Consider the following 127242-nt stretch of genomic DNA (forward strand, 5'->3'; position numbering starts at 1 on the left):
AGGCAAAGCAATCTGCTCCCGGTACTGCAGGCAAATATGATTCCAAGCCCCTGAGGCTTGATATAAAAATAAAATAATACATTAGCTTGAACATGCTCACTACTCAGGAACTACCAGGTATTTTTAGGATCTTACTATCTCTACCATTCCATTTCCTTTCCTTCTCACATGTCTCCAGTAGTTTCTCCTGTTCTCATCAGCTAAGCATAACACTGTAAACACTGTAAACAACAGTGGGTGCTTCTCGTATTCATGGCTTTTCTTCATCTTTGCAGACCTGGGGTAAATTACCACCATTATGAATACTGTCCCCCACAGTACAAGACAGAATTCAAACTCTAAGCCTACCTTCTACAATCAGAAGCAGGCAACCTGGGCGCTATCAATCAGATACACCAATGTCAGATTGCCATTTGGAAGTCTAAGCAATACAAGGAAACAGGAATCAGTTCAAAGAGTAAGAGTAAGGTTAAAAGTAACAAGAAAAACCTAGATTGGGCCCCAAAAGTTGATAAATAGAACAAGTCTATATATTTGAAATGACCGATGAAGCATTCTAATCAGACAACAGAGGCGAGCAGAAACAGTGATCCAATTTAAACAAAACAGTTAACACAGTGGCAACCTTCAGAGGGCACCACATACCTGAGAACACAAACATGCATTCTAATTCTTTTCCCCTCTGTATGGAAAAGAATGGGTGGGAACGTGCCTCTCCAATAGTCTCACTGGCATTAAGCTATTGTTTTTGGGGTTTTTAAAAATATATCTTTATTGATTTCAGAGAGAGGAAAAGAGAGGGAGAGAGAGAAAGAAACATCAATGATGAGAGAGTCATTGATCGGCTGCCTCCTGCACGCCCTAGACTGGGGATCAAGCCCGCAACCCAGGGATGTGCCTGACCAGGAATCAAACCCCGATCGCCTGGATCCTAGATTGACGCTCAACCACTGAGCCACGCCCAGAGGGCAAGCTATTTATTTTTGACAATGCACGTACCAGAAGGCAGAACCAGCTCCATGGTTTCATCATCATAATCCAAGGTCTTTTCTGAGGGCAACTCCTCAGTCTCATCAGCCTCCTCCCTTTCCTTGTGATCTGGATAGCTACTCCTGGAAAACAGTGAGGGACATTAATAAATAGACTGATATCTCAAATTTAACTAAAGACTAAATTGTATTTGCAAATGTGGCAAACCCACTGGCTACCCAAAAGGGGCGATACAGAGTTACAGGGTCTGCAAGCTGAAAGATTCCAGGGAAAACAACTTTTTAGCATTTTCTCTGAAGTTCACAAGTGACTTATGAACTCAAGATAGATCACAGAACTAAATGGAAAACAATAAAACTATAAAAACTCCTATAAGATAACATAGGAAAAATCTAGATGACTTGGGGTTTGGTGATAACTTTTTTAAGGTATGACAACAAAGGAATGATTCATGAATGAAAAAAATTGATAACCTGGACTATGTTAAAATTAAAAACATCTACTCTATGAAAAAAAATGTCAAGAATTAAAATATAAGCCACAGATGAAAATATTTTAAGAAGACACATCTGATAAAATACTGTTGTTCAAAATAAGAAAAAAAATTCTTAAAACTCAACAATAAGAAAGCAAACACCCAACTAAAAAATGGGCCAAGACCTTATAGACACGTCACTAAGAAGATAGCTGGCAAATAAGCATGTAAGAAGATGCTCCACATCATATCATCAGGAAAATGCAGATTAAAAAAACAATGAAATGTTTAAATTTGGCCAAAACCTAGAACACTAACACCACCAATGCTGGTGAGGTTGTGGAGCAACAGAAAGTCTCATTCATGGCTGGTGGGAATGAAAAATGGTACGGTATAACCACTTTGGAAGACAGTTTGGCAGCTTTTCACAAAACTAATGACATATGGTCATTCCCTTACCATATGGTCCAGAAATCTTGCTGCTTGGTATATCCGCAAAGGAGCTAAAAACTACTGTCAACATAAAAACTTGCACATGGATATTTATAGCAGCTTTATTCATAATTGCTAAAACTTGGAAGTAGCCAAAGTGCCCTTCACTAGGTGAACGGATAAATAAACGGTGGTACATCCAGACAATGGAATACTGTTCAGACCAAAAAGAAATGAGCTATCAAGCCATAAAGACACGGAGGAACCTTAAATGCATATCACTAAGTGAAAGAAGCCAGTCTGAAAAGGCTACATACTGTTATGATTTAAACTACATGAAGTTATGGAAAAAGCAAATCTATGGAGAACGTAAAGATTGGTGGTTTCTAGGGTTTGGGGTGGAGGAAGGGAACATGCAGGATTTTTACAGCAGTAAAACTACTCTGCATGATACTATAAGAGCAGATACATGTCATTATTCATCTGTCCAATGTAGAACACCAAGAGTGACCTGTAATGCAAACTACAGACTTGGAGAATGATGAGTCAGTGTAGGTTCATCAACAGTAACAAACGCACAGTAAGTGGAAGATGTTTATAATGGTGGAGGCCATACTTGTGTGGAGGCAGGGGATACATGGAAAATCTCTGTACCTGCTGCTCAATTTTGCTATGAACCTAAAATTGTACTAAAAAAGAATAAGCAAATGACCTAAAATTGAATTTTTTTACCTATTTGTTTCTTCCTAGGAAGGTAGCCAGAGAGGAAGAGAATGTAGATCTGGAGATGCAGCTCTCATCAATTTAACCATTAAAATAATAAGTTCTGTAAACTGGTGGTTGCCAGATGGGTGGGGAGTTGGAGAGAAGGGTAAAATGGGGAAGGGATTAAGATGTACAAATTTCCAGTTACAAAAACAGTAACTGAGATGTAAAGTACAGCATAGGGAATATAGTCAATATTGTAATAACTATGTATGGTGTCAGATGGGTACTAGACTTACAGGGGTGACCACTTTCTAAGTTATATAAATGTCTAATCATTATGCTGTACACCTCAAATATAATATTGTATACCAATAGTAATTTAAAAAAATTTTAAGTTCTAGAACTGCTGTCTAATAGAACTGTGATGAGAGAAACTGTGTGTCCAAAATGGTAGCTACTAATCAATGTGCTTTTAAGCCCTGAGCTTTGACATTTGGTTGTACAATGAAGAACTAAATTTTTAAATTTGTGATTTAATTTCTAATTAACTTAAATAGCCACATGAGAAAGTATAGTAATTACCATATTGGACAGTGCAGTTCTAGAAGAATCTCCATGTTCCTAGAAATGTTATCACAAATACCATAGGAAGTAACTGGAGAAATGCACATAAAATACTAACAGTAGACAGATAACCCAAAAGAAAAACAGAAGACTTGATCAAACACTTCACAAGAGACATGCAAATGGCTAATTGATATATAAAAGCTTCTCAACTACAGTGGTCATCATCAGGGAAATGCAAATTAAATCCACAACGGAAGACCACTACACAACCACCAAAGTGACAAAAATGAAAAACTCTCCCTCACTACTAGAGAAATAAGGAGGAAAATGCAAAAGAACTGAAAAGACTAGGACTTTTCTGAACACTTGTATCATATGGATTATGCACACCTGGCATTGTAATTATATATACCTGCTTGTGTAGCATACCTGTGCTAGGTCATAGGCATCTTGACACTGGGAATTAGCTGTTCAAGAGTGCCTAGCATAGATTCGGTGTAGAATTCATCAATTGTACAAGTTTCTAGTAAAGGGTGTACCACCTCCTATGGGATAACAGCACCATCAAATGCCTGGGACTGTCCTAGTTCAGCAACCACTTCAAACTCCCTTAGAAAAGAGCTTGTTCTTCAAGGACTCTCAGGGAAACCAAAGTCTAATTCCTGTGCCTTTGCACATAAGGTCAACTGGCAAAACTGAATTCCTGACCATTAAACAGCCAAAAAGCCCCCAAGTTTTTGAGTCAAAAAAATTTCAGTTTGGGGCCTGAGAACTTCTCCTTATCAGATCTCTTTATCATATGTATGTGTTTAACTCTGATACACTCAGTTTCTTATCTACAAAACAAGAGGGAATAGAGAATATACTGTATGGTGCCAGCCACATATCAGGCACTGGCACATCGAATGAATATCACTTCAATGCAAAGACGATTACTTCACTTCACATTACATTACAAACCACAGACTTACCTAAAGTCATAGAAGTCTGCAAATTCCAAAGCAGCATCACCATCTGTGAAGAGCTTACAGTGGCTTTTGTCATTCATGTGCGCTTGTACAGCTTCTGTGGAGTAGAAGGACTTCCCTTTCTCATTGCACCACAAGCAAATCTTCCCAACACCAACCTTCTCTCCTGGAAAAATAATTTCAGGGGAAAAAAGCTTTTGTGGCCAGATTAAATCTCACCATGTATCTGCATAATTAAAAAAAACATGCATCAAGTTTGTAATCTTCATAAAATAAACATGTAATTAAATAAGAGATTGATGAGAAACACAAAACTTTCCTTAAGACCTGCCCCCCAACTATGTGCTATTTCTCATTAAAAGGAAAGCTCTTGTACTTACCCAAATACTGAATCAGTCCCTTAAGATCAGAAAGATATTCTATATCAGGAATAAAGAAGCTATGGACTTTAGTCATATGAGCCACATTCTTCATGAGGGAGCTTGAATGATGGGGACAAAACAAGCAGTCCTTTATAGAGATGGCACCAAGGGGGGTGCCTCCCCCAGCCTCTTCCTCCTCTGCATCCTGTTCCTCCAACTCATCCATCGATACAGCATCCTCACACTCCAATTCTTCATCAGAATCAATATCTTCCCAATCTTCAAGCCAGACATTTGAAAAACAAGGTTAGTTTAAGAAAAGTGGTGGCCAGAATCAAAGAAATCACACAGATATAAGAACATGAGGTGGTAGTGCTGACTTACCTCCCAGGACAACCCCTCTTTCAGGATCTCAATTTTAACTATTCCTTTACCACAGACCAATTTGTAATAAATACCTTAATTTTTCTTTTCCAGCCTACAGTAAACTCCTCAGAGTCTTTGCGTCTTTCCTGTCTATATGTGTGTATACAATCAGTGTTAATAAGTTGTGTGAAGAGGGAAAGAAGGAATAAACAACTCCAAGTCAAGGAGGCCAGGCTGCTGGCTCCAGCTCCTCATTTCAGGTTAGCTAGCGGATTCTGAACCCCTCATTTCATTGCGTCAATCAACAAAATCAAGTGCAAATCCATAACTAGTGAAACCCAAGAGAATTACATGTCCTTCTATTCCTATATGTTAAAGCCCCCTCATTCAAAACAGAGAAGGCATCAATTTATTCTACAGGTGTTTATTAAGGAACTATTTTTCCCTTAGGGAAGGTTTCAGGCCCTGAATCGCCAACAGCGAACGAAACAGAAAAAATTCCCCGCGGGGATGCTGGACAGACAAGCGACTTCAGAAAGCACAGAAACCGCCCCTACTCATCACTTTCACTTAAAAAAGGACCCCCCCTCCTCCAACTTCGAGTTCCGATCGGGAAACCAAAGGGGGGCGGGGGCAATTTCCTACACACACACCCCCTCCCCCCCAGGGCCCTTACCGTCTCCATCCTGGTCCTCCTCCTCACTCTCCTCCTCCCCCCGCTGCTTAGCCAGCTTCTTCGCCTGCCGCTCAAACCACTGTAACCGGGGAGGCTTCTCGGCCGGGTCCCGGTCGTCGGCTCCACGTCCCCCTTCGGCCGCCGCCCCGGGGCTCCCGGACTCCTCCCTAGGCGCCGGGGGGGCCTTCTTGGGAGACGGCTGCGCCCGGACGAGCTGCTGGATGGCCGTGTTCATGGTGTCCTTGTCAACACTGCCCATGCCCAACCCTTTCTCCAAGTTCTTCTCGTTCATCATCTCCACCTGGCGGTTCACCGCCTTCCTCTCCAGCTCCACATGCCGCCGGGACCTGAGGTGGTTTTCGTAGGCGTTCAAGCAGGCGAACTTCTTGCTGCAGATGGTGCAGTAGGTGGCCGTGCCCTTGCTCTCCTGCTCCGCCACGGCCCGCTGCGCCCGCACGCGCTCCTGGAAGCCCTCGGCCGTCACCGGGGCCATGTCGGCCACTTTTCGCTTCAGGTTGTAGCGGTGCCAATCCGTCTTGTAGTGGGCCCGCTGCATCTCCGGGTCCTCGAAAGCCACCCGGCAGGTGATGCAGGTGTACGTCGCCATCCCCAGGCGGAAAATGAGAGGCGACAGAGGCAGAAATCTAGCGATCGGCGCCCCAAACCCCACGACGCTCTCAAACCTTAACTCGCCTCACGGACCGCGAAATACCAGCATGGACGCCGATTTCCTGATTGTATCTCAGGCAAGAGATTGTACGCGTAGGGAAGTTATTCCCGGATGAACGGGAAGTCCCGCCTATCGACCGTGCCCCTTCCAATGAAGAGCCAGAGAAGGCGAGAGGTGCCATTGGCTAACCGGGCCACGCCCAGTCGCTTAAGGCAGGTGTTGATTGGATCAGCCCGGACGTCGACTGTACGCTCAGAGGTGAGGTTTGATCGCGTCCGCTCAGGTGGGTGCTGGTCCGAAGCCGGCCGGGCCTCTCCGTTACTTTCCTCCGTGGCTTGGGGAGCGATGTGACGTGGGTTAGGTGAGCGCTGCGACCGAAAGGGGAGTGGGGCGCCCGGGGCGGCTCCCGGGCCTGGGAGGACCGTGAGAGTGGTCCCGGCGTCCCCGCGACGGTCGGAGCTTTTCGGCGTACCGCGCGCTGCGCCCCCCCCCCCCGAAAAATCAACGGCACGAAACCGGGGCTGCTGTTCAGCCGGCGGGTCCGCCACCCGAGCCCTCGCCGGCTCGGCTGGAGTCCGGGGACACCGGACGCTCAGGCCTGAGGCTGAGGGACTTCACAGGAAAATCCGAGGGTCCAGGCCGGAGCCTGGCCTTCCTGGGGCGGCCCCTGCCCAGGAGAATCTAGTCCAAGCCACCTGTGCCATCTTAAATCGAACAGTAGCCACGATTTTTAAAAGCAAAAAGTAAGAGGTAAGATTGATAGGTTTTAGTTAACCCAGTAATATATCCACAATATTCTCATTTCAACATGTCATCATCCAAAAGATTTAATGAAATATTACATTCGCGCGTTGGTACTAAATCTTGGCTATGTGAAGAACTTCTGGCTTCACCCTCTCCTGTTTTCATTCTTATGGGCTTCTTCCAGCATCTGCTCACTCTTCCGGTCATTAGGGCTCCCTACTCCTCCAGTCCATTCTCAGGACCCTCCTGTTTCAGCACCTCTGAACTCTCTGCAGCTGCTTTTCAGAGGAGCATTGTTTTCTCCGCCTGACTCATTTTCCAATGCCCTGCTCTTCGGCTGTCTCCTAGATAGCCTCATCTTTCCTCTTACTCTCCCCTACCCTACATAGAGATCATCAGACTAATTTTCCTCAGCCATTGTTCCTTTTATGTCACCCCTTCTGTTCAAGAATGGTTGTCTGTTACCCATTGGATGAAATTAAAATTCCTTTGCCTGGTTTTCAGTCTCTCTCATAGCCTTTCTCCCATTCTACCATCTCCAGTGTGTTTTTTTCCATGTCGCCAAGCAGTTCTCCGACACCAGCTGAGTGTCCTGTATCTCAGCTCACTCTGGACACGCTCCACCTGGAGACAGTGCCACTTGCCACGAGTTCCCACGACCCCCTTCTCGGTTTTGACTAATTTGCTGGAACAGCTCACAGAACTCAGGAAACCAGCTTACTTACTAGGTTACCAGCTTATTACAAAGGACAGTCATGGATACAAATGAACAGCGGTTGAAGAAATAACATGGAGCCATGTCTGGAAGGGTCCCAAACACAGGAGCTTCTGTCCCTGTAGAGTTTGTGGTTCCATACAGTCTTGACTAGGATATCTAGGGGCTTTCCAAAAGTCACCTCATTAACATAACAAAAGACACCTTTATAGCTCTCTTCACTTAGGAAATTCCAAGGGTTTTTAGGAACTCCGTGCCAGGAATGGAAGATCAAATGTATATTTCTTACTATAAATCACATCATCTGTCCATTATAGTATTCAGCTAGTTCTAAATTAAGACAGCCCTACTTTCATTTTGGGATCTGTTATGAATGGTAAGAAATACACAATTAACTAATAAAATAAAGGTGGGATCCAGTACAACGAAACACAAAGAAAGGCCCCACCAGCGTGGCTCAGTGGTTGAGTGTTGACCTGTGAAAGAGGAGGTCATGGTTCAATTCCGGATCAGGGCACATGCCTGGGTTTTGGGCTCGATCCCCAGTAGGGGGCGTGCAGGAGGCAGCCAATCAATGACCCTCTCTCATCATTGATGTTTCTATCTCTCTCCCCTCTCCCTTCCTCTCTCTGAAATCAATAAAAACATTTAAAAAAAGAAAAATACAAAGAAAGGAGCAATGGGGTCTTTAGAATAGAGAAATCTCATCAATTAGGGAGAAAAGTTTTCATTAAGGAGTTGACCCATTTCAGATGGGTCCTGGAGGAGGGGGAATTTGAGGACTTCATCTGCAAGTAGAAAAATAATACTGTGGAAGAAGGAAGATAAGGGACATATTTAAAAGAGTATGTCTAGTTTGGGTGAAGCATAGGATACAGGGAAAGGGGAAAATGAGACTAGAAAGTATCAAGGTATCACTGGGTAAAGGGTTGGATTATAGAGGTTTTCGCTCGTTCTTCATCTGATAAACAGCAGGGACTCAAAAGTGTTTCTGTTTATATGGGCATCAGGATTAGAACTGGGCCTCCAGCAGATCCAGCAGCAGGAGCTGGGACTGATTGGGAAAATGCAAGAAAGGAGCAGGTCTGTAGCCAACAGCTCTTTGGTAAATGTAAGCCAATTGACTAACGGACCTTGGAGGTAAAATTTCCACAGCATATCCCGAGTACTATGTTAATGTGTCTAATTTCTGCTGAAGAATGTAAGTCATCCTACTAAAGAATTTAAACTGAGACTGCCCATGGCAAAAGAAAAAAAAAAATTGATTTGAAAAGTAAAATTCCTTCTGGATACTGTGACATAGCCCTTTAGTTCACTCAATTTACCAAACTGCTGATGTCATGGTGCACACTGTCACGGTGGCAGTACCGTGATGATGTGGTTCCTTTTCAGACTTGGGAGATGTTGCGATGTTGACTTCTGATCATTACAAAATTTTAAAAGTTAATAAGGTCACCTTCAAGTCCACTGATACAGTGATCACAGTATTTGATTGTTTCAGGTTTACTACTTTTCACATTCCAGTACTGTGGTGGCAACTTGGTTTTTAAAAGGAAAACTGTAAAGGAGATACAGTTGGTTGAGGTTACCTTTTGGGGGTAACAGATATAGAATATAAAACAGTTAATAAGTGGTTTATAACTTCTATGCATTATGTTCATAAAAAATGTTAAGTATTGTGATTTTCAATAAACAACACCCCCCCCCCCCCATGTGCTCTTGTGCTGCAGCCTGACCCCCAGCGACAGGCACAGGCGCAGTGTTCAATAAACAATATTAAAACATTTTACCGCCTCTTAATTTTTTGTATATCTAGATATACAAAGTTTCGTTTTTAAATTAACAAGGAATTGGACTTTACAGGAAAACCTGGTTATTATAGCATTTAAAACGTATAGATCAGATGGTTGCTAGATTCTTTGAAAAAAATTAATCTAAATAAATAAAATCAGTCTTTAATACTTAGTGAAATTTTGTTAAACTGTTTAAAATTATTAGAAAGAATAGATATTAGGGTCAAACTGGATGCTCCCCTTACTAGCTATGTGACTGTGGGCTAAAAATGAAAAAATGCTCTTACTACCACTTAAAGGTAGAGTTATGAAGATTACACATGATCCTAACTGTAATTGATTTCCTATAAAGGGTGAGACAAATATTTTAGGCTTTGTAGGCTTAGGCCTTTGTTCTCTGTAACAACTATTCAACTTTTGTGTTATAGCATGAACACAGCCATAGGCAATACATAAATGAGTGTGGCATGTTCTAATAAAACCTTTATGAATGCTGAATTTTGAATTTCATATATTTTTCACGTCATGAAATATTTGTCTGATTTTTTTCAACTATTTTACAATGTAAAAAATCAGTCTTAGCTGGTATTCCATACAAAAACAGGTTGCAGGCCAGATTTGGCCCATGGACCATAGTTTGCTAGCCTGTCTTAGCTACTTAATCCTCATAACATATTATGAGGTAGGTGTTTCATCTTAATTTTATAAAGGAAACAGGTACGGAGATGTTAGGTGACTTAGAGACCCACAGCCAGTAAGTGTTAGAATCATTAAAAATGACTAGTGAAACATTTCACACATGGGCCAGAGTTAACTGAAATAATAGACATTTCTGCAAAATTTTCATCCTTTGTTCCACAGCATTTATTGGGTTATGAGGCCAATAAAGTGGGAGGCCCATTAAAAGAAACTTAGAAAGCAGGTACTTGTTTATTGACTTTGTTTTCATGTTTAAAATGATGGCCTAGTTGAAACACAGGCAGGAAAAAAAAATCACTATCTTGGTTTTATACAGCTTTTTTATCCCCTGAAAGTGTTTCAGATGTTTTTTTTTTTTTCATTCTCAAAACATCGCTGTGTGAGAAGATAAGAATTAGCTTCCTAATTTTGTTTGGGGAAATTGAGGTGGTGGTCTGGAGATGTTATGTGACTTTGACATTATGTCTCAGGGCCATAATATTAACATCCAAACCAGAACTTGTACTTCTGACATTCCGTCCTAACTAAAATGCTTTGGTGGAAGTGGAGGAACAATACCCAAAAATATAGTTCTGGGACTTTGTAACTTCATCATGATAACTAATGACCTATGACAACAGTTTAGTAAGGGTTTTCAGAATCATTTCTGTTGAATAACTAATATAGTTTGAGCTGTATAAAGACTATATCAACCTAAATTACATTTTTCTTAAATGCAGATTTGCTTCTTACCTAAAATCAGTAGTATGCTGGCATTTGACACTTTTTGAAAACGAAGGAAATTGCACTGACTTCAAATATTGGAGGGAGATGCCTAAATATGTTGAGGATGTTTGCCAATTGTTAAAACCTATACAAGTTTCTTTTCTTAAGAGAATACTAAACTGGGGAATGGCGATTTTTTAAAAATCACTTTTGAAAATTTTTAAGGTAAGAAAAAGCAAAGATGTTTCAGAATGAAAATATAAACACTGCTTTAACCCTGGGTTGACCTTCCAAAGCAAACTTGACCTTCTTGGGCCCTGCTTTATTGTTTCAGATCAAAATGCATAATCAACATATGCTATTCCCATTGTATGATTTTGCTTAGCATTTTCTGTAGGACATGAGCAAAACCTTTTTCTACAACTCCTCTATAATTAAAAAAAAAAAAAAATCCATGCTTCAAATTTTAGTGACTGAATCAATCCTCACAGTAAGGGATATGTAGTCCCCCAATGTACCGGATCAATCACAGGGTTTATTGTTACTATATCTTAAAATCGGAAACAAGCTTATGTATAATGCTCCCTCACCAAAAAAAAAAAAAAAAAAAACCCAAAAAAACCATAGATACACCCAAAACAAAAACCTTTGACCTCCCTGTTTGAATTAAGAATACCATTATTTAAAAAAAAAAAAAAAAATACCATTATTGCATGTGTAAATTTGTAACATTCTCAAACAAAATGTTGAAGTGTATATGGTCATGATGCCACTGTCCAGAGAGAGCTGGTATGTCTCATAGTGCTGGTAACACATTTTCCTCCCCTCCTGATCCTCATCTGCTCCCTATCCCTAAGACCCTTTTGATTTATAGTTAATAACATGATTCTAGTGCATTGTTCATACCATCAACTCTTGAGTTTATCTTCTCCTGTAAGCTTGTCCATGGACTTGTAACACATTCTCTAATTACTTGGATTATTTAACTCCTTATTTTCCCCTCAATGGAGAAACTGAAATGACCTCTAAACTTTTTGACTTTATGGCCAAAAATATATTTTTTTTAATGAAGAAACATACACGTAAAAGAAAAATAAAAGAATCCTGGTCACAACTATTTTATAAATATGTGACTGTATTTTTCTTCATGTCCAGAAACTCTTATTGAATAGAATTCGGGTATAGTCCTCCCAAATGCACACAGTTCATAGATCTAACACCAAGTTTTCTTTTGTACCAAAATGGGCAAGATCATGAAGGCACAGGTTCACTTTATATCAATAAAGGACATCAAACACAGTCATGAGGCACTAATGACACATAAGCATAGTCACAAAAAGCAGGTGTTCAAAGTCTTCAGTAACTTCTCTCCCATTAACATTTGGCAAAATTCAGTCTAGATATTTTAATACTTCAGAAAGATAAAAATAAATAAGATGCTACATTAAAATGTCAGATTTGTATAATTAGGCTTTAGAAATATAAGGAAAGGAATAAAACAAGAGAGGGGACCACAGATGTCCTATATTCTTGGATTACCCTTCCTTTCTGAGGGTCTCAGATGTCTGTATGCATCTGTAGAAACGCCAGCTGTACCCGAAGATTGAAGACATTGTTGGTATTGCTGACGCGGTCCCTCAACACTATTAAAAGTTACGTCACAAAAACAAAATTAGCTTGATGTCTGCTCTTTAGTCCTTTGTTAAAAACCTAAGTCGAATTTGGTTATTTAAAGGTGATCTAAAAAATTTAAATTAATGGAAAAATATATTCTAGTTTCCCAATGAGAAACAGATTAAATATTTAGACTTCAATGGCAAATAAATACACTTGAAAGCCAAGCAAATTTTCCTCCTGTAGGAAATCTATACAGACTACAGAAAGTTGTTTTTCTCTACTGCTGATGACCACGTCACTCACAGAACAGACCAGGAACCAGTTTCATGATTTTAAGAGACTTTTTTTCCATGACACTGTATCAAAGACGAGGGCTTAACCTAGATCTGCGCAGGCAGAACAGATCTGCACTCACAATATCCCTATTACAAATACATGACAATTGAACCACAAAACAGAGCCCAATCTGTTTACAACCGCCTATGTGATATATAATTACTTGCTTTCTATGGGTTAATACCACCCATTGCAGGACTAGAGCTGGCAGTACATGGAGCATGCCATTTACAAGTAAGCCTAAGTCTACAACTGCAGAAACAACATGGAAATGTACCAGCCTATCCAAAGGAGTGAAACATATTTTAAGAATTTTTCCTAGGAAATTAATTTTGATATTATTTCCCAAGTCTCAAACCAAAGATGCCTCAATAATTTGTCTTTTTGCAACAAAACCCACCAAAAATATTTATGTTTCCAAGCAGTAGGAACAGAGGGGATGATACAGCATGTATTCACAATTCACTGTTAATATTTCAGTGAGTTACAATAAACTGTTCTTGCATGCTTGAGAAATTAATTGTAAAGAAAAAGTAAGGAGTACTTATGGAAGGAGCTCAATAATTTTGTGTTTTCTTTTTGCTTTAAAACCAACCCCTGATATTCATCTCTGAAAACACAGTATGTGTGTACATATGTGTATATATGTGTGTATGTACACACACACACACACACACACACACACACAGAGTTGACCCTTGAACAATGCGGACGTTAGGGCACAGACCCCCTGCACAGTCAAAAATCTTCATATATCTTTGACTTCCCCAAAAACTTAACTACTAATAGCCTACCACTGATCGGAAGCCTTACTGATAACACAAACAGGTGATTAACACATGTTGTATATGTATTATATACTGTATTCTTACAAGAAAGTAAGCTAGAAAAATGAAAATGTCTAAGAAAATCAAAGGAAGAGAAAATACATTTATAGTATTTATTGAAAATAATCCATGAATTAAGTGGACCTGCACAGTTCAAACCCATTTGTTCAAGGGTCAATTGTATATATATATATCTTTTCCATTTCCATGCTTATTACATAAAAATAACTATCAGATATCAATCTATCAATGTCAGCTGATATATATCCAATTAATTCACTGCAGAAGGGAAAATAAGACAAAATAATCTAAAGTAATCAGTAAAGCTCACAGTTCAAAAACATTTTTTTCCTTTTTTTTGCTTGTTTGAAATTTTTGGTAGTTTATCTGTGCTCTGTCGTACATGCTGATTCCCAGACTAATGGCCTCCGAGCAGATTTGAAAGGAAGCCTGAAGACTTCTTATTTTGCTGTGCCTCTGCTTCCTGGTCTTGTGAAAGTCCCAACTCGCTCTCAATCTGATCGAGCTCTGACTGATCAAGTAGTTCAAAGTCATCCCCTTCTTCAGCGTCTGTGTCCTCGCCAGGGCTCGGCGCAGCCTGCAGCAGGGCTTGCTGTGCGCCCTCTACCTGGTCTTTGATAGCAGCAGTCACTGCAGCTGTGATGACGTCCCCAGCCAGGTTGCTCATCAGCTGAAGGGTTTGGTCACTGCTCAGAGGAAGAGTGAGACCCGCTGGTGACTGCCTCTCTCTGCTGGGTCTGAGGCCGCTGTCCAACTGTTCCTTTTTCCTCCTGGACTCAGTGGGCAAGCCGAGGCTTAACTCATCTTCATCGTTTGTTCCCATGCCATTTTCTAGAGATGGAAAATCTGAGAGGCCTCGAGAGAAAACTTCCTCATTAGGTCGGTCAAGATCTGTGAAATGTACAACAGAAGTTCATGCTTAAGCACCATCATAAATTTGAAATAAAAGTGCTGCCTAAAAGGTATCTGATCTTAATCTGAACCCTCTGAGCAACCTTGGCATTCACCTAGCCTCCTGGTTCCCTTTAAATCAAGGTAACCACACACATTGGACCCCTCCCAAATCTGGGACGCCGTCCCTCCACAAGTAGGAAAATATTACATGTCTTTAACTCTCCTTGTAAGCACAAAGCAGTGTATGAAATGACAATATTCAACCTGTCTAAGGTTAGCTTGAGGCTTTTGACTAAAGTTTAAACATTTACCACAAACAAAAATGTCATCCTGCCCCTGGGGAGGAAATTAGCTTAAGCCAATGTGGATGTGTATGATCACAGAATAAAAAATGTTTCAATTGGATGTTTTCGTGGTATGTGGTACAGCAGATGGGCAATATTATCCAACCTCAGCATTTTCATCCATGGAGATCTGAGTATCTGTAACCTGTGTTTAAGCAGTGAATTAGAAGAGATTTGCTCCCTCCATTACATATTCAACCTCAGAGCGTATGGAAACATTTGGCCTTACATAAAACAGCTCAATCCCCAGTAGGGGGTGTGCAGGAGGCAGCAGATCCATGTTTCACGCTCACACTGATGTTTCTCTCTCTCTCCCTCTCCCTTCCTCTATCTCTAAAAATCGGTAAAATATATATATTTTTAAATAGTTGAAATTGATCATACCATTTTAACCAAATTCCTGTCCTGAATACATATAGGAACACTGGTAAGATCTGGGACATCTGAAAGCAATGCCAGGTTCATAGGCAGACAGTGATTTTATTGTTTTTCACTTTTTGGAGAAATCTTTCAGTATAAAGATTAACTCTTTACAACAGTGGTTTGAAATCTTCAGATTAACTACTGAAAAATCTCATCTGTGGGTTGGACTGTCATTGTCCTTCACTGTGTAAATCTGAGATGGGATGCTGAAAAACAGTGCTTGTTATCCAGGTCTTGTGGGTATTTAGAGCTTGTAAGCTTCAGTGGACTTCAGGGATCCCCTTGTTCTAATGCATTTTAAAGAGGAGGAGACTGAGGTCCACACAAATTTAAGGTCATACAGTTAGCTGATTACAAAGGCAAGCCAACACTTGAGTCTCCCAGTCCCCAAACCTGTCTCCTTTCAAACCCTGCATAGCCTCCCTTCTTCCTCTAGAAAAAGACAGTGTGTTCTTGCTTGTAAAAGTACACAGAAGACCATTCATAATCTTCCATTATAACCTGTTCATATTTTCACTATATGACTAAGATGACTTGAAATAATCCACTGAGACTAAAGTAACTGCACGAGTGTTGTCTCTCAATTTATTTTAAATTGTATTTAACGTAATTATAAAAAAAATCAGTGGGACATTTACACCATGGAATACTATGCAGCTATAAAGAAGGAGAATCTCATACCCTTTGGGACAGTATGGATGGACCTGGAGAATATTATGCTAAGTGAAATAAGCCAGGCAGCTAAAGACAAACATCACATGATCTCGCTTATACGTGGAATCTAAAGAACTTAATAAACTGATGAACAGAATAGATTCAGTGACATGGAAGCATAGATGAGATTGAAGAATGTCAGAGGGATGGAGAAGGGCGGGTGGGTGGAGGGGGAGAAAGTAACCAAAGAATTTATATGCATATATGCACAACCCAAGGACATGGACAATGGTGGGGAGAAGGACTGGGGAGGGGAAAGGGATGGGGTGGAGCAGGTCATTGGGGAGAAAAAGGGACATCTGTAATATTTTAAACAAAAATTAAATTTAAAAAAATATATTTAAAATGGCAAAAAAAAAAAAAAAAAGAAATATACCAGAACACATGTCATATGATTCTATTTATATGAAATGTCCAGAATAAGCAAATCCATAGTAGTTACCTAGGGTTGGTGGGTGCCATTGAGTATGGGGTTTCTTTTTTGGGTGATGAAAATGCTCAAGAATTAGATAGTGATAATGGTTATACAACATAGTTAATATACTAAAAACCACTGAATTGTACACATCTAAAGGATATATTTTATGGTGAGTTATATCTCAATAAAAAGTATACCCTTTAAAAAAAAAATCAGAGAGTTTTTGTTTATTTTTAAACTAACTTTGAAAACAAACATGAGGAACCTTGGAGTCAGCTCTGGATTCAGGGAACCTGCCCCCCACGCTCAGTGTCTGGGAATGAGGGCTAGCCCTGGATATGCGGGGACTGGCATCTCTCTTCCCATCCTCCCATTATTGCTATAAACAATGTCCCCAGACATTTGGGAAGTTAATTTTGTTCACTGTCAATATTTACTTGTTTTAAAAATAAAGGCATATTTTAGACATTGACTTGCGTAGATTTTTTTTCTCATACTCAAAAAATAATAGCTTTTGAGATATAATTCATATACTATCAAACTTACCCCTTTAAAGTATACAATTCAGTGGTTTTTAATATAGTCACAAAGCTGTTCAACCATCACCACTATCTAATTCTAGAACATTTTCATAACTCCAAGAAGAAAAAAGAAACTCATACTAATTACCAGTCGCTCACCATTCCCTCTTCCCAAGGCCCCATAGCAGCCATGCATCTACTTTCCATCTCTATGGCTTTGCCTATTCTGCACAGTTCACATAAATGGAGTTATACAATATATGTGGACTTGTATGCCTGGCTTCTTTCATTTTGCCTAATTGTTCAAGGTTCATCCATGTTGTAGCAAGGATCAATACTTCATTTTAGCTGATAGTCCATTGTACAGATAAGCCCCATTTTGTTTATTCATTCAGCAGTGGACAGAGTTAAATATTTCTGCATGCAATCATAATAATAATTTTAAAAGAAATGTGAGCATACCGTCAGAAGTGTCTGTCTGTGGAGTATATCCTTCTGAAAGGTTGAAGGTCCCATTGTCAGTCCAGGAGACCTCGGACACGTCTGTGTCAGACACAGACAACTCTTTGGCAGCCACCGTGAGGCTAATCTGTATTAATATAAATACCAGTGGCACATTCTAAACTTTTTTGGCAAATCTTTTGAAAACTCCATACTAACACCAAAAATGTCAGAATAATAAAAACCGGATGAGTATTTTTTCCTTTCAGAACTGTTCAGTCATCTTAGAGAAACAGGAGTCTACTGGGAAAATCATCCCGCTTTAAATCAATTTACAGTCAAACTACACAGGAACAAATCGAAAAACTAAACAAAAAAATACCTTAGGACAAAGAGCTGACAAGTCTAATTCACTGTCATCTTTGTGACTTTTTTCTTTGTCTGCTTCTGTTGAGAAAAAATTTAGCAGCTTTCAGTTTCCCGGCCAGCTTAGACATAGTGTATTTTACCCATTACATATCCTTACTCACATTCCTCATTTTCTTCGGTGCTTCCACAGAATTAAATGTTTGCACGTAACACGTTTCACATATTTGCAAAGGTCTGATTTCCAAGGGAAATGGTCCATGTCAATGGTTCTCACAGTGTGGTCCCTGAACCAGCAGCATCAGCACCACTGGGTACTTCTTAGGAATGCAAATTCTTAGGCCTGACCCTAGACCACCTGAATCAGAAGCTCTGGTGGGCCCAGCAACCGATGCTTTAACAGCCTTCAGGCAGCTGTGGTGCTTGCTATAGTTTGAGAATCCACATGGCCAGAGGACACGTTAAAAAGTAAAAATTGATCACATTGCTTTTTCCTCTGTGTTTTATTTCCCTTCCTATTCTTTTGATCCCTCTTATAAGGTTCCCACATTCCTAGTCCTACCTGTGCCATTTTTTATTTGCAATAACCTGCCCCAAAATAAAGCAAATTAAAGAAAGTAAATCAAAAGTAGCAAATACAGAATGTCTGAATCCTTTTCTCCCTCCCCTGACAATTAATTAGAAAGTAGATTTATTGTATGTTTCAGAAAAGAATAAAAGTCTAAATAGGAAAAGGGTATGTTACTCTGGGGGGACTGGCTCCTGTAATAATGTGCTGTACAAGGCTAAACACCCCGAAATAGACTGAAGGTGATTTCATAATCAATAGCCCGCTGATGTCTCATTTCATGTGTGGAATCTAAGTCAAATTTCACCTACCGGATCGCTCACGTTTTTTCTGGTTAATATATTCTCCAATTCCAAAATCTAGTTTCAGCAGAACTGACTTGATTTTGCTGTACAGTTTCTGTCCCATATCGTTGCACTTAAACAGTGGACACAAAAATGCACACAGTACTGAAATATAAGAAGGAAGAGAGTGTGAGGGAGGGGATCTTTATTTCAAAAGGCTACATCTTTGTAGTTCACAAAAATGTTTCAGTTCCCTTACTGACAAATAGAAGTTCTTGTCTGAGGGAAATGTTTCTGTGGAATAAGTTCATAATTGCAATTCTTCCCTGTAAATAAAAACATTTATTCCTACACGCATGCACGTAAGCATGTGCACACACACACACACATACCGTGTTTATAGTTGTTTGCAAAGTCGTTTTCAAAGACTTGCAATTAGATCAACTCCCTCCCTTCGATCCTTTCACCCTCAAAATTCATACAAAGATTCCATGCTTTCCAGACAACGGTAGTGGATTAAAATCTCTACTGCTAAGTTAAATGCCACTGTACCACGGGAACGTTATGATCCACTTGCTTCTTGTCAGTCATATTGGGATAGTAACATTATTTCGGGGCTGTTGTGAAGGATAAATGAGATGAATGCAAACCACCTGAATAAGGACTTGCCCTATTAGACTCTCTTCTCCGCTCTCTTCTCCTTTACCTGTTGAACAAGGCAGACCCAGAGGCTGATATTCTATATGCGCTCTACTTGGGAGAATGGATCTGAGCCCAGACCATTTGCCATCTGTGTTATGCGTTAGGAATACAAAAAGAAATGAAGGTTGTGTTGTCTTCCCTAACATTTATTTCTTTGTCATTGTTAGGAAACGTGCCTATTTACCTTTTAAATAGGAGCTGCAAACTCAAATACCTCTAGCAGCCAAGGTGGTATGTGTAATTTTTAGAAGCTGGTGTGAGAAAAATAGGGAAATTTGAGGGTTAAATGGAGTGTGCCCACATCACCGAAGGGTGGCAGCACTAAATCATATTTTTCAGAAGCAGGAAATCTAAACTTTTTTACAGCATTTTTGAATTATAGTTGATGTACAGTAAATTGCTCAGATTTAAAGTGCACAATTTGATAAGTTCTGACCCATGCATACAACTAAGGAACCATCACCACAATCAGGATAGTGAACATATCTACCACCCCCAAGTTTCCGCTTGTTTCTATTAATCCTTTCCTCCTGCCTTTCCCTGGCCTCTCCTACCTCATCCCTGGGCAACCATTGGTCTACTTTGTCACTAAAAATTAGTTTGGTTGATATAAACATGAAATCATACAGTATATGCTCTTTTTTTTAAAAAAAAAAATCTGCCTCCCCCACACAATCTAATTATTTTGAGATTTATCCAGATTGCTGCACAGATTAATTTTTTTGCGCTGAGTAAAAATCCATTGTACAGATACACCACAGTTTGTTTATCCATACATCTGTTGATGGACATATATGAATTGTGTTCCATTTCTGGCTATCACAAATAAAGCTGCTATGAACATTCGTGGACGAGTCTTTTGTGGAAATATGCTTTCATTTTCCTTGGGTAAACACCTAGCTGTGGAATGGCTAAGACATATAGTAGTTTTCAAGAAACTACCACACTGTTATTCAAAGTGGTTGTACCATTCTACTTACCCGTCAACAGTATGTGAGCATTCCAGTTGCTCCATATCCTTGCTAATGCTTGATGTGATCAGCATGTTTAATGTTAGCCATTCTGATGTAATGGTATCTCACTGTGGTTTAACTATTTTTTGAGCCACAGAATATGCACAAGGACAAAGATATTCATGTGTCTGGGGGGGTGGGGAGTATAGCTTATTTACAGCTTTTAAGACATCATTTAAAATAAAATTAATCACTTATAAGCCTGCCTTTTGGTAACTATTCTTCCAATTTTAAAATATAAACAGATCTCTAGGAAAAGGAGAAACTTTGGACAAGTGGAAATTAAAGAGTAATCAACTTTCTTTATAATTAAGAACTCATCCCTCCTCTTCTAAACTCCGGAAGGTCTTGTTGACCATGAAATGATACCACGCGCATCACATAAATTGGCCAAATGTTCTGCTATACTTACAGAGTAGATAGCTGAGAATAACCCCAGGAATGTAACTTCCCAAGATCATAAAAAATGTGCACACGCTGCAGACCAGGAGACAAAACTAGAAATCAGAGAAATAACATGTGACAGTTACGCATGACAAGAAGACATTCCAGAGCGCGGGATACACACACAATTGTTTTTCTATGTGTGATCTATTATAACACGGCAAATGTTTTTCAGTGTTCTTTTGCCCTTAGTTCTGACTAATGACTGCAGTGTTCAGCCAGCCTTAGTCCGTTTTCACACTTGGAAATAATCCTTTTGATGTTCCAGAAGCTAATTCCTGGCACGGCGGGCAGTGTCTCCCATTAATCATGCTTGTGGCTGTAGTGCTGCCAGATGCAAGGGGACTGAAGATTTATATGCCCCCAGAAACTTTTTTTACTCAGGGTCACTCACTGAATATAAGCAGCCTGGTAGCTAAACCTGAAAGTTCAAACTACTTCTACAAGCCCACTGAAATGCTTAAACACAACAAAACATGTTACAGAAATTAGAGGCATTTCTGTAAACGTAATGGTAATTTGCACAGCTGATAAACTGTTGGGGTAACTACCCGCCACTGCCATCCTCCTGCCTAACTATCAAACTGACCCCACTTCTACATCACCTAGACACCAACTGTAAATGAAACGAAATGCCTGCGGTGAAATGTGATTATTTACCCCTATCAGTCATGACCCTCCAAAATCTTGGTGGTTGTTTCTTTTGTTTTTAATATGTTCTTATTGATTTCAGAGAGAGGAAGAGAGAGGGGGAGAGAGAGAGAAACATCAATGATGAGAGAGAATCGTCCATCAGCTGCCTCCTGCACGCCCCCCACTGGGGACTGAGCCCACAACAGGCACATGAGCACCGACCGGGAATTGAACCATGATCTCCTGGATCATAGGTCTGTGCTCAACCACTGAGCCATGCCAGCCGGGCAAAATCTTGGTTGTTTTAAAAAATTTAAACGTAAAGATAGAAAAATTATCCCATAAAGTCTTCACATATTTTCCACACTCTAATCTTAAAAATAAACTATCTTACTTATTTTGCTTTATCGTAAATTATGGTATTAAACTGATAAGCAAAGAAAATAAGAAAATTTGAAAAAGACACCCAAATAAGGTATTTGTAACTGATCAATAACTGATAAGACAAAGAGCAAGGGGGTCTTCAAGTCAGATTAACTTTGATTGTTCTTTGGCATAGGGTTAATTTATTAAGTCAAAAGAGAACTGATGGACTTGCAGAACTAAATTAACAGCTATTTCTGACAGAGCAGGGCTGTTGAAGAATATGGCATTCTAGTAGTAAAATGGAAAAAAGACCTTAAACCTTGAAAGAACTAATAAGTCTATAAAACCATTAGTATATTCAGAATTCAGTTTTGCGAAGGGATTTCATATTATCCCTTAAATCTGTAGCACCATCCTCGCAAGCTAACTGACTTGGGGCCCAGTGAAGCTTTAAGTTCAGAATCTCCTAAAAATGTTTAACCATTTTGTTAAAATCGGTATAAAAAATGCACACACACCCTACCTGCTCTAAAAATCAGTCCATAGCCCTGGCCGGTGTGGCTCGGTAGTTAGAGTGTTGGCCTGTACACTGAAGGGTCACAGGTTCGATTCCCAGTCAAGGGCACATACCTGGGTTGCAGGTTCGATCTCTGCCCAGGTCAGGGTGCATGCAGGAGGCAACCAACTCATGTTTTTCTCTTTCTCTGCCCCACCCCATCCCTCTCTCCCTTCCACTGTCTCTAAAAATCTATGGACAAAATATCATCAGGTAAGGATTAACAAAAATAACTAAAAAAAATTTTTTTAAATCCATCCCTATACAACCTTGCTACTGTAATATTCTCAAAATGTATCCAAGCATAGTTGTATTATTTAGTACTAGTATTGAAGTTAAGAGAGTGCCTGTACATGGTACAACGAGAGGGATTGTAAAGGCCGACATTCCTAGGTTCTTCCTTCCAACTACAGGTGCATGTTCAAGAAGCTTGAACACAGCACTGCAAGGGAAACGGCCCACTGATCACTCTGCACCTCACCCTTACTATCAGGGTCACAGCTGAAGCTGCCTCGACACACAAAAATAATCCAAGAGTGTGCGCTTCTCCAGCTAATCCCTTCAAAGGACTTAGGGCTGTTCTCTTCCAGGTTCTTATCTTACTTGGAAAAATACTCATTCCACTTATATAATCACTGTGAATATTTTTGCCAAAGGTTTTTTTTCTTAAATAAATAAGAAACTCCACTTTTAGATTAAAAGTAAGACTCAATTATTTCTGAAAGCCCCTTCAAAGGGCTATGTGTTCATTTCACCTCCCTTTGACTTCAGAACCAGGCTGAACGCTATAAACTGTAATTCTTAATAAGATATTTTTTCTTCTTGTTCTGGATGGCAAGACCAGTCACCATTCATTTTAATTAAGGAGCTAGATAAATAGGTATAAAAATAGAAAAACAATCCAGTTTCAAAATATGAGGTTGAAGTTTTTCTAGTCTAACACATTAATGATCCTGAACCTTGCTGATATCAGCTTTAATGGCACGTGTTCTTTGTAGATTATGTTCTGAATTGGAGAACACTCAGAAGCTGATAAAATAAGTTAATTCATTTGTTTCTAAGTTTACTGCACATTTTAAAGCACACAAAGTAATTCTCTTAGACTGGAAAACTTGCCTTGCCAGGGCTCTGCTGTTTGAAAAGAGACATTTCTTGAAGAAATAGGCTGAAATTCATCCATGATTCTGCAATGCAGTGGCTGAGCCTGGGTCTTTCATCTGGTTTGGAATTTATAACTTCCCAGCTAAAGAGAGAAAACAGAAAACAAAACGTTTTAACTGAACTTTGGATGACTCGACATTCATTGCTTCAGCAAATATTTATTGAGCATGTACTGTTGGCCACGCTCTCTGGAAAAGCCCTGTGCAGAGGTAAAAAGAAGCCAGACATCTGCCTGACAAAAGCTCAGATGCCAAGAGAAGAAAGACAGGTTAAACCACTAGCCACACAATTACCCAGTTACAACAAGGGACAGGATGAGGGAGAGGCACAAGATTGGGGTGTTGGGACATCTTTTCTGAAGAAGTCACTTGAAGCTAAAATCTGGATGAGCAGGAGTTTACCATTAAGGGCTCATAAAGTTCCAGAAAGAACAATGTACAACATAGGCAAAGGCCCTGTACTGAGAAGGAGCTAAAAGCACTATTCTAAGCCCCCGGTGTGGCCCCAGCAGAGTAAACCAGAAGAATATCATTGCATGAAGCTGGGAAGGTAGCAAGTGGACCACGTCATACAGGGCCCTGTGGGGCCTGTCAGAAACATTTCAAACCTTAAGGATGGGGAAGCCATATACTTTAAAAGAAACGTTGGCATCAATCTTATCATCATCATCACCACTAACACCAACAGTGCATTTTTAATATATACTACAATTGGTCAACTCTACAGAAAATTGTTAAACTCAGTAGGATCTTACAATACCTATTTTCCCAATTCTCGTCACGTAATTTCTTGAATGCAATGCATGACCCGAGAATGTAGTGTCCCTGTCCTTGTTTTTCCCCAGGGACCTCAATGAGCTAAAAACTAGTAACAATCGCTGTAGGAAGAAGACACAAGCAAACACAGGGCGCTCCCTACACTTACAATGACATCAAGTTCAAATCCCACTCTTACAATCTTAACACATCATGAAAATAGGTCATTTCAAACAGGGCCCTCAAATCCATTCATTTAATAAATAATTATTAGTGCCTACCATGACGAAGGCACTGCTACAGAGCTCAGGATATGGCCCTAAACTAAACCCACATTTCTAGTAGAAGACTAGGATTATCAGTGAGCGGTCATCTGAGCTATGACTGTCGGGGTATCAGGGTGAGGCTGGTCTCTGGGTTCAACCCCAGTAGCCCTAAGACAAGTCAAATCTACCTTGGCCCTTAGTGCTCAAGTACATAGAAATTGTGTACATATATAGATTCTGTTACTTTTTAATGTACTTTGAATACTAAGGCAATTTTTAAACTAATAAATAAAGTTTACTTTCTCAATATAAATTTTAAATTATGCAAGTTTAAATTAATGCAATAGCATTTTTAATAAGAAGAAAGTATTTCAATTCCTTCCTTCTTTATTCTATCAGCCTCAACTAATGTTCTGCCAGAGAGCCACTGAGCTAAGCTGGGCAGGCTGGTGCTATTCCACTAGGGAGATATTTGCCAATGATGTCCTGCTGTCATAAGAAATGGATTTTGGAGATGTTCAGGTATCAGGGAGTGGTTTATGTATCCATCAACTCTGCCTCTCTCAGTGGCCACGTCTAGCACCAGGTTTGCATACCTCCTGAGTGATTCCAGACGTATTAAAAGGAACACTTAAGTGCATGGCTAGGAAACTACTATCTGTACCAAAATCTTACCAATATGTCTATTTAATGGGAAAATATTTCATGTAGAAGAGCAAAAGCCGTAATAGCAAAGGAAATAAGGTTATTAAACAGCGGCCCCTTTTCTCAGAACAGCGCAGACGTGTTGCAAATTGGCCGGGACAGGCTAGGCTACTGTGCAGTTTAACGGGACCATAGAGGTGACGGAAACACAGACTGTAATTTCTTCTCTCTATGCATACTCAGCAGGATTTTAGGGATTTGGTTCAACTGTTTGGCAAAGGTAACTAACAAAAAGCAAAGAAAAATTTATAATGGAACAATTTGATTATCATTCTTTTAATGAGTATGATGAAATGAATGAACATTTCCTATTTGGAAACAAATTTAAAATATATAATTTCATCAGGACAATGAACTAAAAAAGTGACTTGTGTTCAAGCAATAAAAGATAAGACAGCGTAAATGAACTCCAACTCCATATTTGTCTATGAACCTCAGAAGCATAATATTGAAAGAAAAAAATCACAGAATATATAGAGTATGATTTCATTTATGTAAAGCTCAATATCACGCTAAGCTAACAGGTTATTTAAGCAAGGAAATGACAAAAAACAAGATTCAGTACAGGAGTTACCTCAGGTGGGGGAGAGCTAAGTAGGAACTGTGACTTATGCAAGGAATTTGGGAGCATATTTGTCATGTCTGTTTTTTAAATTTATTTTTCAATTACAGTTGACATACAATATTATATTAATTTCAGGTCACAACCTTTTCTTTACTTAGGCGATGGATACATGAAAATCGACTTACTACTATCTTAAAGTGACATCTACATTTACATGTGCACATATATGGCTTCTATGTAAAACTGCGTAGATACTTAAATGTGCAATCATGCTTTTTATTTAATGAATAACAATCTTACACAAGTATATCTCACTTCACATCCTACAGTCAAAATGTAAAGTCACTGAAGTTTTTGCCTCAGTGTATGTACTTGTGAAGTAAAAATAATATTTCTGCTGGTGAGAGCCATGAAATGTAATTTTTTGAAAAAATGGTACTTTACATAGATTCTGGAACCTGCTAATACTATCGCTAGGATTCACGTCTCAGAAGTGACACAACATCTGTACACGTTTTATTACTCCAATGGGTAAATGTCCTAAAATTAAAATGGAGCCTAGTCTAATCCTAAATCCCTAAAATTACTTGAATTACCTACATAGAGATAATGTTATAGCAAAGTCTTCATATAACTTAAGGTATTTAATACAATGAGATAATTAAAAATTCTGTTTTGCACTTAAGGACCTTACCTATTTTCATAGCGGACTTCGAATGAATGCAAAGAAGCCTCACCATCCATCCACCCATTACCTTAGTCTCTTACTCAATAAAAAGTTGTCAAGTCCCCAACTGTGTCTTACATTACATTCAGTGTGTTTAGCATAATTATTTCAAACCAACAAAAGCTGAATACCTGTAGCGCTGTTCCTTTCTGTATCTACAGAAACCACCACTTGGTGGGAAGGAGAGACAAGAAAAAACTCAATGTGTGAATACTTTCCACAGCCATAAGAAGACACTCTCATTTATGTTAAATTTCCCCCCCTTTAGAAAAAGCCTCCTGTGATGATATTTTTGGACAATAAATTTCATTGTTACTAACATATTAACATAAGAACTGTGAATAATTCTAATTGATATTTGAATTGTTACAATCAGCAACAGGAATGAGAAATTCATTATGTACAAGTTGAAAATACTTTCTAACCAAATGGGTTTGGAAAGAGTAATAAATATTTGAGATAACAATAAATGTACAGAGAGTGCTGAATACAACTGAATGGAAATATGTGTGATTTAAGAAAAAACTCTGAATTCAAGGGCAAAGAAGAGGTGTCACTCTACATTCCTTTAAGTGAGACATGGACCCAGATGCGTCACTCTGGGAGTTTCCTAATAGTTTTCAACTGTCTGGTGATTAATTCTGAGTCCCACTGAAACAAACATTTCTATAGTCTTCTGTTATATATAGTCTACCACTAGCTTATGTCACCACAATTCAATTTTGGTGATAGAGGTCTGTAACATGTACTATAACTAATATAGTTATATAATAGAGAATGAGATGGAACATTTAATGTCAACTTTTCAAATTCCCTTATTAAGATGATGAGGAAAGTGAAACTCAAGTTTTCTCAGCTAGTTCGAAGCAGAGCCATCACCTGAGGCCAAGACTCCTAATTTCCAATTCAGTTCTATTTCCTTTAAACAAAGGATGAATAAATTCAATGACAACCTTTGAGGAAACCCAATACTGTAATTCAGAACGAGAAGGAATATTCGGTGTTGCCCTCGCTCCTATAGAGTCAGGAGGAGTAACATATGACTGACCGGTACCCACCTGGCCTCATTTAGGAACCACCTTTCCAGGCAAAAGAGGAGCCCTCCGTGTGCAGAACCCAAACGCTCAGCGGAAACTAAGATTCATGCTTGGTGCTTGGTTGACGTTTAATACAAGTGACATCTACACACACACACGCACACGCACACGCACACGCACACACACAGAGCTGCTCCACAGTGAAATTCTAGGTCTTCCTGGAGAGCCTCGCCTGGAAACCGCGTAACCAGAGGAGGGATCTCCCGTGCACACTGGACGCTGCGTGGGAAGGGCTCTCTCACGGGGCGCGTGGCTGCCTTCCCTCCAGCTCCGGCGCCGACCATGATGAACATGAAAGGAGCCTCACAAACAGCGTGAAGCCTTCCCACGTTCTTAACCGAAGAGCCCAACGCTTCTATGACCGCAGGCCATCCAGGGGAGAAGCTAGTTGCTCGAGGCCTGGGTATTAACAGCCCAGGGCTTATTCTTCCCCCTTATAGTTTCAGAGAGAACGCGTTGGCCAGTGTCGCAGGGAAGTCCCTGTCTTTGGTTCATCTGTCTGTCCTTTCTGTCTGTTCTTCCCTCCCTCACCCTCTTGCTCGTTTCCTTCCCTCAGCTTTCTCTGTCACTCATGCCTTCACCGATAAACCTCCTGCATACGCCAGCCAAGAAATACGGGCCATTTAAGGGTGTCTCCCTCGTGACATCCTGCCCGAGCCCAGCTGGCGCCACAGCTCCCTCGGGGATGCACCGTAGTTCAAATGGGCTTCTGCCCAAGGACCTGCGGCTGTGTAGTGCTTTCAAAAAAGAAAGGTACCAATACTATGGTCCTGGCAGATTCAGTTAGCGACGTTCTCCTTCTTTAAAAATATTAAGGACACATTTATGACAAAAGACATTCTGCATGGGAAGGATAAGCCGCTTATTTGCCAAAGAACCAATTTATGGTTTCCCCTGCCTGAGAAACTCTAAGGGAATAGAAATCAGGAAGGTGGCTCCTCAGGCAAGCGGCCTCACCTTATCACAGAGGGAGCTCTGGCTTCCCAGCAGATCCTGGTGGCTCCCCGATTTGAGGAGACAGAACTCAGAGTCCAAGGGGAAGACCAAAGAGGCCAGGGTTGGCAGGACTAAGTAGGGGGACCTAGAGCTTGCAGGGAGAACACTGACCATCCGAGGGCCCCCAGAGCGCATGTGAGCAAGTGGGGGGCTGGGAACGAGCCACAGAAAGGACAAGCGGGAACAGAGTCCAGCGCTCACTCAAGGCCAGAATGACACCTGGTCCTACCGACCAGGCTAGAAAGCCTCAAATTCATGGACATCGGGTCCTCAGAAGGGTTTTGCCTCAGTGGCAGAGAACAATTAATCCTAGACTAAATGCTGCTCTGGTCCTAACAAGTCTTAGAAGCAAGCTCCAAAAGGATCAAACGGATTTGAAGTTATTTAACTGTGGCAGACGTAGGAATAAAAAACGGTCAGTTTTGGTAGGAACCAAATAACTCCTGTGGCCTGTGCTTACCCTTTAAGTGCTATGTAATTTTAAAAGGTACTGAACAAAAACATGTTTAAGTTTTATATTAAAAGACAAGTTAGTCTTTGTCCAGTTTAATGGCTGGCAGACATGAAATTTGAACGCACTTTAGTTTCAGAATGCAGCACACAGTACCGTCCATTAGGGGGTGCTGTAAGACAATAAAAGTGACGCTAGCGCTCTCTTTAAAAATAGACTAATTCGGTCAGAGAGAACACGTGCTAGCAGCCTGTTTCATCTCTTTGAGCTCCACAAAAAATAATGTGGAAACAAATGAATCTTGGCATAGAACAACTCATGTCTCTCAGTACCATTTCCCTTCTGTTCATTTCAATAAACATGCATTGAGGGCAGTTTATGACTGTCAGTCATCATCATTCCTGGATCCAGGGATTTAGACATGACTAAGACACCCTCCCCAACCAATCAGTGAAAGTTTACAGGGGACCCCAAGCTGATATTTCCCTCCCTCCCTCCCTCCCTCCCTCCCTCCCTCCCTCCCTCCCTCTCTCATTATACATGAAGCTGACCTCTATAAAATGACATTTAATTAGGGCTATTGGAGAAAAAAAATCAAAACCTAAGTTGGGCCTGGCCATCGTGGCTCAGCAGTTGAGCGCTGACCTATGATACAGGAGATCGTGGTTCAATTCCGGGTCAGAGCACATGCCCAGGTTGCGGGCTCGATCCCCAGTAGAGGGCAGCCGATCAAAGACTCTCATCATTGATGTTTCTATCTCTCTCCCTTTCCCTTCCTCTCTGAAATCGACAAAGACATATTTAAAAAATAATAATAATAAGTTGTGGATTGACTATGGGAGGAGAACCTGTTAAATATAAGACACCATCATTTCACAGGATCATAAATCATTTTAGAATATATTAGTGAACCTAACATTCAGAAAGCATTTTTATAATGGAAAGCGTTTTTTAAAGCAAAAAAATTAGACTTTAAAAAATATATCAAAGTTGAAATCTTTTCACATATTTCTTGAGCTTTAGATTTGAGGAGATAATTATCATCCACGTGAGGTGGATGAGAAAGAGAAGAGGAAGCCGTGTGAGGGTGACAGGGTGGAGAACAGGGTGAATCCCGATGCTCTGGTTTGAGTTCTTGGGTCCTGTGAGCCCCACGAGGCAAGGCCAGCCACAGACATCCCCTCTGTGGGAGCCAAGTTCCCCTTTTGGCCTTGAGTTGGTTTCAGTTTGGTTTCTGGCATTTTCAGCACAAAATAAAGTGCTATATTTTTCAGTGGGATCAATGAAGAATTGTGTAATATATTTTAAAGTAGGAGGTAGAAACAACTATTTTAAAAGAGTTATGGAATAGAATACACACAGAGAGTAACATCACAGTTTTATTTAGGTGACAGTTTTTAGTAGAATGGAAGATGGAAACAAGGGGAATGATCCAGGCTAAGGCACTTAACAATTCAAGTTAAGGAGGTTTCTAGGCAGCAAGAAATAATAAAAGTAACGCCAGGGGCCAGGCACTGTACTCAAAGCTGTAAAGTTACTCTAATATTCAGTCCTTACAACCAACCCAGGGGTGAAGTGCTATTTATTATTCCTGTCATACAGATGAGGAAACTGAGGCCCAGATACGTTAACCATCTTGCTCAAGGTCACAGAACAAACACCCACTGGACTAGGGCTGTAAGAAGTGGAACTGAGACTGCTCAGAGGGGAGACGCAGGAAGACCTCTCAGGACTGGAACATGGGGATCATTTCAAAGATGAGTAGAGAAGTCATATGGCAAGGAATGTAGGATCCTTAAATGCCAAGCTACAGAAACAAAAATATCGAAAACACAGTTTTGGATCCCAGATGAAACTAAGGACCAAGGAGTTGAGATTCCTATTTTCTCTCTCCGACACTTCAGATGTTTCTAAGTCAGGGCCCACAAAACAATTCCAGAGCACACGCCAAAGATAACCGTGATGAGAGCTGCCACTGGCCGAGCTCTCCCCAGGCCAGGCACTGTGTTAAACACTGTGTGCCTTTCCTCTCCAAGTCGTCTCCATCAGTATATCATTTTCTTTTGTAGCAATTAATGACCAGTTAATTTGTGTTTATAACACTGACTCCCTATTAGATTTTAAATTCCATGAAAGAAGTCATAGACATGGCTCTGGCTTCAGCAGCTAACAGAGCTTGACATGTATGAAGCACATAAAATACTGCATAGATGAATGAATATAAACAAAGAATATAAACAATGGATGAATATCCAAGAAAATATAAGAAATAACGAACTGGTTATTTAGTGACATTATGTATGATTTTTATTCACTTATCTGAATGTTTCTATACATTAAATATTGTCAATAATGAGCATGTATTCCTTTATATGTATTAAAATATATATAATAATAATGGGCAAAAGGTCCAAAAACTTCGGAAATTCACTTTCATTTATATTGAACAGTATTTTTAAAAAAATTATTCCCCTAGAAATGGAGAGTTAAACTGCCTTCAAAAGTAGGTATTGCCCAGCTGGGCGTGGCTCAGCGGTTGAGTGTCAACCTAGGATCCAGGCGATGGGGGTTCGATTCCCGGTCAGGGACATGCCCGGGTTGCGGGCTCGATGCCCAGTCGGGGGCGTGCAGGAGGCAGCCGATCAATAGCTCTCTCATCATTGATGTTTCTTTCTCTCTCCCTCTCCTTTCCTCTCTCTGAAATCAATAAAGATATATTTTTCTTAAAAAAAGTAGGTATTAGGAGATATGCCTCATTTATTCCAAATGTTTCTTTAACTAGAAGTCAGTATTTTGTGTGGAGTTCCTCTGGCAAAACATGGGTCCGAATGGATGACTTCTCTGTGGGGATCAGGAGCACCCTGGGCAGACAATACTCACACAACCCCCGTGCATCTCTGGTACCCAGAAGAACAGGACGGGGGCCTGCGAAGCTGAGTGGGCCAGAATGTGGAAGTCAGTCAGTATCCAACCTTCCCATGTGGACAGAGGAAAGTGAGTCCCCTGTTTGTTTCTGCTGGGTGACCTCACTCCCCTGGAGTGCATTTTCAGATATTGTTGTCTCCTCTTAAACACACGTACACACACTCACACATACATGCACACACACCTTTCTAGTCGCTCTTTAGATTTTCCATATCTCTAAGAACTCATATTGCAATAATCATTTCCCAAGATGTTTAGAACTCCATCATACCACCTCCAGGGAATGCACATAATTTTACACTATCTGACTTTATTTTTCATCTACAGGAGTTGGAAATTGAAGCCAAACAAAATTTCAGAATAAGCGAGTTATGTCAACGTCCCATAGGGACAAACTTTTTGAAAAGGGGAGTTGTTATAACCTAAATTGTCACCTAGCAACGATGACAGGCAGCTGCTTCCACCATCACACCTATAAATATGCTTTGGCCTGGCGCCCTCACAGCCCTTTCATTCTCCGTAGGTGACTAATGGTCTCATGCTCTGTTGGTAGCCGACATCTGTTGATGGTTAAGTCCTGCCGAATTTTTCTTAGAAAGGTCAGTCAGTATCCAGTTACAGATTTTAACATTTCTTAGTGCAATGTGTTAGAATTTCTTTTAATCCTGTGGACACATGATATGTTCTTCCTTGTGCGCGCGCGCATGTGTGTGTGTGTGTGTGTGTGCAGGCACAGGAACAAAATACAGGTATGCGTGTCTTCACAAACGCAGCATTAGAACCATGACAAAGCAAATAAGATGTGTCAACTGGAGGATTAAAATAAGCAAACGCAAGATTAAGAAATTACAGAGCCCTCCACTTGAAGCTTTCGCTTTCTCGGACCATGTGAGCAACTCCTGCCAAGCAAGGCCAGGGACCAGGAGGCACCACTAAGTGTTGGCTTTTTCCACCCCAAGAAGCAGAGCCCCATCTCCCTCAGGAAAACTTGGGGTTCTATGTGGGGCTCTCTCTCTCTCTCTTCATACTGTTTTAAACAAATCAGAGATCAGTCACTTTGTGAAACTGCCCCTAGTCCCTTCCTGCTCAGTCTGTGCACTGCCACCTCCCCAGGCCCACAGACCATCACTTATCCATCAAGATAATTTGGAAGGTTGGCACTCAACCGCCATCATGTTACTTCTTATGTTATTCTAGTTTCTACGAGCAGATGCCCGTTAGAAGTTATTTTCCAGAGCTTTCAATTTTGTTAACTTTTCAACAACTAGACTTTCATAAAGTCAGGGCACGAACCATTTAAATTCCATTACTAGCTCAGAACAAGCACCTACTTGAGACCTGCAGGAGATTAAACACCCTTTCATTTGTGAATGCCAAGCTTTGCTTCAATCACTGTCCCTGAGGGAAGAAAAGTTTCTACTTTAGCCCTGAAGGATGGATAATATCTGAGAGTCAGGAATCACCTCTCAAGGAAAACAAAAATTGTTATCGTGACGCAAGTCGGCTAATTTGGACATAAGCCTTTCTTTGCATTCTATTTAGGACCCACAGTTTCCAATGAAGTACAATCCAGGATTTACTGTAGTCAGAGTGAGAAGTTATTGTCCCCTCCCTGGTTCTTTTTTTCACTCTGGCCTAGTTATATGAAACCCACACTTCTGTGACAATACTAAAGGATACATTTCTTACAGAGCAAATTTCATCAACAATACAGCTCCTGATTTTGCTTCTTACAGAGACCTTACCCATCTCACTGGGCCTCAACAGGTACATACAACCCAAAGAGACTGAATGGTCAAGTTCCTCCAAAGTGTTCTATTATGAAGGCCAATTAAAATGTATTTTGTTTGAAGACTCCGTTGTCAGTCTTTATGATGAGGGCGTGCCTTGGAACATGGCAGATCTGGAGTTGGTGACTGTCAGTTATTCATTCAAGATGCTGGAGTGTTCAAATATAGGCTACATTCCCATTTTAGTTCTTTTAAGAGAGCATTTCTCATTTATTTCATTTTTGAGCCATCTGTGGCATTTAAAGGAACACACCCTTACCAAGAAGACCATTCTTATCAGTCATAGGAGAAATGAGAAGCTCATTACGATGCGTCAATGTTGGCTAAACTTGCCGTCAGCCTCCTTCGAAAGTGGATTTTAACAATAAGCTATTGTGTGGATATCGAACGTGTTACTGGTAAATTAGTACAACGCAGTACTCAGTAACAGTATGCAGGGGTGATGGGTATGTATCTGGGGGTGTGCAGGGCACAAACTAGATAGGAATATGTGACGACCCAGGTAGAAATGAATGCAGGGCCATGAAATGTGTGACCGTGAAGTCTCTTGCTGGGGGAGGGTGTGCAGTGGTTGATACTATGGTGTGAGGACAAATTTCAAAAGAAGTTATTTCTCCGAGTAATAGGTTCTTTAGGAAAATGAAATTATAAAAATTAATTAATACAGCCTGTCTGATTTAGAGAGAGTTTCTATAGGAATGCATTCCCCCTACTTTCTCATATTCACAGAATGAAAATAAGAATGGATCTAATAACGAACTGAAGACGAGTCAGCCTTCAACACATTTGTAATTACCATATAACAGTCACTGTGTGTTTTATAACTGGAGATTTAAAAGAGTTCCTGAAAACACTTATTTAAAGAGTTCCTCCAACATTTCATTTCCGTTCACATCATTAATTTGATCAGAAAACCTTCTTCTTAAAAATCGGTATTCCTTTGCTTTTGAAATGTCACTCAGTGGAAATCGATAAGATCTGAATGATGTAGGCTGACTGTGTGCCAGTGAGAGAGCAGTCTGCCCAGCTACCCTGCCCTCCACTTTTACGTGCCTCAGGTCTTCCTCTCTGCCTCTAGAGTTCAAGTTCCTGTCAGTGGCATTCAGGAGGCTCTAACGGCTGCCACGTGTGCTGTACGTGTGGGAAGACTGCCAAGCATACTGGAGACCTGCTTGCCCAATATTCTAGCCATTTCTTGGAAGTCACCTTCACTAAATCAGATATCATAGGACAGCAATGAGTTGTTCACACCTGCTACCTCCCTCAGGTACCATGACAAATCCATATCCCTTGCTCCTTTCACCTCGGTCACTACTTACTGGATTTGCTAGTTGGTAAAATTTTAAATGCCTTCTTGTTTGTTATGCACAGTTTATTGTTTCATTTTTTGCCTGTACTCCATACTCAGTTGCATGAAATAGACTTGGTAAGATCCTTTAGTGAGATCAAACAGCTCTTTGATCAACCTGTTATTTCATTTCCCTAGATGGAACCATCTAGAACCACAAGGACAAAACTACTGTTGGACAGCATTTAACTGGGCCTGGACATTCTAAGGGTTATCCCCACTCAGCTAAGCAAATCAGTTAAGTGGTGCTAAACATTTCATCCTGAGCTACCTGGGGGATCTCAAACCCTAGGTGAGTCTTCAGGGAACTGACCACAGCCAACATGGAACAATGGAGCGAGATGGCCAAAGAAAATCACCTGTTATTAAACAACACAATAACTATTTACACAAACATGCAATGAAAGACATTCTTTTATTGCTATCTTTGAGTACATTCTATGCTTTAGAGTTATATTTTGATCCGAACTCAATCTTTCATGCATAATTTTCTCTTTTTTCCCCTAGCTCATGTAAACATAATGCATTTTCAAGAAATGGGGGGAAAATGTTGGGTTCTATAAAAGGCAATTGTTTGTTTTTAAAATATATCTTTATTGATTTCAGAGAGAGGAAGGGAGAGGAAGAGAGAGAGAGAGAGAGAAACATCAATGATGAGAGAGTCCTCATTAATCAGCTGCCTCCTGCATGTGTCCGGCCTGGGGATCGAGCCCACAACCCTACATGTGCCCTGACCAGGAATTGAACTTTGATCTCTAGGGTCCTAGGCTGATGCTCAACCACTGAGCCACACCAGGCCGGGCAAAAGGCAATTGTTTTTAAAGTCAGATATATGCCATTGCTTCTCCTTTCATCAACAAAAATCTTCTACCTTCTAATCTACGTAATCTTTAACCAAACTAGCCACTTCCAACATGGTTTCAGTGATCCCTGTATATACCACAGCTAGCAGATACCCCAGATGCTAAGTATGATTAGGTTCACTTAAAAATTAAGTTCACTTTGAATATATAGCCAGAGTCCAGGAATGAATCAAGTCTGTGAATTCTGTTATGAACTGACTCTTTGGAATCATAAGAGCAAATAAAATGAAGGTTCTTTTAACAAATTATGCTCAAGAATCTGGGGATATAATAATATGCAGATGAGCAGCTCCATGACCAAAGAAGTCCCTCCATTCGGAGTTCTGACTAGTCCACACAAGGAACTGGGTTTCCAGGTCTATACAGTAAGGAGCTGGTTCAGACTGGATCGTCTTTTGGATCATGGCCATCCCTTGAAATAGCCCAGCAAATCAGAAGGTTCCTGAGCCCTGGGTTGAGTACTGTTGGATGGGCTAGTCAACGACACCTTCTGCTCAAGGATTTTGCCATGTTTGTTTGAAAAGCTGAATTTAGGAAAACACTGAATAAGTCCTCACCTTTATGAAATAAACATTTACTTTCTCATATAAACAGTAGATTTCGAAACTGATATTCATTTGAAACAGGAATATTTAAAGCTAGCAATATCCCTTAAAACACCCCAGTAATACTGACGGAAAAGAGAATCTTAGACAGTAGCTATTGGTGATACTTCAAGTCCTGATGGCAAAGTGTCAGATCTCAGATTGACAGAGGTTCCCGGCATACAGGCCTCCTAAGAAGAGAAAAACCCAGGTACTTCCATTTTCTGAGGCTGTGGGGGGTATTAAAAATGTAAAATGTCAAACCCAGGTTATGCCAATGTTTGCAGTCCTGTAACAGAGAAGCACAGAGCCATATAAGGAATTTTGTCCCTCCTTTACCATGGATTGATGATTTCCAGGCCCCTGGTGACGACAAGGCCAGAGCAGGTGTCCTGCTGGCCCCTTCTGCAGGCTCGGTCAGCGTGATCTGTGAGGGTGGCCTAGGGGCTACAACCTTCATCGATTTGTTCCCTTTCAGTAAAATAGACAACTAGAAATTCTGTGCTTGGTCAAAGCAGGTATCTATGCTTTCACTGGAAACAGGAGCTGGAGATCCCAGAGCTGGGGGTTAGAATGTAAAGGTCGATTCACAAAAAGCAGTGGGGCTGCTAAGCATCAGGGCCCAATTACCTGGGGCAGTTCAGCCCTCCTTTCTCAGATTGTCACCACAAGGGCTACCGTATCCTTACATACTGCCAACAACAGTCAATTTTAAGCTGCTTTTTCGGTATTAGATAATTTCCCTCTTCCTTTATCTAGCATAGTACAGATTACCCATTAATTCCAAACTATATTGACACGAAAGAGGCGTGAATATTCTCATACTTGGGGAATAACCTGAATGCTGACTGGGGACAAACAAAAACCAAGCAGCACACTCTTGGGCATTCAGCTGAATCCAACAAATAGTAACCTATGTATATGTGCAGTGGGAGTTATAAACTGTCAACTGATTTACAGTGTGGATCAGAGATTGGTGCTCTTGCATAAAATACACGCCCCATGAGTCATCTGTGCTTTCTAGTTTATTTACAGAGGAGGGACTTAATAAGTCAAACAACCCACATGAAGGATCGTCCTTATGCTCACCCCTCCACCAACTTTTTTAGTGGTTTTGTCCACTTTTTAAAAAAAGCAGTATTTATTAGCAACTTACCACTGCTGGCTCTCTCCAATGCATTCTACTTGTTTTCATAGAGGTCAACAGCTGTTATGTATTAAGACATAAGTTGACCTATTGTTTTAAATGTCAAAGTGACAGGGGTTTTAACAAGACACCACTTCCTTTTTCTCTCATGGACAGTAGAGCAGAGCCGTCCTGGGCTATATGGGATCTCCATAATGTTGGAGGTCCAGGCTCTTTCTATCTTGTTACTCAGATACCCTCAACATCACATTTCCATCCCTTGGTCCAAGATAGTTACTCAGCTCCTGCCATGCGTCCATATCACAGCTAGCAGGGAGGAGGAAAGGGAACCAGAGGGCACTCCATTTCCCTTAAAGTCATGGAGCTTCATGCAAAGCTTCTGCCCACCTCCCACTGGCTGGGACACAGTCACATGGCCATGTCTAGCTGCAGGAGAGCCTAGGATATGTAAATCAATTACTGGTGGCCATCATCCAGCTGAAACTTGAGTTTCTATTACAAAAGGAATGAAAGCAGTTTTATATTCGAGTCAGGGGAGACAAACATTTTCTGAAAGGGAACAGAGAGCAAATATTTTCAGCTTTGTTGACTATCCAGTCTCTGTACTCAGCTCTGCCATTACAGCCTGAGGGCAGCCACAGGCGATATGCAAATAAGAGCATAGTTGTATTCCAATAACATTTGATTTACAAAAACAGGCTACAGGGTGCATTTGGCCTCCAGGCTACACTAGTCTGCTAGGTTCTGGGTGTCATGGGCTTCAGGCTGACTAGCAACCATTCAAAGAGCTTCTACTACAACAACATCCATGTATGTACTTGGTATATATTGTGTATGTACCAAGTGCTGAGAACTGCATCAGGAGCTTTATCATAATATCTGTAATCCTCACTACAATCTGACAATGTGGGTAAATGCCCCCATTTCCCGGATGAGAAAGCAGACACAGCCAACAAGTGGTAGCAGCAGACCAGACCTTTCCAGGTCTTTCCAGCTCCAGCCCACCAACCTGCCATGCCTGTTTAACAGCGGTTGGATAAAAAGCAGTCCTATTGCTAATAATAAATGAAATAGAAGCACCCAACTTCTTGTCATATTACTGGTGAAGATGTTAAATGCCAGATTTGACTTGTAAAGTATCACAAGGAGAGAGGTTTCCTTATGATCTTAAAATAGTCCTTGCCCTAGAAGTTTATCCAGGATTTAGCAAAGAGGCATCTAACCTTCAGATTTTTCCTAGGTAAAGTTTCTACCCTCTCAAGCTTCAGAATATTGGTAACTAATGGGAGTGGAGGGGAGTCAAGGTGCGATTAATATCATTGAACATTTTTAGAGTCTTTCAAAATCAAACAAAGATTTTTCTCCCATGGCTGCCCCATCCCTGACCCCCATCCTCACATTGAAACAGTGAGCTTCACTCACATAACCATCCACCTTCTCCAAGCATGGCAGACCACACTGATTAGTCATAACATTCTTCCCAGAACCCTCCCAACAAGGCCTCACAGTCCTTATCAGAGCTCCAGGCACCATTTCCAGTTTATAGGAGTTGGCACGAGAGAATAAAGCCCTTTGCCATCAAACCGTCACACCTGCCTTATGGAACACAACAGCTTCCCATTTTCCCCTCTGCTGTGCCCAAAAAAGGGATTATCAGCTACTTCCTTTATCGTGGACGTCAATGTCTGTTGTATTTTAGTTTACTGAGCAAATCTCTTGTTTCAGCAAGCAAGTCGGTTCATTCTAGGTTTATAATAACTAATCTACGTATGTATTCCTTTTATAACAAAGTCTACATTCAAAGCCTTCCTTTGCAAAATAAATATACATCTAAAAGAAAGTCTTCCAGATTTTGAAAACTATGAGAAATTATGCCTATACAGAATTCATGTTCAGTTTAATTACTTTGGAAGGAAAGTTATCCACCATTCACATTACAAGTGACTCCAGAAACATTTCGTTAACTACTTAGAAAAAAGGGCCATGGTTAAACATACAAAGGCCACATAATTTGTGAGTCCTGCCTAGAACACTGCAAGACATAGACACTAGTCATTTCCAAAAAATATAAACACCTTTTAATCCCCTCACATTATCTAAAGATGGAGTTTACAGGTTTAATTTTTATAGGTATAATCTGAAGATGACAGATGGGTGTGCTTTCTTTTTAAAATAAAGCACTTGCCTATCTTTCAACTAAAACACCACCCTGAGATGTCACTTCCTGAGTCACAAAGCAGCATTTGTGCTCAGCTGCCTGTTCTGTTTACAGCCAGCAAGAGGCCACTTCATCATGGTAATGACTGCACGACCCTCCCTTCTCCTTAGGCACCACCACGTGTGGGTGTCTGAGTAGCTCTGGTGCACCAGTCTCCACCCTTGAAACACAGTACTCCTCATAAATTAGTTACCACAGAGAGGGGACTTGGGGGTTTGAGCCTTTCCCTCACCTCTTCCCACATTGGGCACTCACAACTGCAGTCCCCCATCCTGGATAAAGAATGCACAATCTGGATTCCTCCCCAGACACTGTGGAAACCACAGAGCAACATCCTTCATAGCCCTCGGTGGCATTTACCCAGTGGGTGACAATCATGCCCAGGGAAGGCCAATCCTGCAAAAATGAGGCTGTAGCTGGGGAGCTGGAGACGGAGTGTGGCTGGGCCTGGAAGACTGACAGGAATCTCCTTTTAAGGGTAAAACCACTGCCCTCCTGACCACCACCTAAACTTCTGTGCATCTCCCAGGGATAGCTGGGGCCCTCCCACTGTTTCCCAACTTCTGCATCAGGACACTTTGTGACCTGGATGGACTGCTCTGTGTTACTACATCTAGGTTTTGCCTCCCGCCTTTGCCAATTTGCATTCGCAGACAGCAGGTACCATGGTGAAGAAGGCGGTTCGTGGCATGAAGGTCCATGAGGAGCAAAGGTTAGAGGAGAGTGGCTGAGAGTGCGAGAGAAAAACCAGGAGAAACAGAGGTCCGAGCAGGTCTGGTTAGAACTGTTTTGCCTGCTTGGGTCTCCCTCAGAGAAGACACTGGAAGAGGTTGTATTATTCCGGCCAAAGACTCAGAAGCCAACATTCCCCCAGGAGGTCGTTTTTATTTTCCTATTCAGAGTTTACTGGGGATCTTACAAGAACCACTGAAAAACATAAACAGAGTTTTAACTCACCTCTGCCTAAAGGCCCTTCCTCTGAGTTTGGGCGGGTTCTTACACATTTTTACTAGGCTGCAACGTGGCCAACCAGCCCCAGAAATAAACCAGAATCCCTGCGTATGAGTTGAAGGAGAAGTTTGCTTGCTGAAGAAAATGACTGATTTTCAAAGCAACCTTTCTTTGGGCATTGCAAGCTGACGCTTCTCAAACACAAAATCCAGCATTGTATTTCCTTCACCCTATCTCACCGCAGTTGACCTTCTCCAGAACTGAATCCCTTTTGTCCTCTGGTCCTAAGTGAAAAACTAGGTGAAAAACTAGGCTTCATTTCCTATTTCTCCACGTACAGTTATATGTTAATGTTTGTGTAGCAGAGGCTGTTCTCCTGGTAATTATTTCATCTCACTCCAGTCCCTAAAGAATTTTAGGTGGCTTATAAAAGTACATAGAAAATAAGGAATAAAAGAAACACAGAAGGGAGCAGAGCCTGTTGGACTGCAAGGTGCATCTGTAGAAATGGAGCACCTTCATCCAGACGTGCAGCCCCACCCCAGGGCCCACAGCTCGGGGGCAGAGCCTGGGATGGGTGTCAGACCCGCACTGGGTCTCGCAGCTGGCTGCCTCAGCACACAGCTATTACACCCATGGGGGAGGGAGTGGCCTACGAGGGAATGGCACTGAGGGTCCTGATGGGAAAGCAGCGAGCCCAGGGGAAGAAGAGCGTACAAGAGTGCATTTCAGAGGGTTCCATCCACTTGCTAGAGGTGAGCTGTCATTTTACTTCCCAGTGACTATATCAGAGATGGGAACATGATCATTTAGAAGGTTCACAGTGCTCATAAGATTGAAACAAACCAACCGGATAAGAAATACATAAGTGTCTGGGATCTGAACGTCCCTGTGGATACTCGGCTCCCTGTCAGCTGCCCTGGACAGACGTCCTTGCTTCCCACTAGAAGAGGTAAATTCACTTAACAGGTGTGGGGCATAACACCCACGCTCACCTGGGTTAAAGCAAACCTACGAAGGATAAAAACCACGTGAACCAAACACATGACCCTCGTGGTCCTGTTCCAAACATGAAGAACACGCAGACCATCCACACCAGACCAACCAGGAATGCACGGGGCGGCCCTGCACTGACCCTGGTTGAGACCACCATCTAGACAGAGCAGGCAGGAGGCACACATTGAGTACCTTCCACACACGTCGTGGCTGTAACAGGGATACTCACGAGGATTAGACCACAGATGGCTGAGGTGTTTTCACTCAAAGTGACCCATTTAGTACTGCCTAAGGCAATGTATAACATATGGAAATATTAACTACTTTTTGAGGACTTACAATAAGCCATTCAATAAACTAAATATTTAATGTGGATTACCATATTTAATCTATAAAACAAGCCTATAAAGTAAGCATTATTATTCCCATTTTACTGATAAACAAAATGAAATACAACGAGATTAAAAAACTTGCCCAAGGTCACTCAGCTAGTAAATGGTGAGGCTGGGATCTGCAGCCAGAATTGGAAATAGTTTTGTCTAATTCCAAAGGCCATGCCTAGAGTCACTCTATACAGTGGTTGCAAAAGAGAAGTGTTTATGCCTAAAGATGTGAACTTCAAAGACATAGAAAGTTATTCTGTATAACTGTACTCATCAAGAAACTATACCACTGGAGCATTCCTCTGTCAGAAAGAGATGTCATTGGTCCACAGTTCTTTTAGGAGGAGAGGGAGCCAGATAGAAAGTTTCACCATAAATACCTTTTCGAAGGATAACTGATGAAAATTTTATAAAAACAAGTATTAAGTAAACATTTTTCTCTTTCTAGAAGTTTTAAAATAAAGCTCCCAAGTTCTTTGACAATCTTTCCGAGGAAAAGTGAGGTCTCCATGTTCTCTCCCCCCTCAAATCTGGAATCTTTGGTCACTTGATTAGCAGAATGTGGTGGAAATGATGCTGGGCCCAGGCCTTGGGAAACCAGCAGCTCATACTGCACACTTTTTTATCCAATCATTCCCTAATTACAAAAATTAATGTGGTGTATCTCACTCTCATTTATAGGGCAAAACGATTTTCAATAATATAGTAATAACATACGTGGAAAAATCCAAAGTGTAGAGTATTTTGCAGGCATTAAAAAAAGCTTCCAAATGTTAGAGGCCATTGGAAAATGCTCATGAGAGAGAAAAAAAAAAAGCAGCATACAAAATTGTATATATCAGCCCCAGCCGGGTGACTCGGTTGGTTGGAGCATTGTCCCTTGCACAAAGAAAAAAAAGGTTGCAGGTTGGATCCCCAGTTGGGTGCATACAAGAGGCAACTGATCAACGTTTCTCTCTCTCTCTCCATCCCTCTCTCTCTAAAAATCAATAAACATATCCTCAGGTGAGGATTTAAAAAATTGTATATATCATATTCAATTATTGTAACTTTGCCAATAAAAAAATCTGTCCAAGGAAATACTTGAAAACAAAATATACTAGTATTATTTTAGAGCAGTAAAATGCCAGTTGATCTTTTCTTATTATTTATTTTAAAAATATGGTTTTATTGATTTTTTCTTTTAGAGAGAGGAAGGGAGATGTAGAGAGAAAGAAAAATCAGTGTGAGAGAGGAACATCAATTAGTTGCCTCCCACATGCACCCCAACCAGGGATTGAACCCACAACCTGGGTATGTGCCCTGACAGGGAATGAACCAGCGACCTTTTGGTGCATGAGAGGACGCTCAGCCAACTGAGGCACACTGGCCAGGGTGATCCCTTCTTCTTTACCTTCATCTTTCCCTATAGGTACTATTTTTATTTTCCCAAGTGGGAAAACAACACTGTATATGAGACTGGCACCACAGGCAAACCCTTGAGCTCACAGACCTTCTGTGGGACCCAGATTTACACAGTGAGGAGAAACAAGACAATTGGATGGGTCCAGACACAGCTGCCTGTGAAAGGACAAAAGGCTGGGAGTAAGGAAACCCACCGGATGGGCTTTTCCTCTGTAGGGACAGCTTCTGTTGGCAGCCCTGGGACAGCCCGGAGACAGCCCTTTCCATGGCCCAACACATAGCAGCTGTAGCCCTCCTTCGGTATTAGAAACCAAAGAGGCCTTCATCACATTTTAGGGATGACAAAAAATTAGTCACCTGTGTTTATAAAATAGCAATCAGCTTGCAGAGGGGCCTGGGGAGCTGCAGGGGTCTGGGACACATGCTGCCTGCCAGCTGGTGATGAGGGTATCACATATAAACACAGTCCGGCAGCAAGGACAGGCTGTGTTGTTCCCCGCACCCCCCTTTCTTAATCAGTTTCAAATATTAGCCCAGCTGGATCAAGGAAGACTTCAAAAGCGGTAAACATTTCCTCTGCCTGAGATATTTTCCATGACTGTTGCGGAGGGCGGGAGAAAAAGAAACCATTAGTTTCTTCAACAAGCCCTTCCTGAATGGCCCGTATGCGTCGGGGGCACGTCCAAGAAGACGCGGCAATGCTAGGATGAAACGCTAACTCCCGTGTCAATGCAGTCGCTCTGTGAGCTGGAGCTGACCCCCGCAGGCTTCCCAGAGCCAATTCTGTGCATCCTTCCCAGCTCCACCTTCAGTGACATGTGGGTGTCCTGAAAAGGAGTCAGCGAAAGCTAAGATTGGGGCTTCCCCTCCCCCAGAGACCAGCACACCATTACCTGGAAGGGCCAACCAGGGGCTCCTCTATACCTCTCCACTCATCTCCAGCCACTCTCTCCTTTCTCCTTGTGCGCCAACCATACTGACCTTTCTGAGCATCACACCCACCCCATGTGTCACCACCATAAGACTATATATGTGTCTAACTGCAAAGGCTCAGGAGTCAGCCACTTGCCTTCGAATAGCAAGCCCTTCACTGCGTGAACTTCACTGACTTCACCTCTCTGTGCCTATTCCAAAGTCAAAGTCAGCATAAGGATTTTTTGGGCATACAGAAACTGAAGTATGCTTGCTTGTGGAAACCCATCTCACATAAAGCTTGAGGTGGGGCGTGCTGGTCAGGTTTCTTGGTGAGGCTAAGAAATAGTATCATCAAAGAAATAGTATCATCAAAGGATAGGCTTCATGAACAATGTAAAATTAAGCCTATAATTGGGCCGACCTGAATTATTAAAGCATCTGGATTAAAAACTACATTTAAATCCATTTCTTTTAAACCCTCTAAGAATAAAATTCAATGCCACTGCTAATGCCATTTTCAAACACTAATTAGGCCATGTGCTTTCAAAGAGCTTTGGTTTTCTTAAATAAAATAGCCCTTCATATATCCAGAGCCCAAACAGATGGAACCTCACCACTCCAGAGTTCAGCTGTGAGATCTGTGAGCAACCAAAATGACTACTACTGAGTTACAATTTTAGGGGCTCAGTGGCCTTTTTCACTCAAAGTTTTAAGCTTTTACTATATTATATTACAAGCCAAATAACAATGCTTTAGAAAGTCCTGCAGTAACAGCCAATATTTCCTTCTCAATCGCTAAAACTGCATATTGTCCTTTCGGCAATATTCTACTTATTGGTTAAATGTTAGATCTGTGTAAAAGATTAGCAGACACTTTGAACAGTCCAAAGGATAGTTGCTATCTGTGATCTTCCAGGGGGCATCCCAGCAGTGCTCTTTTCCTGTTCCATGGTTAGCAAGACACCAGATCGCCTTCCCTTACTGTGGATTTGAGATACCTGTCCAAAAAGAACAACAGTGGAGCCTGTCACACAGAGCCCACCCCACTGGGTCACCCAATGGTCAGACTCACTGTGAAAAGTTGTTCTGTTCCTGCAGGAGGTACAGCCCCTGACATGAATCCAAGCACCCGTTACAGGCCTGCAAGACCACGCAGGGGACCCAGTTATCTGCTACCCAATGGGTGACCCCAAACTACTCATAATCAACAGTACTGTCTTGAACTTCCACTATATCAGCCTCGATGCTTAGGTTTTCTTGATGTGTAATTTATACTGATTTCTGAAATGCACATTCACCTAATTTCCAACTAAGGACTTAGTTATGTTCCAAAATTTAGCATTTTTACACCTCAGAATCCATGTTTCCATGAGAAGTTTTAAATGGCACTAAAGTTCTCGGGCCAACTCATAAAAGCCTATTACCTCATAATGTCTCTGAAGTATTTAGGTGGCTCCACTCACCACCTCCCACCCTAACCCCTTCCTTCAAACCCTCTAATGACTTCTCACCACCTTGAATAGCATCTAACCTCCCACTCTGGCCTATGAGACGCTCTGGGCCGGGCCAGACCTTTTCCTACACATTGCTCTCCATTCCTGCCTTTCTGCTCCTAAGAGGCAGCAATTTATCCCCTCTCAGGGTCTGTGCTCATTCCAGGTCCTCTTCTGGAGCACACCCTCCTTACACACTCACATGGCCGGTCCTTCACATCTCAGTGCCAAGGGCACCTCCTCCAGAGGCCTTCAGAACTGGTCTTTCATACCACACACGCCAGGTATTCTTCTACATTACCTTTTTAAAATATGTTTAGCCTTTATTTTTAACCTGTTAAGTGTCTGTCTCCCCCATTCAGGCTGTATGCTCCCTGAGATCAGGGGCCTAACCCCTCACCCTACCCCCTGGCACAGCAACTGGCTTAGACGCCGCACTTGATAAACACATACAGAGCGAGCGTGTGGACGTGGTGAGCTCATGTGGAAGTTTCTCTGTAAGACACTCAGAGCTCAGTCATGGCAGCCTGGGGTCCACCCCCTTGCTGGCAGCTGGACCTGGGAATGCTTCACCTGTCCACACTCCCCCACGCAGGTACTGACACCTCCAGGGCGTGCACCGCTGCCTCCAAAGTGGGGCCCCAAATCAGGTGCCAAGGGACGGCGGAGAGCCAGGCCTCTGGCCAGGGTCTAATTTTCTTCGTATTTCTTGATTCTGTCAGCTGCCCCAGGCACTGCCCCCACTTTTTTCCTCTCTCCTCGGCTTCCTGCTTTGGTTTCTGCCTGCCTAATTCTGCTTCAGAATGGCATTCTTTCACACCCTCTCCCCCCTCCCTGACCTTGAAGCTGGCACTGCGTCTCTGGAGGGTGTTTATGACTGGCAACAGGCTAACGGGAGGAGGAGGGTCTCCTCTGCCTGCCTCCCGCCCCAGCCCTGCCCTGCACTCAGTGGGTGGGAAAGGCTGCCTCGGACCCAGACCCGAGTGCACAGGGCAGGCAGGCACAGGGCGCCCCCAGCACACAGCCCGGCACTCTAACCAAGCTTCGTGTCATTTGGTTTCCACTGATTTAAGACACTACATTCAGATTTAGCTCACTGCCAGTTCCAGAGTCACCAAATTCCACAATGGGACCCAGGTAATATGAAGAAGCCTGCATGTGAGGCTCCACTATAGTCCGCAGCACTCGGGCCCTAAGAACAAGTGTGGTCAGCAGACCGCCACTTATAATAGTTATTTCTCTTAGACATGGTACCAGAGGAGTTGTCCAGTGGCACTTAATCTCAAATTTAGCAAGAGTAAAATTCCCTCCCGAGTGTAATATTTTATTTCTAGCCTAGCTGTAAACGTTCGCCCTGCCCAGGGTGCCCTTTCTAACTTTCTACACAGATGGGGGAAAAACAAAAAACATATGAAGCAAAGTTTATAGGAAACCACAAACTGTTCAGAACAGGGAGTTACCTCCTCAAAATAAAACAGTGGAAGCAGGGGTACATTACTTCAAAGGAGTGAGAGGGAGTTTCCCATTTTCAGCAAATACATTATCAGTCCTTGGTAATAATAATAATTATTAGATATATATTCTCCTTCTTGACTATCTGTCCTTTGCAACCAGTAAAATAAATTCTTAGAAAACAATCTTATGTTTAGTTTACATCACTGTTAGTTCAAAATATTTATAATTATCCACAATTAATTGCTATTTAATTGTGTGATGTTACATTTCATTAAGGCAGCCCTTATTACATTTCTGCCAAATCTCTCTCTTCAGTTGCTAAAACAATCAGGCCCCCTAGCTATTTATTGCAAGTATTGAAATGGTCTATAAATACATCCTATTCAACAGGTATTTATTAAAAATGCCTATTCTATGCAAACTTCTATGCAGAGCTGGTGGGAATGCGAAGATGCTAAGAGAAAAAGAGAAAGTGCTGCCTTCAGAAATGTTAAAATGTCATGGGGTGGGGGCGGGGTGGGGGTGATACAGGTAGATCAACCCCATTATCTCAAAAACCAAGACTGTCATTTACATTTCTCTGAAAACATTTTCTAAACTAGTTAGTCTCTGTCCTAAATCTAGCCACTTTTATAAATGCCATCTTCAAGTGCTTGATTTAATGTCTCATTTTATATAGAAAATTGTTTCATTATTCAATTAAATATCAACTTACTGTCCCCATCTGATTTACTGGGAAGGAATCTGGAAGAAAATATAAACTAGAAAACTAAAGAGAAAAGCAGCTTTTAAGGACACAATTAGAACTCATTATAATCAGCACACACACGGCTGAAACGGGCTTGTCTTAAACAGAACAACAAAAGTACTGGCATCCTACTCCTACAGAACTACCAGTTTCCACCTTTGACAAAAAAAAATTGTCACCAGTCCCTTTTCCTTTTTAAACAGCTTTAAAATTTTTTTCAGTTATAGTTCAATATTCTATTCGTTTCAGGTATACAGCATAGTGGTTAGACATTTAGATACCTTATGAAGTGATCATCCCCACAAGTCCAGCACCCACCTGGCACCAGACTTAGTCACCACAATAGTACTGACTATACTCCCTGTGCTGTACTTTACATCCTGTGACTGTTCCGTAACAACCAATTTGTATTTCTTAATCCCTTCACCTTTTTCACCAAGTCCCCCAACCCCCTCCCCTCCAGGAACCATCGGTCTGTTCTTTATCCATGAGTTTGTTTCTGCTTTGTTTTCTTTCTACTTCTTTCTATCTGAATCTCCACGATCCTAATTAGAATTCCAATGAAACTGATTCATACAATTTTGTTAATACAGCAATGGGGTTAGAAATGAGACCTTCAGTATGGGTGCAAGTGATGCCCTTATTAGTAAGAATAATTGCCTGTTTTCTTTCCCATCTCTGTCCCCTTCTTAGAGCTAGACATTAATAAAAACATCGATACAATTAATATTCTGCATATGGGCTTCAACTGACCACATTTTCATAGGATTGTGGTTAAACAAAAAGTGTTTTAATATCAAAATTGGTATATTGTTCTAATATTTAACCTTTAGAAATATTCAACAAGTCTTTAAAATGCAAATATTTTACAAAATGTTCACTAGCTTAGATTTCCAATGACTATCATCTAAAGTTAAAAATCAAACACCAAAAATTGTAGGGAAGAATACTTTTAAAAATTTTACACCATCGCTTCCCCACTGAAGAAAAACACTTATTTGCACATGTTTCTAAGGGTATATTAAGTTAATTTTATGTCTCTCTCTTCATGCTTAAGAAAATTCCGTTTCCTAAAATTAAGGGATTACATTCTAATTTTTAAAATTTTTCATTTAAACTAGTCATAATATTTTTAAAAAAGATAACTAGCAAATGAAAGATACCTAGCAAATGAAACAGTCTCAAGAAGTAGTAAAAATATATTGTAATTACCTTTTGTCTGGTCCCAAATCCTCACCTTCAGGCATGTCTGCCCTCTGAAAATGCTAAGACAGTGGAGAGAGCTGCAGCTCGTCCTGCCACGACGATCTCTCCTCCAGATGACCACAGGAGGAAAAACCCCAGCAGCCAAGTTCTTTCCTTTTTGGAAAAAAAACACTCCTCCCTTACTCAGAAAGTAGGTGTTTACAAACTTCCAAAGCGCCTGCCTGCCTGCCTTGAATGAAGCTAAGAGCCGAGTTATTATGACTGTCCCCTTCTAAAAATAAATAGGTCACCTCTTACTCCCAGTACCGTGACAGGCAGCTGGGAGCAAGCACGGCCCAGCTGCCCCGCATTCTGTCCAGTCGTGTGAGAAGGTGTCATCGCCCAGCTATTAACCTTTATGGGATGACTTCACCTAGGCCTGCCTACCCTTTCTTTTTCCTGATTTTTTTCCTGACATGACCAGGCACCCCACGGGGAGCGGGAGCGGGGGAACTTCAGCCAGGGGATCAGGTCTCCAACTCCAAGGAGGGAGCTGGAGGGCGGAGAGCGAAACGGGCCACGCGGGCCAGAGCTGAGAAGTTTGTTTGTTCTGAGAACACAGCCACTCAGCAAACGAGCTCTCGCTCCAAAAATAAAAATTAAAAAAATGTCAATAAAAAATTGTGTTTTGAGGGTTACTGTTTTGCATGAAAATCTTTCCTTGGGTCATTTAGATTTCTCCACTCAAGTACACACTCAAACATGAGCCCCTGTGTTTCTTTGGGCAATATAGTTTCTTCCACAGGACTTCCCTCTGTCATCAGGGAGCAGCCTGACATTGGCACCTAGCTTGGCTCATCACTACGCAGGAGGCGTCAATCACTAAGTACCCTCATTTGCTGCAGCTTCTAAGAGCAGGACAAAAATCACTCCAATTCTGCTTTTACCAAAAGGCTAGGCGAAAAGTTTGTATCTAGGTGGTAAAAAAGTACAAATTTCCATCTCTAAAATAAATAAGGCATGGAGATGTGATGTACAGCATGGTGGCTATAGTTAATAATTTGTATTGTATATTTGAAAGTGGCTGAGAATAGATCTTAAAACTTCTCATCACAAGAAAAAAATCTGTAACTTTGGGATGACAAATGTTAACTAGACTTATCGTGGTCGTCATTTCATAATAAATGCAAATATTGAATCATTATGTTGTAAACCCAAAACTAATATAAAACTATGTCAATTTAAAAAAAATTTTCAATTTAAAAATAGAAAGTATGGCTCCTTCCTGATTTAAAAGAAAAAAAGGCTAGAAAAATATAACTAAGATTCTTTTAGGAAGACATTGTAAATGTTTTTTGCATAAAAACTTGAAACCATTTTGTTTTCCTGATTGGTAATACTAAGTAAGCAAGATCTAATTATTAAGAATAATTTCTTTCTTTAAATGCCTGTATTCCACGGTCTCATTATAGCGAATCCTAGCAATATATCTATAGCTAATGTATATTTTACACTTATGTGTCAAAGTGACTTCCAGTGCATTAAAAAATTGAAAAGTCAAAACAAATAACACAACCTGCTCTCCTTTGGGAGTGTTAGCTATTTTGTGACACAATTCAAGACATTTCTTTAGTATTTCATACAAGATCTATAGTTTTTTACCTCAAAGTCTAAGGTTAAGGCAGTGCAGATACTCAAACACAACTCAAATACTATTGACCTTGAGAGAAAACAGTCAAAAGTAGAGTTCTGAAGATCAGAGTGTGCAGGAGCCGCTAGGCACTGGCACTGAAGCAATGCACTGCATTGTTAGAAATTCCAGGTTTAAAGACCTGAAAAGGTGAAGTACTGAAAATATTATCAGTGAGAATATTGCCACACTTTTATTTAATCTTATCAACAAAATGCCAATTATCTGATCGAAGTCTCAGTTCTGACAATTCTTTCCCGGTAATTTTATCTTTTGTTCTCCCAAGCGCCTATTTTACTATTTCTTGAATATCTGAGTGCAGCTGCTGCTGAACTTAGCTGCTCGTCACTACAGAATGAATATATCCCTGAAATCTGCCTCTCGGTTTTAAAGGGCAACTAACCAATTAGTGCTGTAACAGTTGAACTGCCCATTATTACCAGGAAAGATTTACTAAAATACTTCCTTTAAGCACTCCTTCATGCATTTTTAAATTACTTGTTTCAAACAAGAAAAAACAACAAACAAAAACTCACAGACATAGACAACACTATGGTGTTACCAGAGGGAAGGGGAGAAGGGAGTAAAGGGGGCCAAATATATGACAGAAGATGATTTGACTTTGGGTGGTGGACACACAATGCAATATACAGATCATGTATCAGAAACCTATATAATTTTATTAACCAATGTCACCCCAATAAATTTAGTTTAAAAAAATAAAAGAAATTACTTGCTTCAACCATGCATCCCCTTTAGGTATATTTGTGTTAATTACTGAAATCAAAGGACAAGAAGGGAAAACACAGCTCAGATAGACTGAAACAGTGAATGGCTTCCTCACATCAATGATACCTTCAGCCCTGCAGGGGACTGGAGTGCCAAGGACTCCCTCACCATTGCTGATCTGAAATCCACTGGGCATCCTGAAGAATACAGACAGGGAGAGACTCTGAGGGCCACAGATGCCGAAACTGGGGCCCAGTAAAGTTAGGTGACCTGCTGCTGGTGACAGAGCCAGGAGCCACCTCCAGGGCTGAGTGCTGTTTTCACGCCTACAGCCAAAGACACAGCACAGCCACACATCCTGGCAAGAGCTCATGTGGCCAGACACTTCCATAGTTTAAGTTTCTTATATCCATACTCTTTCAAAATCCTATTGACAGGATTCTTGCTAAAATGGGTTCTTGAGGACATACCCAAGGACAGGGCCTAGTGGAAAAAGAGCTCAGAGGAGCCTGAGTTTGGCCAACAAGAGAGTCTGTTGCCTCTAAGAACAGACACACTTTTATTTCTTATATTAGTGTTACACACTGTGTAGACCCTCCAGAGCTACACTGTCCAACATTGCAGCCACCAGCTGTGGGTGGCTATTGAGCAGGTGAACTGTGGTCGCTTCAGATTTTTAAGATGACATAGGGAAAAAAAGAATGTAAAATATCTCGTTACTAATTTTTACATTGACATGTTGAAATGATATTATTTTGGCTATATGGGTAAATAAAAAATATTATTAAAATTAGTTCCACTTATTTTTCACTTTTTAAACTTTACTAGATATTTTAAACACACACACACACACACACACACATATATCTTGCATTATATTCTTATTGGCCTATATAGCTCTAGAGCTTCAATACTCCACTTCTTTGCCAAAATTGGTCTAAATTAGACATAAAACAAAAGTTACTATGAGAACTGATTAACACAATCTTGCCAACTGTTTCAAAAACATTTCCAGAATAGCTTTTAATCAGAAGGGGAAAAGGGTAGCGATTACAAAAGGCAATCAACAGGATGGTACTGAGAAGAGTTCACTGAACATTTACTCCCTCGATATCTTGGCGACTGCCTTGCTCTACCTAAAATCCTCTCCCATCCTGCCTTCCTTGCAGCCTCTGAAGACAGGAAAAGATCCCACCAATGATCCCGCCTTCTTCTTCCAGTTCATGACCCTCCGGAATTCTACTGGCTCTATCCCCTCAAACATTTCCACAAATATTTCTTCCAGAAATCCCACCAGTGACCACACATCTCCTAGTTACTAACCTCTGTCTTCAATCCTTTACAGCCGAAGGTCCTAACCAGTAGTCTGTGGTCATATAAATATACCTTTATATGTTGATGAAAATATCTGGAAAGATATAAAGAACGGGAAGCTATGAGGATGAGGGGGAAAGGAGAGGAGGAGGAGAGAACGGAGGGGGAAGGCTGGGAAGGGGGCAAGAAGGGAGAGAATTTCTCGGAAGAGCATTATAAGGGGCTTCGACTGAGGTGTTAATTGTGGTTTTCTTCTCTGGCTTATTCTTTTTGCCTCTCTGTATTTTCTGTTTTGCAGAAACAAATGCAAACTGCTCTTATTATAAGAAAAAAAAATTGTTCTTAAAATATGAGAGAGAAAAAACCTTACTTTTAATTGGAAGAAGGGGAAATTTTTTTCCTGTGGCTTCCTGTCATTACAGAAAAAAATTAAAATAAAAAAAAAACACCCTGCTCTTTCACCTGGGAAATGAGGCCTCTGTAGCACCAGGCTTCATAATTTTTCACTCAAGTCACACCAGTAAGGTCCTGCCTTTGGGAAGTTGACTCCTAGAAGACACATGTCGGCTGGAAGAAGAGAAAGGAAACCATAGCAAGCCCTCCGGACCCACTGCTTCAGTAGTCTAAGACTTCCTCTCCCTACCTTTTCATATCCCAATGACCTCCAATGTTGCCAATACGAATCTGCTTCCCACGGAAATTCAGACTATACATTATCCGCTTTGCAAAAGTAGACTAAGGATACAGACCTAGTATCAAAGCCAGTATATTTATGGAACAAAGTGGAAAAAGGCATCGTTTTCCCCTTAGATTAAAAAATTAAAGGATCAAATGACTGTATGTGTACGTGGTATGGATGATGCATTTGGTAATGATGGGGAATCACAACGTACCACGCCCCTGAGAGACAGTCCCCTCTTCTTTCTCGTTGGTAGAATCCTACTAGGAGACTCGTCCTACATCGGTGGCTTTCAAAGCAATGATAGCTTTTCCTCCCCAAATGATATGTTATGCCAACAAGTAAGACAAGCTACTCGGTTTTCAATGGGGACAGGGCGCTGAAACATGGCCTTACTCCCCCACAAAGGCAGCCGCTGAACTGGGTCCTTGGAAACCTTGGAAACCCAGAGTTGCTGAAGATACAGTCAGAAAACCGTCACTGAGATCATCTGGACGGCCAAGAAGAGAAAGTGGGAAGCTTTTTGCAGTTTCTTATGATAATTAGAACAGACTCAACTCAGTTACCCATCTTATCTTTTTACTTTTTTTTACTTTTTTGAACTGATTGAAATCTTTATGAGTCCAGTGGTATTGAGCGGGCTAGGTAACTGTTTCAAGGTAAAGGATAATCTTGCAGCACCCAGGCCCTCCTGTGACTAAGGTGGAGGCATAGCTCCTAGTGGGCCTCTGGATTTTAGAGGCAGCATATTCCTCAGTTAAGCATGTTACTCCAGCAAATTTATGAAGTTACCTGAAAAGCTGCTCATTTCGAGTTGGGCCCTGAAAAACTTTGCACACAGAATGTTTTCCTCAATCTCTTTTCATCCAAAAATAGCTGGTACACCAAAACCAACACACAGAGCCTCTGAAGTCCCCCTGCCCCTCAGCTTTCTGGTCGACCTTCTCCTTCCTTTTTCTGTATCACTGTAGTCACCCTATTTCCCAGCCTGAAACTCCCCGACAGCCTCTCTACCTCCCAGCTTCTACCTCTTCTGGTATAATTAATAACAAACCCTTTTCACTGTCATCAGTGTACATGTTTGGGTAATGAATTGTAGGGTAATCCAATATATCACCATGTTCTTTCCACTATTTGCCAGAACTTCTATTTTGTTAATATGTCCTGGATTGTCATGTCCTGACTATCACATAATTTGTTATGGTCTTGGTTGGGGATCACCAACCAGAAACTAGAACCAAATCCTTGCCACAGACTATTCAGTTTGACTAGTGCATGCCCCCACACCTTTCTGGTCCAGTCCATGCTACACCTCCTCCCCACTTCCCAAAGAGATATACTGAAGTGAAGCTGTCTGGAAAGTGTGGTTTAGACAGAACAGAATGCAGCCCAAGAGATCTTGGAGAAGCTAGCCAGCCTGGTGTAGGTGAGAAGTCAGGAATGGATGGACAGAAATATGGGAAAAGAGTTGGAATATGGCAGAACGGAAGGGGGGGTCAAGGAGTGAAGAGAAGCTGGGAGGTAGAGAGGCTGTCAGGGAGCACCATGGAAAACTCAATCACCTCCAATAGTTGTGCCCTGTGCCAGCGACACATGCTGATCTCTAGAGGGTCTACTTGATGTCCTCACTTTCTGATCAAATATGATTCTTAATAAAAGTTCATTATAAGTTGTGCATTTTTAAATTGTGATATTTAGGAGTTAATGACCATTTCAATCCATGAGGCAAAGGGTAAATACCACAAATAACCCATCTGCCCACTCATTCAGTGGGTTCACAGCAGGAAAGGTGGGTGACAGAGGATGGGGAAGAGCAGGAAGTGACAGCGAGCTCAGAGTACAGGAGGAGCCTCAGGGAACACGGAGAGGAAAAAGAGGTCATTTAGCGACCGCTTAAGGAAGGGGCTACATGAAACGAGGCAGGTGCTGGGACCTCATGCGTCACATCGCCCTACGTCACTGCTTTGTTTTTTATCATATCCTGTGTTTACTGAGACCCATTTCATTGCACTAACCACAGTCCCTACAAACTCTTATTTGTGACCCCCCTCTCTAAGGCCCTGTAGTCACCTGTGACTGATTCTGTTCCAATTTAAGTTATGCTTCTGTATCAAGCCAATTTCTTTATCTTTTCTTCCTCTCATCCTTCCCTAAACCCCACCTCTCCCAAAAAATCTTCCATGAAACTCCAGCAGAAGTATAGACACCGGCAGAAATCAAATGCCCTAGGGGCTAAATGTTACCACTGGTTCAAGCTTCCTCCCAGAACACGCCTGTTCCCGAATAACCTTGCCTGCTTAGGTAAAGCTCTCTCCTAAGGCTCTGTGTGAATTTCAGGGGCAAAGGTCCTTGACAGAGAATCTTTGGTTCCAAGAAACTTAGAGCAAATAGCCAGAGGAGAAAAAGAAGTCTGGCAGACTTCACTGCTTTCAGCAAACATAAGGAAATGGAAAATTTCTAAGACCACAAATCCTAGAAACAGGGGTCTTTGTGGACGGTAAAGTCTAGAGTGACTGAACAAGAGAGGCATACAACTCAGAACAAAATCTTATCTCTTGAGCTTAAAAATACAATGCAAGGCAGAGGGCAATGATAACCCTCAGTTTAACTATGATTTACGTAATACACTCGTTATATGTTGATTTTCCTTATCATATGCTGCTTAGATCAGTGTTAAAAATTACTTTTCATTCCCAAATAGCACCTGATAGGATGCTTCTTGGCTATACTTTTACCCAGTATTTTGTGGAGAGGCCAAACTGAAATGGAGACTTTCCATCTAAACAGGACTACAATAGTTAATCATTATTTCCATATTAGTTTTGAGGTGATGGGTTGGGTGTCCAGAAAGGCCCCTTCTGTCCCTTGTCCTCTGCACTATGTGACACCATTGTGGCCTTGGCTGAGGATGAGAAATCTCTTCAGACAGTGAAAGAACCTCTCCTCCAGGCAATGGAGTTTGAGGAAATGTGCTCCTAGGCCAATATCCTACAGCCTGTAGGCACTTTTGAAGAGGAAGCAGGCCCTTTAGAAGCATTTGCTACAAAAAAAAGCTGGGCATCTGCTGATCTTATAAGTGGAAAAGAAGAGAGACTTGACTTAAGAGACCTCATAACTACTTCTTGTAGAAGGGCAGATCCCTCCAATAACCTCATGGACCAGGTCTCCTTATTGCCTAACCTCTGTCTGTCTTTCTGATAATAAATCTAGCTTCTCAGAAACATGGTGTATCTCCTTCAGGCTATCTCAGGGTTCCAAATGATACAACTTGACTGTCTCATAAGTGACTTCATTCCCATCAGGATATGAGTAAAACCCCTTCAACGAACAGCAAAAAGCAAAAGCTTTAAAAACAGAATGAAACAAATCCAAAACATGAACCCTAAAGAGCCTTAGAAGAGAACCTGAGCCCAGTGAGACTCTGATGGGATTAATCCCCAATTTCCTGTCTCTACAGTAATTCCTCATGAGGGCCTTCTTCCAGCAGCCAGCACTTCTCTCCTATAAGCATAACAAACTAGTTTTAATTTGGGAATAATTTTAGATTTATAGAACAGTTGCAGAGGTAGTAGAGGGACCTCCCGTGTACTCTTCCATCCAGCTTCCCCTGGGTCAGAATCTCGCATTACCACAGTACATTTGTGAAAACTGAAAGCCAACATTGGTACATGAGTATGAACTAAACTCCATGCTCTGTGTTTCACTAGTTGTTTTTTCCCCCCACTAATGTCTTTTTTGTCTTCTAGGACCCCATGCAGGGCACCACACTGCTATCAGTCATCATGTCTCCTTAGTCTACTGTGGTCTGAGAGCTGCTCCGTCTTTCCTTGGTTTCATGACCTTGAAAGTTTTGAGGAGTATTTTTGTAGCTATCAGGTGTTCTGCAGAATGTCCCTCAGTTTGCATTTGCTTTGTTTCCTCAAAAGAAGACTGAGGTTATGGCTTTGGGGGAAGAAGGCCTCCGAGATGAAGGGTCCCTCTGGTTGCATCACATCAGGGTCCATGGCATCCACATGACTTCTCACTAGTGATGTTAAGTTGGTCATATGGATAAAGTAGTGTTTGCCAGGTTCCTCCACTGCAAAGTCATTATTTTTCCCTTTCCATACTCTAGTCTTTGAAAGCAAGTCTAAGTCCAACCACATCAAGGGGGCAGGGAGGTGGCACTCAGGGACACAGCTCCACCTCCTGAATGGGGGAAGAGCCACAAACACTATCTGGGATTCTTCTGTGATAAGGATTTGTCTCTCCTCCATCCTTCATTTACTTATTTATTCAATAATTTTTATTAGTAAGGACTGAGGTGGGCTCATAAGGACTTAAGAGTTTGGGTTATAATCCAGTGCTGTGTTATTGACTTTGTTGCTCAAATTGTTCCAGCCACAAGCTCGTTTCTGCCCACGCTGCCCTCAGCAGTGAGTCCTCCTCTAACCCCTTGAGAGACCAGGAGAGGCACCTCTCTGCCCTGTTGGCACCGCTCCTCTAGACTTGCCCAACATTCTCCAGCTGAGCTCGGTGTTAACCACAGAGCACCCAGTCCCCTCTAAGGCTATCTCGCTTCCTTCCCGCCCTACGTCAGCACCAGCCACCAGGCGACACCAGGTCTGAACCCAGAAGGGGGGTAGCCCGGCACAGGGGAACAAAGCCTGTGTTCACACCGTGCGCCCACCTCCACGGGCCCCTCCTCGGGGTGCCACACGGTGTGAGCTGTGCCTCGGAGGACAGCTGTGTGCGCACGTGCGCTACCACCCAAGTGTTCTCCTGAAGCCATGGCAACCTGCCTTTTCCCTCAGCCTGATAAAATTTCCAGGATTGAAACCAAGTTCAAATTTCCTTTCCACGTGTGCTATTCGTCGTTGCCTTTCATGTTTCTTTCCTATTCTGAGTATGAGAGGAAGTCCACAGTTTAAAAATGGAAACGAGACTTGGCCGCTTGGCCCGCACCGCTTTTAGCATCAGGCCGCGGCGATGCCACACACACTTCATCACGGGTTCTCGCGGCCACTCGCGCCGCCAGCCGCTGCTGTCTGCTGGCTTAGGGCCCACCTGAATTTTGTATCTCAAACTTGACTTTATATTTTTTAATAAGACAATAAAACCACAAGTTGTATTGAAAATTGGTGGAGGGGAGCAATGACCTACTTAAGACTCCCCCTGATCCAGCTTCCGCATCCAGTTAAAATTTAAGCATCACCTCAGTCCTAAATATAAGTAAAGGGCAAGGGGCACGCTGTGTCAGAGCTGTGACAGGCCAGGGGACAACGCGTGTTTCCACACCACCTGTGGATGGCTGTGCAAGGGGGGCGCTGTGCTTAGAGATGTCTTCCAGGGTGAGGGGGTGCCCGTCTCCCCCATGAAAGTGCACCAGTTGTCATGTGAGGAGATAAACAAGGAGTCTCACCAACAATGAGAAACAGCTGCTTCTTCACAATGACAGAGAATTACAAACCTTAAAGGTATAGTGAGGCTCCTCACGGGGACTTCAGCCTGAGAAACAGGCTTCAGCAGAAAAGATGGTGGCTTTCTTGGCCCTGTGTGTCCACAGCCCCCAAATACACACAGCAGCCCTTTAGGCAAAGCTGGGAGATGGAGGCAGAGCAGACACTAGGTTCCTAGGTGTGCTGGTCAGGGTGCCTTCCCAAAGGGGGACCTGCGGTGCCTCGGAGTCCATGGGGGAACTAACTGTCCCTTTATTACCTGCCTCTAAACACATGCTTTGCTTTGTTTAACTTACCATCCCTCAGGAGGAGGACTGGCCACAGGTCTGCGATCTTACCAAATCTGTCCTTACCAGGGCTGCACATTCAATTTCTTTCCTTAGAACAGAAAAGCACTGGGGGAGAAATGGCTGACATGACATCCATCAGTGCTACTTTAGGGGAGCTTTTAGATGTCATAGAGATTACCTGATAGAACTGGTATAGTATTATAATATTATATTATATATTAATAATAATAATAATATAATTAAGGACATTTATCCCAGATTTCATGATTATTTGGGGGGGGGGGTGTCTGACCTCATAATTGAAGAGGCTAAGTGTTATTACAAATAAGCTTTCAAAAATTCCCTCAAACAGTAATATAGTAAGTGGTTGTGTGATGAAGAGAGATTGATGGTTGCCAGAGGTGGGGGGAGGGGGGAGGAATTGGGTAAAAGTGGTCAAAAGGTATAAACTTCCAGTTATAAGATAAACAAGTTCTGGAAATGTAATGTACTGTACTGTATATTTGAAGCTTGCTAAGAGAGTAGATCTTAAAAAAAATTTCCCCCTGAAATTTTAGCTATGTGAGATGATGGATGTTAACTAGACTTATTGTGGTGATCATTTCCCAATATATAAATCATTATACTGTACACCTGAAACTTATACCATGTTCTATGTCAATTGTATCTCAACAAAACTGGACAAAAAAAATAAAACTAGAAAAAAAAGGATCGATTGGAATAGTTGTTTGTAGCTTGGTACGATTTCCAGTGACTCTACCTTTTTAAAGTTCTCTATCACAGCTTAGGAATGAAGATGACTTGTTCTGGAAAAGGTGTTAGGCTCAAAACAAGGCCCCAGCTTCAAAAAAAACTATTATGAAGAGAGAATAGGAAAAGCAGCATTTTTAAACTAACATGTAAATAAGATGTGATTCTATATGTATCAACATAACTAAATTATCAAACAGCAATTTTTACAGTAGTTGCAATAAACATGAGTAGGAAACTGTACCCTTTAAACTATGTTCAGGAAGCCTGTATACTCAAGGTAGCCAAAAGCCTGGCCTGGATGAAGGCATTGGAAAGGAGGGACTGCCATCCATTTGTGGTCCCCTTGTGTCAGGCACATACTGCATTCCAAGTGGAAGGGGGAGTCTTCGAAATATTAGCTCTGGCTGGTGTGTGGAAGTCAGCTCTTCAGGGTCAAGAGATGGCATGAGGGCCAGTTTGGGCGTGAGATCCAGCTCAGATACCAGGGAGATGACAGAGTGAGGGGTCTAGGACGCCTTATGGGGATGGCGCCAAGCGGGTTTACTGATGGACTGAATGTGTGGGATAGGAAGGTGGTGGAATCAAATGTGACTTCAATCTACTCATCTGAATACCACAAAGTTCCTAAAGGCACATTGTTGATGGGATGTTTCACATATTAAAATAGGTTGGAAACCTTTTCTGTAAATGGGGAGATAGTAAACATCTGTCAGAACTATTCAGCTCCCCGGCTGTAGCACAGGCAATATGTAAATGAACGAGTTCGAGACATAATTGGCCAACCCCTGTTATAACAGAGTATGTGTCCATTGTAACTGATTATAGAGGAAACATCTGGAAGGAATTATGTACCCCAACGTTAATAGTGATTATCTCTATGATTCTTACTTTCTTTTATATGCTTTAAGTATTTTTGAAAATTTCCCCATATGTAATCAGATAAATCCTTTTGTAATCAGATAAACTACGAAAAAATATATATATATATATATCAGTAAAGTCTAGAATTCTACCTTTAAAATTCTACAAATAAAAAAAAAAAGGTCTGTATTCCTGTGTTCTGGTGTCCTGTAATTGATCATACTTTTTAATGGAGATTATTTAATATAAAAATACTTACTAAAAAGGTCATCAGGAAATAAATTCTAAGCCATTAGTTGACAAGAAAATAACCTGCCATGTTGGTGTTCCTTAGAACTTGAGCGTGTCTGTGTGAGGAACGGAGAAAGGATGTTTTTATATTTCATTGGCTGAGTCTCTGGAAAAGGTTGCATCTTGAATTAGCAGCCTGACTGTTTGCTGTCCAGATAAATATTGTGTTGCTATGACTGAAATCGTCCCACCACGTGGGTCATCCTGTCGTATAATTAGCTTCTTATCATATCAGGTGCAAATCAAAGCAGCAGCACTTGCTGTTAATGTGGTAATTGAACAAACCAGAAACACTCCTTTTAATGTATCATCTGATTGAGTATTCTTGCCATCCCTCTGGAGGTACCCACAGGGTTATTTTGCTGCATTTTTCAACAAGTGGAACCTCGGAGCAAATCAAACATCTCGATAAGTTCCCAGCTATCTCAGCTACTTTAGCTCATTTTTTTTCCACGTCTTTAACTGGATCACTATGCATTTTGATAGTTCACCCAGGGGTGGAACAGGGTAGAGAGTGAAATTAACCTTGAGTGCCCTTCAGGTACACAGACACTATCCTCAAGACACTATTCGCATTTTTCTTGCATCACGGTCAGGTTCATTTTCAACCTCTCTGTTTCAATCAGTGTCAAGTCAAGTCTAAGTGAAGCCTAATGTAGCTTGACCTGCATCCAGAGAGCTGTGCCCTGTGCTCTTTCCATCATTTGATCCCATCTTCCCTGCCCCAGAAGGCCAGGCTGCAGGACAGCTCCACTTCCCCTCTGCCCACTACTTCTCTTCCTCCCTTCCCAGATGCAGATCCTAATAAACAGGCTGCATGCTCATCTCTACCTTACAGACTGTTTCCAGGAAACCCACCCTGGCTCTTGTCCTCAATTCTGTGTGCCAAATTTTATTTACTTCTCAATGGGACTGCAACCCTTGGCCTGAGCAGTAAACCACTGAAGGGCACAGCCTCTGGCATCCAGGCCTCTCATTGCACTGGGCACAGTGCATGTGCTCCGAGGGGCAATTCTGGCAAGTGACCCCTGGAGCCAGCCTGCCTGGCTTCTGATGCTGGCTCTACTACTTACTGGCTGTGTGATCTCAGGTAAGTTACTTAACCTCTCTGTGCTTATTTCCTCAACTGTAAAATGGGGATAATAATAATATTTCATACAGTAGTGAAGACATTGCATTTGTAAATGTTGTAAAGTGGACTGGATGGAATTAAGTATATAAGATTGTGTGAGAATGTAAACATAGGCAAAATACTGAGAACAGTACTGCATCCGGACTGTTCTACTTAAGTGTCTGCTTTAAAAAAATGTTCAAGAGATAAAGAGATTCAATCTCACACTCTCCATGTGGTTCTCTTCTATTGCAATGACCTTTCCCTTTTCTAACTTTCATCAGAATATCAACATAAGGAAAGAGTAAATGAACAAAACTATTTTTTAGATTTCCTATTCTTTCATTTTTGGTCCCTCATTACTTCTGGCCGGCTCACCCCTTGATGACAGATAATAATGCAGCACCTCAGGAGTATTTACGATGTGTAAAGTGCTCTATGTTAACTGTTTCATATAATCCTTAAAGGAAGGTGGTGTTCTTATCCCATTTCACAGATAAGGAGACTGAGGCTGAGAGGCAAAGTATCTTGCCCAGGGCCACAGGAGCTTGCAAATGGCTGAGCCAGGGATATGTTTTTCCTCTCTTTAATCACCCATTGCTCATAGAGAGCACAGTTCCACACTCATCTAGATGTTTATGAACTAAACAGTTTTGTTAAATGACTGATTCCTTTAATAACTGCTTACTGATGCCCACCATAGGCCAGGCTCTAGGAAGGCAAAGATTAGAAATGGTCCCTGTCATCACCAAGTTTAGGTCTGTGAGGAACACAGACAAATCAACAAGCAGTTACAAAGCAATGTGATGGGTGCTATTATGACAGGGAAAGATAGATATGGAGAGTCACAGGGTTGGGGGGCTGTGGTGGGTGAAAAAGTCCCCTGGGGAAGTGATGTGTCAGTGATGGTAAAGGATGTGTTGGGGCTGGAGTTGAGAAGGGGTAGATTCCGGGTATAAGCAACAACTCATGGCACGTCTGAGGGCAGAGAAGGGGGAGTGGTTAGAGAGAACAAAGGAGGGATATAAGGTTCCACCAAGCATGGATTTCTGTTACCAAAGTAGACAGCAGACAGACCTGAGTTGGGCTTCCCTGTTATAGCACACGCTGTGAGCAAATTAGTTAGGATGGCTTGTATATGCCCTTCTGCCAAATGCAAGGTTCCTTTACACCAGAGGGAGCGGCAGTCTCTAGGAGAGCATCAGGGAACATGTCAGAGCTTCCAGGGCTGGCCACCTCAGACTACTGGAATGGAGGGAATGGACCCATGTCCTCCTTATCCTCAGAAAATGGTCCTTAAAACATAGACACAGGAAGGCAGAGGCTGAGATAAGCATGTCGTGACATCCAATGGAGACCCAATGACATTGAATGTTAGTAGCTTATTTGTTACTTTAGTCTTAGGGGGTCTAGAACTTTCTAGAACATCACAGGTTTCCTCTTAATCTACTCATGTTTAAATGTTTTTGTTTTTTTCCTTTTGTTTCCTCATGTAGGTTCTCCATGCAGACAACAGAAGGAAAGACTAAAGCAATTACCTAGATGCCATTTAAAATTTTTTTTACAAGGAATGCCTGTATTATCTATATATTTCGGAAGAAACTTTGACCTAAACATGGAGCTAACTGCCTGCATTCCCTGCCCAAAGTTATAGCTGGAGTTGTTTACTAATATCTTTGTTTTGTAAACTGTTAGAGCTGATATAACACTTGTGAAAGACGGGAAAAATTTAAACATTGTCAACTTTTAAGATAGATAATTTGGAATCACTACCCCATTCCTCTTCACCTCCCAAGACAAATGCCAAATTTCCAGTGTTGGGGGGGGGGGGGGATTCTGTCCAAGGCAGACCAAGGTAGAGGTCTCAAGGTCCAAGCCTTTCTTGACTGATGCTCAGGAAGGAAGGAGAACTGTCTATGGTAACTAGCAAAGGTCCAACAAGGATCCCTAGGGTGATTATGGTGTATTTCACACCCTCATGGGTGCTTAGAACGACCCACAGTCTCAGCCAGGGTTCCTGGTAGCAAACAAGACGGGCTTACTCTGGTTGGTTTGAACAGGTCAAAACGCAGCCCAAATGTCATCATAGAATGGCTCCACCTGAAATACCAGTGGAAACACCTGGTAGCTCACAGAATGCTGGGTACTCTAGAACCTTCATCACTGCTACCTTGGAAAATGAATGTACAGACCACCCTCACCAGAACGAGTTCCTTAAAGCCTACTTCTTTCATTACCAGCCTCTGATCCCAAGTCTGACATCTCTGCATCTAGCTAGTGGAGCCTGGGTCACAGGCCTACACCCCTGCTTCAAGGGAGTCTGGGAAGGTGAACGCCAGCTTCTACATTGGAGAAGCACAGACTCATAAGGCAGAAAATTCTCCTTCATGGGAAAGCCCCTCCAAAGGTCAGGACAACGAAAAAGAATGACACCCTTTCCTTACACCCACTGATTCACAATAATGAACATTTAATCAGGCAAAACACTGAGCGTCAGCATATGTTTGGTGTTGCTTCTGTGTGAGAAGAGCACTGTCTACACGCACTCTAAGAACTGAGATACGAGTTGCCCCCTGGTTTGAAGCCGCGAAGAGATGCTCCCCAAGGCTATCGCCTGGAGTTCAGAGCGCTCCGCACTTGCCCATCCCCGCTGGGCGGCGAGGACGTATAGAGCGTGTGGAGAGGAGAGATTACCCTGCTTGCTTCAGCCAACCTTATCAAGGCCAAGGCCATCATGTGATAATGTGTGAATGAATCAGAAGGGGTAGCCCGGGTATTTCTGTACTCATATCAACATTCACACTTCAATACCAGCCAGCTCTCATTTTCCTTTTCTGAGATTTAACTGGCCACTTTTCACATGAGACTTGGAACCTCCATCGTATTGATCTGCTAAGAGTACAAGCCCCCTCAGAAGTATACACTGTACCAGGGGTTGCTACATCGATAAAATATCCCCGCCAAACTTCTGAAGGGCAGTGTCTTCTGCTACCGTTTTTCTTCTCTGGAAATGATGGTCTCATATGGGCACAGGACCGCACACATTCATCAAGCATTTTTAATTGAGCACTTATTAAGTGCAAGGTAATATGCTAGGTCCTGGAGATACATGGATGAATATGGGAGGCACATTCTCTGCCTCATGGAGCTCCCAGGGTAGTGGAGAGGCTGGATATGAAATAAGTGAGGACATAAATAAACACATAAAGGTGCATTTTGTTAAGAGCTATGAGAAGCTGGGTCCTAATGAGGTGAATTTAAAACAGAATGCCTGTATTGGTTTTCTTGTCTTTCTCCCTCTCTCCCCCAGCCCCTACTTTCAAATATATATACAAATATATTTTCTGTTTTTTAATTGATTTTTAGAGAGAGGAAGGGGGAGAGAGACAAACATTGATGTGAGAGCGAACAGTGACTGGCTGCCTCCTGCACGTCTCCTACCACGGATTGAGCCCTCAACCCGGGCATGTGCCCTCACTGGGAGTTGAACAGGTAGCATTTCAGTGCACGGGATGACACCCACCAACCGAGCCAGGGCAAATACATTTTCAGTCAGTGTCAGTCCTTAGGAGACCTGAGTGCTCTATGCGATCTCAATGATGCGAAGGGCAGAGAGGGCCAGCTACACCATGGGCACTGTGGGTTTTGGATACAGCTGCACTGGGGTTGACAAGAGTTAACCACCACGTGTATCTATCTGCCTGATCACAGGGAGCATACAAAGCAGTTTTACAAGTCCTTTATCTCCTTGGGAACCAGCCTTTCCCTCCTGCCCACTTCACTTCTCTTATTCGAAACAGACCACCCAAACGCTGGGACGAATCAGCACTTCCAGGCCAGCTTTCGCCAAAGAAGCGGCTCTAACATCAGGGGGCCCTCTTGTTCATTCCCCCAGACAGGCTCTCACACAGTGCCCCAAAGCTGGGTGGTACTGAAAAATCCCAAACTCCTCCTTAGGTCTCCAACTAGGAAGAATCCCATGGCTCTCAGCGGCAACAAGAGCGACAAGTATGGGTCAGCATAAGTGGATCACTTCACAAAACACAAAATCGCCAACCTGGGTCAACCCCGGGACCCGCACATGTCAACACTTCAACACATTTTTAATTTGCTACCAAGACACACCAGGTCTCAGGACAAACATGTCTCTCATTTCATTTTTCCCTCATTCCACCCACCAGGAAACGCTAACACTACTGATGTGTCAGACACACTGGATGGAAAACCCATGAGTCATCATGGGGTGGCACAGTCGCCTGCCAGGAGGCTGGTGATCACTACACAGTGTCAGTGGCACCAAAGCAAAAGGATGCCCGAGATCGTGTTTATTCATAAATTAAAATCAGAATTGGAATGTTTTATGAACTAATGGGCTTCCAAATTCATCTCAGGCTCTTGTTTTGGGGGGGCATGCTGGCAGACTGAAAGAATGGTCTTTCAAATATGGATTTGCTTAGAGGTCCCCCAAGTTGAGCTCTCACAGTGGGGAGGTCATATGTGTGGTCGAAGGAAGCGCTCTTTATTGCACCTCATGCCACAAGAGTCCCACACGATGGCAAAAGGTCCAATCTCCACCCACTGCCTTGGGGACTCTTCCCAGCTGTCCTCTGACCAGCCCATGTCAACCCCTCTCTGCCCGTCTGGTCCCTTAGGATGAGAGTACACTCCAGGGCTGGGCTGCCCCGCCTGGCCCCAAACCAGAGATGAGCTTGTTCAGGGCCAGCACTTGGCAGGCTTTCGTGTGCTTTAGTCCTCAGCAGGACCTCCTGAATTAAGTAGCATTTTCCACATATGAAAATTGAAATAATGAGGCTTTGAGGTTTTGAAACTTGCCCAGGCCAGGTACCTGCTAAGAGGTGCGGGCATTCTGTAAATGGCTCCCCTATTTGCCTAAAGCTGTGGGCTAGGGCCTCCAGGCCTCCGAGGCTGCCTGCTGCTAACATCTGTAGCAGCTCAAAGGGGGGGCGTGGGAGTGGGTCATGTGCAGTGCGTGGATATAACCACAGATCAAAAGAAGGCTTTAGTTCTTTAGAAGGAAAATGATGGGTTGAGGCATGAATGTGGGGTGGTAGGTGCGCTCACCTCCGCGGGGCCTTTTATCCACTAAGGAGAGAGTGGCGCCTGGGCCTGCTCCCAGCCTGCAGACATGGGCCACGGCTCTCAGAGTAAAGACTGGGCAGATCAAGTGCAGGAATTCTCAGCCTCAAGTATATGCACAGAATACAGGATGAGGCAGAAGAGGGTTTACAAGTGTTCATATGGAAATAAGACAATAATAAAAAATAATATAAGATTAAACTCTGTGTTTCACGTACGCACACCGGTAAGCCTGCCTTTGCCCTACCCGGTTTAGAGGAACTCGGCTCTCAAGGTTATCCAAGGATATTCACAGAAAGGCACTTGGGATCAGCTTACTGTTGTCTGTGAGCTCACACACTGAATGCAAGCAGGGCCTCAAATCAGAACAAGATTTCTGAGCTGCAGCACAGCCCCCAGCCTTGGGAGGAAACTTAACTCCCCCATCCCACCTGCCTTAACCAAAACACACAGCAAATAGAACCTGGCTTCTAAGGAAGACCAAGCTGCCAACCTCGGGGGGAACAGGAAGACACTGCTTTAGATGAGGGAGCCTGGGAGGTGATTGCTTGGGCAGGTGGAGAATTAGGGTGCCCCTGAGTTCCCCAGGGAGTCTTGTTCTGAGCATGGAAGTGGCTTCCAATCAAGGGCTCTTGTCACATACAATGGTGATAAATAATAACAATGCTAGACAGCTAAGATGAACTGAAGGCACACCATTCTGTATTAGATGCTGTGCCTACGTGATCTCATTCAAGCCTCCCCAAAGCTCCAGTAGGGGGTTTCTATTATTAGATCCATTTTAAAGATGAGCACACTAAGGCAGAGAGAGGTCTGAACTCAAGTCTGTCTTAACCACAATGGCCTGACTCAGCATAACCACTGACTGACCTCCTAAGATACCCAGCCAGCGGGATCATGGACCTCACCTTAGAATCAAAGAGGAACAAAAGTGCTCGATCGATTTTAACAATCTGTAGAGATACACTTTGTATTCCAAGATTTTTCAGAAGGCATTAAAATCATCTTTTCAGACATAAAGCTCTCATGTCACTATAAGAAGCCTCAAAGAGATCTGAATTAGAGACCATTTCCCAAGGAAGGGCCCAAGCATTTCATTTTCAAACAGCCGGGGACATCCATGAAGGGGGACACCTGACTTCATGGTCTGTTAGAATGAGCCTGGAGGAAATAAACAAGTTATTTTGCTCCTGCACTCACGTGCTCTGACCCAAAGCCAGCGGGAGAGTCCTTACAATTCAGTAACTAATCAGATGATGGGCCGTGAAACACACCTCTGAATGTCATCAGAGTCCAGGGATCCAGAAATAAGCTGTCACCAAAGGGACGTGTGCCCTCTGGGTATAATTTCCAGAACATGTTTCGTAATGTAGGGCTGGGACTTAGCGAGCCAGACAGGAAAGGTCAAAACACAGGCCCCGGTCCTGCCGCACCCAGCCTGGTCTCCTCCTGCCCCACAAACGGCTCCCTGCTTGCTGCCCAGTCCCTGAGCCCCCAAGTCCCTTCCTGACCACCACCAGGAAAGCCAGCTGACCCAGTGTGGATGTCCTGCTGTGTCACTTCACTATCACTGATGGCAGATCTCACTGCTTCCCTGACTTGTCTTGAACATGTTTTGAGTAACTGTCAAAAATGAATGAGTAGTTTATTCACCAGACATGTAGATGTCAAATAATTACTGGTACCAGATTCTCCACTTATTAAATGTGCCTACATTGAATGACATGTTTTAAAATACCTTCGCTTTTTAAAGTAACATTTGCTGGGAGTAGAAAACTCAAATGGCACTTTTAAATGAACAGAAAAGAATTCTGCGTGAGGGAAATGTGCATTCAAATGATTTTTTTAAATGTGAAACTTATGCTTATTTTATTTATATTCTTGGCTGGTTTTTGGTTAGGACAAAGGATTTGGCTGCTGATAAAAATAGAGACATTCAGTGAGTAGATTTATCAAAATCGGATCCCCTTTAGGATGGGGACCTAGGCATCCAACAGGAACAGCTTTCTCCTTTCCACCTGGATCCCCCAACTAAAAATACCAACACAACAGGCTTTCCTTTGGCAGTGATCTCTATGCTACTGATGCATTCTGTTTAGAGACCACTTGTAAACTTCTTAAGAGCAAGTCAGTTACCTTATTACTCTTGTTTATTGAGCAGAGTCATTTACAGTCAATAATTGATAAAAGTTGAGAGAACAAAGCGTACCTGGTAAGTAGAAAGGAGTGGGGAGAACTAGTGAGGCCTGGCTTAGAGCGCAGGGTTAATGTCATTGTCACACAGAAGTACCATCCTCTGCTGACATGCACCAGGGCTAAGTAATGGATTCCTTTCTACGGTGAATTCAAAGAGTACAGAAAGGTTCTTAAGAATTGAGAATCTGAATCCTTTTGATTCTGAACCCTTCAGGAAATTCGCATGCATACCAGTGAATGATTCACTTGGGTCTGCAGGAAAATCAAATCCAGGAGAGATTTCGGCTGGTTAATGAGTAATCTGGGACTGGCTGCTGACTGAATACTAGGGAAAGGGAGGCGAGGGAAGCAGCATGCCTGTTCCAGACAAGCAGGGGTGCTGGGCACCCCGCACCCATCAGCTTGCCCATGCTCCGCGGAACCAAACAGAAAAGACGTTTCTGAGTGCAGAACGGGGGACGTGGAGTGACTGCGAAGGCATTTCTCATGGTTGGCTAATGCATCCTGTGCATCTTTTGTGGGGATCAGGGAGCAGAGCACTTTCTTCACAGGGATGATTCAGAACAACTGTGGGGGGAAAGCATCACTTCAGTCAACTGACAAGTACACAGTGTTTTAATTATGTGACATCACTGTGCTGAGAGGTTCTAGGAAGAACATCACCCCAGGCCCTGCCCTGTCCTGTCCCGGAGCTCACCCATTTGAAGAAATTCAACTAACAGTCACACTTTTCATATTTCATTAGCTAGTGTTGCCTCAATTTCACACTTGACTTTGTCCTTAGAAACACAGATATAAAGAAATAATATCCAAGTTTAACAATAAAAACTAATCTATATGCCTATGGTTGAAATAGTAACTAAAAGAGTGGTTTTACTCTTGTTTCCTAAGAAAAACTACTCAGGAAGGCAATAATATGATTATTTCATTAAAACATAATCAGGGTGTGTGTGTGCAGGGGCCTCTATATTCTAAAGCTGAGAGCTGAGGAAATAAATGTGTGGAATTTCTAAAATAGATCCTTTATTGAAGTATAATTTACAAAGAATAAAATGCATGCGTTTAAAGCATAAAATCTGGTGACTTTTGACCAATGCTTGCACCCATAAAACCACCACCACAAGCAAGACACAACATTTGCAATGCCCACCTCAAAAACACCCTCCCAGCCGGGGCACACTCCTTCGAAGCCCAATCCAACCCCGGAAAACCACTGCCCTGCTTCCTGTCACTACCCATGAGCGAAGGTGTGAGCTTTAATGGCACTAGGGGGAAAAACCACCCACCTGACTTCCACCTGAAGGCTTTTCAGTTGGGGGTGCAGGGGCGTTAAAGCACGTGCCAATTTTCTTTTGCTCACCTACATACAGCAGCAGTGATGAGGGGGCTTTTGAAGGACTGCAGACAGGCTGGGTGGGGGGACTGTTAGAGTCCGGAGAACCTGCTGTCTCCAGCGCCCAGGCCTCCATGGTTTTTGTTTTCATGACAGGCAAACAGGAGGACTGAAAGCCATCCACCCCCCCAGGTAAACTCAGCTCCGAATCCAGGTCTACATCTTTGCGCGAGGCCTCCTTAAAGCATGTTTCTGTTCTTCAGTGGGTAATACGTTATTCTCAAAGGGACCATTTTAAATTGTTTCAACGAAAAGAAACAGGTGCCACACAGTGCAGGTGAAAGAGACCCCTCAGCAATACACAAGGGGTCAGAACCAGTTCTGGAAGCATCTGTAAAAGCTGAATGAAATTCCTGCTGGCTTCTAACACACACTCCTGTTTGTGTGCTCATTCATGCAGTTGTATTGTTTTATTTCAAACAACTTATTGATAAAGCTTTATCAATGTGTAATTGACATACAATACACATGCACATTTAAAGTGCATTATTTGACATATTTATACTTTTGACATATTTATGCACCCATTAAACCATCACCAAATATCAATATAATGAACAATTCCATCACCCTCCCAAAGTTTCCTGCTACCCTAATCCCTCCCTCCTGCCCTTCCCTGCAGCACCCCTGACCTTCCAAGGCAAGGACTGATCTGCTTTTTGTAACTATTGATTAGTTTACATTTTTAAAATTTTACACAAATGAAATCATAGAGCATGTACTCTTTTTTTATCTGGCTTCTTCTATTCAGCATAACTATTCTGAGATTCATCAATGTTGTTTTATCTTTCAGTGCATCAATAATTCATTCCTCTTTGTTGTAGAGCAATATACCATTGTATACACCACAATTTATTTATCTATTTACCTGTTGATGGGCAATTTTTGGCTGTGCCAAATAATGCTGCAGTGAACATTCACATATAAGACTTTGTGTGGACATATGCTCTCATTACTCTTGGGTAAATTCTTAGGAATGGAATGGCTGAATCACATGGTAGGTATACGTATGTTTACCTCTTTAAGATCCTGCCCAACTGTTTCAGCCAATGGCTGTACCCTCTGACTGACATTCATCTTCACCGACAGGATATGGGAGTTCCAATTGCTTCACATCCTTGAAACACTTGGTATGGCCAGTCTTTTAAAATTCTGGCCATTAAAATAGGTGGAGTGGAATCTCAATGTGGTTTTAATTAGAGTTCTAATGACAAATTATGGAGAGCATCTTTTCATGTGTTTACCTTTGTCGAAGGACCTGTTCAAATCATTTGCACTTTTTGTTATTGGGTTCTTTGTTTTCTTATTAAGTTTTTAGAGTTCTACATACACTCTGGATATAAATATTTTATCAGATAGATTTGCATAGATTTACAAGTATTTTCTCCAATCTGTGCCTTGACTTTGCATTCCCTCAATAGTGCCTGTTAAAAGCAAAAGGTTTTAATCTTGATGAAATCCAATTTGTCAAAATGCACGTCATGGCTTCCCCCTTTTCTTATTTTGTCTTAAAATTATCATTTCAATAAGCAAAACAGAACCAATCTAAATACAATTGTGGACTCCCTGCCCTTAAAGCATGATGTACCAATGAAAACTTTTTCTGATGATGTAATACTTACAGCTATTTTTATTCTGGGCCATAGGCTCCCTCTCTTTATGTAGGACAAATAGCAATGGAATCTCTTTAGAATCACTTGAAAAGTGAAACCACACAGCTTCGACTCTGCCTAACAATGTACAACTCGTTATTTCTCCCACCTCTGACACTGAGACCTTCCCCCCTGTTCCAACATCAAGGGAACTACAACAAAATCCTAGCATGATAGAGGTTCTTGGCCAGATCTCCAGCAGTGCGTGATACACAGCAGGCATTTACTAGATGTAAGAATGGGGCCACTGATCAAGCTCAGGACCATCGCTCAGGACACAACGGTCCAGATCATGGCCCCAGAGTTTAAGCAGGAATCCAAAATAGCAGCCGTTAGAGACCTATAGGGGGCCCAGGGAAACTGTCACCTCCCTTTCTCTACTCTCAAAAAGCTTGACATTTATGAAGTGTTTCATCCCCTTACAAATATCACAAGAGGTTCAAGTGCAGAATTTCAGAGTCAGGCCCAAGATAAAAGATATTTTATGGAGGGAAAGAATAGATGGCTGATGAACTCCTGTAGACTTAATGGGAAAATTTGGTTCCTTCAGAATAAAAATAAAATTTCTAAAACATTCTACATTCATTTTGCCACATACTGTCGTAAAGCCCAGTTCATAGCTGGCTTTCTGTTGACTTTTACTGAACAACCATGAGTGTTTCCAACAACGGGAATTTAATCTATGATACAAAAACTTTAACTCTTGCTCAACAGCACTAAATTAGGCTACAGAAATAGGGTGAATGAATCCGTACAGGGGTGAGCAAAAGTAGGTCTACAGTTGTCTGTATGGAAAAAGACATGCAGGTTAGGATTATTACAATAGCTTTATTAACTATGTTTCACATACTCACAACTGTAAACCTACTTTTCCCCACCCCTGTACATCTGGTTCTTTTCTGTGCCCCATTCCATGTGTACGAGGAGGCCCTTCTATAAATATAAAGGTACACAGTATACAGTCCTGTAACCAAAGGTTTTATAAGGCCTTTTAGCTCTGAATGTATGAAAATATACACATATGTCATCATGTCAAATTTGTCAACAATTTCATATCCTGAAATTATTAGTGGGTAAAACTGTTCTGATTTTGAAAGAGAGAAGACTGAGATATGGAGTAAACTCCTGAAGTTTAGTTCTGGGTAAAACTAATCATTATGGCCAAAAATTCAAGAAGTACCTACAAATACTAAGGATTAGGAAAAGGTAGTTAAAGTCGTCATCTTCAAAAATAAATGGGGAGGCTGGACTTATAAGCTTATATCTCGTAAGTGAAAAAATACATATGCATACATCAAAAAATGGTCTAAACACAGAATAAAAGCCAGTATCACAATATGTCTTAGATGGCCTCGGGCCCAACAAGGCTGGAAGAGTCAGAAGCACACCTGGATGCAACCCAGAACCTGGAGCCACGTCCAGTCTAAACCAGATGCATCCCAGCTGACCTACAGAAACATGAGTAAGAAATAAATCCTGACCGTCTGCTGCTGTGATTGGTATGCTTGTTTGTTACCCAGCAAAACCTGACCATGACAAGTCCTGATGCAATAAAGAGAAAAGAATGGCAAGTCAGGGAGTCATCATGCATTCATTATCAATCCTGTTTCTATTTGGTTTCACCTGAACTGCTGATTAAAAATTTCAAAGGATCTTGAGAACACTACTTTATAATCTTCTTGACCAAAAAAATTTATATAGAGCCACTTTTATATTTTGCCTGAATTCTCTCCTCATGTAACGTGAATGAGGAACCAGGATCCATTAGACTCCAGGGCTGGAGGAGGGTAGGGTGAGCAGGATTGGTTAATGGCTCTTCCCTTGATGGTGTCTTGATGTCAGGTAACACACACTTCCCCCCAACCCTGACCACAAAGTCAGACCCATGTTAGTGGCTATAAAGTTATCTTCCAAAGGTGTCTGAATATAAATTGGCAAAGGTAGTATGTAACTGAAAATGGTCACACAAAAGTATCTACAACATCCTTTCAAATAATTCCTCTAATTCAGGAGTCCCAGAGCTCAACAGTAATAGGCAGGAGAAAGAGTCCAAAAGAATATGAAAGGGGGTATTTCTTCTTCGTATCTAAGTGGGTCATGAGATGCTAGCACTACTTAACCAAGGGGATTAGCAAACAATCCCTGCTCCAGGAATCTGAGTGCTGGACAGGTTATCTTCATGATTGCTCATTAAGATCTTTTTCAGAGGCTGGGATTAAATGTAGCTTCATCCTACGCTTTAATTCTGTACTCCTCTGACTTGTGTCAACCAATTAATTTCCTCTACTTACACTCATTATTAAAATACAGATGGGGGAGCTGGTCAGGAAGAGAAATTCAGGCCAAGAGGTCAGGCAAAGTCTAGGCAGTGAGCTCAGACAATTTCACTGAAGCAATATTAGTGTGTGAACCCGGTCATAGCAGCCTCATTCACTTCTCCAAAGCACCTGCTGAGCAGAGAATGACTTGTTTTCCATTCCAGATATCAGTTACCAGTATCAAGAGGAAAACTTTCTCTAGGATATTAGCTAACTACTTCTGACTATTGGTGAAATTATTGATCCCATATTCTAACCAGCAGGAGAAAATTCACTTATTACCAGCCATGTATTCTTTCACTGTTGGAGGACAAAGAACAAAGACAAACTTATAAACTGATCTCTAACTTTCCATGTGCCCCACACAATAAACATAAATTCCTCAAACCAAAACCGCCTCTCCCCTCCACGAGGAGAGTAGAAATGGCCTGACTCAGTCGCCCAGATGTTTATTGGACACCTCGTATATGAACCAGGCTGTGAAAAAAACAGCCTTTTCCATCCCAGCTGAATGAGGACCCAGACTGGGACAGTCCTGTTTGGACCCCAAATCAGTTTGAGATTCATTGCTCAATTTAAAAATACAAGTTTCCTTTCCATTTAGAACTTCTCTTAATTACTGAGTCTTCATGATCTATTCCGAGCATGGTGCAGCCATTAAAAGCCCTTTAAAGCCAGATGATTTCATTCCAAATTAGCCCCGGGAGGGAAAAAAGTACTAAAATGTGCAATTTATTCAAAATAAATATCCATTTCTGACTTGAGGATGTTTAGCTTGATAAGTGTTGGAATTCAAACAGTTTTCTTTTCCAGGCAGATGACTCCTGAGTCATGATTGAAAATGTCATCACTCATTTTAATAAACAGCTGACACTACCACCAACACCCCCCAAAAATTAAGGCAAACATCCAGGAAAAGATCTTTAAAAATATGTTTTCAGTGGAAGTAATAAAACTCTCCTAAATCTAAAGTGTGCAGTTCAGCAGAACTGAACACCAAAGTCACTTCTGATGCTTTAATGGCATTAGATGGCTCTGAAATTATAGTTTAAAAATACTCTCCGAGAATACAAGCCAAATGACTACAGGATTATAAGTTCTCTCTCCCAGTTGTTCAGGTATTAAAAACAAGCACAAGCAAGAATAGCCTTCCAAAAAAACCAAACTAACTTAACAAGCAGCACATGAGTACGCAATCTACCCAACAAAGGTACACCACCGCATGCCTTTATTCCTCCTTTTATCAAATCTCTCAATAAAGACGTTTTTCTCCTCAATTTCCCCCCTTCCTGCATATTCTCTCCTCTGTTCTAAAGAAACATTTTAAAGGAGGCATGACTAAAATGACCAGTGAAGGGCACATGATCCATCGCCAAAGCCAGCAGCTTAGCATCTTCTCTCCTGACTGTCTGCCTCCCTCTTATGATGATGTGGGGCCATCACGATAACCCAGGATCGTCCCCATCTTAAGATCCTTAACTTACCTACATCTGCGAAGTCCCTGTACCGTGGGAGGAACACAGAAACCGGCTCCGGGCATTAGGAGGCGGACCCTTTCGTGGCGGTGGGGTGGGGCTGTTCAGTCTACCACAGGCACTACCAACACCCTGCAGCCTTTTCTTTCGCACATTTTTCTAACAAGCAGGAGCCTTTGCCTCCAGGATTTCACGGGTCAATACTACAGCGCTCCTCTCTCCGCACAGCTGCCAATTAAGTGATTTTCTGGGGTTCGTGATTGAAGAATATTTAGAGCTCTGTGGGGGGGGAAATCCACGTTTCCATTAGCTTCCAAGGGAGAAAAACGTACTAAGTCAGGGCCCAGTTAGGGAAGGACAGACTTTGGAGAGCACATAACAAACAACATTCAAAAGATTTCATATGACAGTGGATAGAAAAAAGTAAAATGGGGGTGCACTGAAAGTACCACTGAGCTCTTGGAGGCCTCACAAATCACCCACTGTTCCTAAACCAAGCAGCCATCTGTCGCTGATTCGCGAATTTCCTCCCAACCTGGTCTGTCTTCCTGTCCACTGAGGCAGCCTGCTATCACTTACCTTACTCCCTGTTCATTCCCTTCTCTCCCCCTAGTACACTAAAATACATGTGAACCCACGCATGTGTGTATGGGTACAGACTAACCTTCACTGTATTCTCTCCTGGGAACTTTAGGAGCAATACTATTTTTCCCTGTTGAAATATGCACGTACTAATAACACTTTGGCGCAACGCAGCTAAGGCTCCAACAGCAGCCACATTATTCTTAGCTTCTCTTATGCACCCTCTAGTGGCAGCCAGCACTAGAACAAGTCTTGCAAGGAAATATTTCTAAAATAGATGTCAGAGCCCCGGCTGGTGTGGCTCAGCTGGTTGGCTGGGGCTCGTCCAGTGCACTGAAGGGTTGCCAGTTCGATTCCCGGTCAGGTCAGGGCACGTGTCCAGGTTGCGGGCTCGATCCCCAGGAGGGGGTGTGCAGGAGGCGGCCTATCAATGTTTCTCTCTCACCTTAATGTTTCTCTCACTCTCCCCACTCCCTTCCTCTCTTTCTAAAAATCAATTTTAAAAAAATAGGTGTCAGAGCTCAAGAATTGGTGCAGATTTTACACAAGCTTTCAAATGTACAGTGTAGACGAAAAAGGAGCTACATACTAAACCTGACAAGCTCAGGGAAGGCCTGCATGGTGAGCCTTACAAACTCAGAGACCTGAAGTAACCACATAGGGTGGTTTGAAATTAAAACTTTTCTAACTGAAAGTGAGTTCTGGCTAGTAGTTATGTCCTAGGCCGGTATCTTCCCTGACAAAGGTCAATCTGTCTATAGTTTTTTTGCATCTACGGTAACATACCTTTGGAACATCAAAGTATCTCCTTTTTCCAGTCTCCCACCAAAGCAGGAGACTGAGGGCCCCTTATCGTTATTGTTACCATGTTAACTGTTACCTGTGTACCATCCTAAACCCACCTATGCGAAAGAAGTATGTGTCTATTGGTTTACTCTTTACCCAATCCCAGAGGTTTCCCCACTTTGCTTTCTCCTGCCTCCCTAACCTACCACAAATGGATTTCATGTAACCCCTTACATCTTCCCCTTTGATCCTGATGTAATAAAATAAGTGGTAAAACTGTCATTTTCTGGAGCATTTTCTCACTCCGTTGAGATTTGCTTCCCGGAAATTGTCGTCAGTTTGGCTCAAATAAACTCATAAAAATTCTTACAGGTTTGGACATTTCTTATGTTGACAACAGCATTCTGGCTCGGGAAACCATTCACTTTATGTGTTAGGTATTTTCTTTTTGTGATCTTTGGGATGGCCATAGAGTTTACTCAAACTCACAGAAGCAATGGACAGCCTGGTAAAAAAAGAAACCCAAAGTCCGGTGAAAACAGAGGCCTAAATAAATTGTGCTATAGTCACAAGACAAGGATATGATACAGCAACAAAAATGAAGGAACTGCAGCTACACACATTTTTCTTTTAGAAAAATGTCTAGTGCTAAGACACTAGTTCTAGAAGCCTACAAAAACATGGTGCCATCTTCATAGACTTCAAAAGCAAAAGTTTGATTTAGGAATACACAAAATGTCATTTAAATATATGTGCATATTTAAATGTATACATACGCATATGTATATATAGTTCAAATAGCAAAGAAGCGAAGAGCACAAAACTCAGGGCCATGCTTGCCTTTGGTGTGGGAGGCAGCCGAAGGCACGGAAACACAACCGGGCCAGTCCTGGTTGGGGAAAAGGCTCAAGCGTATTCAGTTTATTATAATGTCTTACAACTTACGCATATATTCCATGTATTATTCTTCAATATATCAAATATGATCATTAAAATATATTTAAGGAATATGTATAGGTAGTTAGATTAGATTGATAGACCGAGAGATTGACAGCTGATATCTGATAGATGGACAGACACACAGACTGGCCAACAGAACCCAGGGGTGAGTTGTTCAAAAGACAACATGTGTCTTCTCAGATTCATTCTTATTTGAATTGCCTGAAGACTATAGTACTAGTATAAAGCTAGAAATATCAGTCTTACCCTGAATGGCACAGAGTTCCAAGTTTTACTTAAGTAACACTTCTTGTAGGATAGACACCTAAATCACGAGAATACACATTTTGGCCCCTTCACACGTACATGGAGGCTCAGTTTTGGGCTTGTCGCTAAGCCACAGAAAGGAAGAATTTCAGAACTTTTATCCCACCCCTCCGATATCACTTGACCTTGGAGATTAATGATTTCAACCTCTTATTTAATGATACATTAACAATTTTCCTATAAGCCTCTCCTATGAGGCTTAGTGTGAGTGGCACGTGGTCCTCGGACTGATTTCTGAGGCTCCATCCTTTCCTTTGAGTCCAGCTGCTTCTCTGCACTTGGGCCCTGACCTTTGCTTCCAATGACCGAGCTGAGCCAGTCTCTCCCCTTGTAACTGGAGCCCTGTCTCTGGACCGCAGCTCTTTGGCACTTAGGTGAACTGAACACTGAAAGCGGGGCAGCCTGCAGAGCTCCATACTACCTCCCACATCCAGTCACAGGCCCCTCCCTGCCTAATCGGACACCCTCCTTCACTGAATATCTTGTAGCCCCTCATGATAAAGGCCATGCATGTTTATCACAGAAAATGTAATAAATTGGGTAAACAAAAATCAAGAAAACTAAAATTGCCTATGTTCCCTTCACAAAGAGATACATCTATGTACCAACATGTAATTACAACGTATAATGCATTATACCTCCCTACACTTGTTTTAAACCTACAATTTTCTTACAATTAGCAATAAAGGATAAATTTTCATAGCCCTAAATATTCTTATACAGCATGATCTGAATTAGCTACACAATATTCCATTTATTCCAGTTACTATAGCTGCATAAAAAAAAATAAAAACTTACTGGTATAAAACAAAAATCACCCTCAAACATAGCTTCTGCCTCAGGGCCTTTGCACTTGCTATTCCATCTTCTATTCCTAGAAGCTCTTCCTCCACAACCTCACCTCCTTCAAGTTTTTGCTCAAAAGTCTTTTTCATAAAAGTCTTTACTAAGCACTTTATTACAACTCGACCCTCCCTGCCCATCCTCACACTCCCTAATCCCCTCTACTACTTTAGTTTCTCTTAAACACTGTCTAACTTTATGTATTATAGTAACATTTATTTTCTGCTCACTCACTCTACTGTGAACTCCACGAGGAAACTGTTTGTCTGTTGTTGCTTTTTTTCCTTCCACAAATGCTTGGCAATAAGGCATTCGATAAACATTTGTTGAAAGGATAGACAAATGAATGAACATATATATAATTTTACATAAAGACTGGGAGGAAATAAAACTGAAAGTGAGTTTAATTTCTGAGTGATGGGGTTATTAGGGATTAGGTTTTCATCTTTTACTAAGTTTCATATATTTTCAGTTTTCTAAATTGGCATGTATGTTTTTAAAATGAGAAAAAAAAATCTTAAATGCTAGTAGGCAAATATGACTATGAAATGTTTGGGAACAACAGAAAGAGACAGGCAGAGAAAGAGAAAGCCAGAGAGAGAGAGAAAAAAGTGTGGACCACAAACAGGCACTGTAATAAATCTAACTGAAAGTAACCTCACGGGGTGATCTGATCATGAATTCCTAACTGGACAGGCCATGGTGAACAGTCACGTACCAGGCCTATAACTTCCCTAGTAAAAGGTTAATCTTTGCCTTAAGCTTTGAAATGCCTTTTTCTGACCCCTGGGAAGAGCAACCACCCTCAAGAGAACGCTTGGTCTTAACTCTCTTGTAATCCAAGCCCTGCCTTGCTTTCCCCCACCTTCATATCATCTTCCTTATGTTCCCCCCCCCCCCTTAATTCCAAATGCATATAAGAAACTGAAAACTCATTCTTGAAGCATTTGAGATCTTGTTTCCCAGCATTGTCAGTTTTAACTCAAATAAATTCTTATAAAAATTCTCTATAGGTTTGGATGTGGGAGGAAGGAAAGAAGAAAGGGAGGGAGGGAGGAAGGAAGGAAGGAACTTTTAACTACCTGTGAAGTCTTTATATTCAAATAATTGTATCAAATAATTGTAACATATGCTAGGGCAAATAAAGAGAAATTTCAACTACTAGTCTTCCGTCTCTCGTAATTTATATTTACTGAGGCAGAGAAAGAATGCTATTAGTTAACAATTAGTCTAGTTAATTATTTTCTATATTTATAAATGAACTACATTTTCAAATCCTTAATAATTCAGGATCTACTACCTAATCAAACCTAGCAAGCATGGGGTTAAGAGAATCTGCAAACATGGATGAAAAGGATCAGAGTTGGAATTTTCATTTGTTATCAAGTGGCTATAGAGACCCAAGGGGCTGCCAAGGGGAAAGACAGTGTACACACACTTTTTTTATTTTTAATATATTTTTACTGATTTCAGAGAGAGGAAGGGAGAGGGAGGGACAGAGAAAGAAACACCAATGATGAGAGAGTCATTGATTGGCTGTCTTCTGCATGCCCCCCACCAGGGATTGAGCCCGAAATCCAGACATGTGCCCTGACCTGAATCGAACCACGATCTTCTGGATCATAGGTTGATGGTCAACCGCTGAGCCACGCCAGCTGGGCCACACACTTTCAATTATGAAAAAATGTAGTAGTTCTAAAATAATGGGGGAAAATAGTGATAGAACTAATATTAAATCAGATTATTATGGAAATACATTAATTTAAAGAAATGTTAAAAATGAACAAAAACAAAAATTATAATAAAATATAATATTGAGTGCTTAGGACTCACTTAAGGAGTCCTAAGTATTAAGTCATTTAGAGTCACCTAAGGGCTGCTGCTCCCAGACCCACAGAGAGTCTGACCCCTGGATATCTGCCAATGTTTTGACTCCATAAACCTGCTTGAACATAAGGAGAATATGTTACTCATGAATGGAATGTACATGGAGGAACAGGTCTAACAATTTACTGTCCTTGACAATGAAACCAGTGGGCTAAGAAATGTACTGTAGTTCGTCTTTTGTTTTATTTTTAATGCCTCAGAAAATTTGTCAGCTGCTGTCATGAAGATCTATGCCAATCTCATGAAGAGCTTTTCCCCTGAATTCACATTGTAGGCATGTATTTTAGTTTGACAGACAACTGAGAGAAAAGAATGGCCCTTAAATGTCTAGCATGAGCCTGGCCAGTGTGGCTCAGTGGTTGAGCATCAACCTAGGGTCCAGGAGATCACAGTTTGATTCCCAGTCAGGGCACATGCCCGGGTTGCGGGCTCGATCCCCAGCAGGGATGTGCAGGAGGCAGCCGATCAATGACTCTCATCACCGATGTTTCTATCTATCTCTCTCCTTCTCCCTTCTTCTCTCTGAAATCAATAAAAATATATAATATTTTTTAAATGTCTAGCCTGAGGCATTTTTTAAACTCATACATAGCCCTGGCTGGTGTGGCTCAGTTGGCTGAGTGTCATCCTAAGAGGTCACCAATTCCCAGTCAGGGCACAAGCCCAGTTTACAGGCTCAATCCTCAGTAGGGGGCACGCAGGAGGCAGCCAATTGATATTTCTCTTCCTCTCTAAAATCAGTAAGAATGTATTTTTTAAAAACTCATAAATAACTTTTTAGATAGATACACCATAGGTAGTGAATAATTAAGAAGAATTCTCCGTATTACTGTCCTCCAAAACATCTTTAAAAGGTGCTTATAGTCCTTTGTTCCACACTTGTCTTCAAGTGGGGTAATTTTCAAAGTATAACTTTAAAAAATGAACACAACAGATTGGAATCTGGATGAAGACCTTTGAGAAACTTTCGGACCCAATCCCAGTAGTTCTGGCTAAGAGCTCGCTATCTCTCAGTCAATGAAAGGATCTGTTCTTTCTGAGAGAGGAAGAAAGGGGCTTTGACTCTCCACTGTGCAATACATGACTACAGAATTGTGCTCAGTTATTATTTTTTTTTAAAAGGAATAAAAGGCCTATTTGGATTTTTATTTTGGCAGGGTAGAAACTCTGAAAGTGGTGCTTAGCTCCCAGGCTAGCCCAGACATCTTCAGCCAAAAACTAACCCAAGCACAGATATGCTTATGCTTAAATCTAGCATATTCTGAATTTAATCAAACTTTTTTTCTTGAGGAAAAAATAGTATCTTTTTCATTTAATCCAACTGAATACTCCCTTCATAGCAGGATTTTATTTTAAAACTCATGGAGATCTGGCTCCCTGTCTATAGTTCTGACTGCAATTAAACTAAAAATAGTTTCCAAATATTATGCCTTATTAGAAAGGTACTAGCACAGGGTTACAAAATACAAGTTTCAAAGTGACTTTCAGACACATTAAAAAATCCTAAAACTGTAAAATCTAGTAGTTTCAATGCATGAGTCAGAGTTATTGCTGTGCCTAATAGCAAAGAAAGAAAGTAAACTTTTCAAGCTACCATGTGCTGGGGGGGAAAAAATGGAGTCACTTGTGCTATACCCACATCAGCAAACCAAGGATTCATATCCAACCTAACTGCAATTTCAACCTGCCCCAGGAATGTAATCTTAACCAGTCAGTCTGGAATTTTCTGGTGATCTGCCACACAGGCCCTTTCCATCCCCCAAAAGAAGAGGTAATCAGTTCTTTCCCATCCCTTCCCCCTTCTCTCTGTAAAGCCTTTTCAGTTCCTCAGAACTGCTTTCTACTTGCTAGATGGATGCTGCCCACTTCATGAAGCATTCAACAAAGCCAGTGAGATCTTTAAAAGGTACCTGGTTGAATTTTTATTTAACACACGTGACTATTCAATGCTGTTTACCTGATAATTCACCCTGTCTATGCAATTTTGATGAATAATGATGATTCATAAATATAGAAACCAGTTCTCACACTAAATTCTGTTCTCCAGAGGAGACAATTTAGCAAATGCTAGATGACTTTTAACTTTTAACAAAGATATAATACTGAGCTCAGGATTAAATTAGACATTTCTTACTTAAATGCTCCAGTTCATTCTGGGCATCTGAGGCAGGGCAAGCTCAGGACTTGGGTTTTACAACCAAAGATTCTTGGCTCCTCTTCTCCCCGGGGGAAAAAAAGAAAAAATCCAGCTACAACACTTCAGCAGTTATCTGGATACTGACAAGACAAAGGGCATTTTATCCCATAAAGTGAGGCCACGTAACTACTTCTCCTGAGAGCAGGTGAGAGAGTCAAACGGAGAGGAGTTATCCTGCAATCTGACTCAGCTAGAGGCAAAAAGCTCACAACTGCTGCTAATCCCTGTTGGCTCGAGAAAGACTGACTGTTAATCCTCTGCTGTGCCCCTGAAGAGTCAGCTCAAGGTAAGGCACAGGAGATCAGACGCACTCCTTACATCACTGGAAAGTCACTCCCCACCTCCCTGAAGGAGACCCTGCTGGCGCATGGGGGTTCTGGGGAAGTCTGAGAAAACCCCAAAGCTCTCAGCCATAATTTTCAAAATAATTCATTGCCACTGAACAATGAAAACAGATTTATGATGAGAACAGCTCCTTAACCTGGGTTATAACGTACAACAGTATTAAAGAACTAGGGTTAGAAAAACCTGACCTAACTGAAAACAATTTTGTTTTTAAAAGGTGATGTGCACAATTTTTCCTTTGTTAACAGAGGATTTTATTCAGTCAGCTGCCACTGTCACAGGCAGAAATCAAAAGCTATTACACCATGGATCAGGTTTCATTTCAATACCAGGAATGAGTCATAAAAGATGTTAATTTGGTTAGGTTGACAGACAGCTCTGTATAAATCCTGTTCACAGATTGTAGAATTACTGCTTACTGGTTATTTAAAAAGAAAAAAAAAAAAGGTCAAGCCTGAGAGCCTCTTGGAACTTACCCACTGAGAATCACATTTGCACAAAATGAATTTTCTAGGTCAATAAAAATCACAAAAATCAATATGTGAATGGCATGTGATTAAAAGTACTCAGTTTTTATTGCTGATGGCAATATTGGAAATTAGGTGATGGTTTTACTGTTCTGTAGTAAAGTATAATACATGTGAACCTCATGAAAACCTTTTGAATGTCCAGAAAAACTACACATGCAGAGGTGTGCATGTACAGTCATCTTGCTGCTCAATTTTGAAGGAAATTCTTTAAGCTAAGCTTAGCTGACAAGTGCAAATTTTCCCAAAGAGTAACGAACAGTCTGTGAAATAAAAAGCCATTAGATGTAGACAAGGAAGGGAGGCACTCCTTTCCCCCACTCCGCCCACCCACCCCTGCCTAAGCTTTATTGAGATGTAATTTACATAAAATATTGTATAAATTTAAGGTGAGCAATATGGTGATTTAATACACATATATATTGCAAAATGTCTACCACAATAAGGTTTGTTAACTCATCCTTCACCTCACATCATCACCATTCTGTTGTTTCGGTGAGAACATTTAAAATTTACTCTATTAGCAACTTTCAAGTATATAATACTGTGCTGTTAACTAGGCTCACCATACAGTACCTTAGAGCCCCAGAATTCACTCCCCTTATGACTGGAAGTTTGTGCCCTTTGAGCAACATCTCCTCATTTCCCCCAGCCCCCAGCCCCTGGCAATTACCCAAATACTCTGTTTTTATGAGTTCAGCTTGTTTAGATTCCACATGTAAAGTGAGATCATACTGTATTTTGTCTCTCTGTCTGACTTATTTTACTTAGCATAATGCCCTCAGGGTCCACCCATGCTGTAACCAATGGTAGAATTTCCTTCTTTGTTAATGGCTGAATTATATTCCGCTGTGTATATGGACCAATTTTCTTTTTCCATTTATCTGCCGACAGACTCTCAGGTTGTTTCCCAGTCTTGGCTACTGTGAATAATGCTGCACTGAACATGAGGGTGCAGATATCACTTCAATCTTGCTTTCATTTTCTTTGGATATATACCCAGAAATAGAATTGCTAGGTCCTATAGTAGTTCTTTTTTTTTTTTTTTTTTAATATATCTTTATTGATTTCAGAGAGAGGAAGGGAGAGGGAGAGAGAGAGAAAAACATCAATGATGAGAGTCATTGATCAGCTGCCTCCTGCATGCCCCTGACTGGGGATCGAGCCTGCAACCCGGGGAATGTGCCCTGACCAGGAATCGAAGAGCGATCTCCTGGATCCTAGGTCGATGCTCAACTGCTGAGCCATACCCGGCCAGGCAGAAGTTCTATTTTTAATTTTTTGAGAAAACTTCATACTGTTTTCCATAGTAGTAGCACCAGTTTGCATTCCCACCAACAGAACACAAGGGTTCCCTTTTTGAGATGCTCCTTTTTAATGTAAAAAAACTTACAATGGCTTTATGAAGGGAGGATGCTCCATTATTTGCTTCACCTTTTTAACAGTGCATCTGATGGTCCTTAAATGAGCCAACTAGAGCCCCATGAAGGGAAGGTCTGGCTCATCCTGAGACTGAACACAAACCACTTGCCCAGTGCTAGAAAGAGGTGAACCTAACCCTGGTTTGCTAACCGGGGGACCCAGGTGCCGCCACTGCGGTGGGTGTTGATTTCTAACTACGGCCAAGTGAGAGCAAGGTTTCTGAGCTCAGAACCTGAGAATTGGAATGGGAACAACGCTGATCCCACATGGCTCACAGGAGTAGGACAGTGCCTCTCTCTGCCTCCCAGGACCCTCTTACCCATCACTCTATTTTTATTTATTTCCTAATTTTTGTTGTTGTTGTTAATCCGCGCCCAAGGATATTTTTTCCATTGATTTTTAGAGAGCGTGCAAGGGAAGGAGGGGAGAGAGAGAGAAAGAGAGAGAGAAACATGGATGTGAGAGACATATCAATTGGTTGCCTCCCGCACACACCCTGACTGGGGCCAGGGACCGAGCCTATAACCCAGGTACATGCCCTTGACCAGGAATCAAACCCAAGATAATTCCGTGAGCAGGCAACGCTCAAACCACTGATCCACACCAGCCATGGCTATCCATCACTGTATTTTATCCTTAAAATAAAGTGGTTTTAACTTTTTCAATGTTAAAGAACACAAGCACTACCCAGTACTAGATGCCAAGAATCACTGTAAACAACATTCCAAATCATCATCAAAAGAATTAGAGGAATAAGTATTTTAATTTCACATCTTCAATGACATGAATAGATTAGAAGTGAAATTCTACAATGGAAACTGAAATGAAAAAAATATTAGAAAGTATCCCCTCCTTCAGACACCAATCACAAGTCCAGATGTTACCTGTGCTTCTGACCCATCAGCTACAGACTGGAGGCTCCAACAATCCCCTCCTTGAGTTTGATTAATTTGTTAGAGCAGCTCAGAGAACTCGACAGAAACATTTTATTTACTAAATTACCAATTTATCACAAAGGACATAACTCAGGGACAGCCAGATGGAAGAGATGCATAGAACAAGGCATGGGAAAAGGGTACAGAGCTTCCTTGGTCTCTCCACATGTTCATCAACCCAGAGGCTCTTCATACCCTGTCCTTTTGGGGGCTTATGGAGGGTTTATTACATAGGCATAACTGATTAAATCAATGGCCATCGGTGACTGGTTCAATCTCCAGCCCCTCTCCCCTCCCCAGAGGTCAGGAGTTAGGACTGAAAGTTCCAACCCTCTAACCACATGGTTGGCTCCACTGACAACCAGCCCCCACCCTTAGGTGCACACAGATTGGAACACTGGGGCCCCGGGAAATACCTCAAGGCAAATGACTGTCAGAGCCTTGCTGGTCCCCCCCCTGGGCCATGTCATCCATCCCACACATCCTTCTACCTCCCTGAGAACCACTGGGGGTCAGTTTTCTTCTTATATCCAATGTCTCCCTCTGTAGAGTCTCCTGGCAAGTTCACATTCTGTCCATGGAAATTTGGGATCCGAAACGAAGGAACAAGTAGGCAGAAGTCAACTGGTCATAAAATTACCCTTTACAGCTTAAATAAGCAGTATTTCCAAGAGCACGGCTTTCAAGGCACATAAAATACCAAGTTATGGTTTTGCGTAGGATTTTAATGGCACTGTTCGGTCCTTTCTGTGCATTCATTTCACGCTGTCCACTTTGATATAAACTGAGCACTCCAACCCCCCTCTCTAAGTAATACAAGACTGTCTCTTTAAGGCAGAATTTTAAAAAATAAACAAATGCCCGCAAACATTCATTTTACTGGAACATTAATCCTTCCACTTTCCTCATTTCTCCACTTCTCATATGCACAGCTGGTGGAGTGAATTACGTTCCCCTCGTCAACTGCCTGGCTCTTTTCTCTCCCGTTTGGAAATGGCACTTTTACTTCAGGGGTGGTGACACCAAATGAGAAGGGGAGTGACTTGTCTCTGGCTGGGCAAGCAGTCAAGAGGTCAGTCAACATTTGCTGCACTCTCACCCCTCAGAGCCTCACACCTGCTCCTGCCACCCCTCTGAACTGACAGCATGGTTAACCCTTCCGGAATGTTCTAGCAGAGTTTCAGTGCCCGGCGCTGCCCTGTTCTCCCCAAGCAGTGCCATTCATGCCCCAAAACAAAGACTAAAAGGAAATCTCCAATGAAAACGCCTCCCTTTCTTCACTTCCAATCCTCACCCATTGGGACTGGCACATATTCAGGTTGCCCAATATTATAACAAGATGTGAACTATTTCTTAAATGAGTCCCAACTGGATCCTTGCCCTTGATTCATTTGAATTTCTTTTATTTCAGTCTTGTAAATTACTATAGGACTTAGGTCCCTGTCCTTAAAATATTAGTTCAGAGATCCATCTTGGCAGCTCAGTCCACCCCACCCCCATTAGCCGCAATACTGAAAGACAGTGTCCTACCTTTCACTGAGGCTTCTCCACAACTGTGCACCTGCAATAAGGAGAAGGGAAATTCGGTGAAACTTAACCGGAGTATTTTTCTCTGCAGGCGTTTCTCAACTTAGAAATATTCTGACCTATTTAAAATGCAATGCTTAGATCTTTAAACTCTAAAATTATCCCATCACACAGTGTATACCTCTGATATCATAACGAATTCAGGTGATTTGGTCGCAAATATTTATTGAGATACTACTACATGCAGAACACTTGGATAGGTACCATGGGAGATGGAAAACTATATACCACATGGTCCTGCCTTGAGGACTTCACTGTCCAGCGGGGCAGCCAAAACTTGTACTCAAGTAAGTATGAAACAAGGTAGAAACTATACAAGAAGCACAAAGCATAAGAGTTTTGGGAAGAGAGAATGTGGCTGTTCAAGAAAGCACCAATGACAGAGGTGGCCCTTAAGGCAAGCTTTGAAATGGTGCTGACAAAAGGGAAACTAAGACATCTTATTTGAGAAAGGAGGTTTTTATTTATTCATTCTTTAAATATTTTGAGCTTATATCTAGGCTCAAATAAAATCAACAGAAAAAAAAATATGCCTAGATCTCATGTGCTTTCCTAATTCCTCAGTAACTTTCTTCATTGGATTATGCCTTAATATTAAACTTTCAACTACCAGCTTTAATGAAATGGCTGTAAGGCAGTTTCAGCATTTTCCATCAAATACCAAAGATGCTGTCTCTTATTCTTCAATTTCCCCTATCAAAGATCTAAGTCACAAATTCTACTTAAAATTTAACCCCAGGAAAACGTTTTTAAAAATTGCTTGCATCCTTTCATCAGATTATTAGAATTATGCATTTGATCAAGTTTCCCTTTTTGCCTTGGCTGCCAGTAAACCCAGGGATAAATCCGTTGCTCAATTATGGTTACCATGTTAGACTCCTGTTCTTCTATTAGACCTCTCTTGTAAGCAGTCTTATTTTTCATGATCCTTATAAGCTGCCTCAAATATTTTCAAGTTAGATGGCATATCAAAACAAAGCAAATAAACAACACGAAATAATCCAAGGAATTATGAGCACTTGTGAGATCTCAGCTAACGCTGGGAAGTTGGATTGATTAAATCCAAGAAGCACCACCTCACCTTGTCATATGACATTTCTCTGACAACACTGGGGCCAAGAGTAGAGAAAGTAGGTAACAGCACGGGGTGTTTGATTGTTGTTAAAAATTGGAAAAATGAGCATGACTGCTGGCTCAGGGAACAAGGGCATGTAGAATAGTGAGGACAGTGGCACTGCAATCATGGAGCACAGACCAGGTTGGGGCTGCACAAGGCTGAGGGACAGTGCAATGTAAGAGGCTGAGCAGGAAAACACTTGAACTAAGCACCAAGAGCTGGTTCAACCGAAGGCTGCACAGAGGGGTCCACTGAGGACAGATCTTCAGCCTATGCAAGGGTTGGAGATGTTGTATTTCTAAAGACTAAGGTCAAAGATGAGGCCACACTAATGAGTGACCGAATCTAGGTTGTCATATAAGCCATCAGGGTACAAATGAGAAAGACAGAACGAAGGGGACACAAAGGACTATAGTTCATAGGCCACGATTCCTGGTGCGTCTATGTTCAGTAGCAGCCTGCACGGGGCTCAAATGAGTAGTACAGGAGGAAAGGCGTAAAGAGACATTGGGTGGAAATGCTGCTCAGGAGGCTGTGTGGAGCCCTGCTGAGCCCAGAGCATCTTCAAGAAAGCCGGGTCAGACTTTCTGGTTCTTTAGCAATGAGAGAGAGAAGGTGGTCAAGGGAAAGTCTAAGGCTGCAGAAGCTGTTTTCCACACTACAAAAGAGTTCCTAGAGCCCAGATGGAGTTAATGCAGAGAGAACACTTGAAGTGAACAGCAGTAAGGGAGAGAGGGGAACCCATGGCAGCTGGAGGCGGCCCACACTGATGACTTGTAACAGAGGCAGGGTCCTGTAGGTTTCCGAAGATTCATTCACATGAAGGATTGCCATACTTTCGTTCACCTATTTCACAGTAAGCATCTAAGATGGCATTAAAAATAATAATGGAAGGAGAGGAGGAATACAATTAAGTTCTTAACAATGGAAGCTTAATGTCTTTAGTCAAAAATGTTGTGGGAAGCCGGGAAATGGAAAGATGCAAGGAGGCAGAACAGCTCCATCATCCCTGACAACTCACTGTCCTTTCCTCACTGCTGTTGCTGTTGGCCAAGGTATCTAATGAGAGCAGCTGGCAGCTCTGGTAGAAGCCATGGTGTTCCCATAGCTGCATCTGGATCTAATTTGAAGCTGACTCTGTGCCTCCTGGAGACCAATCCATCACAGCCGCCCTGGGCTGAAAGGCCTGTGAGGTCAGGCTCCTGCCAGCTCCTTACAGGCCTCAGATGGGTCTTTGTCCTAAAAGACTTTACAAAAGGACTAGGCAGGCAGAGACTGGGGCATGCGGGAAAGCACAGTAATGAGTCCCATTTCTCCTTTTTTTTTTTTCATTCAGTAGAAATGCTGTATTCAGAGCAACATCACCCAGTGAAAACCCCGACAGAAAGATTGGCCTGACAAATGTCTGCCCCACTGGATGGAGCGTGAGAGCTCCACTTGGGCGGAGAGGCCAGGGGTGCGTCTGAGTCGCACTGGAAGCCCAGCGCCCACGCAGCCCTGGCACCGAATGGCGCTCCCAGACTGGCTGAAGAGGGAACAAGCCCCACATTGTTCTGACTGTGTGGCAGAGCTGAACAGAGTAGACTGTTACTGCGCCCAAGGCACTTCTGTTTCACCCTGTCATTCAACCCTTACACAGCCCCGGAGCATAGGCTGGTTTCTCCCATACTCCAGCGCAGAATAAAAAGAGGGTCAGAGAGGGTAGTAGGCTGAACAATGGCTCTCAAAGACATCAGGTTTTAATCCCTGGAACCTGTAAAATGTTACTTTTATGGACAGAGATTTACCAGATGTAATTAAACTGAGGGTCATGAGATTTAGATTATCCCAGATCATCTGATGGGTCCCAAATGCAGTCACAAGTGTCCTTGTAAGAGGAGAGCAGACAGGAGAAGATAACATGACCATGAAGGCAGAGACTGGAGTGATGAAGCTACAAGGCAAGGAAACGTGCAACCTCAGCTAGAAAAGGGAAGGATCAGATCCTTCCCTAGAGCCTCTGGAGGGACTACAGCCCTGCTGACACCGTCACTTCGGCCCAGTGATACTGGTTTTGGACTACTGGCCCCCACAACCATGAAAGAAGAAATTTCTGTTGTTTGGAGCCACCAAGTTTGTGGTAATTTCTTATAGCAGCCATAGGACACTAATAGAGCCTATGATGGGGTCTCTCCACAGCTAGGAAATAGAGTGAATCAGCTCAAGAACTAGACCCTTTAGACTAGAAGTCTCCCAGCTCTACCACCTTAATTTTTTAAAGGACTGAATCTTGGCTATGCAGAGGTTCCTTGCAAGCTGTGAATATGAAAGTTCCATATCTGCAAGAACATCAAGCCAATAAGTCAGTGCTGAAAATGATCTCTGTGTAAGGGGCCGAGAGTGAGAAAAGGACAGTTGTGAAGTCTTTCAGCTTCATCCTTGCCCTTTCACGTCTGTCTGTTCCTTGTAACTTGTGCTGGGACCGCTGAAAATACGGACGTGCTCAGCTTGCTCTGAGTCAACTTCTGCTACTGAGCTAAAATGACTAAGGAGAAAATTTGTCAGTGGCTATTTTTGCTAAGATTTCCATGAGGAAGGTTCTGGATGGTGAAAATGTTACAAAATTTATTTGAGAAAAGCAGGCTCTCCTCTATCAGTTATAAATCAAGCCAGAAACATGGGAATCATCATGCACTGATCCTGCCGACCCAGGTACAAACTCCCATGGCGCTGCGATGCTCCACCTCAGGGTGGCCTTCACACATCTGGGTAAACAGATTATCAGGGCAGATGCCAGTGAGGGTTAAAAGGCAGGAGTCTGTTCTCTGAAACAGAAAAGGGGGCTGGGGAAGGAGAGGGGAAGGAGAGAGGGAGAGAAGGAAGAATGCATGCAAGAATATCATCTGAATCTACCGATTCTTGAAAAGTAATAACTGGACAAAAACAAATTTGTTCACCTTCCCCGACTGCTAGAATGAAGAAATTATTTTCACACCTTAAAGTATACCAGTATAAAACAATCTTTCTAAGAATGTAAACCATTTTTAGAAATGTAAATGATTTAGTTTAAGAACTATAAAGATTTAAAATACAAACTGGACTGAAGTCCACCACAGAACATCATGATGGTAAATATGTAATAGTTTATATCCCTGGTCCCAGAGTTGGCACCAGAAGAAGGGTGCTCCCCCCCCCCCAAGAGGCCTCGGCGCCCCTGTCAGGGCTAGAACTCTGGGCAGGTCTTACATGCATCCATCATGTGGACCCCAACCAAAATTATCCCTCCATTTGAGATTACACTTAGTGAAATCAAATGCCTCATTAGCTATTTTTAGTCAAATCAATCTTACCACATTTATTATTCCAAGGAGGGATTTTTGCCCATTTGCAAAACAAGCTCAAACCCTGGTAGAAGAGGACCCTCCCAGTATGGAAAAGCTTGACTCAGGTTTATAACATAGATAAATTAGTCAGAAAACACCTTCAGAAAAATTTAAAAATAATTTAAGTTCTCACGTTTAAACTTAATGTTTAAAATTAGTTCATTTTTTCATTATTAACTAACCTTAAAAAATGTTAACCATTACCTAATTGTTTTTAAGCCCTGAATTATTTTTGTTCATTTTGAGGAAGAAAAAAAAATTTATATAAACCTGTCCACTTTCCAATGGCCCATTTTCTTCACATAGGATGGGATAAACTTAACTGTTATCCTCACTGCAGCCTACTTAAACATCAAAATGGTATTTAAGATCATAGTGTTCAGAGCTAAAAGAGAAACCAACATGTACAAACCTTTTGCTCAAGAGCAGTAGTTATGAGTAGGGACAAGATCAGTTAAATAAATGACAAATATTAAATAAATATTTAATCAACATTAAAAATAGTAAAGCCAATGCCTATCTCACCTGGCTTTTTGCTCCTTTTCAAAGGACTTCTTGGTTCATATGCCTACACATTCAGGCTCTAGAAAATCAAATACCTTAATAATGAATTCTGAGTTCCCTTACCTCTCTTTCTGGACAAAACCATATCCTTTATAATTTGCATAATAACACGTCCAAGTATCATGACGGCAATCAGGTGATATAGTCTCCATGGAGTCAACGCAAGGAACCTATCAAAGCAAAAACAAACAAATCATTTTGGTTTGAGGATTTTTATCTTTTTTTAAAAAAATTAGGTTTAGTTTCTGCCAAGGAAACAAAAAAATACATTCAACAGTGATTTCACTTTTCAAATCACCCCAATGTGATCACGTAAAAGTTATTTAATAGGCATGAGTGTCAGCAAAATAAAAGGTCTTGAGCCATGTGTACTTTCATGGTAGGCTTTCTACTCTGACCTCTAATTTGGGCGGAGGACCTGCTATCTTGGGTATGGCCCAAATATCGCTCTGCTAACAGATGGAGAATGGAATTGACCTGAAACAGAATTATGAAGGGCTGCAAAAGCAGAGCTGCAGGGTTTTTAATACAGAGAAGCTACAGTAGACGCCCTGTCCTCCCTCCTTTTTATGTTTTCTTTTTGTGCGATACTCATTTCTTTAACTACTATACCCTCCCCACTAATCTCTTAAAAACAGCAGTTATTAAAATGGACCCAACTTGCTAACCCTTTTTCGTTAAGATCACTACCCTTCTGTGGATCTGCCCACCTCCTCTCCAGAGGGAAACAAAGAATCCTTTATTATGAACAACACACAGACCCTACAGCACTTTTTTAAAAAATTGGGCTCATAAAGGAATGGAATGGCAAAATCACAAGGAGCTCTGAGGCCTCCTACAGAGGTTGAAGCCCATTTTTCACTAATTAATTGGCCAAGCTGCCAATAACATTAACTCTGATGTAATCATAATTCATAGAAAAATCAACAAATGCGTCATTTAATGCTAATTGCGAGGCATTGTGGAGAATATAGAGACTTAAAGAACACGTGACTACTGCCTTCTCGAAACTTACTTTCTCATCAGAGAGGTGAACCCAGATTGAGCTAACAAAGTACAATGCAATGAGTCTTGGGTGCTGTAATAAAACATGAGCAAAGAGCAAAGGGAAGCAAAGAATAACAATTAAGTGAGGGAAATTTTTTCTAGAAGTGGCACTTGAACTTTGGGAGGATGAATGCAACTCAGAGGAAAAGAGAGGATGTTCCAGTTGGAGGATGCAACATGAACAGAATATCAGAGTCAGGGAAAGGTGATATAGGCCCAGGGCACGCCAAATGTCCTGGGGTGGTCCCAGAGGAAGGAGGAAGATAAAAGAGAGCTGGGAGATGGTCAAAGGAAGAAGAGATTAAGGAGACGGGCTCGGGGCAGATGAGGGAAGGTTCTTGAATGATATGTTAGGGCATTTGGTCTTAATACCAGTAGTAGAGAGAAAGCCAAAGGTATAGAGCAAGAAAATGAAATGATGGGTGATTTAGGAAAATGTGAGGGGGCAGCAGATAGGATGAGGTGAAATAGGAAAGCAGCATGGAATCCAGGACATGTTTGGCAAGAAGTAGTCAACATGAGATGCTGGTGAAGCCCCTTTACCAGAAGGCAGGCAACCCGAGTTGCAGCTTTCATTCTATTGTTAACTGTGTGTACAACATGGGCCAGGAGAATGAGTAGAGCAGGTCAAGCTTCTTAAATATTGGTCTGCAATTGCCACCAGGTTGACCATCTGGAAAGCTTTTTTAAATACAGATTCCCAGACCCCAGGCTCCTCTCTCTAGGTCCTGTGAAACCGGTGGTCTAACTACTAGTACTTACATTCAATCAATATTTATTTCTGGACTGCCTACCTGGCCAGGCTCTGTGCTACCAAAAGGGACTTCATGGACAACAAGAGCACAGAGAGGAGCAGGGATAGAAGTTAACCTATAATGCTAATACCTGTCTTTTTAGTGACGATAATTTTTCCTCCACCATGTGTCCACTGCTTACTCTATTTTTTGAGCCCAAATGTTTCTTTTAATCAAGGTTGTTTTTCAGTGTTTATTTTGGTTTTGGCCTATCTCTTCCCTATCAGTTTATAATTAATTTATGCTATTGTCTGTGTGCCAGGCCCCAATTCATATTGAAGTGGCAGCTTTCAAAATTTTTTATGATGACCCACAGTAAGAAATTCATTTGCATTTAAATATATACAAATAAAACCAAAGTTTCAAAAAATAATATTTATCCTTACTATCTGTAATACCATCTGATACTTTTCAATCAATTCTATTATATTTTTAAATGCTGACTATGACTCACTAAAGTGACTCAGGGCCCACAAGTGAGCTGTCACTCACAGTTTGAGTCACAGTGCATCAGAAGGAACCTGCAAATGTTTGATTAGTGTGTTTTATTGGAACAGCCTTCTTTTTAGAGTCCAGAAAAGCCCCAGGAGAGAGAGAAAGTTCCCTCAAGTGTAAAGGTCTTTAGAGCTAGCCAGGAATCCATTTAAGTATCTTTTTTTAAAAAAATCAAAGAAATGTAAAACCAACTGAAGCAGTGAAGGTCATCAGTTTTTCTCTTAGTGGAAGTTACAGTCTTCCAGGAATAGAAAAATTAGGTAACAACAGGACTTCAACCCACAGCCCTGGCTTCTAGAAGACCTAATTTGAAGAATATTGTCATGGCAACTCCAAAGAGCACTGGGGATGCCCTTGTGTGTTCTGGGCAAGGGTCTAGTTAGCAGCTTGGCTAAGGGTCTCACTGGTCATCAAGACTCCTCAGCCAGATGAGAAGACAACCCCAACAATTGCTTGGGATGGTAATGCCAAAAGTGCATAGGATCAATATTTTTTTCCTTTGTAAGTAAGCATCTTTGAATCCCAAGAATTAAGTATAGACATTTTTGAAAAATGAATCCCAAATATTAATAATCTGTATTTAGAAAAACCTACACATATTTGGTATTTTAATTATTTATACTAAGATGATTCGTCTCATGGCTCCAATTTAAAATATGTAGTTGTATAATTTAGATTTGTGATTTAAAATTAAAATCTTAGGAACATTCTAAGTTTAATTTATTCATTTTATAGGACTTGCCTAAGACTTGGGAGGGTTTGGGTTGTTAGACAAAGTCATATTTTAAAAACTTCTACTTCGGTGAATTTCAAACATATATGAAAAGAGAGACCAAGGTATAATAAACCAAGCCCCAACAATTCTCCATTAATGGCCAGTCTTGTTTTCTCTATATTCCCACCCACTAAGCTCCACCCCACCCCCACCCCAAGTTTATCCCAAACATCATATAATTTGCAAATATTGCTATTTATCTTCAAAGGAGAACTTCTTAACCTAACATCACCACTATCAAACCTTAAAAGTTTGTTTTAATTCTTTAGTGTCATCAGATATCCTGTCAACATTCATATTTCCCCATTATCTTTAGCGTGCACACATACACACGTGCACACACACACTAAAACACTGTTTGAAACAGGATCTGAAAAAGTCACACATTGAACTTGTGAGATGTGTGTTACAGGTTTCCTGCCATGTCTCTCTGTTTCTCTCTCTCTGCTTGAATATGTTTGTGGAAGAAACAGACTCATTTGTCCAGTAAAGTTTTCCAGAGTCTAAGAATCATTCATAGTATTCTTGTGATTTAGTTTAATATTTTCCTCTGTCCTTCTGCAGATTGTAAAAATTGGTAGATGGATCTAGAGGTTTGACCAGATTTAGGTTCTTTTTTTTTTTTTTTTTTTTCCTATAAAACTACAAGATAGGTGGTGGTGTGTATTTCCATCAGGAGGCACATACTGTCTGGGTGTCTGGAGTTTATATTTTTGTGATATTAGCAGCAACTGATGACTATTGATTCCTCAGGAGACACACAGGGTGTCAGCCCTTCATTCTTGCTTCAGGTGTTAGTTGAATCACATCTACACAGAGAAACTTCCCCTCACCAATGTTTAATTACCAAGAGAGATGATCTCATAGGAGAGACATTATTGATTATTTCTCTTTATTTACCAGCTCTAAAGATAATGGGGCAATTCCTTAGTATACTCTAAAGGTTACAAAGTTGGCTTTCTTCATTCCTTTCGTTTTTTTAAGTGTGATTATCAACATATTTGATATGCATCAGTCTGCTGCAGTACTGTCCCTACTAACCCTCACGTGTCCCGTCTTCGCTGGTGGGAACTTATTTAGGTTGGCTCCCAAGCCCCTTTGGTACCACCTTAGTAATTTTTTATAATGATGTACTTCAAGGGGGCAAAGAAAATATAAATTTTACAAATTCATTGAAAATGTTTAAAGGAGTATGGCTAAACTTTTTAATGAAATCAATCATCCACCAAAGACTATGTTGGAAATGGTTGTTAAAACCTGCTAGATTTATTAAACAAAATAGATTATGTTAGCTAAAATTGAAAACTTAAGAAGATCAGAGGTTTTGAATGTATGACCTTATTAGAAATTTATTTTTTAAAAAGTAGTTAGTCCTTTCCAACCAATCTTTTCTTTATATGAAAACTGTCTTACAGGACATCAAATCCCTGTCTGCCGGCCCTCGGTGACCTGATGCTGGCCCTCTGCAGCTCCACTCGGAGAAACGTACACTCATCTGATCCATGAATCCCTCAGTCAGCATCACCCGCCTCTACTGCAATGTGCCTCCTATCAGGAAGCTCAGCCTTTTCTTGCAGCATCCAATTTCCCGCAGTATCCTATTGTTATTGGGGGAAGGGGCAATTCTGTTTTCATCCTATAACGAGTGTCAGTTAGAGGCTGGACTAGCTGCAGAGAACACACTGAAGACAGATCCCAGCCTGCCCACTGGAGCTGGAAGCAGACAACTGTCCTTAACCCCAGTACTATTCAAAATGCTGTGGGAGCAGGGAAGGGAGCTAATAAATGCATAAGGAAGTCAGAGAAAACGCTCCAGAGAAGGTGGCACTTAAACTTTGACTTCCCAGAGAGGTCAGGCTTTGCCAGGTGGAAAGAGGAAAATGCATTCCAGGTTGGGGAACAGCAGAAGCAAAGGGAACTGCATGAGTGCCAGAAGCCTAGGACATAAGAGAGAGAAAGTCTGCCCTTGAACTGTGCCTTCCTCAACGCAGTGGCATGAGTTCTGCCTCTTAGAACCAAAATGTCACCAAATAAAAAAGGCTGATGTTTGGTGAGTGCCAGCACCGTTCTAAGAACTTTGTATGTATTCATTCATTTAATCCTTATAACAATCACATGGAGAAGACACTACCATTATCCCCATTTTACAGATGAGCAAAAAGAGGTCAGGAAATCTGCCCAAGACCCCAAGACCAGGGAGAGGTGTGACCAGGATGTGAATCCAGACAGCTTGGCTCTAAGCCAGCTCTCTTATCACTCTGCTAAATATATCCCAGTCACAAGTTATCACATGAAGATAGCTAGAAGGACTGTCGCCAGCTTGCAGGAGTGTGTCTACTTGGGTGTGCCAAACTCACTTAAGAGATTCTAGGAGCTGTCCTCAGAGACACCAAGCAGTCACCACCGGGGTTGTAGAAACTGGGGAATCCATTCAGGACAAGCATCCTGGTTCCCTCACCTCTTCCAGAGGTGTCCCACCCCTCCTCTGGTCAAATGCTCCCACAGGGCATCTGATCCCTACAGAGTGGGGAAACGAGGAGGGACCTTAAATCCCTTTGTTCTGGACTCCAGAGCTCTACTTATACAAGTATTTTTTAATTAACAATATTTATTTTTAGAGCAGTTTTAGGTTTATAGAAAAATTAAGCAGACGGTACAGAAAGTTCCCGTCTCCTCTGCCCTGAGGAGTTCCCCCAGTATTCCCATTTGCATCAGTGATACAACTGCGGTAACTGATGAGCCAATACTGATCTATTATAACTAAAGCCCACAGTTCTCATTAGGGTTCCCTCTTTGTATTGTAAATTCTATGGGTTTTGACAAATATATAAGGTCATGTATCCATCATTACAGCATCATACCGAGTATTTCCACTGTACACAGTTTATCTATTCACCTACTGAAGGACATCTTGGTTGCTTCTAATTTTTGACAATTATGAAGAAAATCTCTCTAAAAGTTTGTGTGCAGGATTTTGTGTGATCCTGTTTTCAACTCATTTGGGCACAGCCTCCTTTTTTTTTTTTCTTTAACAGCTCTATCAGCATGCTGGCTTATGTGAATCATGCAGTTAAAACCCCCAAGGATTCTATTTTTCAGATGCCATTTTTGAATCTAAGTATGTCCTATTAAATGTGTTCTGGTTTGATACAGCCCATCTTCACACCTACACACCTTAATGGTGGCATCAATCACATCTGTTCTCTTGTCCAGCTCCATGACACCCGCACATTTGGTACCTGCATGTCACTGGTCGTCATCCACACAGTTGATCAAAGAGACCCATCGGTACTGGGGTCCTGTCACTCCTCATTCCAGGGTGACCTAGATTTATGAACTGGCACTTTGTGAGTATGGGAGACAACCCAGTTTGCCACTATATTCTTTCCATAGTATTCCATCTTGTCCACAAAGACATACTACTGTATTGTTTAGGTAATGACATAAAAGTATGTACATGTTCAGTACAGATGCAACCATTAACCCTAACTACACAGCACACATCAGCAACAATGTAACTTTTTTTAATATTTCCACCCATGGTTGGCTGAATCCACAGATGTGGAGCCCATAGATGTGGAGGGCTGACTATGTATAAAATTATATGTATATGAGAATACCCATTCATCTTATGAAGGCATACTATATGGTTTAGCAACCACCTGAAAGGCAAAGTTCTGCAAATCACTACGTGTACTTTCTTTTAGCAAGTTGTGTCCGATTTCTACATCTCAGTGTGATGATTGCTTTGAAAAAATACTGCATTACTCAGCTGACCCAAGTTTAGCTTGTGATTATGACAGCCTGTGATGATTTCTAGATGTGTTGTGTAGCATCATTTCTGACTCATTTTTATATTGGATAAATCTGTCTATTTGCTTTTTTCTTATTGCTTTTTATTTCTTTTTCACTTTCTTCTCTTTCATTCTCTGGTTTGGCTACATTATTTTGAATTTTAATTTGGTTTTCAAGTAGCCAACTGCCACAACCCACTTGGTATTGCTGGGATGGTTTATTGGACTGATCTCTACTCTGTTATCTGGGTCAGTTAAAATATAAGACTCAATCCGTATGTTCAGAGACAAAGGAAACTATAAGAAAAACAGGTAGAGATCCAAAGAAAGGCTAAAAAACCATAAGGGTCAACCTTCTACTAGGGTAAAAAAATTTGAGGGGGCTGGGGAATCCCCAAATTATGTCCATTTTGGAAGGCACCGTAATTTTAAGTAGAAGATTTTCCTATCAAATCACGGGCTGTGACTAATATCAAATCAGTCTGTATTTGCTGCTCCTGAGCCATGTACATGAGAGCAGGGCACTCACCCCATGAAGACGCTCAAAAAGGAAAAGAACAGGTGGGGGCCAAACTGCTCTCCAGTGACTCATCACCTGAGCTTTCAGTGCAGGATCACTTAGGGCCACAGCTTTTCTTTGTCCCTTTACTGATTTTCGAGCACTCCATATGCACCCGAGGCCCTGGGGAGGCCTGCTCAGCTTGACACGGAGGAAGTCGCAGCACAGGGCCAGGCTGTCCAGGGCGCCAGGACAGGCACCGGGATGTGTGCACATTACGAAAAGGAGGTGACGGGACCAGAGGGACCTTCTGTGGAACTACTCAGCAGCTAAATGGAAATCTCTAAAAGAAAATTTTGAGTATTTGTGTATCCATTTGACAAGGAAAACCTAACTAAATTTTCCATTACTTCACGGTGGATTCCGCAAAGCCAAATTAAATGGCTCAACGGGTCCATTTTTTATAAAGCAAAGAAAAGGGTAGTTCACAAAAATAAACTTAAAAAAAACCTCCTTTGGTAATGTGGATGAAAAGGAGTTTATCCAGGTGTAAATACCTAACCCTCATTTCTGGGTAAAGTATAACCCACTTTGGACTATGAAGTGAATGGTGTCAACAGCTAAAATACACATTTTTTTTGTCTTCAGAGAAAGAAAATCTATGGCCAAAGCACTGAAACCCTCCATATTCTGGTGTGGGAATTAATCTGTAGGATTTACTACATAAATCTTTCAAAACAGATCCAAAAGGGAGATTTTGTTTCCCTTTACTGATCTATATGTAACCATAGACTTTACCTAGACAGAGTCCTGTATGTAGCTGGCATTATTTAATATTACAGAGGCTCTCATCATAAGAGAAGGGCCTCATAATGATTTATCCAACATTATTCAAAGTCCAGACAGTCACAATACCCTGGAAAATACCCTGTTATCTTCTTACGAGTTAGGCATACAGCAGCCATCTTCCTTATCATCACAAAATTCTGAATCTCAGCTGAAGTTCGCACTCCAAATTTTCCCTCGCCTTTTATGTAGATCCTGCAAAAACAGTGTCTGAAGATGCTGTGTGAAACTCAATTACGCACCAGTTAAGGCGGGGGAGCTCCCAAATAAACTACAACCCTCTGAATTGTAAAATGCACCCAAATTCCAGACCAGTTTAAACATATGTGTATGTTGGGGAAAGGGGGATTGTATTTCTTAAAAATCAACAAAATATACAGTTTTTCATAATCTGAAAAGATGAGCATAATCAAAATGGAGCAAGAAAAAGTAATGACTCAATTCATTACAAACAGGAGATAAAACTCAGAAGCCTTTTTTCCCTAGAGAAGTACTTCTTTAGCTATGATGACCAAAAGGGTGAATTAGAGGCAAGAGAGGAGAGACATACATATAAGGGAAGAAAAATAAAGAGATGAGCTTCCTCCTCCAGGGAGATAAGGGATTTGGGGAGACGCGCACAGGCAGGGAAACGCTGGGCGGTGGCCACCAGGAAGTGTCCTCTGCCGTGGAAGAGGGAGACAGGACGGCTCTGGCAGCAGCCGGTGGTGGTAATCCAGTGAATTCGGGGAATGTGCGCAGCTCAGCAAGGCACGGTGGCGACTTCACAAGACAGTGGGGAGGAGCAGCGGGAGCCTGCGTTCTTGTGCCCAGAGAGTGGGAGAAGCCAAGGGCACCACTGGAGTGGAATCAAGTCCACCTGAGGTCAAGGGAAAGGGAAATCGGCCTGCTCGACTCCTGCTTTGCATTGGAATTAGGAGAAAAAACAAGGGCAAATCAAGTCAGGAGCAGCAGGACAGGGCAATGGGTCCCTCACTCCGCCTAGTGTATCATATCCGCCCATCCACAGGGCAATGGGTCCCTCACTCCGCCTAGTGTATCATATCGTGCCTTCTATCCCAGTTGGTTGCTGCAGCTCAGGAGAAGGGAACTTCCAACCTCTGCAGCCCACTACAGCTGAGCTACCAGCAAGTTAAATATTAACTATAAGATTCACTCATAGAAACGAAATAGAAGAAGAAAGCACAGATCTGATCAAAGTCACACATTGCAACGTAGCAGGAGGGTAAGAGGGACAAATGGGAAGAAAGAGTGGACAGTAAAACCAGAATCACAGAGGAGAAAAAGAAAGAAATACGTGAAGGTCAGGAAGCCATTGTCATGAGGAGCCCGGTTGGTTTATTTGGGTTTTTATGCAAATGGCAATGAAATATAGTTTGAATTTCAGCCAAATCACAGCTGTGCAGAGAGGCCAGCCCAGCCATGAGACAAACCTCCACACCCTCCTCTCTGTGCCTCACTGTTTTCATCTGTAAAGTGAGGCTCTATCTAGGTAAGACCTTCCCCAAACTGGCTGACCACCACAGTTACTTGGGGGCCTTTTCTAAAAATACAGATTCCTGGGCCTTAGTCTGGACCTGGGGGATCAGAATCTTCAAAGGTGAGGTGCAGGAATCTACACGCTCACAGCCAGCTTTACCAACACTGGGCTGCAGTGAATGGTCTCTCAGGCCATTTCCAGTCAAACGCCCTGAGTCAGTCCATAAATAATAAGCCTAGAGCCCCGCACGTGACTGATCCAAATATCAAGCTGTACTTCGGGGCCTCTTCCTTCATAAATAAATACCTGCATATACTGGGTGCAAGACACACTGGCATGTGCTAAAGAGGTTTCTAAGAAGAACAGCTCTTGAGGGGCCGGGGGCATCAGAAACACACTAATGAGTTCAATGTACCTGGCCCTGTCCAGGGTCCCAAAAAGGAATTCAGCTCCCATGCAGTTCCAAACTGCTGGCACTGCCACAGCTGTGCATAATCCTCTGGTTGCTCCACCTTTCACTCTGAAAATCCCAGATTCAAGGAACTGGACTTCAGCCCCCATGCCCACTGTGGAGTCAGCTCCACCTTGGTTCTGTCCTGTGGGTGGGCCTGGCTCTCCAGCTCATCCCTACCCTGCTCCCTTGCCTCCTCTCCTCACGGGAAGCCTCTCTCAGGGCTCTGCCTCCCTAGTTCCAGGCAATCCCTTTCTAGGTGAGTGAATCTCAATCATACCCTAATTACCCACTGTTCAAGATCATAGCCACATACTCCTGGCCTCCTGGGCCTCCTGGACTCACCATTCCCTGTCAAGATTCTAGGCTCAGCAACAAGATTTCCTACAGCCCAGATCCTCCCACTCCCAGTCTGAGACCATGAAGTTCCAAAACTAGGACTGAGGCTTTTACATCCTTGAACCAAGTGTCTGGACTGAACTGCCAGCTCCAAGGTCTCCTTCTATGTCAAGGTTAATGAGCCCTGCAGTTGGCCCTGTCAGCTCCATGGAGCTGAGGACCCAGCCTGTCTCCTCCCAACTCCCTGCTACAAAGGCAGACGTTTCCTCAGGCTGCTACGCTCAGTGAACAAAGAGACCAACACAGAAATACCTGGACAAACCACTTAAGCTCAGAGAAACCATAATATCCTGGGTTATACCTATATCTATACTTAGATTTGGACAATAAATTATATGATATTGTGGTCATCCAAATAAAGATCCAAATGATCACATGACACAGAAAAGCAACTGTCTAATTTGTTTCAAATGTCCAACACATAAAATAGACCCAGCACTGAATTAGTAATTCTGTCACACCTGGGAGGGCCATTTATCTGAAGGCCAAATTCAAGTGTCCCTTATCAGGACACTGACGCTGTACTGACAGCAGGGCTGACCCAGGGTCCCCCGTTTATGAACACACCCCTCTGTCTAAGAACACAGGTGAAAAGCCTTCCCACAGCATGCCCTTGATATCAGGAACACCACACACACACACACACACACACAGGGGCACGGATGCACGCACAATACACCCACGTGCATATACTTGCTCACCTCCCTGAGCACTTATTTCTACTGTATTTCAGTCCAAGAAGCAATGCAGAGAGCTGAAATGTCTACAATCGCACAGAATAAGCACAAATAGATAAGAAAACTGGCAAAGAGGAAATAAACCAAAACAAAAAAAGATGACTCAATTCTGAGGTTAGCCCACAAGAATTCAGGCCATGAGTTGAGCTGCAAGAAAGCCACAAATTGGGTTCTGAGAAGACCCCTTCAGGCTAAGAACTTGGTGCTTCATCATGAGAATGCCCCTTTTACCCCAATAAGAGAAGACAAGCTAACAGAGATCATTCCCATATCTTCCTAATATGAAAATAATTGATCAATAAAACACAGCAAAGGAATAAGGGAAGCAGCGAATGTCACAGACATACCCCGAGCTCCCTTTGAGAGCCCAGAACCACAATCATGATCTGAACAATACCAGCCTGACTAGTTAAAAGTGTCTCTATGGGGGTGTCTGTTTGCTTTTCAGTCTTTCTATTGTTTGCCAAAAAGGAGCCGTAAATTAGGAAGGCAAGAGAAGTGATGATTGGAAGTGTTCCAGGAGGGAACAAAGCCACCTCCTCCCACAGAGTTTAGCACTCACATGGGTGTGCTGGAGGGGCTGCCTTTACCCAGCAGGTCTGTCCGTCCGCTCCCTCTGCGCGCCCACATGCGTAGTGAGCAGGGGTAGAAACAACCCTAACAACCTTATCTAATTAAACAAGGGAGACAAGGCCATCCCTTAGCACAGCCCTAACCAAGCTCTAACGGAAAACCTATGTCTCTCCTGATAATTCCACCTGAGATTTCCAGGCCCATATTAACTCTCCGAACAAGACAGACAACGCCCATGAAAAACAATGTGGGGGAGAAGAAAAGAATACATAATGAGAGATGACAGTTTCTCATTAAGTTCTCCAAGCAAGCGACTTAGCTCCTGTGTTTATAACATTTGCCATTAAGCACAAACAGTAAAGGAAAATGCCTCAGTTCAACCACAAACACAGTCAGCAAGGACTATGAGCCTGGAACAGGACAGGATCCACATTCCCATCATAAGCTTGCACTGCAATCAGATGAGAAGCCAATGAGGTAAAATTCAACAGTCTGGCAAAGGCACAGGAGTGAGTCAAGATACCAACCATCCCATGGACAACTGTCACACTCAGTGGCCACACATGCTGAAAACCAGTCTCCTTGGCAGGCTGCAATCAGATTAGAGCACCCCACTGCTTTCCCAGAGTAATGTGTTTCCTTTCATAGTACTCATCTTGATTTCTACTTGTACATTTATTTGTCTGTTCATTGTTTATCATTTCCTGACATGGCTCTTCACTGCTATAGACGTGTGGCAATCATAGGATCATAGCCTTAGGACATGCACCTGTTTGCACCAAGTAAGCTCCACACACATCAGAGATTCCATGGGCGACATTAGAACTAAAGTCGGCACTTACACAGAATCCACTGTCTTAGTCACACATGGCACTAATATACTAACATGCTGATCTTTCAGTTATATTTAGTGACATTATTAAAAGTGAAATTTTAATGGAAATGACCAATTTCCACTTTGATGAATGAAAGCTAGTCTTCATTAATATTAGTGAATTAAATAAAAACAGAAAAGCAATTTTTAAATCACATTTTCCATTTCCACCGGATTATATTTTTAAAATGTATTCTAATAAACTTAGAACTTGAGCCAAAAGTGAAATTGTATTGTTAAGTATCTTTAAATATTTAGATATCATTTTTAAAAAGTTAAGAGTTTAATGTACCATTTTGCATAAACTATGATAATAAACTGGTTAAAGTCCCTCACTAAGACTTTCTGATATTATTATATACAACATAACAATACAAGTTGTTTTGAATTTATCCAGAAGGTTTTGGGAAGTTAAATTTAAAAGCTGAACTAAGAAAATATATATCCATTCCTAAAAAGGTGAATAGAAAGACAGACAGAGGAAGGAAGGAAGGAAGGAAGGAAGGAAGGAAGGAAGGAAGGAAGGAAGGAAGGAGGGAGGGAGGGAGGGAGGGAGGGAGGGAGGGAGGGAGGGAGGGAGGGAGGGAGGGAGGGAGGGAGGGAGGGGAAAGAAAGAAAGAAGAAAGAAAGAAAGAAAGAAAGAAAGAAAGAAAGAAAGAAAGAAAGAAAGAAAGAAAGAAAGAAAGAAAGAAAGAAAGAAAGAAGGAAGGAAAGGAAGGAAGGAAGGAAGGAAGGAAGGAAGGAAGGAAGGAAGGAAGGAAGGAAGGAAGGAAGGAAGGAAGGAAGGAAGGAAGGAAGAAAGAAAGAGAGGTTTCCATAACACAGTCACTATCCCAGGATATACCCATGGAGGGTTCAGGGACACCACCACAGGAGGAAGACCACATAATGCCCCTCCTTCAGCTCATAAGCCCTTTCTTCCACATATAAAGATAGTTGGGGAGAGTGAGCAATTCATGAGCAACTGAGCCCCAGACGAGAGGCCATGAGGCCGTCTTCTGACCCGCAGTGAAAGTCCCCTCTCGGGGATCCAGTGATGTGCAGTCTCCTGCACCATGGTCCCTAAACTCTACTGTTCTAATGGGCCTCTCTAGTCCTGACTCCTACGTTTTGTTTTATTTCCCATGAAAGCCTGAATTTTTTAAACACAGAGTGCATGCCTGGTTTTTGTTTGTGAACACCCCGTATTATGTGTACCAGCTACAGGACAGCTTGATGAGAAGAGGTCAGCAGTTATTGTAAAGAGGTTTTATCAACAACAAAAAAAGCCCGTTAAGTTGTAGTTGGTAGCCAACATGACTACTGAAGTGCCGTGTCCGTTTGAACTAGTCCTGGGGTTGTTTAAAAAAAAAAGTATCAATTTGTAGTTCAGGAATATATAAAAATGTTTCCTTTCAATAGGAAAAAAATGTTCAAGTGACAAGAATTTCTCCCTATGAAAGGTTCCAGGATCGAGTTATCCTCATCATTTAAATAAAGGTGGTATTACCACTAGCTGGAGGTCAAATGTCTTGTTTCAGGCCATTACAACTGAGAGGGAGACAAGTCTTCAAATGTCTCCTTTTGTCCAAAGCAACTTTAAACAAACTTCAGCTCCACTGATGGGGTAAGGGAGAGGGTGCAGTCTAAAGCACACAGCTGGGAGCTTATGAGGGTCCCAGCAAATTGTGGGGAGATCTGTCCATATACACGCTCCAGACTCTCAAGACCCCCAGAGACATGGCTGGAGTAATGCAGTACATTTTCCACAGTGACCTGAAAACTCGGATCAGCGATCCTGGCACCAAGGAACATTATTTTTTGCCGTCCTCAGTTTCATCATGCTGTTTCAACACTCAGCAGCATGCCATTTTAAAAAGGGGTCAGGAGGCTCTGAGATGGGTCACGTTGTCGCCAGCTCACTGTGGGGACTTGGGCCTCAGTTTCTTCATCTATAAAATGAGGTGGTGATGAAGCTGGAGCACGAGCCCTACCTTTTGTTCAGCATACAGATGCCGTCTTTTGAAAGGGTTTAGTGGCTAACAAAACAACCTACTTTACTAGGTCAGAGCTAGTGTAACTTGATCATAGAAATAAGTATCTCCCATCAGCTGTTAGAAATACAGAAAAACAGCTTAGTACCTTCAAAGTCCTAGGGAGCTTGGGGTCTTAGAGGATTTTAATAGATTCAGTCTATGGTTCTTTGGCTGAAATCTGCTACTCTGGATGCTACACAGATTTGGCAAAACACAAGCAAAAGTACCAGGGTGCTTTTCAGAAGCTGACCAGCAGAAAGTGGCACCTATGTGGTCTTAAGCTCCCAACCAAACCTAAAATGTAAATAGCAGTGACACTCTTCAATTCAACACATCCTTGTTGCATCCTGGTCCATAACAAGGTAGGATATTTGTTTTGAACATGTGCAAACAAGGTCAAGGCATGATTCTATCCACCTTTTGGTTCATTTTGGTTCAGCCCATTCTAGGATTATATATGTTCCTGCAAAACAGGCTGACGCCCACCCTTCAGGGCATGACTCAGCAAGCCCACAGCACCCAGCCAGGGCAGCTTCCCCGAACAACTGCAGGGGGCGCCACACAGGCTACGCTCTGTGTGAGTACCACCTGGAGGCACACAGAAGGCCTGTGTTCAAGTCCACAGGGATACAATGGACCACAAAGTCCATATGCAGCTTTTATATGGCAAATGTTGAGTCCTAGAAGTATGAAAGCCATAAAGGAATGCTTTAAGCTTGCCCTGAAGCGCTCAAGCACCAGCCATAATAATTCAGCACTCTGGCCAATTCCCTGCTTACCTAAATACCAGCAATCAGAAATCTATAGCAGGACCAGCTACCGATCATCTGCAAGAGATGAGAAAGGCCCTGGAAAGGCGTCCAACTGCTCAAAGGCAACACTGAAAGCAAGAAAGGAGACAGGGAGGAAATGCTTCAAAATTCTAGGGGAAAATTATTTCCAACCCAGAATTCTAAACCAAGCCAAACTAGCAATCAGCTGAAAGGGAAGGATAAAGATATTTTCTGTACACAAGTTCTCAAAACATGCATTTCCTTTGTACTTTCTCAGAGCCGGAGAATGTGCTCGCTCAATACAGAAGAGTTCACCAAGAAAGAGTCCAGTAACAGAGGAAAAACAAATAGAAATGAGAGACTCAGAAGAAACATAAGAAAGCCTTACACCATCATGACTATTTTTAAGGAGAAGCAAAGGGGGCCTCCCCCTCGAGGCTGCTGACTTCTCCTGACCCTGTTTTCCACATGGGCTGAGCAGTGGAGGCACTGGCACAGGAGAGGAGGAACCCGACAACAGATGCGGATGTCCTAAGAGGACAAGCAGGCCCAGGGGACAAACACACTGGACCAGCACAGAGGGTGAGAACTCCTAGAGGGGGGACTCCAAGAAAAAGGAAAAAAGAGAGAAACTCAGCTGTCAGCCTAATACCTTGACCTTTTATCGAAAGGAGTTTTCCAGAAGTGTTGGAGAGTTAAAAAGGTCAAATAGAAAAAAATGCTAAGAGTAACAGCAAAATGAAGTTGTACAAGCAAGGTACTGTGTGAATGCGGCGTTCTTCTCAGTTCATGTATGAACAATGCTTACCCGTGATAATGACAAACGATTAAACCCTAAATTGTGACATCATTGTAGGAGATAGAGGAGGGGCAGTGTGTATATGAACTGGGGTGAGAGGGGAAAAAATAATGTCTCGGATTGCTCAATCAAGAAATGACATTTAAGCCCGGCCGGGCGTGGCTCAAGGCTTGAGCGTCGACCTAGGATCCAGGCGATCGGGGTTCGATTCCCGGTCAGGGCACATGCCCGGTTGCGGGCTAGATCAATGACCCTCTCATCATTGATGTTTCTATCTCTCTCTCCCTCTCCTTTCCTCTCTCTGAAATCAATAAAGATATATTTAAAAAAAAAAAAAAAAGAAATGACATTTAAAAAAGACTGTAACTACGTATAGTGACAGATATTGACTTATTGTGATCATTTTGCAATATATCTAAATATCAAATCATTATATTGTATACCTAAAAAATGTTATGTCAATTATACCTCAAAAAATTTTTAAATAAATTATAAATGTAAAAAAAAAAGGAAATGGCATTTTAAGGACATTATTAGAAAATCCTTGAGAGCTAAAAGCAGAAAATTAACAATAATTGCTCTGAGAAACAGAACTGGGAGTCAACATGACCTTTTATCTGGAGAGAAAGAGCCATCCTCCAGTCAAAAGGGCAAACACAAAAGGCAACTGAAACATGATGAAGCTGGAGCACTTGACAACTCAGAGAGATGCACTTGGGTTTTGGTAATTGTCGCTGGAAAATGGAAAACAAAGGTGATGGAATGGAGCTGTGGTTGGTGCTGAAATTTTACTTGGAAAAATAAATTTTTTTTCCGAAAGTGGATAAGAGACAACCAGCTATGTGGGAGGCAGCTGATGTTTTAATTGAGAAGTGAATTCACTCTATCCTGTGGGAGACAAAGGGAAAAAGCCATTTGACATCACTCTCATCTTATGCTGCAACCTCCTCCTGCAGTAGACTAGTCGATGGGGAAACACGAACAGGAGCCTGGCTAGAATCCCAGCTCTGCCACATGCTGTCATCTTGGAACCAGAGACTTAAAAGCCTTGAGCCTCACCATTCCCCTCTGCAAAATGGGACAATGACCACTTGCTAGGTGGTATGAGAGATAAATAAGATAATAACTATGCCAAGTGCCCCAAAGCAGGAGCCAATAATGGCCATTGTTAAAATCAATGATCACTGCAGGTATCACCAAGTGAAATCACATAAGGCCACAGAAAGCGTGCCCCCAAATTTGTCAAAAGAACACCAGCTTGTTAAACAGCAGCCAAACCAGTGTATCCAGAAACCCAGGTGGCCTGCATGGCCACAACTTGGGCATCATCCAAGTTCATCTTTCCAGTGAAAGGTTTGCTCAGTGTCTGGGCAAGGATAGGAGGCTGGCTGGTCCATGGGCGGCCCCAGCTCCTTCTCTCAGTTCTAAGATTCCGTCCAGAGCATGCAAACGGCCACACGTCACCCAGTGTGCTTTTGCTTAGGTAGTGCTGCCTTCATCCCTAAGAGAAAAATATTGCCTTCCCAAATAAACTGAAATGAGCAGAGAAAAAAGCACTGTAGAAATTCTCTCTGAAGAATCTTTGAAAACACTTAAGAGTTTTATGCTGCTAACAGCACATCTGTAAAGAGATGTGGATACCACAGGCACTTTTGAGCTTATTTCTGCAGCAAAGGGGAAATTTCCTGTGAACAGTTACTGCTAATGAATATAGCATAGAGGTGACCACAATACTAAATTTAGCACTATTCCATGAAATAAAATTTAAAAAAAATGCAGCTTAAAAAAAAAAGGTCTATGAGGACAAAGATGAAAATACAGGGACTTGATAAAAATGTATTCACTGTAGAAACGGCCAGATATAAATAAGGCCAGGAAAATGTCATCCAGCGTTTCCCCCCAGTTCCTTGTGATTTCCTGCTGTCCTTCCCATGAAAGGCACAGCCAGCCTCGTCCTCTCTCAGCCTCCTCAATCTCAGTAGGTACTCTTTCTCCTCCGGGGAGAAATTAGTCACTGTCGGACCATGACTCCTGGCCACAAAATCATCCAGTCCTCCCGAGTTTCCCTGCAGAGCCTCCCCCGAGTCCACCGCCTCTTTCCCATCCTCACCACCTCCACTTACTGGTCTCCAGCCCTGGGCTCTTGCTCCCCTAATCATCCAGGGGGTCAATGGAAAGCCAACACTGAGAGTCCAGCACCACCACTGCAGCAAAACAGTACCTCCTTGTCGCTCCCTGTCCCCTGTCCCTGCTTTAGTTATCTCCGTAGCATCCAATGCTCCTAGCATTTTGTATATTTGTTTAGTGTCTTTTTCTACCATTTCTACCACTAGAATATAAGCTCTGAGAGAACAGGGATCTTATTACTATTTATATCTCTGGCACTAGAACAGTGTTGGTATATAGTAGACACTCAATAAGTAATAGTTGACTTTTTTAATGGAGGCCTTGAAAGGGAGTAATATAATGGTATTTATATTAGGGTAATAGAGACTGCTTATTTGATATAGTCCAAATTCCTTAGCGCAGTCCAACAGTAACCTCTTTATAAACTGGTTCCAATGTTTCTCTTTCCAACCTCACCTCTGGGTATTCCCCCTAGCACATTAAACCACCCTCCTCCCTTCCCCCATCTCTTCCTCTCCCTTCCTCTCCCCTCCTCCTCTCTCTCCTCTCTCTTCTCTCTCTCTCTCATTCTCTCTCTATATGTATCTATATAAATGACTAGGAGTGCTACTGTGTACCCTGTTCAGGCTTCCATGAATTAACTGAGCACCTAGTACATAACAGCTACTCAGTATGCATTAGTTGTCTTCTACTTCTTACGCACTGATCATCCTGTCTCCTCCCCAACCCCCAGGACCCCTCATTCGATACCAAGGCAATCCTATTGGCTCTTCTTGGCCCGTGTGTGACAATTTAGTGCTCACAGCATACCTCTGCACTGGAATGATTTGCTTACTAATCTGCTTCTCTCATCACTGTATCCCAGCAGCTAGTAATAACGGCACACCTCATTTACTTGTACTCATTTGGATCAATCAGGCAGCTTGAAAACATTCATGCACAACAGGAGGGGGGACAAACAGGGCAGCACAGAGAAGCTGAGGTGAAGTAATTACTCAGAGAGCAAGAAACATAAAACTGTGCAAAATCGCTAAGATGACCTTTGCAGTTATCACGTGAGCAAGGAAAACCTGATGGAGTTCTAGAATGAGTGTTAATTGTTCTAGATTAACAGCCCCATTACTTAGGCCCTCAACCAGCAGCTCCTGGATCTGAGGTCTGACAGAAGAGCCTTACCTGGGAGCTCGTGAAAGAGCCTCTCTGTCTAATGATGACCACGTGGGGCCGCCACTCCAGAAACGCCTGCTGAAAGCTGGGTATAAACATGCCCATCACTACCTTCCGTGAACTGAAGCCTTTCTACAGCGCAAGAGCATTCGTTCCTAAACTAGCCCCGCCCTACTCAGGCCAGGGGAATATCCTCTAGTGTAATTCAGTTCACTAAACCTTTTGAACATCTACAATGTTTCAGCTCCCATGCTGGCTCCAGGCACCCAAGAATAGTAATTTATATTCTCCCCTCTCCAGAATGTTCCCCCAGCGTGAGGCAGGTGAGTCGCCCATGCTGACAGCATCCAGTGCTCATCCCCTTGATTCCTGAGGTTGTCCTACCTGGAAAACCCTGTTAACCTGACTTTTACAATTACACCTTCTTTTTAAACCTATACAATAAACCACAAAGAGCTTTCCAACTATTCCAACCCCTGCCCTGATCTCCACTATTCCTAAACTGTAGAGCCCTAGAGATTGTGACATACAATTTATAACTATGGTATAGTGTTTCAATCAATTCACTGAAGCAGCCACATCTCATAAACCAGAGAAGTAAGCTTTCAAAGAGAACCTCAGTCCTTGGGCTTCTGGTCTACCTCCTGGGCCTAGCACCACATGGGCCAGAAGCAGAGAGACACTGCTCCACAGCTGCTGACTGCCCAGGGGGAGCAGAGAGAAGGCAAGGAACACGGGCTGGACTAACAGGCTGAAAAAAATCCCTCTTAACACAGAAGTAACCTCTCCCAACATAATTATTCTCACTCTAGACGGGTCTGATTCAGTATGCAGTTCTGTAATCCTGAAAAATGTAACGCCTAGTTGTTGGTTCCCATAAGCTGTCTCCTCTTATTCTTTAGAGTGACAGAGTAAAATACTCTGCATTTGTAGAAAGAGGGTGTGGCTTCACGACCCAGCCCCATGACTATGGTCTAGGACTGTGCTACCCAATACAGCCAAATGTGGCTATTTAAATTTAAGTTTAAATTAAATAAAATTAAAGATACAGTTCCTGAGTCACACTAGCCATATTTCATGTGCTCAGAAGCCAAATACTGGACAGTGTAAATATAAAATATTTCTATCACTGCAAATATTCTACTGAACAGCACAGGTCGAAGTCATCTGTGATGACTGAATTAACTTATATTGTCTTAGTTTCTCCTTACATAAAAAGGGAGTGATACCTGCCCCACTGGGTTGCTGCGAGATTTAAATGAGGTGCTAAATGTGAGCATACTCAGTAACTGTAGTCTGACAAACTAGACCTGTATATACACAGGTATATACACAAATCTAGATTAATAAGAGTCTAGCATTCGTCAACAGTAGCAGCTGTCAGAGGGAGTTACTAGCAATTAGAATAAAGAAATTCTATCTCAGGCTGCTGACTAAAAGGATGCTGCCTAGGAGGAGGTGGGGAAGCACACACTGGTCAGAACATCTCAGGAATGCTGCCCTCAAGGAGGAATACAGATAAACTTAAGGATGTCTAGAAGAGTCTGGAAAACAGTGAGCTGGAGCCTAGTGTCTTCCAGCTGAGGAGAAGACTCAGCAGGAACGGAGAACAGAATGAATCTTGAAACAGACAAAGGGCTGTGCTGGGGAGGGGGCCTGGGTCTTGGGCAGCTGCAGAGATAATCAAGCAGTAGACTTAACTTAGTGCCAGGAAAATATTTGCTACTTAGCGTTGTCCAGCAATGGGAATGCTGCCTTACGGAGAAGAGAGCTAGGACCCCGGAAAGTGCTCAAATGTAGTCAGTGCTTCTCAAACTGGAGCATGTATTGAGTCACCTGGGGAGCTGGAGAAAACTCAGATGTTTTGGCCCCATGTCTAGGGATTCTGGTCCTGTAGGTGTCGCATGGAGCCCATAATCTGCATCTATAACACATGCCCAGGTGATGCCCATGATGCTGCCAGTCAGAGCTCGCTCATTGAGGGCACTGCTATAACAAGCTGGAGGAGCCATCAGTGATGGTATAGAGGGGCCCTTGACACCAAGTATGAGTTGGACACTGCAACCTTCCAAACCAACTCTAGAGGACAGCACCCCAAGGATTCCCAATGGGTCCTGGGCATTCCAGACTGCACAGGTGCCCAGACTGAGATATCACAAAGGTCATAGTACCCAAGGTCTCCTGCCCCTGTACGGTCACCTCAGGCAAATCACTTTCTTGCAGTTTCACTAATCACGCAAATGGAGGGTAACGTTGCCATACAATGCCAGATGCTCTAAGGAAGAAGCCAATGCATAGACTCTTCTGTAGGCCAAGCCTCCAACTGTGGGTTCAATACTAAATCAATCAGGCCACTTTCTAGGCTGCAGAGACAGAGTGCCCCAAGAGGGAGGCTGCATTGGAAGGCATCCAGTTCCAGAACTATGACCAGCCAGGAGACTGAGAATAGGGGCATTTTGCTCCATCCCTTGCCTGTCCAAGGCAGCCGTCATGTGGCCATACACATGAGTCAGAGCTTGCCACTCCTCTGACCAAAAACACACATATCCCACAAAGACTTCTGCCTGAATTTTTTTCAGTAACTTTATTCATGATAGCCAACCCTGAAAACAGCCCAAATGAACACCAACTGGCAAATGGGTAAACAAATCGTGGCATATCCCTGAAGGGGTATACGAGTCAACAATAAAAAGGAACCAATAAGTGATATGCACAACAGGGTGAATGTCCAAACTTTATGCTGAGTAAACAAAGCCAGACACAAAAGACATCATAATATATGGTATCATTTCTATGAAACTTTAGGGAAGACAAATGGAATCTAGAGTGATGGAAAGCAGATCAGTCCCCAGGGGTGAATGACGGGAAAGGGACTCAGAGAAATCTTTTGGAGTGATGGAATGAATGGTCTAGATCTTGGTTGCCTTTGTTACACAGGTGTGACAACTGACTGTACACTTAAGAGTCTGTGCACTGTATTCACAGTATAATGCAAACAGTTAATTTGTTAAAAACAAAACCAAATGGGCATTTTGTGTTTCACTGGGTACATTCTATTTTATGTTGTGTTTACCAATGGGTGTCACTAGTTGCCTCTGGGAGGAAACCGGTTAGCCAGGGACAGGCAGGGGAAAGAGATCTTCAAACTCTTTAGCCTTTTGTACTTTTAACTTTTGAACTATGAGGCGGTATTAGCTATTTTTTAAAATAAATAAAATTTTAAATTAAGAGAAAGAATTTTAAAACATGTCCCTCATTGGTAGAATAAGGGAGACACAGCCCTCAGAGTATTAAGTGTTACCCAATCTATGTGGAAACCCTGTTCTTGAGGCAAACACTGTATGTGATCTGTATTTTATCAAACTCTTCTGAGCTCTGAGTGAATACCATTTTCTTAGCATTACTTAATATTTTCCATAAAATACACAGATAATAGATAAGAAAGCATACACACACAGCTTTAAAACAATTATACCTTGCCCACCATGTAACCACTGTCCAAGTCAGAAAATACAACACTTACTGCATCCCAGAACCTTCCATATGTCCTTCTGTGACCACACCTTTTCACTCCCCCCAGGGACAACCACTGTCTTGATTTCAGGGATAAGAATGTCTTTCTTATCTCCTATGTGTATATCCCTAATCTATTGATTAAGTTTGCACATTTTGAAACTTTAAAAAAAACACTGAATCATTTTGCACATATTACTGTGTGCTTCTTCTGGCCAAAATCATATTTGTAAAACTCATCTGTGCTGCTGCCTAGGGCTGTAGTTTATTTTCATTGTTATATAGGATTTTATGGTAGGACTAAAAGGACCACAATTTACTTACCCATTAAAATATTCATAGATAAGTTAATGAGGCAATTTTTGGTACCCATCACCTAAAGAAAAAACAAGTCCATACAATAATAGGACATTTGAGGCAACCATTGCCCTCAAATGTGTCTCTAAAACACCCAGCTAGTCTCATCTTCCCCACTTTTCTCTACCAATCCATGTGCCATTACATCAGTTTGGTATACTGATTGAAATATCAGGTATAATTCCTTAGGGCTAGAAGGCTGTTGACCATGCACTAGATCTACCCAAAACATTCCTGCCCATCAAGATCTGGTCCAAGCATGATCTCCTCATGAAGACCCCACAGTCTCTTCTGTCCACAATGCTCCCACTACCCTGAAAATGCATCAGAATAACCTATCCTTTCTTTGACTTTTCTAACACACTTGCTTAATGCAGTCTTGAGTTATAACCATTTGTTACGGCCACATCTCAACATTGGTTCTTAGAGTGCACAGTACTAAAATCTTGCAGATAATGGGCAGGTAATAAATGTTAGAGCTTTTGAACTCAAACCCAAAATCCTGAAAGCTACTGCTGGTACCAGGTAATAAATTATTCAAAAATATAGGTTTAAAAAGTTAATTTCCACAAAAATGAAATAACACCAATGAAAGTAAAAACATCATCACTATTTGGGGCACATACCTGGGTTGCAGGTTTGATCCCCAGCCCTGGTCGAGGCACATGTGAGAGGCAACCAATCAATGTATCTCTCTCACATCAATGTTTCTCTCTCTCCCTCCCTCCCTTCCACTCTCTCTAAAAAAAACAACAATGGAAAAACATATCCTCAGGTGAGGATTAAAAAAAGATTTGGGTTCCTCATATTTCTAACACTGATGTCTTTGTTTTTCTCGTAAGAAATACAGAGCTTTAGAGTGACTGGGACACAGAATGTTAGAACATCATCATTTAAGATCACTTGATAAGAAGTATGCTATTTAAAGAAAATCATGTCCTCAAAAAGTGTTTAACCCCAGAAACAACAAAGGGGAAAAAAGTCCAAAATTTAAGTGCAATTAATAAATGAGTCAGAAATTCCAATTAACAAATATTTCAGAATTTAAAAAGCAGTACTATTATTTTTCTGTCAAAGAAAATATATGCATGGAATGTAGACACTGCAAACAGGAAAGAAATAAAACAGATAATCAGAAAGATATAAATGAGTTGAAGGCCTGGTCATTGTTTGCCTCTCCACAGAACTCAAAAAAACAAATGGATAGAAGATGTCACTCCTGAATAATACAAAATATGTCTTCCATTATTTTATGTAAAAATCATTCTTTTCAATAAGGGTTAAGAATACACCATAGAAAAAAAAGTTTGCAACTCATATTACAGAAATTAGGCTAAGGTTCTTAATATAAAAAGAGTTCCTAGAAGTCAATAGGAAAAAGCCCAATGGCTCAACTAGAAATATGGATATAAGTTACTTATAAACAGATAATGCAAAGAAAAGATAATTATAATGACCCTTGAACATAGGAAAAAATGCTCAACCCCAGAGAAATAAAAATTAAGACGATAAAGGGATACCTTTTTTCACGTATCTGATTTGCAAGATCAAAAAGTTTCTTAAACTGCTGTTGGCAAGGGTATAGAAAAACAAGAAGTCATACACATTGCCAGCTGAAGTATAAATTGGTAGAACTCCAAGGAAGCCTAATAATGTAGTGATATCAATCCAAATTACAAGTGCACATTCCCTCTAACCCAACAATTCTACTTCTGATGATTTATCCTACAGAAATACTTGCATATATGCAAAACAAGGCATGTACAATGCCATAAACTGTAACACTGAGATAGCAAAAGTTTGGAAACAACCTTAGTCCGTCAGTAGGACACAGATTAAATAATTTGTGACATCCTTACAGTGGAATCCCATGCAGCTGAAACAAGGAAGAGATCATCAAGATACACCAAGAAGGATAGCACAGGCAGTATTCTACCACTTGGGTAGAATACTGTGTATTTGCTGAAATACGCACTATCTGGAAAGAAACAAGGAAACTGGTAACATCGGTTGCCTCTGAGAGGAAACCAGGTAGTCAGAGACAGGCATAGCAAAGAGATTTTCAAAATGTTTATCCTTTTGTACCTTTAAACTTTTGAACTGTGAGGCTATTAGCTATTTTTTAAAATAAATAAAATTTTAAAATAAGATAATTTTAAAAATATGACCCACATTGGTAAAACGAGGTAGATACAGCCTTAAGATGACTGAACTGTTGCCCCATCTAGCATAACACAGCATATTCTCCTCATCTGAGTGCTCACATAACCACATAACAGGAGAGATAAATTTGGAATAAACCCGAGAAACGTAGATAGCTAAGAGATCCAGAGTAAATTCACATTCAGGGGCCCTGATAAGATACAGCAAGTTTTTAGAGAAAACCAGGACTAACTAGCACAGATCTGCAAAAAAACAACTTTGAGTTGCTCCATTAACCTAGAAAATGGCAGGCTATGTATGTATGTCTTGTGCATTTATTTCTCAACTTTAAGGTTAAAAAGTCTATGTCCTATAACCAGGTATCTGTTGCCTAAACTCTCTTGCTTCATCTGGACGGGTGTGGGTCATGCTTGTTATGAAGACAGGGTGGCAGACAAAGAAGGCTTTTCTCCACCCTCCATCAGACTGGGAGCAAATAACAGGGCAGTCCCTCAAGGAAGGAGCCAGGCACTTCCCCTGTCCTTACCGTGAAGGGCCCTATACCGAGGACAAGCCTGTTGGTCAGGGGCTTGTCATAGCCATTCCCATGTGTTCTCTCTGTACCTCACCTAAAAATATGACTGTTTTCCACACCGTGCACACCTGGGACAGGGGGTGTACATAATCTACCAGGCTGCCTCCTGTTTTCTCATCAGGGAGTCACGACAGTAAACCCAGCCCTCCAGGGAACGGAAAAACAAATCATTCAGGGCCCATCTCAGGCGGCTGATGAAGGGGCGCAGCCTCGAGCTTGTACCTGAGCTGGTCCAGATGTCTGCTGGGGGTGTAAGGACGAACACAAGTCCAAGCACGATCGCTCGGGCATGCTTTGGGGGCGCAGGTAGAAACCTGCGAGTTTCAGAAAGCACAAGCCCAGGTTTCCGAGCACGCTGGGCACACCTGTGGGTGCAGGTGCAGGTGGGTCAGCAGCCACCTCGCCTGCGAGACGGGCTACACACCGGGCGGATGACACTTGTTTACGGGCAGCGCGTCTGGCGGGGAGCGGGCGCGGGTGTCTACCTGCTCAGAAAGGTGACCAAGGGAGTGGGGCAGAGCCGGCACTTATTCTGCCGTGTCCAGCGCGCACCCCCCCACACGGGCGCCCCAAGGTCACCTGCCCTCCTGGACGTCCCCCACACAAACAGCCCCAGCCCTGGTCCCGAGATCTCACCAGAACAGCAGGTTGGCTCCCACGAAGCCGAGCACGGTGCGCAGCGGCCTCTCCCAGCTCAGCAGCTCTTCGGCGCGGCAGCCCAGCCACAGCACCGGCTCCCCCAGCAGCCAGCTCACCGCGATGGCCACCCCGCCGGCGGCCTCGTCCACCTGCCGCCCCGCGGCCGCCGCCGCCCCTGCCCCCAGCGCTGCGCCCCCCTGCTCCTCGCGGGGGGCCCGGGGCGGCGGCTCCTGCTCCCCGGCAGCCCGGGCCGGGCATCCGTCCTCGGCGCGATCCGCGGGCGCGGGGCTCGCCATCTTCCGCGGCGCTTCCAGGCGGGGACGGGCGCGCGCGCGGCCGCGCCTGGGTGTCGGCGCCGAGAGGGCGGCGGGTCCGGGCGCGGGGCGCGCACCGCGGGGCGCCGGCGCTGGGTGCCTTGTGACGTCAGCCCGGCCGCGGCGGGGGCGCCTCTCGGGGGAAGTGGGTGCGGCCAAGTTCGCGCCGGGGCGGGGCGGGGCGGCGGGCGCCGAGGGGCTGGGCGGCCTCCCCTGCGCCCCGGGAGCGAGCTGCGCGGGGTCGCGGGGACCAAGGGAGCGTGACCCCCTTTTCCCTTCCAGCTGCGGAGGGGGCGAAGGAGAGGACCCCTCGCGGTTACCAACCTAAAAGGGAGTCGGGGCTGCGGGCAGAATCAATTGCACAGCTTCACTTTCTCAGGGCGGGGCCCGGCCCGCCCATCCCGCAGCCTCGGGGGGCGGCGGGGGCGCGGCTTCGGCCCCAGCGCCCCCCGCCCGGCGTGCTCGCGGGGCCAGCCCGCCGACCGCCGCGGGAGTCTGGAGTGCTGTGCAAAGGACGTGGTGCTATCATGTCAGATAGAGAAAGGAAGAAAGAAAACATGCGGGCCGGTTAAAAAGCACGTTGCCCTTTCTTTTTTACTTTTGAGGAAACACCAGGCCGCAGCGATCGGGGCGGCGGAGGGTAGTTGGGGGGGGGGGGCGCTTCCTCTCAGCGACTGTGGGCAGAGCCGCCCGGCTCCGAAACGCTCGTCGGGCTGTGGGAGGGGCGGTGGAGGCCCAGGTGAGCGGCGAGCTCAGCGGCCAGGCCCCCTGCGGAGACGGGATGCCGTGCGGTGTCTCTGGAAGTTTGGCTGGCTCGGCTGCGCCCACGTCCGTGTCACAGCAGGCATCGGGACGGGGAAAGGCGGCGAGAGGGGCGTGACAGGGAACCCTGAAACCTCCCAAAACGGGCCGCACTGGCCCCGGAGCGTGGGGAGAGGGAAGAAGGGAATTGTTTTTCACTTTTCGCTATTTGCATTTTTAAATGTTGTATTCTTTAATCCCCCTGTTCTTGCTTTTCTCTAGAATAAAATGCCCCTCCCTCCATCCTGAGCTTTCTACATGAATCAGGGCATCTTACACCCTCCTGGAGTCTCCTGCTAGCAGCCAGCCTGCTTTCACAGGCTGGATGGGGTTCATCCCCAGAACAATTAAAGCCTGTTGACATGGGGGCCTCTGGGGAAAGTTCTAAAATGCTCATCCTGGTGGTCATTATATACATTTATCCCTCTGTATATGTTGCAGATGTGTGCACTTTACTGTATGTATGTAATACCTTAAGAAGTATATTCCTTGAGATCACTATAAGGTTTATTGAGCACCTACTATGTTCCCAAAGCATTGCAAAGCTCTGTGGATATGGCTTACACCCACCAGAAGCTCACGGTACAAGGAGCGGCCAATAACAATTGTGAAAATGGCTGTGATAGAAACAGTCACTCAGTGCTGAGTCCTTACTTAAATCGTGCAGCAGAAATTAGGGAAGGAGTGGAGGAGTCAGGTTTCAGGAGGCTCTTTGGAGTAGACGGCATGTGCCCTGAACTGTAAGGAGGGAAGTGAAATAGGGGAGGGGACAGTAATCTCTGTTGGGAAATCAACATTAGAGGAAGGTGTGGAGGTGCAGGTGGAGGTGCACAGTTCCTTCTGTATGTTTGCAGCAGACCACCAAGGCCATGAATGATTCCCTCGTGGCGGGAAGTTTGGGTTTTAACGCGAAGGTAATGCAGGGTCTCTGGGGTTTCTGAGTTGCCTATGAAGAGACTCCTTCTGACAGCCCAAAAGAAAGTAGCCAGGGAGACTATGAGCAAGCAGTGTGGAAATAACCCTCTTGGCCCTCCCTAGTGGAGGAGCTTTTGAAAGATAAATGAGGCTTTACTGTGTAATCTGGCCTTTACTTAGCACTGGATACAACCCAGGGGATGCAGTATTCTAAAATTTTCACTCGATTCCCTCACTGGAGGGGAGAATGCACACAGAGGAGATGAGGAACCAGTCATCCCCATTGTCCAAAGCAGTGTGGATGTGCTTCCAGAAGCATGTCTGCAAGATTCTTCACATTCCTCCTCCCCCAAGTTCTAATTATTGTCAGGATCTGTTGAAATAGTAAAAGCTGTTGACAATCAAGACATGGAAAAGCTGAACGCCATTTGCTATACGTGGTTTGCAGCCCTTATTATCTCTATTTAATGATAAATCTTCCTACCCACTGCTGTGTGAAATCTTTCTCTGTTAAAATGACTAAGGGAAAAAATGCTTCACAAAACTGTTTTTGCATCAAAAGCTGGACTAACTGCTCTAATCTGTCTTTTCCATCTCTGACCTCTAACGATTACTGACAAAGGAATAATGTCACAGGAGTTGACAATGGCATAGACATTAGGCTGGGTGTTTTTCCTTTGTCTGATTATCTGTGTGATGCTTGAATAATTTATTCAGTACTAAGACTACATAAAAATAATGCTAATGATGCTTAAAATAAACCTTGTCCCCTATTTTCAAGAACATGTCATGTTTAAAACTCCTGTGTTAACGTTGCTGTTTAAGATCCTCTTCTGAATTTTGCATCGCTGTATGTTGAAAAAGAGTGATTAACAGGAATGAGCTAGATTATTTGACAATATATATTCCTTGAAGAAAACAAGGAAACAATATGTGCGTTGGGGTGGGGGGATAAAAAAACAGTTGTAGCCACTGAATCTAAGAGACAGTTTAGAAAATAACACAGCTCCAGCAAAGAAAGTCAAAATACATATAGGAACTCTTAAAAGCGGCCACTCACCTTTCCCTTGCAAAAGGAGCTAGAAAGTTTGTAATAGGAGAGAAAAAAAATGAATAATTAATTCCCACTTCAAGAGGCCAACTAGGCAACATTAGACTAAGCCTTAGAATGAGAGGAAAATACCCCAGTATTAGTTTTCTCCCTCAAATGTTTGATGTGAGGCTTCACCAGCAGGTACATGACTCAGGAGCCATGTGCATTGTTCATTAATCCTGCAGGTCAATTATTTTTGTGCTAATAACTTTATAAAAGCAATTCTACCCTCCTGTTCTTACCATATCCTCTACACCTTTCCCTAATTTTCTTGTCACTGAGCCAAGATAATCTAGGTAGTTCACTCTAAGCACAAATATATAGGAACATCACACAACAACAGCAACCTGCAGGAAGTGGAACGGAAGGTTGTACCTTGTTTCCCAGGCCCAGCTCGCAGAAGGGACAGGCTATTTCTGTTTGAGGCTGACTGTCTGTTGTGCTTATAAGAACTGGAATATGCAAACTACAATAGTCTACATTTGACAAGCATTCAGTAAAGGGAGGTGCTTACCAGCAACGAACCACCTCACCCCAGGATGGTGGCCATCCTTGCACAGCTGTGTTCCCAGTTTAGGTATCACTTTCTAATAATAGACAACAGACCTTTTTTAAGGCTTCAGAGTGGTTAATTAGAGAGAATTTAGGTCATATTACAATAAGAATATGTCCTGAAGATGTACTATCTATCCATCCACAGGCACACACATCAACACACACACACAATCAGCAAGGATGACTGCAGGACATTACCTTCCAACCCCTTCCCACTGGGCAGCAGTTACACTCGAATCAGCAGACTAGCCACTGTTCTGGTCCCATGTTGGAGGAGTTCATAGAGAAGACGCGATGGCCAGCTGAACCACCAGCTGGGCCCAGGCAGTCGGAGGCTCCTCACCCCCTCCCCGGTCCTTGGAATGGACTTTCCTCCTCCTGTTCCCACAGCGAGCCGTCTCTAGGACGCAGGTTGAGAGAGCAAGGTGGTGTTGAGACCATCTGGACTAAACCCTGTTAAGGCTTCTGTGTGAACGCTTAAGATTCTGGCAGGCAGGTGCGAGATCTCGCCTTGCAGCTGCTTCAGACAAGCCTAGTTAAGTTCCCTTGCTTATTAAACCTGCCACTTACCAGCCTGATGGTCTCTCCTTGCTCTGTGTAGGGGGGCCAGGGCCAGCTTCAAATTTCACCCAGGGAACTCCTGAGGTTGCAAACCAGCATCCTGCTCTGCAGCCTCTTCTCTTTCCTTTATGGTCCTGGTTCTGCCTCACTGAGCTTTAGTTTCATTAATTCCTTATTCGTCCACTCATTGATCATTAAACATTCACTAGAGACTGCTTGTGGGGCTTCTAGCAAGACCAGCAGGACCCCTTATTTCCCTCACGGTGTTTAGGTCATGGCCAAGGGAAAAGGAACCTGAAGAAGGCGGCTGGGGGAGGGAGTGGGGAACGTGTGGGCCTGCGGCAGGGGAGAAGCTGGCCCGGGAGCAGTTCTGAGCTAGAGGAGGGTGGATGAGCAGGCAGGCGCTCCAAGGGCCTCCTCCCGGGTGCTGCTGAGGAGGTGAGCTTTGGGGCCATTGGTGGGCTGTCAGCTGGAGAGGGAAGTGGCTGGTTTGTGTTTGAGGAAGGTGTCTCTGCACAGTGGATTCAATAGAGCCTGGTAGAGATGCTGGAACTTCTCCTTGTCATTCACTAAAATGGGGAGGGAGAAGGTGGAACAGGTTTGGGTCATCTTAGGAAATGCCAGTTAGGCAGTTGTGTACAGGGGCCTGCAGCTCGGAGACCAGCAGGAGTGTGAACGAGAGATGGATCCGGGCAGGGGAATGGCCTGTGTGAGAACTTGGCAGAGGGCAGGGCCCAGATGAGTTCGGAGGCCCTGCCCAGCTCAGATTGACTGCACAGAGCAGAGAAGGTGATGAGACTTCTGGATAAAAAGATCATATGGAAGAGGGTTTCGAGTGTCAGTCACTAATTTAGACACAATCCTGCAAGCAGTGGAGAGTGCCTGAAGTGTGTGGGTTTCTTTGTTGTCAGTACACCCATCTCCGGAAGGCCCACGAACTCTGCCTGACTTCCATCATCGGAGCGGAACTGTCGTGTGATTGTCTCTAAATCCAGGCCTCCAAATCAGGCCTCCAGTTTCGGGTATTTTCTAAGTTAAAATTAGGTTAGTGGAATAGAATGGAATAGCTATGAGACTTGCATCCCACAGACATTCCTTCAAAGAGTGTATTTGGCTTCTCACCTCTTACTAATTTTAGTTCATTAGAAATTAGGCACAAAACCTGGTGACCCTTTAGGCTGGGCAGTGGCCGCAGGGGCTGCTGGGAGCACGCATTCAGGCTGTGTCCATGTTACCCCCCTAGACCACACCATGTTACCCAAACAGGCACAGCGGGTGTTTGCAGCACAGCTGGTGATGTTCATGGGGACCCTTCAGCTTTGCAAGACTCAAGTGCCTTCTGAACCATCAGAGGAATATTAAGGTTATATTTAATATAGTCCAAAGTTCAGTGTATACTAAGTCATCACTTAACATCGTTGATCGGTTTTTAGAAGCTGCAACTTAAGCAAAACAACACATTAAAAAAATAAAATAGAAAACAAATTTCCCATAGGTTAATTGATATAAACAAGAGTTAAGTTCCTACGGCATATTTCTGCTCACAAAACATCACCGAACTTCTAAACAAAGACCCAAAACACTTTTAAACATTAAAATAAGTGCTAGCTATACTTACATTTAAGAAAGATTAATAAAAACAAGCAAGATGGTTATATTGCAACCATCGTATTCCAGCTCAGGGTGGAGGGTCATCAGAGCCTCTCCAGGCAGCTCAGGGAGCAAAGAGGGAGCCATGCTGGATGGGACTCCCTTCCATCACATGGCCACTCACACACCCATACTCACTCAGACTGGGACAACGGAGACACAGCAGTTCACCCCATGAGTACATCTCTGGGATGTGGGAGGAAGCCCATGCAGACATGGGGAGAAAGCGTAAACTCCACATAGACAGTGGCCCTGGACAGGAACTCATT

At 42.4% G+C, this 127242-nt stretch overlaps 2 protein-coding genes across 4 annotated transcripts in view; both read right to left on the bottom strand.

Moving 5' to 3' along the window:
* Window positions 1-6334, bottom strand: part of ZNF622 (zinc finger protein 622) — an 11159-nt gene extending 4825 nt beyond the window's left edge. The window contains exons 1-4 of the mRNA XM_081132540.1: window positions 5545-6334; window positions 4521-4781; window positions 4144-4306; window positions 1000-1112 (exon numbers count right to left, since the gene is read on the bottom strand). Coding sequence (XP_080988666.1) covers window positions 1000-1112; window positions 4144-4306; window positions 4521-4781; window positions 5545-6151 — 1144 coding nt within the window. The 5' untranslated portion in view covers window positions 6152-6334. The remainder of the gene's footprint in view (window positions 1-999; window positions 1113-4143; window positions 4307-4520; window positions 4782-5544) is intronic.
* A 3993-nt stretch (window positions 6335-10327) lies between these two features.
* On the bottom strand, window positions 10328-121486 carry RETREG1 (reticulophagy regulator 1). Of its 3 annotated transcripts, XM_081131955.1 has the most exons (9): window positions 121082-121486; window positions 94257-94363; window positions 89094-89124; window positions 23475-23601; window positions 20772-20856; window positions 18672-18809; window positions 17809-17873; window positions 17448-17574; window positions 10328-14562 (listed from the first exon to the last, which is right to left on the bottom strand). In XM_081131955.1, exons 1-9 carry the CDS (start codon window positions 121378-121380, stop codon window positions 14069-14071), a joined length of 1473 nt encoding a protein of 490 aa, XP_080988081.1. In that variant the 5' UTR covers window positions 121381-121486; the 3' UTR covers window positions 10328-14068. The 3 variants fall into 3 exon arrangements, with proteins under 3 accessions (XP_080988081.1, XP_080988082.1, XP_080988083.1); XM_081131956.1 differs by lacking the exons at window positions 89094-89124; window positions 94257-94363; window positions 121082-121486 and adding an exon at window positions 69949-70078; XM_081131957.1 differs by lacking the exons at window positions 89094-89124; window positions 94257-94363; window positions 121082-121486 and adding an exon at window positions 49514-50037.
* Window positions 121487-127242: the final 5756 nt, after the last annotated feature.

Source organism: Miniopterus schreibersii (assembly GCF_964146895.1).
Source record: "Miniopterus schreibersii genome assembly, chromosome: 3".
Lineage (NCBI taxonomy): Eukaryota > Metazoa > Chordata > Mammalia > Chiroptera > Miniopteridae > Miniopterus > Miniopterus schreibersii.

Excerpts from the sequence above, each read along its gene's own strand:
- RETREG1 (XM_081131955.1), bottom strand. The coding sequence starts at position 121,380 with ATGGCGAGCCCCGCGCCCGCGGATCGCGCCGAGGACGGATGCCCGGCC. Across the intron at positions 20,857-23,474 it reads AACAGCAGAGCCCTGGCAAG|TTTTGTCTCCTGGTCTGCAG; the intron begins GCAAGTTTTCCA and ends TCTGATTTCTAG. Across the intron at positions 14,563-17,447 it reads ACAGACAGACACTTCTGACG|ATCTTGACCGACCTAATGAG; the intron begins GTATGCTCACAT and ends TACATTTCACAG.